Source organism: Dromaius novaehollandiae, chromosome 2 (assembly GCF_036370855.1).
Source record: "Dromaius novaehollandiae isolate bDroNov1 chromosome 2, bDroNov1.hap1, whole genome shotgun sequence".
NCBI classification, from domain to species: domain Eukaryota; kingdom Metazoa; phylum Chordata; class Aves; order Casuariiformes; family Dromaiidae; genus Dromaius; species Dromaius novaehollandiae.
In genome coordinates, this window is record NC_088099.1 from 92,518,807 (window position 1) to 92,622,526 (window position 103,720).

The 103,720-nt window shown below is 43.7% G+C and overlaps 1 protein-coding gene across 2 annotated transcripts; it reads right to left on the reverse strand.

Annotated features, from left to right (window-relative positions):
- Positions 1-449: 449 nt before the first annotated feature.
- On the reverse strand, positions 450-97,356 carry BCL2 (BCL2 apoptosis regulator). Of its 2 annotated transcripts, none has more exons than XM_026115637.2 (2): positions 95,358-97,354; positions 450-5,311 (listed from the first exon to the last, which is right to left on the reverse strand). In XM_026115637.2, the coding sequence occupies exons 1-2, from the start codon at positions 95,937-95,939 to the stop codon at positions 5,177-5,179; spliced, it is 717 nt and encodes a 238-aa protein (XP_025971422.1). In that variant the 5' UTR covers positions 95,940-97,354; the 3' UTR covers positions 450-5,176. The 2 variants fall into 2 exon arrangements, with proteins under 2 accessions (XP_025971422.1, XP_025971423.1); XM_026115638.2 differs by lacking the exon at positions 450-5,311 and adding an exon at positions 79,747-80,023 and having other exon boundaries at positions 95,358-97,356.
- Between the last annotated feature and the right edge of the window lie 6,364 nt (positions 97,357-103,720).

The following is a 103,720-nucleotide window of genomic DNA, read 5'->3' on the forward strand; positions in this document are numbered from 1 at the left end:
AAATTTTTGATATTAGCTTGAAAAATATCACAGCTTAAAAAAATCATACATTTAAAATTTTATGTGTTTCTGTTGCATAAATCCGGAAGGTGTAAGTTTTTTTTTTGTTTTTTTTGTTTTTTTTTTTTTTTAAAGCATCTCTGCTACCAAGGAGATTAGAAAGGTGGGGTTTTTTCTTTTTTAGGAAATCTCAGACTTAGTTGTATTCCCATGGTTCTAGGGTCTATGGCTTTACAAACACCATAATACATTTCAATTCAGAGAAAAGAATCAGGTGGTTCAGCAGTACTTCCACAGAGTCACTGCAGCTTGAAGATGTTAATACAGAGCAGAACGTGTCAACAGCATGACCAGGAAGGAATGATTATATTTTGTTTATGGGGTTACACTCATAGATGCTTGTGTAGATTTTTATCAAGGAATCCTAAACAATTCAAATGCAAAACAAGTAACTCACAGTGTGCTTTATTATTTCTCCACAATATTAACTAGACAGACACAGAAAGTTTAATGGCAGCATGTTCTTTTAACATTTTAAAGACAAAGAACAACATAATCATATTAAATGATGATAAACTGACAAACTACATTACCATACATACATCATCCGAAGGTACTGGATAAACGATATCTGCTTATGTACATTTATGCTGGTGATAATTAAAATTCAAATATTCAGAAGAAAAAGAAAAAATGTGCTATTTAAATTATAAAAATATACAGTTTTTTGTGTGGAATTCCTAATGCTGTATAAATTGGTGAAAAGGATTTCATTGTGGAACGAAGCTCTGTTAACTCTTAGCATAGGATTGCGTTTTAAAACAAATGCAGATTAAATTGGCTCTTTTGGCGTCCTTTTTTTAGCCTTGTTTGAAAGAGATAGAAGTGAGAAACAAAGCTGGGTTTTTGCAATGAGAAAGAATTTTTATACTCATAAATCAAAAGATGTTTAATTTTTCATATAGTACTGAGCCATTAACTTGTAATACAAATGAAACATTTTGCTAGCTTGTTTAAAGAGAGAGAGAGAGGGGGGGAAAAAAAGTAAAGACAGGCTTTAAGCATGCTACTTCACTATATTTTTAATCGATAGGATTTTTAGGTTTGTGAAACTGAGTGCAGATGCACAGCTAAGCACAGCGTTATGCTTCAGAGTCAAAGCACGCAGTCCTCACATATATCTGACTCCCACTGACTCAGCTGGGGAGACTGTGTGCATGCAAGGATTGGGCATACTGGGTCCGTATTCTCTGAACTGTAGTACCCCAAGCTTTCCTTTGCTCTTCTGTGTTCAAAGACGCATTTTTTTCCTAATGGTTCTCTATCAGTGCAACTCTAATGAGGCTGTGAAATCCCAAATCACAACAGGAAACCAATGAACTTTTATACTGATTGATTGGATAATCTTATAATTCTTATAAAAAACATTTATAATTGAAATTTTTGAATAATTGGAGTCATGTAGTAATGCACAGATTTGCAGCTGGTTATAGTTAGACACTGTTTTCAGACCATCTCGGGTGAACTCCTGCATCTTATGAAACTTGAGATTTTCTTACATACCAGTGACATTCTCCGTATCTTCCAGCCCCCTGCCTTATCTGTATGTCCTCTGTTACCCCAACGGCCCATTACTCCGCTGTTGGATCCAATACCCGTTCGATTAAGAAATGTCCTCTGTGTCAGCTCTGATTTCGGAATATTCATCTTGAACAATTTGCTTTTTGTTTTTCCCATTTACTCTTAAGCTATTATCTATAACAAATATAAGGTGCTCTTATAGGTTTTTCCTTCAGAAGCAAAATATGTTCCTTCATTGTTTTCTTAATAAATGCAATGAAAAAGAATTAATGATAAACACACTGAATACAGCAAAATGAAGTATTTTTTTTAAATTCGTAAGAATTTTCTGCTTTGCAAATGACTGCTTTCAGAATTAACAAAGTTTTATAGTAAAGAATAACTGTGTGTGTATGGGGGGGGGTCTTTGTAATCTTTTACTCCGTGCTCATATCATCCTTTTTCTGGGGAAAGGATGAGAGAGACCCCCATGTGTCAGTCACCTTTGACATGTGAGATGTTTCAGTGATCTCTTTGTTCCCTCCACCCTTGACCTCCTGCTTCGTGGTCCTCTGATCTTCCACACCTAATCACCTTCAGACGTGTCTCTCCCGTGTCAGTTTTTGATTTTACAGCTTTGATACGCTGGGAGCGGTCAGTTATGTGCGTACAGGTAGTGACAGAGAGTGGGTTTTCGCTGAAGCATAGTCTCAAGAACATGAAAGTCTACAGGGCATTTTGTGGGGAAAAAAGGACTCTATGTGGAAGTATAACGAAGAGTAGGAGAGAGAGGAATTATTGCAAAAGAAATGAAGGAGTAAAAGGAGAGGATTTTATTAAAGAAGTCCAAGTTTTTATATACATTCAATGTTTCTAATATGTTTCTTAAATGTATTATTAACTATCATTATAGCTAATGCCACCACAATACTGTAACTATTCTGCAGTCAGGATGGGAAAAGTCTGTTAGCTCTTTAATAAAATAAAATCAGCAACAGTCATCATCTTTTTGCCTGGTATTAACTAATACACTGGGAAGTCCAGTGAGTAGACACAACAGAACACAAATTTGTCAATATTTATTTAAATGTGTGTCACGTGTCATCTTCATATTATTTCTAAAGCAGCTTTAAAAATCTTTTTGCCATTGGAAGGTATTAAAAATAAATCCCATTCAAATTATCCTGGTAGTATAGCAGCACAGGAATCAATAATTACTCTTTTAATATTTTTGACAATGTAAACCTTTAATAAAATAAACAATATTGAAACAATTTGAGGTCTAATACTTCATGAACTTTAATGGGCGCACGGGCACAAATTGAAACAAAGACTAGATTGTGAAATGAAATATTAGCTCGATACCAGCCAATTCTGGTTTTGAAATTGGCTTCAGACAAATTCAGCTTCGTAGCTGAAAAAATAAAGCCCACACTCAATCCATAATATTCAGTTCCTCCCATGTCAAATGTTTTTCATAAGTATCCTGCATGAGCGTGCCCACTTTTCACCAAAGCTCTCTTAAAAACATTGCAGGTGCTTTTTGTTTCATGACAGTTTTTCTTTTCTTTTTTTATTTTTTTAGCAAGCAAAGTTTAGATCACATTTTTGTGTTCTTCGAAACATTTCCCTTACATGTTTCTTTAAAATTTAAAATAATTTCAAATTTGAAATGTAAAGCTTGCTCCATCTTTGCTCATACAAAGTGTAGGTGCCACAACTAAATAGCAGTAAAAATGCTGAGATGTACAACTCTTAAAACAAACAAACAAACAAAAAAGCAGCTTTGAAGACACAACATCAACTACAGCCTTAATATTGAACATATTACATTCCCAAGTTAATGGAGATATTTTGCATATAATGCCACAAAGTTATCCGACTGAAATCTTGAGGTTGCATCTACAGTTTATTCACTATATTTTTTTCACCCTTCTAGCATTTCTTTATTGTACTGTGTGTTTTATCCAGAGCTTTTATAACCTTTTCTTTTTTATCCTCTGGCTGTCCATTTAACCGCAAATCCCAGATTTCAAAGGTTTCATAGAAAAAATAGGAGCACTTGGCTTAAGCGTTTGAAGATGGTGATTTCCATTTGCTGGAGCAGCCCATCCCACCCACGTCGTTTGGAGGTCTGGCTCCCTCCGAGCGCATGGAAAGCCCCACTGCAAAATACACCGTGGCAGCGAGTTGCAGAACACAGGTCTGTTTATAAAGCTTATATTTTATAGTGAGTATGCTGCATTCACTTCATTTGAGTTGCATTTATAATATGAGCCGATGACTTCACCCCCCTTTTCCTCCGCCCTGTTTTCACTTGAAACGACAGCCGGCACCTGCGCAATCGAGGTGTCCGAGAGTCTCTGTCCAGGGAGAGGGTCCAGAGAGTTTCTTCATCGTCTTTTCTTCTGTAGACAGTCTGAGGAAATTATTAGCTGAAACAATTTCAAAGGCGAGGGGCAGGAGGATAAAGCTCACTTTCTTTTTTTTCTTCTTTTTTTTTTTTTTATTATGAAAATGAACTTGATTTTGGTGTCCAGTTTGATGAACAAGGATAGTCGGAGCTAATCCATAACTCAGCTGAGGTCTGCTTCTTACCAGATAAAACGAGCGTCTTCGTCAGCTTTTCTGGGGTTCGAGACCACATAGAATTGGGCTCAGCCCGCCAGAGGGGCTCGGCGAGTACGCAGGCTGCGCTGCAGTTGGGAGCCCGCCGGAGCAGGACACAGGTTAGGACGCTGGACTCCAGCTCTGCTCTGTGGAAGCAGGCACTTAAGGTCTCCTGATGTTTCTGTGTCGGTAGCTGCAAAAACATTTTACTGCTGAGAAAACCACTGGAAGGGCAATTTCCCGCAAGCCCAACAGATTTAACTTCACACTTCTATTAAAAAAAAAGAATTATTCATGTTGCCATGTATTAGGGTACTGGACGACGCTATTATGAGTATGACATGATGGCACAGCCGGTAACTTGAAAACACATGTTCACAAGGCATAGGCAATCATATTTCAAGTTGTTATCCTGTGGGGATAGCCAACTGGCCTTCACAAAGTTGCTGTTTTGACTCAACGTATGTACCATGTTGAATCACTTATTCTTGTCAGTTCTTGCCAGCAGGATAGGGTTTGAACTTTGTTCACGCTGACTTTTTTTTTTTTTCCCCCCAGATGCTTCCAAGCCATCCGAAAAATGCAAGGAAAACCAACACAAATTACACAGCCTTTAGCAGCTCAAATAACTGCCTTCATAAGTGTAAGCAGGTAGGTCTTTGTCAGTATATTTGCTCTTCAGAGATAAAATAATCCAGTCAGTGGCATTAATTAAAAAAAAAAGAACCTAAAAGACTTTGGGGCTCATTAAAGTTAATAACAACATGATGTGATGACAGATGCAAATTGCCGAGTTTCTGAAAATAGCAGGTTAAACTGTAAATATCTTTTAATAAATAATTTTCCTGTGATGTAAAAATAAATGATATTTCCTTTGGCAGTAATAGCTGATTTAATCTTTAGCCAGGAAGTTGTTCCGCTCATAAAATATCATTGTGCTACAGAAAAAAAAATATTATTTTGCTGTTTTGAAAGACTTTTGTAATCCATGATAAACTGAGTGACTCTACTTATGTCCGAGATAAGCGCCAAGAGTGATGCAAGCTCCCACCAGAACCAGGCTTAGGATAGTCTTCAGAGAGATCCAGGAGAAATCGAACAAAGGCCGCATACTGTTGCCATACAACTCCACGAAGGCATCCTAGAAATGAGGGAAATGAGGGAGTATCAGAATCGCAACAGTAATAAGATGCAGGAAGCCACAGAACTGGGTTTGCACTGCAGCACATGGATAGTAGCGGACAGACCTTGTTTACAGAACCTAAAAAACCATCAAGTGACTTTGGAGAGAGGGACTTTCTCCGTGCACAGCAGTCATCCACCAAGACTCCAGCAGAAAAAAACACCACCAACAAAACGAATCAAACAGTGACTCGGAAGCAATGCTTTTATGCAGTGCCTAGCACAAAGTGCTGCCTATTTCCTTGCAGATATTCCTGTAATTACTTAAGGGCTGACTTCTGCTTTAGGTATGCCCAGCCCAACAGAAAATACAGGCACAGCATTATTAGATATAAGTGCCTACATTTTGGTTCCTGAATGTACACATACAAGCATACGTAAACGGAAGGAGCTAAGGAGAACTTCATTCTCCAAACCTTCGGTTCCTGTTGGACTCAGGAGTCCATACTGTGGATCAGTGGTCCTGAAAATAAGGCAGTATTTATTTAGTTTCCTAGGGATGGATTCAGACGCCTAAATGTGCCACTGGGATGTTTCTTCTATGTCAATTAAGGCTGGCAGGGTGCAGCTCTGTGTTGCACCTCTGCAAGTATATGACCACTGTCACCAGAACGGGTGACACCTTGGTCCTGTGCACCTGAAAACCATTCTCTGTCTTGGGTGTAGCAGTGGTCTGGCTCCAGGGCAAGGTGGGCCAACCTGCTGATCGAACAGAAGAATAACCCATCCCCCAAAAGCACTATTTTTTCTTGTGATCATCTTGTTGATCTGACTGCCCCAGAGCCTACAGCCACGACATGCAGCTCGAGGCAGGGGAGGGCGAACACGTACCAGTGGAGGGACAAGCCACGTGGCATGAGGTGGAAGGGGGATCCTCACCCGCCTCCTCTCCCATGGATGGAGAGCTGCTCTGTGAGGCACTTCGGAGAGAGAAAGTCTGGAGATGCACGCAGGCGCCAAATTGCAAAGCCCGTTTAAGTAAAGGTACAGTTTCTGTGACTCAGAAACCCAACGGCAATTTATAAGGCCGGTAATCGGATGGGAAATGCTCTGCGCCTCAGGCATTCCCATGAAGCAGCTCGAAGTCCCTATGAGCAGGGGGCTGCGAGGCAGGGCTGAGGGACATGTGCCCCGCGCCGGGCAGCCCAACAGCGATGAATAGGGAAGCTCCCAAATGCGACAACGCTTTTCTGTTGCAACCAGTTGAGCTCTGCTCCCAAACCGCTGAGCTAAATCCACAAAATAGCTCTTGCTGAATAAGAGCACCCTCGGAGGAATAAGAGCATTTGGGTTTTTACCACGAGAGGGCGTGTAAGGTTTTTTTATATTTTGCTGTCCTGACGCCTGTTCGCTAGACACCAAGCAAGACTCAAATAAATAAAATGTGTTTACATCCAAAATATATCTTTAAATACTATTGGTGCATCTGGTAGGTAAGAGTAAGCGTGTCTGCCGGAGAATAGTTGTAGGATTTGGCCAAAAGACTGATCATACATCTCCCTTCTAATATCTATTACTTCTTAATGCTTGTTCCTCCAGGCAGTCTTTTTCAAGCTTGGGTTTCCAAAGGTATATTCTTAAGTGAAAGCAGCTTAGCTGCTTTATCTTAATGCAAGCTGTTCATTTCTGAGAAAATTTGGCAACTTTTGCTTAGCTGCCTGGTTTTTGAAATAGACGTTTGCAAACTCTGGCCTTAATATTCTGCTGTGCTGTTCAAGAGCTGAAAAACATACGCAGTTTGCTGTGCAGTTCTTTGGAAAGCTGGTTTTATTTCTCCTTAAGGCTATGAAGTAACACAATATCCTAAAATGTTACAGACTGGGCTAAATCCTGTTGTCGCCACTGCAGACTCACTGACTTCAATGGGAGTTTTGTCCGTACAGGGAGTTCAAGATCAGGCCTTATAAAAATACAGCAAGGATAAAGTTCAATGCTTATTGATATTATTAGGGGTGGAAAGGGGAGGAAATGAAAAAAAAAAACCCACCATGGAAATGCAAGTCATGTGAAAACATTTTAATGTTAGAGTTTATGGGTTTCTTTCTGTGGGCTGGGTCTCACTTCTGTATATTTGTGACGGCAGAGGCACACAGAAGACAGAGGGCAAAGGGAACATGCTTTCTGCCTCCCGTCCGCCCCAGCTCAGGAGGGCTCAGCCCGCTCTGCCAGGCAGACCACCTCTGACAGTCCAGCAGGGCTCCCAGCGTTTGGTACGAGGATGGGCTGAGGGCTCCAGTAACACTTCAACGCAAGACAAAAGTGCGGCATAACCAGCGGCTCAGAAGAGGAATGTTAGCAGAAAATGTGCAGCTCGCAGTACTTTTTCGGCTGAGATTATTACAACAATAACATGAACCCAACCTAATGGTGTCTGAGCTATATATTACAAGTAGCTCTTTATGGTCCTTTCCCCTCCCCTTCTCAAACATCCTGATTAGGCCTATTTCCGAAGCTTGTTTGAACAGCCTGTCACTATTTGTTTAAGTTTCAAACCTGTTTTAAATAAACACATGTCCATTTTATGTACTAAAACAAGGAGAGGGGGGAGGGAAGTATGACCCATTGCTGAAAACTATTTTAGCACAAAGAGGGCCCGGACTGCTCCATAAGGTTTGTCTCTTTCTCTGAACCCGTGTACTTGTCACTGGATTTCTATCACTGAAAGCGGTCTGTTTAAAATAAGAGAATCCGGCCTAAAACAAATAAGATCAGCAAAATTGCTTGAAACATTTGATGTCCTCTGAAAAGTATCTTTGGTAACAAAAGCAAGGGTCTCCACAGCCTGGCCCTGGCAAATAGGCTGAGACAAGTTCTGGTGTGGTCAGCCCTTCTGGGAGTGTTACACAGTTGGAAAGCAAACGGTTATAGGCTTCTAGTCTAAGACCCTGGCCTACTGAAAATTTAATGCAAAGTTATATCCTGGATGTAAAACTGTATCAGGGCAGTTAGAAATTTTGTGGGAAAGAACTCTTCATTCAGCTCTAGGTTTTTTTTCTTTTTTAGCAATTTTTAAATAATTTAGTTTTTCCTTTTTTTTAAACTAATTTCAGTAGATGCTTATATTAAGTCAAATCACTCCGTTGTTGGTTTACTATCTAAATTTCTATTGAATGTTTGTGTAAAGCAAGAAAGAGGGCAGCAGTGAAGGGAAAGATGCTCTGCCTAGCTCCTCTCAGCACCAAAGTACCAACGCTGCCTGCATTACCTGTGCGGCTTGCTTGGCAGGCCAGGAAAACTGCCTAGAGGGCATCCCGAGCTGCTCCTCTTGCCTGCTGAACTACATGCAGCGAAGGCATATAGTATTACTGACTGGCATTACTTGATTTTCCGAGGATCCCAGGGCAGAATTGGAGTTTGTCCCTGGCCAAGGACTAGGAGGTAAAACAATGCATTAAGCCGGGGCATTTTGAAAATGGAGGATCCAGATCGCCCTACCCTGCTCCTCTGCTGGCCCAGCTCTGGCAGCTCTGATCTGACAAAAAAAATGCCATCTTTAATTACGTGACCATGTGTTACTTACGGATTGAGCCAAGCTTATTTAGTCTCGGTACTTTTGCAGCTCAACCTCCATCTCTGCTTGAGAGGCAAGACATAACTTCCAGGCTGCGGCGAGCTAAATGCTTCCCATATGCTGAGCCCAGCGATGCGTTCATGATACGAATGCTCCTTATTGCAAACGCAAAGGGAAAAACCAGTCTCAGCTCGGTATTCTGCATTTATTACTGCGGGGGTGGTGGGCAGAGCAAACATGAGGAAGTAAAGACTTCCTTTTTCTACCTGAATCAAACAGCTGGTGAGGAAGTGACTTTATTTCCCTCGTTATCATTGGTTTGACAGGATATCCTCTTGAGCCACATTGTATTGAATGAAGAGCCTGCATGACTTCCATTTTGCTGAACGGGAATCGCCTCACGGCGATTTTATGCTGCCCTCTCCGTGACTCCAAAACAAACAAGCAAACACCAGCACGAGGCTTTTGAAGAAACTCACACCGGTCCATGTGACACAGCCTCCCCATCTGCTCCAGGGGGGATGACATCAGCGCCGATGCCAAGATTTTGCAGCTGAATGACTTCTCACTCACCCCTGCCTCAATATGAGTGGCATAAATTCTCATAAAAGCTTTCTTTCCTGAATAGTAACTCATTTCAGAGACAGTTCGGGGAGGCAGAGAGCTGGTTAAATCGTCCCATGTTTTCTATGCCATGAAACCTCATTAAAATGTCATCTTGCAGCTAAGGAGAAAAGTTCTTGGAACATAAAAAATAGACAAGTCTGTAGCTGTTCTTTCCCTGAAAAGTTATGGGTCCTTTATGCAAACCTAAGTGTATGCAAATAAGGGCAGCTCAGACCTTGACTGCATTGCGCCGAGGTGTGGTGTTTCATGAGGTTGGTATCTTTAGAGAGGCCGATATCTTTTTAGCCCAGGAGTGCTGACGTGCCGGCAATGGAGCCAGGTGCAATTTATCAAATTTTCATGTGAAGGAAGAGAACGTGTCAGCACCACGCAAGCTCTGCTGCCCACTGCCGGGGAGCCCGCCTGCCAAGCGGCTTCACCTTGGGTTGCTCCTGGGCAAAGCCCCATCCAACACGCCAGAGCATCAGGTCAGAGGGCTTTTTGTCCTCGTCTTTGCCTGTGGCAGCAATGGCTCTATTCTGAATTCTGCATTTTCACAATGTGCTAATCTCAGGTCTGTAGCTGATACATTAACTACTGGCTGCACACCCATTTGTTTCTCCAGTGAAATCTAAGGTTTCTGACTTTGGACAAAATTGCTTCTCATCACAGTGGTCTTACCTAACTTCTGTTTTCCTTGTCCGTGCTCTAAATTTCTTTAAATACTTGCACTCGTGAGCCTGTGATCTTGGGAGCATATCTTGCAGGTCCTATTCTGGCCAGGCTCTCATTAAAATCTGTGTGAACTGAAATCAATGGAAATATTGTCTGCCTAAGACTGACTAACCGTGGCACTCAGATGAAGACGTCTAAGGAGCAGGGACTAATCGTGGCTAGATTTATTCATGAAAACTGATGTACATGCTTAAAAATATATAAATCTCTGTGGTCGTAGTAACAAGCATGATTATTTCTGTTCCCTCTCCTGGAGACTGAATCTCTTGGCAGACCTCTGGAGTTTGGAGGGACATGAAGAATAAACCTAGATTGTGGAGAATGATCAAGGCGGTCTCTTTAAACACATGATTAGTAAGGTATCGATCATTCAACTTGCTTGGAAATCCATACAGTGTTCAGACTAGGCTGCATTTTTGTTAAACCAACTCAGCATGAGAAATGTTTCAGCAATTTAGTCTTGGCGTCTCTAGTTAATTCAGTTAGACGTGGCTCTGCAATATGCAAAAGCCCAGATCTAGTGGAGGCTGCCTTGTTTTCTTATTCCTGGAAAGGCCCACACTAAAATGAGGTTTTTCTGGCATCAGCGTAACAGCTGTAACATCACTGCAGCAACTCATTGATGGTATTTAATGGGTGCCGCTTCTGTGGGAGCAATATTATAATTCATAAGAGAAAGACGGCAGGAAGGCCTTCTAGACAAAATCCTCAATGTTCAAACAATACAGGCAAAGCTGCTCTATTCGATCCTTCAGTTTTCTTTTCATGGATTTTCAGAGCAGCTTGCTTTTGCAGGTTGATAATTCTATTCAACTAATTTACTATTTATTTACATCAATACTTAGGAATCTTAGTCTGAACTTCCCACATTATCCTCCCTGGATAGAATGCTAGAAGCTGTATATAATTCGTATGTGGAAACAAATGTAGCACAATTGTGTAAGTGTCTGTGTGTGTATTTTCAAAAATCTCAGTTCCACCAAGAACCATTTCATTTTTGGCCACCTTCTTCTTCTTCTGGGCAAGTTTATCAAATCGATTCTAAAGAATTTACATTGAAATACACGGGTAAACTTAGCAAGTACCCACAGAGATTTTTGGATCACTTTGGATCACTTTGCAATAAATGAAGTAAAATCTTATACTGCAATGTTGCTCTTATAACTGCATCATTTGGAAAGAAGCTAGATGTATTAGGACAACTGTCAAATCTTTAGAATGACTTTAAAATGAAAACAATTACAAAATGGATTTGAAGATGACAGAGGTCCGTCTTTTTTTTCAGAACCTTGTACCTGAATTCGCAGTCTTGCTAGTAATTTACCTTCAATTTGAATGCCCCTACACTGCAAATAGGCCACCTAATTTAAAAGTCCAAATTAAAAAATTTGGCTGCAGCTGGTATTTTGGTAATACAAGAAAATATGAACACATGCAGCGCTATGTTCCCTGCATGTTCCAGCTGACAGTCTGTCACTCACGGGCTGCTGCAAAAGAGTTAAATCATGTAACAGTCTGAGAAATGGGAACTGAAAGTAGCCGCTTGTAGAAATGTTCAGAGCACTTTGGCATCGCTTTTGTCATCAACACATGGCTTCTGCAGCGGGGGCTTTTATTTAATAAATATATTCACCTGTGCTATGAAAGGGCTTGAGACGCAGGTTATTACCTGAGGTAAGCAGGGACAAGGAAGGCAGAAAGCATATCAGTTTGCTAAAGAAGGATTGCTTAGAGTGGCCTCTGCCAGAAAAGGCAGAGCACTTGAATCAGCGGGGTGAAATCGAGCTAGCCTGAGCAGGTTGTACCATCAGCTGAACCACGAGGGACCGGTCACGCTATTTTGTTTTTTGGGTTTTTTTTTTTTTTGCTTCTTCTTGTTTTAACAGCTCTCAGGGAAATGCTTGATCCCTCTCTTGTTTGTTGTCTAGACATTGAGTCCCGATCCAAATGTCTTTGGCTTGACTGACCTGCACTCGGCCTTGAGCAATAGGAGCAACAGCAATAGCAAACTGGAATTGTCAGCTTCGCATTCCGGGCCGGCACAAGCCAACTCTGTGCTTTTGCAGCAAACTCTGTTAAAAGTTCATGCAATGCCACTGGCACCTTCTTCAGAAATGCCACACATTCCTCACATGACTCCTCAAAGCAGGCTTTCAGCTTTTTTAAATCTTGTGACAATCAACTGACTTACAAGGGGAATGAAACAACAACTCCAACCTTATGATAAAGTAGCTGCAATTTAATGAATAAGCACAAAAAAAGCTTGAGCCAAATAAAAAAAAATGTGGTAGATGTTAATGGACAGTTACACTTCTACCAGAGGCCACCTGGAAAATATGTGCATGTGTTTGCTCTGGTAGCTTCCACTTCATTAGCAACGCAAGCCATTTTGCTCACCTGTAAAAGCTTTATTTGAGGAAGAGAAGCGGTAGCATTTTTTGGCCATTTCTTTTGCTTGCCATTTCCTAAATCAGCCCTTGCGTGCTATACACCATGGGGCACTGTGTGTCACTGCTAGAGAGGAGGCAGGTGTGTGCTTGCCCGGAGGTAGCCTGATGGAGCAGCAAGTTGCCCCTCCACCACTCCACATGCAAAAGCAAGAGGGTTGCTGGCATCAGTGTACTCAAATACTCTTCTGAATTGCTTTCAGGGTCTATTCCACTTAGTAATGTTCTTGAAGGCCTCTAGGAGGCTTGTTCCATGTTTTTGTCTTTTCACAGTAAAGTGATAATGGGAAATTAAAATAAGGGGAAGTTCCTGGTCTGCATCTGCTCGGAAGAGTGGGGTTTTTTTGGGGAGTCTGGGTGCCTCTCCTCCACACCTCCTCCTTGGCCTTTCTGTTCTGTGCACAGCTTTCACAAAACCACAAGACATGGGAGACAAACAAAAGGTGAAAGAGCCGGGAGAGGAACAAGGAGAGTCTGTGTAGACTGAGACACAGGGAAATCTAGATAAAATCAACTGTCTAAATAGCACGGGTGAAAACTGCCTGTTGCCACAATGAATGGACTTCTGCTCTTAACTGAAGATAGCTTTACGAGTTGCCTTGCTCCATGGGGGCGCATAGGTTAGGTTTGGCTGGTAAATCTTCAATTTTTGTGTTCATCCAGGAAGTCCTTTGGCAAATGTTATCAGGTAAGAGCGAAAAGGGACCATATGAAAAAACAAGGAAAAGTCAGGGTGTAAAAATATGATTCAAAAACAGACTGAAGGACTTTGGTTTGTTATTCAAATCAGCTCTTAAATTCATTTGCATAGGCAATTGTAATCCATTAACTCTGACTGCTAGATTTATTCAAGTGTTGCCATGCAGAAACAAAATACAGAGACTTAATAAAACACAAATAATCTCTGCCCCTCCACCCCCAAAACCGACATGAGAACAAACAACAGGCGACCTGCACGAGAAAAGCAGGTACTGCTGGGATGTCTGAAAGACACACACCTCTACCCATACATATATTTTAATTCCTCTGCGTAAAGAAATGATGTATTGCTGATACAAGAAAGGGCACAAGTTCTGTATGCTTCCTATCAGAAGGAAGCTCTGAAATATGTCAGAGACTAGTAGCAGGGGGAAAAGGGTTATTCTATGCCACAGAGGCTTTGCTGGTATCGCTGTTCTGGCCAGATCCCCTAAGGGAGACATGCCTTATGCCCGTTGATGCACTTCTGCCAGCGTGGTTGAAGTACCTCCCAAACAATGTGCATTATACTGGCAAAAGGACTCTTCTATTTGGTGTACGTCTACGTAAGTACATATAGTGGGGAGGGGAATCATGCCAAAATAGTTATCTTTGTAGACTAGGGATGTGATTTTTTCCCCATGAGATAGTTATGCTGGCCAGACTTTGTCATGTAGACCCTAGGAACTTTTATTTGCAAAATAAGACTGTAATTTATTTTAACCAGATGTTCAGCACTGATCTGTCTCTGTGCATTTACAGTGCACTCTGAGTAATTTTTACGGTGAAAGAGATATACCTTGGCCACCAGTAAATTTTTAAAAACATAATGCTAAAACTTTAAGGTAGTGGTGAATTTTTCTTTCCTATTTTGGTGGTGATCTGTATTCCCGATGAGATGTGCTGGTGTTCTGGGTATGGAGTTTTACTCCTATCAATCAGATCCTGTAAGGCAAAAGTCTCTGCTCTCCTGTGTATCAGACAGCACTGCAGCAAGTCATGCAGTTCCTTACAACACAACAGTTGCTGGGAGCTTACAAGGAGAGCTGAGGTGACCTAGAATCTCTCTTTTTTGGCAAAAAGCAGGCATTACGAGTGCCAGTCCTCTGAAACGACGGCTCCCTCTTTGTTTTGTTTAGTGCCTGCTGTTCCTGAGAGGAGGCAGGGGCTGGTTCTGCTCCCGGACCATGACAATTTGAGTGCAGTCACATAGCTATCACTGGAGCCTCAGGTACCACCATCAACAAGTTATGCACACACATCCTTGGGAACAGCTGAAATACAGCATAGCCTGCATTCCTCTGGCCAGTCACTCACAACAGAAACTAAAGGATTTGGTTAACTGCCGCTTTTTTTTTTTTTTAATAAGCCTGCATGTCCTTGCAGACCAGTCACAAAGGGCTGAGCATTTATATTTCCTGTCGACGTCCTTTGAAAGGGAGAATGTCACTGGAAATTGGAGCTTTTAATGAACAGTTTCTGTGGGCAGAAAATGAGATGCAAATTCATGAAGTATTTAAATCCGTCATTGTGACCTTGAACTAAGGTTGCTAGGAAGGGGAAGACCATTAACTTCAGCAGGAAAGACTGTTAATTACTTGATGTGTTGGTGTTACAAGTGAGCAGAAACTCACTCATGCAAGATTTCATATTCTCAAAAGAAAGAATAAAAAAAAGAAATCAGTAATATCAGCCAAGAAAAATTAAATGGAGTACCTATGAAATCGGTGCTTGAAAGCTCTCCTGCAGTCTAAAATAAATAAGACTTTACAGCTCTGAAACTGCAGATCAAAACCCATATAAGTTAAATGTGTAGCCTAAACTTGGTTATTTACTTTTAAAAATTTTATGTGCAGGTGAATCTATATGGCAGAATGCAGTGATACAGGGAGAAAGAGAGATCTGAGCTTGCACCGAGCTCGCACTGCTGTGAAACTGGTGCAACCACTGTCTAGAGGAAGCTCAGGTGTCTCTGTGCAGTGCTGCCCTAGGCCATGCAGACATGCCTTGAGGTACTACCAGAGCAAAAATGATGGATCTTGTTGCACACACAGAGTCTTAGGGTGATGTCTTTGCTGCATAGCAACTTACACAGTGACTTCTGCACCAGCAGCTGTTATTGAAAGGCTAGTCTGCCTTGCCCCTTCACTTTAAAGTAGCATCAAGAATTTCATTAAAATATTAATCTGCCCTTACTTAACAGCCAGAGCAAGTGATTCTCAGAACGGGGGGGATTCATGCATGATAGAAAGAGAGGGATTCAATCTGGAAGTAAGTACAGCAGTCATCTGGAGGGATGACCACAAATAACTTCTGTGTGCAGCCACCTTCTGCAGCTGCCTCTTCACAGATGATGACCGGTGCCCACCCTGATTCTCCCTGCCCAGAGTCCTGCTATTGCTGTCATCCCACTGCTTCTTCTCCTCCAAATCTTCCATCTCTGGTGTCCGTCACTCCCACCCCTGAGAGGGAAGGCACAAGAACTGTTTCCATCCGCTTGGCGTCCATAGTGGCTTCCTGCCACAGCAGTAACGCTCAGCTGGCAGCTCATGGTGGGAATCTAACGTCTAAGTGACACAACCCATCCAGAAGCTGCCTTCAGAACCTTCTATAATTAACTGTTGCTGCTACAAGTTGAGACAAACCCAGGAAATAATATGCAAAATTCTGTCTGACTTGCTATCTAATCTTCTTCTATCTAGGTTCTTACACCACACACATGCTGTGGTGGCTCAGCATCCTGGTGCCTGGATGCAGTTCGGTTGAACCCTTTGCAAGCTAGCACTCTGAGCTGCAGTCCTGACACTTCTCCTCTGCACAGCCAACTATTTTGCTGTGAACAAACTGGTGAAGAAGTGTCTTCAAAACTCCCTGAACTTACCAGCTTCTCTCGTCTTCCTTTCCCAGATAATGTAAGATTGGGAAATTTGCCAAGCATCATGCTAAACCAAAAGAGACATTCAAATTGCTGCAAGTATGAGAGCCAAGGGAGCCCAGTCTGCCAGAATGTTATTGTAGTATTCACAAGAAGCTCACGGTATTAAGACTTCATTTTGAACTCGATTCCTTTTGTGTCTGTCTGTCTAGGAGGTTCACCACTGGAGGCCAGAAAGTCATTGCTTCCTCAATATTACATACAAGCGTCTTGGGCAGCTATAAACCATTTGTTAGCTTCAAACTTTTGAGTCAGTTTTCTTTATTTCCCTTTTAAGATCGGTGGCATTTGATCCTGTGCTTACTGTCAACCGAAATAAAACTTTCTTTCAAGAGGATTTTAAATATACCCTTTTCTGACGAGCGTACAATCAAACTAAGAATGCCAGAACGGACCAACAGTCAAAAAAGGTGATGACAAGAAGCTGTATTATTTCTAGATGAGCAGTATTAGATATAGGTTTGATTTACTGAAGACTAAGCATGGGAAGAGAAAAGCTCAGCACTTATCTACAGTCTATCAGTAAAGAAGCAATCCTCCCCCCAGGAGGAACCTTTTATACTGATATCAAAGTGTATTCTGACTCATTAACTGAAATACGTTATGCTGGTGGAAGACATTTATATTAGCAAGATTTTGTCTACTTAAGGGTTTGCACCAGTAAAATTTACATTGCTAAAAAGAGTCGGACGCCTAACGAGCACAAGCATGCAGCACAGTGCAAACCAGCCATGAGAGGTGGGCGAAGAGCTGCAGGCTGCCATTTTAGGTTGTGTGTTTGATTTTTGCAAATTTGTGCTTTAAAAATTCTTGCATGTCTATAACGAGAGCAGTTAAAATAAAAGACAGTCTAAAGCAACACGAGCACCAAGAAACTAAAAGAAAACCAAAACCCCTTCCTTTTTTTGGTTATTTATTCCCACAGCTTTACTCACAGCATTGTTGGTTGGGGGAAGGGGGAGAAACCAAACTGAGGCTGCGATCACAACACTAAGTTGATTTGCCTATTAGAAAACTTTAATTTAAATATTCCCCACAGGGTTTCTGGTATGTTTTCCTCATTTACTTCTTGAGCCTGTTTAATACTTTGACCTAAAGGAAGAAGACTTTGCACAAACAAGAGGATTAGAGGTTCAAATTAGTTAAAGATGAAATAGATCTATTGATTCATTAAAGCCCAGTGTCCTCAGCATCACCAGTGATACTATCATATATTAAACTGTTAAAAAGCTTGAAGTACAGAAGAAAGAAATTTTCAGCATAGGCTACAGATGGCACTTGGCTGGAAAAAAACATATTGCTGCTTCATATCCCTTTTGCCCAACATTTTCTGTCCCACCCAAATGGGCATCCTGTGTATGGAACAAAACCACGGGGTGTTTAATGGGCCTGCTGTCACACCTGCCTGACTCTCCATACATTTTTTTAAATCTAATTTTGTCATCTTTGTCCACTCCAAAATCGTACCTCTTAGCTTTCACCCCTTTCTTACATTTACTCTTTTTTTCTTTGCATTCTTTGTTCACATACCTGCTTTCCTTCTCCTGTGCCTTTTTTCAGCTATTCTTTGTATGATTCTTTCTTTCTATGGTTATAAACATTCACTCATTCATTATATCTGTTTTTACCTTTCACTTTCCTGCATCCAGCGCTACCTTGCGTAGTTTCTACAAACCACAAATGCATACCCAAGATATGCCTTTTTGTGCTGGTACACTGCCTGCTCCTGCCTATAGAGCTGAAGTTAGTGTACACAAATACATGATTGTCACTGTGCCAGCTGATCGTGCTTAAGCTGTGGTCCCAGCAGGTTTTAACTGCAGCTGGCTGCCACAACACTGACTGTAACTTAGGTGAACGTAATTGCAAAGTCACTGTGGGCGCTGTGCCAGCGGGACTCCTCAAGGCCGGGTTGTGATACAGTGGTAACTTGCAGTGAAGATGAGCCCTGCTTACTACTCTGTGAGACAGTGAGACGCATTTTGTGTCTAGAATAAAACTAGGTTGAGGTGGCGTTCCTACAGCAGCAAGCAGAGCTGGGTAGGAGCGTTTCAAACAAGGCTTGGTGCAAACACCACTTGTACCTGGCTTGCTGTGAAGCCAGCATAAACTGTGCTGCGAAGGCAGGATTGTCAGGACGCCCTATAGCTGCAGTTCAGCCCTGCTCAGCGAATCCTAAATATGTGGCTGGTGCAGAGCGTCAGTATGTTTTATCGAGAAGCTGATAGCAGCTGACCCGCGTGAGAAGTCCTCTGAAGGCTTTCAGGCTTCCAGGAGGAGCAGCAGCTCATAAAGCTGTGTTTAGTACCCTCCTCTGCTTGCCTGGCCAATTCTTAAGGGTAGGTTTAGGAGGAGAAAGATGAAATTGCTCTTTGCTGACTTTCTTGGATACTAAAGTACATATTCATGTCACAGTTTTTAAGGAAAATAAAATAGTATCACCTCAAAAAGATGAAATTTCTGATCCACAAACACAGAAGCTACTGTACTGAATTAAACTTGTGGTCCATCTAGAAGTTAAGACTAATGAGTCAGCAACTATCAGTTTGTGATTAATACCTGAGTTAAGCCTAGTTTCTTCCTTTTGTGTGTCACTTTCCCAAGATGCTGTCGCCTAAGGTGTCAGGAAACCTCTGTGTCCCTCCTGATCTGTTTGGCCAAGTATATGGAGTAGCCTAAGTCCCTAGTACTACCATTTTGTTAGCAGTTCTTTTGAGTTCAGCACTGCTTACTCAATTTCTTTTTCTTAGGCTGGATATTAGCAACCAAGTCCTGCTAATACCTTTACTTTCCAAAAGTTGTTAAAATTCTTTGGAATTTCTGGTTTAGCATTTATTTAATTGTCTTTGGAGACTCAATTGCATGGCCCCTCCTACTTAAAGTTTGTCTAAATAGCATTTATGCTGTCCTTCTATACAGCAGTATCTTCTCTGCCTCTACAGACCAGCCTTTCTTTCCTGAACAGATTGTAGGTAGATATAATGTTTTTCTACAATGTTTCCCTATTGCCTATTATTACTGAACTCATCCTCTATGGCAAAATACTCTGATTGCTTTTTCAAGCTTGTTACATTTGTCTGAATACTTACTGTTAAACTCCTTTATCTGATACCTTCTGGCTTTTACTGAATTCGCTTTTGTGCGTTTATCTTTTCTCTCTTACGGTTGCAGTTGGCATTGTGTTCTCTGGATTCGCGAGATGCTGCCATATATATGAATCTCTTTAATAGACGCTTCTGACTGATGTGTTCCCCAGGTCCTCACAATTTCTGGCTTGTTCGCTAGTATCTACTTTGGTTTTGATCCTCTCTGTTTTCTAGGCTCTCCTTTCCCCAGAAGGTTTCCTCTGTCTATCTCCTAAACTACACCACCTTCTTGCTGAGGCTCGTCTGGCAGCGCTCAGAGCTGCGTGGTTCTCACTGCTCCCTCAGCCTTGCCTAGGAAACTGGGAACAGCTGACAGAAAGCTATTAGCTTTGTCTTGGACACCAGAGTTTTCTATCTAGCCAAATCAAATTAGTTCCCAGAAAGTCTCTCTTACTTACTGATATGAAAAGCTCATCCAGTGTCTTATGATTTCCATGGTTTTGGCTGAAATTAAAAAGCCTGCTGAGTCTGTGCTCCTCATGACTACAGTCCCCGTGGCACCGGGGTGGGGGGGTTGTCTTGCCTCTCTCGTCCTGCCCTGTGGAACGATCATCTTCGGTGGGGAAGAATGGCAGTTTTGATCAGAGAAAGGTGGCTCACAGAGGGGATCTGACCCTCAGGTCCGTAGCTTGGCTCCTCTTCTATCAGGAGACTGGCTTCTTTGAACAAAAGATTGGCCAAGTTATATCTAAGAGCTGCCCTTCCCCTCCCATATGACCTTTCAGCTTCTGAGCTTCCTCAATTTCTCGTAGACATTCATGGGATTTCAGCACATTTGAAAGTGCGGAAGCAGAAGCATTATAAGATCAAGGGTTCTTAACAGCAGGTAAAACATTTTAACCTGTTCCCTAGTCAAAATAAGAGTTACTATCTTTTTATCTATTCTCTTTCAGTTTTAATAAAATGGTGAGCTTTCGGTTGGGCATGTAACTATTAGTGCTGTATTGCCCAAGAAATTTCTTTCTCATTCTCACTGTAATGTATCCCATTTCCCTAAATCTTCAAAAAATAAGCCTTTAAGGTAGACATGAGTAGGCACCTAAATAAACAGACTGATTTTCACAGGTGGGACCTCTTTTTCTGGGTGTCTGAAAAGAGATAGATGCCAAGCTTTGAGAGTCTTGGGCCAAGTAATGCATTACAAAACTACAGTCTGAATGAGGAGGGAGGGAGCTAAATTCATGATCTCATTTCTAAAATGCTGATGTTTTACTTTAATAGTCAGTGATAATCAGTTAGTTCAACTTTGTTGGGATGCTTTAAATCTTATCTGAAAATTGTGTTTGAATTTTCTGCGCTACTTATTTGGCAAGGTTCAGACAGGAGCAATGAGACTATGAAAGAAAAGAAAACCTTTTGAGAGGGTGAGAGAGGTCACAGGAACGATCCACATTAGTAAGGAACCAAATAACTGAACAAAAAGTTCTGAGTGATGGGGAGAGAGACTGTAGATACGGAGATTCTGCGCTCACGATCCTCGTGCAAGAAGGAGAAGGAGTTCAATTATGTGGGGAAAGACAGGAAATTCAAAGCTGATAAGAGGAAGTACTTTTGCACAGGATCCACAATTAGACCATCAGGTTCCTTGCTATGGGATGCTGAGACAATGCGTTTAGCAAGCTTCAAAGAAGAATTGAATATTTCAATGGAAAACAAAAGCTATAACAGTTAATCCAAAAAAAATAATAATAACAAAACAAAAATTGGAAGCCTTCTGCTTGAAAGATTAAATCAATCTCTGACTTCTTGGGATTAGGGTGAGGTCTTCATGGGGAGTATGCAGGACAGGAGGGAGGGCTGGGGGAGAAGAGATTATCCTGCAGCTGCCTCTTGTGGAATTTCTTCACCTTCATCTGAAGCAGCTGGTGCTGAGCATGGGCACAGGCACAGTCTGGACAGGATGGACTGTGATTTTAGTGAAGAGCAATTTTTAATAATTTTGTATTAGTTGAGCAGGGGAGTTTTGTGTCCTTCAGCCATTTAAGAAAATTGTTTAAACCTTTTAGTGTTCATTTAACTAAAAAGGCTATGATTGAGACAAAAAGTTTGGAATGCTAAACTAAGATTTGTATAGAAATTTAAAAAATAAGCAACATATAGTACCTTTAACTTAAAAAACAGTATGTTTTATTTTTATCTGAAAAAATAGTGTTACCCTTTGGGATTCAGAAAATTTGGAGAAGTTAAATGTTAGTCGTAATAAAAAGTTAAAAAAAAGAAGTACAACAATATTTTTAAAAAGATTTTCATGGATAAGTTCTTTAATTTTAAAAGAAAACATTTTCATAAAATAGCTACTGAAAACCAAAAAGTAAACAGAATAACCTTTTGTTTTTGTCCATGTGCTTTTTCCAAATGGAGGAAATAGTAATTAAACATGTAATGACAGCAACATAAAAGAATGAGGGTGTATCAAAAAAAGATAGCCATGTTCCTTACTTAATCAAAACTAAGGCAGCCCCCCCCGTTAACAATACCTAATCCAGATCTGTGCCAGAGTATGATATACTGCTGCTCACATACAGCTGCCTTTGCTCTTTTGTCCAAATATACATGACTGTGATTTTTTTTTTAATTGAATTCATTACAGTGGGGCAAGCAGGCTCCCAGATGCTAGCCCGATGGATGTCCTTTGCCACCTGGAGAGGCCTCTCCACGCCGTGTGGGGCTGGTGGAGGCCACCGGTGGTGGGAAGGCCACAAGGCTAAGGGCCCCCGGCAGCGTGAGCCCCTGGGGCGGCCCTGGTGGTGGCACCAGCTGGTGGCACCAGCTGGTGGCACCGGGACAGGTAGGGCTCTACCAAGCTGTGGGCCAGGCGCGGGTGTCCTCATGGAGAGCCACCCATGGGATCAGTGCCTCCGGCTGTCGCCCTGCACCCACTGGTGCTACAACAGGTATCGAAGCCGCATTGAAGTCTGCAAGGCTGCATTAGTCTCGTGCTCGCCTCTGCCAGGAGAGCTCCTCACTGACTCCGCAGCCTTCCTTAAATCTCTCTTTCATTTCCTCCCCTCTTTAATTATGCATTGCTATATTAGGTATTTTTAGATATATGCACATTTACATTTTTAATGATGTAAAGTGTTTAAAACTGCATTCGTGGAAGAGAAAACGGTGCACGGAACATACGCCTGTAAGGCATCCTGGGTAGTGTCTTTCTCACGACCGGTTGGGCCTCCCCAACTCCCCTTCCCACCCGTTCAAGCACTTTCACTCACCTCTCTTCAGACCACTAACCAACCACTGCCAGTCACCCTTCGCACCCCATCCCACCGCTTTCGCTCTCAGTCACTGTAGCCCACTGCTGCAGCTCGTTGGGGATGCGTCTCACCGAAGCCGCGCAGACGCCCACCCCTGCTTACTCACCTCGTGCGCTCGCTCATGCGGGCAGGGATATTAAACAGTCTTTCAGCTTGAGCTGCTGGCACTGTAGTAAACCCCAAAAATTCAAAGGGTCAGGGGGCACCATCTGGGAAAGTCCTTAGTCAGAAGATGTGGCAGCTATTTTTATCTCACAGGGCTTGGGGAGTGCATGAAATCCACCTACTTCTAAGCACTTACTCAGCACCTACAGCCAGAGGCTGGTCCTCTTAAGTTCACTGTATGTAATAATTACTATATATAATAACAATGGAGAGAAAAACTCTTCCAGACGGTGACTCAGAGAAGAAGAGGCTTAACACGGGCATCCCAAGTTGCCCTCTAGAGAAACCCCTCTCTCCCTCTATTGACTGTACAGGGAAGCTCCTTGCCGACATACCCAAGTGCGAATGTCTCACTTAATCTCTGTATCTCAGCTCATCATCTGTTGATGCTGGTGATAAAATGCGGCGCTGGGGACATGTGGAGGAGTGTTCCTGCCAGGTGAGTGTTACCGCAGCTGCAGAGGATTTCCCACACTAGGAATTACTAATTTCTCTGCCTGCACCCAAGAGCTGGGAAGTCCCATACAAAGAGGTTGTCCCTGCCTGCTCAGACCAGTGATATACGCTCCTCTCTCAACTACGCTAGTGAAAAGGGTCATGGAATTTTCCTTTGCAAATTATGTATCACAGCAAATAATTTTTAGCTCAGTTTGTCTCAGCTAGTTCTATATCCCTGCACTAGGCTTCTGTAGTAAAATAAAAGCTTTCATTTACACTTGTATATATCCTCATATTCAACTGTGAAATAATGAGAAGAAATTTCTCAACTATTCTTCAACCTGAACATTGCTCATCTTTTCTTTTAGCCTACTGCTGAGTGAAATACCTTTTCAAGCTAGGGGAGGCATTATTTGGCAGAACAATAGGTATCTATCAACACAAACAATAGATATCTATCAACATCTGTCAAGTTGCAGAGTAACTGGAAGGTACTATATTCTGAGCTATTATATTATATAAATATTATGCAGAATCCAAACATACTTTTTTCTGTAAATAAATCTAAAGACTAAACATTGTATTTTATATATATATATGTAGGTATGTATACTGCTAACAGAGAGAACTCCTAAGTGAAAAATCAAGACGTGTGTAACGGAATTAAATTTAGTTCCCAGTTGCTGATCTCCCAGCTAATGGCCAGCCTCTGAAATGGCCTGGTTCATTAGGAGAGTCCCCCATCCAGTGGCTACAGATGCAATATATCCATCTTGGACATCACGGAGGCTTGAGTCTGCACTTTTCGCAAGCACCCATTTCACTCACAGCTTTGAGGTCAGGAGAAGGAGTTCCCTGTTTTCCTTTGACTTTGGCCAGGTCCTCAGCATGCTAAATTGACTCTTTCCACAGTTCAGAGGAAAAAAAAAAATCTCTTTTTTCCGAAGTACTGCGTCACTAAACTTGTTTTGCTACTGGGAGCATGAGGGCAGCGCCGGCAGAGCGGGCAGAGCGGGCTCGCCAGCGTGGCTCTGGGAGGGCAGGGACTGCAAGGTGGGCTGAGGGCTCCGGCCATGACCGCCACATAACGGAAAAGCCTGTGCGGCCCACTGCAGAGGGCCACAGCTGCTTCCCCGCTCTTCCTCGAGCCGTCCTTTCTTTGCAAACACCACAGCGGCAGCACGCATAATACGGGCTTATTTGAGCTTTCCGCTTGGGACCGTGACCTGACCCCAGACCACTGAAGAGTCGATCTCATCGCAGCTAGAAGTTGCCTGTGTGAGATCTTACAATTCTCGCCTTTGACCAACAATTCTTAAAACCGTCTATTGTCAGTTAAATCTGCCTATTGTGGAGCAAAGAATGATAGTAGCATTTTATGTGTCCACACATTCTCTAGACTGACAAAATGCTCCGTATATATTAAGAATATAAGTACGCTCAGTCCATTCACAACACACAATAAGTGCACAATTCAATTAACTAATGCAATTCATATTTCATTAGGACAGAAGCTGTTTGTGACCTTAAACGGACAACAATTTGATGACAGCATTGCAGAATTTTAATTAGCTAGGAAAATAACAAAGAAAAATGAAACAGAGGGAAAAAGAGCTGCCTGGCAGAATTGTTCCAAAGAACTTAAAACAAAAGCTGCGTTTGTTCTGCTCAGGCCTTCTCCTCCTTCCCCCTTGCTAAGGCAGCGAACAAAACATTGTTGCCTTTCCGTGGCTCTGATTAACCATTTGCAGAGAAAGCTATCTCAGCATTTCTGGTATGCACCTGGTGGGACGGAAAGGCACGGGAAAGAAAAATCTGAGGCCTGGTTTACCTTTTGTTTGTGGGTATATAACTGAAGAGCAGCTCCTCTAAGGAGAATCATTTTCTATCAGTTTCTTAAATCTGTTCAAGCCCCAGAATACTGGGCTAAAATCCTTTGTGAAGGAAGGTGGGAAACCAGCAACAACAGCAAAATGCTTGATAATGTGATTAATAAAATGCAAAAGAACACACCAATACATGAACTGCTGTAGTAAAAATAGAAATGGATTCCCACTTGAAAAATGGAGACTATGCTGCTTCCATGGCAATATTAAGCTGCAATTGCTGTAATCTTTCTTTATCTGATACTTTTAAGAAAATGAGGAGAAATTAATAAGGTTAGCTATTACGGTCCTGTAGTAATTTCATATTTAATCCAAAATGTTACCATCTCTGGTGACCCCTGTGCAAGCAAAATGGCTCTCTGCAATTCAGTTTCATTATTTAATTATACATTGCTAAAACTGCGCCGTGTATTACAGAAACATAAAAGGAAGAGATTCTTGTTTTTGTAAAAAAGTACATTATAAAGAGACGGCAGAAGAATGAAAATATCAGATCACGGTTTGTGGTCTGTAAAACATGTTCCCTCCCCCCCATCCCTCTCCTGGACTATGACTTCTGTTTTCGAGATAAAATCAGTAAATACATTTTACACAAAGCTTGCTGGATTTTGCATTATAGCCAAGATGTTGTATAGAAAGCAACTGGATATGTAGTAAGATGTGTCTGTTTAATCAGGATATGTGTTGATCTGGGTCAGTAGCAAGATGGTTATTTGTCCCTGGCCAGTGGGTGGCAATGGCAGCAAATGGCTTACAGTAGACAAGGACTGATTTTGATAAACATGTCCAGATGGGTATGATTTAAATCAGTAAATATATTGCTTTGTATGAAGAGATATTTTAAAATTAATTTTAAATCATTGTTTACAGTAAGCTGTCTACATCTCCCTGTCACTGAATGCTACTTATAAGCTCTTAAAATCATTTTTAAACCAGGAATATCATCAGTAAAGAAATAGGAAAATAGCTTTGTCTTCTCCAGTCCTAGTACATCTGATGTATCTCTTCTTCATGATGTATTAGATGATCAAAGCTCTATTTTCTGTAACGGGTAAGTCACAAATACTGATATTATTTAGTAGCAACATTTTCAAGCTTACTGTGAGCCAAAGCTAAGCTTACTGGAATAGATTAAGTTACTTTATTGACAGTATTGTCAAATAACTTTTTACTGCTATGAAAGCATCAAAAAGTACAGCTGCTAAATGAAAGAGATCATAAAAAGGGAGTTTCCAGAACTCACTGGTATTAGCTGCTCACCCATACATTCCCTTCCTCTCAAGTTTCAAGATGAGATTATTGCAAAAAAGGCTGATTTGTCAAAAAAAAAAAGAAAGAAAGAAAGAAAGAAAGAAAGAAAGAAAGAAAGAAAGAAAGAAAGAAAAAAGAAACTGTCTGAACAAATCTGCAAATAAACCAACTCGGGGAATTCCCACGTCTGTGTCTGAACCCCATGATCAAAATAAGGCATCCTCCACCCGAGAAAGGATTATGCTCCTTTTTAGCCCTTTGCTCTCCCCCTTGCACTGGGGACCGCAGGCGTTAGCGCTCCGGGAGCCGGCAGCGGCGGCAGCTCCACTTGGCTCCAGGCGCCCGCTCCCGCGGGGCCGGGACCGCACCAGCCCCTTTCCTTGCTGCGATGCAGTTAACGAGAAGGTTTGTGCGGCCCGATTGCTCTGTACAGCTGCCTTTTTAAATCCACCCCTCCCATTTTGCTTTTTGGCTTAGCTCAGGGAGGAAACCCATCCCCAGGACGCCCGCCTCTGGCACTTGCAGGGGCCTTGCTCAGTCACTGGTCTGGCCTTGGGCTGACACACAGCAGTGCTGGGCTGAGCTGGAGAGGGATGACTGCTGCCATGCAGTCAGAGCCACAATAATACGAGGTTGCTCCAGTCTTTATTTTTCTTGCTTTTTTTATACAAATTTGATGCTGTACTTTTTTTTCTTCTCTCTTACAGTGCTGCTAAAATAGAGTAACTCCAGCGCACCGTTGGGAGTTGCTCCGAATCGACACTGATGCCACTGACAGCTCTTAGACAGAAGGAAACTGAGGTTAAAGAGCAGAGAATATTTCTCATATTGCATTGTTCTTGGAGACTATTTCTGGCACACAGGAAGGCCTCACAAAATCACGATCGCACCTATTTTAGTTAATTCCATCCATGACTTGGCCATTCCTGAGGTGTGCACCAAGCCTGGGAGAGCTGGCGGCAGATTTCACTCTCTGTTTATACTCGGCGGTATGACACTGGAGGGGCTGACTGGAAACGCTTCATTACAAACGGTGGGGAAAAGAGCCTTCAAACAATACACAACAATATTAACAGGATTGGGTCCAAATGCCGTATTCTAAAATGAACACTTTGATAATCATAACAATGTGGTTTGGAAAGCATCACTTTAAAAGGTCAGCTATACCACCTTCTGACTGCACATTGAAAGCATAGCGGATATATTGAGTCATACATATTGTTCATTGTCATTTGCATTTGGTGAAATCCCTGCATTTTACCCAATTTAGTAAGCCAGCACCGCCTTGGGCTCCCTTGGCAATACTTAACTTCTAAGTGCCGCTACCGTTTGTTGCTCTAAAACAACATCTTATCCCATCCTGTGCCAATAAATCACTCTTCATTCCTTTGATAAATTTTTGTTGTTTAAAGCATGTCAGTCCTGTTGCATTCATGGAAAGAGAGGGAGCGGCGGACTGAGGCTATGTGGGTATTTTGAGATTCACATCTTGGATACTTGGGGTGTGTATGTGCGTGTTCTGAACAAAATGATTGCCTATATCAACTTGCAGATAGCCACCAGTGCATGACAAGATGTTAATCTAACTTAATATTTGTGTGGATAAAGAACTACTGTATCCCTTGTGCTTATTTCTACAATAATTGTAATTCTACAAACACCACTTGGCATCACGCTACACATCATGAAAAGGCCTTACCAAATTCCGGTAAGCTTTGTGCACTCCAGCATTTTTTAACTGGATTTGACCTCATGGCCTTTTCCCTATTTTTTGCATATTTCCACTAATAGGGACTGCTCAACTTTCCAATTATCATGTGAGCGATATTTCCAACCAGAATATGGCGGAAGCTGCCCTCACCCTTCCGGGGGCTACACCTGAAGAGTAAGCAAATTTTGTGGGTATTTAAGCCTTCTTTTATTTTCTATGAGCAGTGTAAAAATGACTCATACGTGCTTCAGCTGGAATGCATAGTTGGTAAACATCGATGGGGCGCAATTGTATCTCTAGATTTGTAAATAAAAACAGCCCTTACGACTCTTCAGTGCTGCTTTGAAGTTTTCAGCGTGAGAAGCTGGGAACACAGGTCGGCGCACACCGCTGGTCGGGGCTGATGGCCACGCTAGCCCGTGGCAGGGGGACACCAAGAGCAAAGCAGCAGGGAAACGACGAGGACACAGAGCAAAGGAACAGATGCACCTTCACATCATAGTACTGGTACAGGCGTTGAAAACATTTTGAGTGAAAAAAAAAAATCTCTCACACGGATGCACATACATGCGAAGCAACACAGCGTCTGCTCCAAAGGCCACTGAAGTCCGAGGAAGCTTCCAGCTGACTGAGCCTGGCATGGCGATTAGTTAAAATAACACCCCCACGCAGACGCACGATCTTAAAACTAATTGGTTTGCTGCCCAATTAAGAATTCAGACTGAACTGTGTAAAAGCACATATACCTTGAGGAAACTGCACAAGAGAAAAGCCAAGATGGACTTGTTTCTGTAAAAAATAATAGTTTCACAGCACCCTGGAAATAATAATGTTGTTGCATGGATTAAATGCCCTCCATCCAAGAAGATATGCAAGTCATATTCCTTCTCCTTGACATGGACAGAAAGACTGATGCTCAGGGAATTGCATTTAGGTGCCTAACCCAAGCTGTGTGAGCAATTCAGGGGGCAAATTTGGAACTGAAACCTGCTGACTTGCTCCATCTCTCCATCAGCCACCCAAAGGAGTACACGGGAGTCCTACTGGGGCATAACGCTGACTGCTGTCTGTGGATCCTTCCCTTTTTGCCTAGTTTTGTTGGTTTGTGGCTACTCCAACGTCTCGGTGAGGTGAGCTCCACCACGCTGGGCTGCGCAAAGTCTGTCTGAGATCCAGCACGTCCCTCCAGTGACGCCTGCTTGGAGTTACCCACTGATGAGTGACAGCGTGCAAAACTCAATGACATTCATATTCGTAGTTGCCTGCTACTTAAATGTTCGCTATGGTGAAACTTTCCTTACAGGAATGGGGACAGGGCAAACTTTTATTAGCCCCACATGGACTTTATCTGTTTTAAATGTTACACTGTCACAGGGGAAGGAGTGCCATCGTTCACAGCATTAGAGGCAGTCAGCTGCACTTAATTTAAAATTAAAAGGGAAAGAAAAAAGAAAAGAAAAGAAAAGAAAAGAAAAGAAAAGAAAAAAGAAAAGAAAAGAAAAGAAAAAAGAAAAGAAAAGAAAAGGGAAAAAAGTATCTGCCTAATGTTTTGCACTACAGCAGGCTATGGTAACTTGCCCCAGAAACATTTTATTCAGCCCAGCCCTTCAGTACAAAAGAGCGCTGTAACCAGTTCATGATGTGAAGCCTGCAAAAGGCACTGCACGGCTTGGCCAATGCTAGGCTGCTGCCACGTGCCGTAAGCGCAACATTCACCTATCCGTGCTCAGTCCAGAGCTGCATTTACAAGTAAATATTACCAAATCCTACACAGAAATGATGCATCCCTGAGTAAGGCTGGCCTGGCTGTGACGTGAGCCCAAGCCGTACCCCTGCCTCAGGTCCCCCCACTGCTGTCACGAGTGGCAGTGCTCAGCTGGGGCGCACAGAGGCTCAGGCTGGGAGTGTTTTATGCAAAGGTGGTGTTTAAAATCGGCTGGTGCCCGAGTTTGCATGTGCTGAGCCCAAGCCGTACCCCTGCCTCAGGTCCCCCCACTGCTGTCACGAGTGGCAGTGCTCAGCTGGGGCGCACAGAGGCTCAGGCTGGGAGTGTTTTATGCAAAGGTGGTGTTTAAAATCGGCTGGTGCCCGAGTTTGCATGTGCTGAACTTGCCCCCCATCTGCACAGGGACTAACAGCTATGCAGGAGAGCCCTTCTCCTGCCTCCCACCACGTCCCAGGTGCCCCACATGCGGTGTGGGGACGGCACAGAAACCACGGTGCCAACTGCACGCACCAGGCTCAGTGTTGCACCCACTCCAATCCAGTGTAAAAGCTAGTGGGACTAGATGTGCTCTGCATGAAAAAAAAATACGATCCGAAATAATATCTCTGTTCACAGGGGGACTTCACCTTTGAAGGTCTTCATTGGGAGCAAAAAGGCTGGGGGCAAGAGAAGCCAGTCTGACTCTGAAAACTGATAGCATCTTCACATTGATTTAAGATTTCCATTCGCCATCATACATTTTCCAGTTTGCACTTCATTGACGCACATGGTGTTGAAAGAGTTGTAATAGCTGATGTTTATTATATTTGTAGACCAGGTGGCCCTACTGCCTGGATTACACTTTCTGCCTTCTATTCCTAACGCTGCCTTCACGAACAGAAAGGTTTGTGGATGTCAAACACCTAGCCTTTGACCCTCTTAGAAAAAATAAAAGAGAAGTCGGTCATGGTGTCACTCAGTTTTAAATAGCCCATTGGTACCTTTCATACTGCAGTATCCATTCAGCTCCTGACAATCACAGCGTGAATGAAAAAGAGTCATTGCTGAGCAAACAGATAAGAGTCTGGAGGAACTGATCAATATATTTAGATAAGGTGTAACAAGAATACGTAGCAACCTGTATCTTTGCTGGTGCCTGGCAGAGTCAAGATTAGAGGAGAGGAAAATAAAAATCCCTATATTAAATACTTCAGCCTGAATTCTTTTCTTTTACACTATGGTTAATCAACACTGCTGCAGCCATGGTGTTAGTCTAAGTTCAGGATAACTCAGTGGCATTTAAAGAACCTCAAACACAGAAATACAGCTGGAAAGTCCTAGGCCTCCTCAGCATATTAATCCTTTGAAGTCAGATCAGCCACCTGCACCTTCATGTACATTGGTTTTACAGAGAAGATTTTGGAAGTTTAAAAATAATTCAAAATGTGTTAGTCATGCTTGAAATGGCCAAATGAAGATTAGAAAAAAAAGCAGCAAAAAACCCCAACAGCTTAACTGAACATGAGGCGACATTGAAGGGTATGTAAATATTTATACAGAATTTTATAATAGTGCACTATACACCACACTTTTTTGCCCACACATTGACTCCAATGCTCATTAAATGGAATTTCTTTAACTCTGAAAAAGATCTTTATAGGACTGAGAAGAGAAAAAACTAGGACAGCATCAGATATGAACTAGCTTTTGAGAGCAGAGCCAGTTACATGACCAAAGCTGTATCCAATTGCCTTTGCTGTTTTCTTTCAGAGAAGCAGCTGAGCAATTTTAAATAATGGAAGAAAGGAGTCTGTTTATAGAACAAACTGGAAATGGGGCTCTACCTGCATATGCAGAACATGCAGCCAAAGTCATCTTTGGCTTCACTTAAGTTTTGGCTTATTCTGAAGCTAAAAAAGGCATTTCATCTTTTTCTTTTCTCAACTATATATATGAATACATATGCAGGCACACTCAGGAGAAAAAGAGCAAGCAGGCCTATATAAAATCCCCTCTATCTTTAGCTGAAAATTTTTTACTGTGTCAAATTCAGAATGCAGTGCAAAAACAAAATCTAGAGAAGAGTATTTTAAGACCTGTTTAATTTTCAGGGGATTTTTTCCTCATAAATAAACTTACCTGTGAGTGCTATAAGAATCTGTTACATTTCTTGCTTTATACATGTTTGTAAGACAGCATGTTTAGTATAGGAAATTCACAAAATGCCCATTATAGAAGGGTTGCTGCTGCCAGTACAGAAGGGTTGTTGCTAATCAAGTTTTACAGAAAATCTTACCGAATTGCTTATGGGGGAAAAAACCCCATCAACATCATGTAGCTTCCATGTTTGTCCAAAGATATTTGTTGTGAGCACACACTGTACTACTCAGCAGAAAACCCCCCCTACAATCTGCGTCTAAACCCTGAAGTCCGAGGTGTGTTTATAGAGGTGTCCCTGTCTACTCGGTTTCCTTCAAAAGTAATTTCGCCTCAGTTTACTTAGGTATTTTATTAGCTAATTTCCTAATAGTCTGGCCCAAACTTTCAGCCATGGTTTTATCTTCAGTTTTCATCTACTGAGTCTAATAGATTTCAAGTGTTGTTTTGACCTGAGACTTGTCAATCATCCATCTCTGGATGGAAGGCTTACCAACTGGCAGCTGGGGGCCTTAAGCAGGCAAGGCTGGACCGTTGAAATACTGCTGAAGAGCATAAGCAGGCATGCAAACCCACAAACAGAGTTACGCATTTAGCTGTCATTTTAGGCACGTCAGTCCTGAATTTTTGGACCCCCTCTCAGTCACTGCCTAGCACTGAAATCTTAATTTTGTACCCATAATATTTACCTAGGACTCTAGGTGCTGGCTGCTTATCTTGATTTGCTCTGGCTTGATTCGGTATACGCTCACACAGATCACCGTCAGGATCAGGCCTTGCAAAATAACAACTTTTATTATCCTAGTGCTGCTACTCTCCCTTTGCACAGTTAACCAGAACAACTCAAGGGAACACGGGGCAAACCAAGGTCCCTTCCCCCTTGCCCACTGTCCTACAAGACTGCTCTCACTAGCTCTATAGGTGGGTATCTCTTCATAAGTGGGTCTCTCTCCTATCAAAGCTTTTCCATTTTGTATTATATATTTAAATTAGTCACTGGAAGAGGATGAATCCCACATCTTATGCCTAAGCCGATACTGGGCTACAGATCAGTCTCCAATCATGTCTAACACAGTTCTTGCAGGCCAAATGAAACAAGAGGAGACAGCGGAGATAGAGGCTAGTTGCCTAACTCAGGGCAGTGGGAAGACTCCTCAAAGACAACTGCTGCGGTACTCAGCGTGTTCTTTCTGAAGACCAACCCAACGTATGTTGAGACCAGGCTTCCAGATTGCAGGACGCAATATTCACAGTAATTACAACCCTAACATTTGGACTTCATCAAAAAGCAGCAGCTCATGGCCAAGTGCAATTGTAAATACCACTTACATTTTAGCAAAGCCTAAGCCAGCAGATAGATCCCTACAATCCAGAAAATGCTGAACAACAATGTTGCTGATTTGCTTGCCAGAGCCAAGGATACTATAATAACCATGAGCTTAAATTGTAACCAGGCACTTTTAAATTTTTTTCGCTGTGAATTGCTTTAAAGAATCCTAAATCGATTCTAGACACAATAAGGATATGAATTGTCTTGTGATCAGCTAGGATAGCCACATTATCAACTGCCAGAGCAGACTAGTACGCATTTTTTTTTTCTTTTCCCAGGTCAAAAAGAGAAACTACTCTCTAGCACAAAGTCCTGTAGATGACCAACAGCTGTGATGGAGTGCTAGCTACACCATACACACTATTAGCAAAGACAGCGCTCTCAGTTTTAGAAGCACGGTTTTCAGTGAGGTTGACATTTCTGGGGCCATCCCCATGCTGTTTGAAGCACTGGCTCATTAGAAAGCAAAAGCAGCATCGCGTGAGCATGACATCAGAGCCACGAAAGGGCAGAGTCCTTGCAGAGATGGCCAAGTCCTCTGCTAGTCCCTCTGCTTCTGAGTCACCCAAAATCCTGAGAATACCCCAAACACCTGTTTCTCAGGACAAATGCTTGAGAAAAGAAGAACAAGAACCCGGGAGCATCCTCAACTGCATCTGCAGAGTCAAAGGAGCATTTTCCTATTCAGAAAACCTGAAAGCAGTTTGCCTTGCCTGGGTGCAGATCTGCCTCGGCGGCCCCTCACTCCTGCCCATGTTGTGGAGTAACCTTCAGTGAGGCGGCCCAAGTAGTCATGTGTTAATACTTACAGATGAAAAAACACCATACTAAAGTGTATTTAACCACGTATCCAAAACCCTCTACATTTGTTCAGCATGGATGGGTTCAGTGGTTCAGTTAACATGAGCTCAGGCTAGTCTGAACCTGTTAAGTATTCAATTGTCTGATCCATTGCATCTCTTTGCTTTATTTTCTGTGTTCCTGGATTTTGTTTTTTCCATGACACAAGCATTTCACTAGCCTTTTGGAAAAGGCATTTAGCTGAAAAGCACCAAGTAGTAGGAAATAGTTTGTTCTCAGTACGCTTTGAAGGAAATAAAGTCAACATGATAGATTAGTACTGAGTAAGTGGAAGTTATTTTTCCCAGGATGTCACACTCGTGCCTCAGAAATGAGTGATCTAGAGCTTCGAATAAAGTACTAGCAAAAACACCAAAATATACATCATTTATAGCAAAATAAATGCCAGAAAGAAAAGTTTTACAAGCTCATGCTGAGCCATACAAAGCCCAATAAACATTTGCTTGTCACAGTGCAAAGCAATGGTTACGGCATGCGGAGGAAATTATGTCTACACCGCAAAGAGGGTGTGTCTGGATTTAAAACTAGGTGAATGGATCAGATCTTCATCTGGTGTAAGTCAGAAAAGCTACAGAGATTTCAGTCAGGTTTTACATGATTATTCCTAATGAGCTCTTGCTCCATAAATTCTGCAGAGATGCCTGGTTTACAAGGCCACTGCTTTGAAAATTCATAATCTTCCTTTTAGGCTTCTCCATACGGGATTCCTTAAACAGATTTGTTGTTTGATCCTCCATAGGAGGAAAAAAAGCCTGAATAACTCCTGTCTCATTTGGCTACAGCTGACAAATTAACATAGGCACCAAAATTAAAATTGTGCTCAATTCGATTTGGAACTGAAGGAAGAACTTGATCTGGGGGGGAGGAAAGCCCACACGGCAGATTGCCTCTAGCAACTCGCGTAGGTCCCGTGAGCTGCTCTGACACAGACCAACCCTGACTCCCAAAGCAGGGATGAAGGGGCAGTCTCCCTCGAGGGCTGTAGCTGTAGTTTATGAACGTGCACCTTATTAGCAGTCTGTGACCCCATTAGGCAGGGCTCCTCATTTCTTGGCTTGGGCAAAACTCTCCGGAGATTGTCACAGCTGTATGCCATGCACAGGGATTTCATGCTGGGGCACGGAAGATGGCTTTCAAAGTCACCTTGCAGAAAGGCTAAGTGATTCAGAGATCATCCTTTGGACTTACGGAAAAGGAAGTGTTTGGATTTTTTGCTTAATCTGATGGCTCTAACCTATAGAGATACCTACTCTCCAGCAGGCAAACTCATCCTCCCAGATGAAGAGCTGTCATTAGAGAATACACGTAATCTAATATGGCTCCTTTCTAGATAACTAAGTTAGAAGTATAAGAGTACTTATTTCTTACATGAATTCACATCACTTTCTGTTTTTAGAGAAAAAAAAGAAAAACAAAAAAGAACAACTCATGAGCAGCTGATGACCTGATCCATGTAGATCAGTTATAGAGGGGTAACTGTGCTGTTCACAAAGGACTTTTGATCTAGGCAGCCGACAAGCAGTGATTTAAGATGGACTGGGGCTGAGCGGTGGTGACGGTAGGGGACTTTTGTGGCAGGCCTGAACCGTTTGCTGATTAGGCCAAACCACCACAGATCTCAGAGTCATGCGCCCTCGGGAACGGCGCGTTTTGTGAACGCGTTCGGCTAACTGGGGGCTGCTGCAGACACTCAGCGCCGTCTTTCAGTCTGGTTACAAAACAGAGGGGAGAGACTAAATGACTCTAAAACTAGCCTGGTGGGATGGCTGCAGCAAACGCAAGGCAATAGGCACTGAGGCTTGGAAGACACCAGAGAGTCAAACATCCAGTCACAAAAAAAGAGCTATGTGAGCAATGTGGAAAGAAAGGTCATGCTGAACGTCACCTTTTTCACTATTCAAATCCGTCAGATCACAGATGCTTTTGAGCCGTCTGTAAGTGCTTTAAGTTGATTTGTCCTATGAAGCACTGCTGAAGCTTCGACCTGAGTTTAGATTTAGGCTGGAGACATAAGCAACAGTGGCAGCATTCAGCAAAAGCTTGTAGTGATAAAAAAATGCAGCAAACGCTGTGCTAAGAGTTTCAACAGTACACTCAGGCTGTTTCCGTACGGTTCTCATACGTATTTTGGAGTGGAAAGGGATATGTATGTTGTCATTTGTATATGCCGTATCAACTGCTGTTCCTCATACATTAATCTGGCATGATTTTCTGTTCCTTTCCTTAAAATTTCCTTTTATGGCTGCCATGCAGTAGATCTGTTATTTTTAAACTACTGCATTGTTTTTCTCTTAATACACATCTGATTGTTCAAAGCCCAACCATGGATTCTCAAAATATACATCTGCATTCTTCCACAGTTACACGCTGAGTTCATTTTTGATTTTTATCAGCAGAAGAATTTCAGTTTGGGAGGTTTTGTATTTTTAAGTTCTGGTGGCTACAGGTGGGAAGTGTTGATTCATTAGCGAGCAAGTTAAAAGGCTGCAAAACAACCTTCTGCCCTGGCACCAAGGCTGAGTAATAAGCTACTTGATGTACTGAAGTTTCCAATGAAAGCTGTTTTTCAAGAAATGGCAGCAGTTTTGAACTGCTGATATGAGTGAGGGGTAGTTTTCAAACTGTCCCGAACTCTGCTTTGCCAGCTTTCGCATTGCCGTTCTACTCGGGAAACTTCTTTTGTTGTCGAACTCTTAATGACAACATTTTCGTTTGAGAGAGCTGCTCTTAAAGTTAGAGCCTTAGCTCATGTAAAGTGGTTCAGCTCCACTGATTTTTCACTGGAGTTGTGCCAGTTTGCACCACCTGAGATAGAGCCCGCTGAGCATTTTCAGAATCAGATCTGCTGTATTTAGAAGCAAAAATCAATTTCAACAGTTTCTTAATCTTGTTAGCTCTATAAAATCACGCAGCAGGGCAGGGAATGGCAGCTGGCAGGCATCTGTTACAGAACAAATTTTACCAGTGAATGGAACATCTCCTTAACCATCTGTTTGTAATGTGTAGCAAGAGGAATTGACATTGCTGGTGACTTCAGCCTCAGAGATATTTGCTGGATATCTCATGTGGTCATTCGAAAAAATATCTTAGGAGGTTGTGCACCCAGCATGCCTTAGATCAGTATTGCCCTCACTTAGATGGTCCAAAAAGAAAAAAAAAAAAGAGTTCACAGGTTTAAGAATTAGCAAGTGGCTGTTCACAAAGATGGCCCTATTAGGATCAAACAGAATAAAATATAACCCAGGGAAATGTAGGACAGAAACTTAAATGTGTCGGTTTCCCAAAACTTACGGCATTAGCGTATCGGGCTGGCAGCATAAATTAGCAATAGAAAGGGTTAATAGAAATAGAGTATTATAAAGGATATCCACAATTCCACTGGTAAGTTGAAAAAAACAAACAAAAAACCCTTGAAGCTATCAGTCTAGATAAAGGGACATTTCTACTTAAAAAAAGAGATACAGAAACAGTGAACAGTGATAAAATCTACAAGTGTAAATGATGGTTAAAAAAAAAAAGAGACAAATTCAGTTAGTAAAGAATTTCAAAAATCAACATAGGCGCCTGGTATGAAAAGCCAAAGACTTGCTTCTGTGGTCCCAGTCCAGTGAAGGGAATTTGAGGTTATCCAAACCAGAAGTAACACATCTGGGCACCACACATGAGACTGTTCAGGGCAACGCGGCACACTGCAGCACAGTGCCACTGAGGGTGCCTTGCTCTGGGACGAGGCGCAGTGAAATTCTTGCTGAACTAGTTTGTTTCTGCCCTGTCTTGCTCTCCTTTTTTCTGGATCCACAGCTAGCCCAGAGCCTGTGCGTCACTGCCCCAGGCAGTACCAGCACATCACATCCTCTGCTCAGAAAGGCCCCACCGCTCAGAGAGACGTGAGAAAACACCACTAGAGTTCAAGAAAGAATCACAGAAACAATCTGGGGATGGAAAACAAGCCTACCACTGGGATCTACCTACTGCGATCATCTGATCTATATTTCTGGGCGCACTGGTATTGGTGACACTTGCATTTTCCCTTTTCTTCGTGGCCTGAAACACAGCAATATAAAATCTTTTGGGCTTAGCAAAGGAACATGTGGGTGAAACTTGAGCATGACACACAGGCAAGCAAGCTAGATGAGTTAGTAGTTGCTGTGACCCTAACCTCTATGAACCTAAAGAGACTCTTTCTCACAGATCAGAAACACTGTTAACTACAGTCCAGCTAACTCTCTTCTGGCCAGTTGGTAGGTGGCAATGCAAGACCTGTTCTTCTTCTTGAGGCAGAAGGCATGGAAAGCTGCACTGTGGTCACTCTGGTGGCAAAGGAACTGCACCAGCCTCAGCAAAGCCCTAACTAATGAGGGTTGGAAGGTATTTAGGGACATCTAAGGGTATCACATCACAAACAGGTAAGTTTTACTTGGCTGTTTTGCAAAAAACAAAGTACGGCATTTACAAAGCCCTGCATGAAGGTATGTGAGCACTGCAACAGACTCATAAAACACTCAACTGACTCATAAAGCCCTCTGCGGGGAAAGGAGACCATGTGCTCTTAAGGAGCAGTGTATGCGTGGCAAGCCAGCTCTTAGGAGAGGACATGAGGATAACCATTACTATCAGAGTTTCTATCAATCAGTAGAGCTGAGGCCCTTTTCACAAATGGGAAAAAAATAAAAGCCCAACAAGGCCACCAGTTTGGCAACTGACAGGCAAAGGTGGAATTTCTGTGAGTAGGAAGAGCCTGGCAGACATTGTAGGAGGAAGGGTACAGCTTCTGGGCTGAGCTGATATTTTGGGGTTTAGAGGCAAATATCACACATTTTAGCATCTGAAGGCTGACAGGTTTTGTAATGAACCTGAAGTTTCATCAGCTGTAGAAATTGCATGGGCTGCTATGGGCCTGCCACTAGAAAAATGAAATACTGTGGCCTGAAGATCCTGAGAAAGATTCCTTATAACTAAGTTAATCTTCTTTCACATATCCAAATCGAGAGTGCCAAAGCTGCAGACTCTTTCTAATCAGCTTCGGATACTGCAGTATTCATGCCTACCCACCTAGCCCGCAAGAGGGTTTAGCCATGACAACCCCTAGCCCTTACGGCAGAGTCTGGCCAAGCCACATTTGGTGCTTGGGTTTCTCTGTTCAGAACAGAGGGAGATTTAAACATCTAAGAAAGGACTAGTGAAAATCAACTGGATGAACAAAGAGCCATTTGAGCTAGCCCTGGGAAAATGTGGAAGACGAACAGCGCCCTCGCTCCAGGGCCAAAGCGCGTTAACTCAGCATTGCAGAGCAGTATCTCCGTCCTCGTGGAATTTAGACTTCTACATTTGGAAGCACTTGCTTTCCTTCAAATAATAATAATAATAAAAAAAATAGAGAGGCATGCACATTCATTTTCCTTCCAAAATTACTCTCCTGATTTCAACCAGGGGACCTGGACTTTCCCCATTCTGCAGTGATATGGGAAGAGCTGGGATCATTCCTCTCTTGGCCTGAAGGGATTGCAGCCTACTACCTCCCTTTGCTTCAAACACAACATTATGGGTTATTCCGAGGTGAAAATGTGGCAAGCCCCTCCTGCTGCAGGGTTTCCACAGCTCACAGCTAATTTATTGAGACAGAGAGAGAAACAAGCCCCATGATCTAGCAACAGATGCACTCACCCAGGACGAATCCCGAGATCCCGCGTGCACAGCGCGAAGAAGGGCCGCATGCCCAAAAGCGCATCTGTTCCCCGCCACCACCCACCAGAACAGGACCGTTAACAACAGATACTACCTCTCCTTGCAAACCCAGCCTCCCTTTAGCGTTAACATTCACTGGAGTAGGTAGCAAACTCCAGGTCCCTGCACTGCCTGCGTAGTCCCTTAGGCTATAGAAATGCTGTATTATCACTGGAGCAGTTCCTTGAGAGGGGTGCACACTGGGCCTTCCTTCCTTTCTTTGAAAGAGGCCATGAACATTTAAAGGAAAGTCTTTTTTTTTTAATCCTTTGCTTTTACAAATAGGAATTAACTTGTGTATCTGAAACTTCCTGCAGAACAAATACAAGCCCTGATTCCTGCAGCTGCGAGGTAAGAGAGGAATGTAAAGGATCTGAAGGGTATGAAAACCTGATGTAAAAAGTAATGATTTCAATGTGTCTTTGAGACAAACCATTTTACTTGTTTGTTTTTTATGTCCAATCACAAACGCATTATGAGCCAATAGATATGAGAAAAAGGTTGTTTGGGGGGAAAAAAAAAGGGTTCTGGATTTGTTAGGTCTCATGAACTATACTTCCTGTTGCTTCACTTGGCTTGAAATTGGAACTACTTGCACTTTGACTTAAGACTGATTAGTTTTTCTTGACTCTTTCCCTAGATGTTCGTAATACAACAAGCCAGGTTATCCAATATCTATTTAAACACAGGTGGAGCTTAGATTTCTTACAGGAAAAGAGCAGAAACCATTTTGAGTAGCCTGAAAGAGAAAAGGGTGCATTAGCAGGGAAGTGTAGAGAACATGGGGGAGGAAAGCAGATCACAGATCATTTTTCCATTAAAGTCAGAAACAGTGATACTAGTCTCTTCCAGAGTGATACCTGGTGGATTAACTTTGTCTTCTTCAATCATACATATGCCTAAATATTAAACTTTGTGCTTTTCAGATGTAAAGAGATCTCAGTCTTTATGTAAAATTTTGATTTTGCTAGTGTATATTGGATTGAGAATTTCCTTCTGGGTGAATGGCTTTATCTGTAACCTGGAAGCATCCCTACAGCCCCTTCTTAGAAGAAACCGTTAGCTAATCCTTAAGAGCATCTGTTTCTTCTGGACCGTGAATGTATTTTGTATTAGGTTACTGCTCCTTGTAGAAATCATTACATCTCCCACCTTCTGCTGCCTGCAACTTTGCCATCAACGAAGTAAATTTTTAGGCCTGTAATACAGAAAATACAAAACTAGTGAGTTCTTTGAGTTTCACTTAACTGTGCAGCTACTTGTAAATAAGCAGAGTTGTGTTGACCTCAGATAAATCAGTCCCAAGTGAATAGTTTTACACTCTGGTTCCAGAAGTATCACAAACTATGTTATTATGCACCAGATTAATATCTCGGGCCCCAGTTTCGTCCTCCAGCTCATGCATTTTTTAAATGTATATAATAATCTTAATGCCAATTACTGCACACATGCAAGGCACAGGTGATGCTCTCCTGCCACTGGAGCGTGGAGCTGGAGTCCACCATAAAATGTTGCGAGCCGGCCTCCCTGTTTCCCCAGCAAAAACATATTCAGGTATTAGATTTATACAGAGAGCCAACATCACAGGTAAGCAAGGCAGGTGAACATCTGCATCTGTTGACTGACCATGGGCCGTGGGTACCGAATGCCCTTCATTGACCTCGACAGCATCATCCCAGTTGCACACAGGTGCTTGCCTGTGCTACAAAACCATCGTTCCTGCCATCGCTGCCTGTGCTGCCACGTCAGCGCGCTCCCTCTGAGGGTGCGGAGACAGCGAGAGCTTGGCGCCTCGGACACAGCTCCATGCCAGCAGCACTGGCTATGTGTTTTGAACCAGCAGCCCACTGCAGCGGCGACGCGTGAGATGAGCTTGGTGCAGGTGGCTCGCCACCTCTTTGCCAGACATCTCCACCACAACCAGCACCCTGCCCCACCGATTTTAGGAGCCCAGCCTATACTTTAAGAGAGGGGAGGCCAGAGGTGGCATCGGCCTTCCTGCAGCAGCAGGGCAGTTGCGTCCCAGGCTCCATATCGCCCTTGTAATTTGTTGCTGTGACGAGGACGTGGACGGCGCAGGCGACGAGAGGTTAGCCTGGCACGCGCAGCCCTCCTCTAATGCGCGTGTGGCAGCGTGGTGCAGGGCCAGGGCCACGGCCACCAAGAAAAGAGAAGGGGGAGAAATGACCCTCGGCAAATGAGTCAGGGCTAGGTGGGAGCAGCTGCTCATGTTGCCCCTCACATTGTGGCCGCACGGGGGTGGCGAGCTGCTGCAGGCTGGGAAGGTCATTTCTGCAATCAATCAACCCGGCACACTTTCTTTAGCGTGCCAATAATCCTGTGTATGGGTGTGAAATACCATTGCACATCTCTGTCTCCCCCCGCACATCGCTTCTGCTTCTGCTGGGCATCTGTGCGAGAGTGCCGACCCCACGTGCGGTGACGACAGGGTCCCAGCTCCGCGTCACGGCGACCCACTTGTGCTATCAGGCACGCTTGGGCAGCGGCAGTGCTGGTGAGAAGGGTGAGATCATTGCTGCTTCAGACGCTTTTCTTTTACGCTTTCCTTTCTCTGCAGGAAGCCTCTCAGATGTGACAGAATGATTTAATTCTGTACAAACCTCACCTCCCTGAATTCTGAGAATATAGATACACACCACTACCGGTATTCTTAGAGTCAGGGCTCTGCAGCCCCAGCAAGCAAATATAGCACAATAGAACCCACTTTTTCTTTTTATTGGAATCCCTAACTTTCTGCTATTTACATCCTTTTCTTAGAGAGATACAGGAAACCAAACGAATCAGATAGACCTATAGGTATCTCCACACTGGTCATTATCACAGTTGCAGTGGCCCTGCGCATCTCACTGGCGATAGTCAGTTATGCTCAAACTCTGCCTTCTGCTCAGATGGAGCAAAAGAAGACCAGAAGTGCTTCGATGGGCTACCTATTAAAGTAAGCACCATCCTGCCTGGGGCTAGGAGGTAAGAGGGAACAACTAGAAATTGCCAGTATCTTGAGAGCTGAGGAGTACAGAGGCCTCCCTGGCTCCTGACCTCACCACAGCTGCTTGTGGGAGAGAGTGGAGCCAACGACACTGTTCCAGCAGGCATTTCCCACAGGACACAAAAGCAGAGATGCCCTCCCAGAGGTCAGCGCGTGCCTCGTATGCTCACAGAAAGCAGAGAGAGGACAAGCCCCAGGGTAAACCTGTGACAGCCTCTCAATCATAGTGAGAGTCCCAATCCCGGAGCGTGCATGTGTGTACACATGAGACAGAACGGAAGCAAGTAAGCACTTCACGGTAAGAGGGTTCCACTGAAAACAAAAAAGTAAGCTGTTCCTCAGACCGAAGGCACAATGTAGAAAAACACTGCACACCTCATCAGAGGAAGTGTATCCTTTGCTCTTCTTTCATAATACCTCAATTCACATACAAGGTTAAATGCTACTCAGCTCCCCTGCAAGTCTTCTGCGGAAAGGTTTTCTTCCCTTTGAAACCATGAAGAATACGTGAAGAACAAGGCAGCAGCTCAAACCTACTCTTCCCCAGTGAAGAAGCAATCTCTAAGTGAGCATTGGGCTCTTCCTTTGTGCAAGCGAATCAGACTCAGAAATCTCTCTTGCCTATCAGATATAAGAGGCTCCATCTGAACTGAAATAATGTATTTGTGTACTCACTACTGTCCTGTTTTAAAGGATACCTCTTGTTTCACTGAGTCATGTTGGCCGCACATGTTTTAATTTGGGTCACCTTGGTCCAATCCTCCTATCTTAGGTCTTAGAGAACATTTTAGAAAGAAGGACTGTTTTGATATCTCCATTTTACAGATGGGAAAACAGATACAGAAGGGTGAGATGACTTGCCCGAGGAACTAGAGTGTGAGTCACAGAGACGGGTCTGCTGGAAGCTGAGGGTCAGTGTCACCAAGGAGCTCAGACCTCCCTACCCAGAGCATGACCACGCTTATCTGTTGGATATCCTAGCCCTGAGCGAGCACCAAGGCCATGGTCCCTAAGGAAATGCTCCCACAGGCTTTCTGCTGGCTCGCCGAGGCAGCTTCATGCGGCCGATTTCCAGCCTGAGGCTCCAAACTGTCTTGTGAAATGCGTATGGATCCCAGCATTAAATCAGGGCTTTGTACCTTCCTGACAGCCTGCGGGCTAGAAGGTTGTGTGGTTAAGGACTTTGGCAGCGCTCTATCTAATGCTGTAAGTACACAGGGTACCACAGGGAAAGTCAGGTGCCTAGGAATAGCATTCACAGAGCCTCAAATATTTACTATGGAGGAGCTCTACCAAATGCCTAATCGACAACAGCATTGAGAGTGGAGGCCTGATCCTGGGACGTGTCCCCTGCCATGCTGGGAAACGTCTGAACCTGCAGGCTAGTGGCCCCTGCTCATCCTGCCTTATGTGGCTGCAAGTGGTGCCCAGACTTTGCGCTGGCCTGATTTCTTGCAGGGAAACCAGAAGGACTCAGGACTTCTGGGATCCGGGGCCTTCTTGCCAACAAAGTTTGCCAGGGTGCAGGGAAGACTAGAACAAAGCACCCTTTATGCCTCATTTGCCTCTGCAAAACAAGGCGTATGACTTCTTTTCCTCTTCTTTTCGTAACGGGAAAAAAAGTATCAGCGAGTTAGAGCAATAGGACATCCAGAAACCTCTCCAATCAAAAGAACACTAAATTTGCGAAGGCAAGTATGCAAAAGATAGGCGATGCCAGAACTGAGATTGCCTGTTCGACTTTCGGAGAAGTGGGCAATTTAAATGAAGGACAGATGTTCTGCCTGTTTCAAGGAGGATGAGATTCTCCGGTCTATTGTGGCCACTTTGCACTACCATAAAGTACCTGGAGAGAACAAATGGAAATATTTTCTCCAGCGGCAGGGGAGTGATGGGGAGAGGCTAAGCCAAACAGCTCTGAGCCAGTGAGCTATAGCCCGGCTGCAGCCCCTCCCGCACCCAAGCTCTGCTTGGTCCCAGCGGAAAAAAATCAAGCTCAGAGTCTGATTCAATATCATCTTGTTCCAGTTTTACACCAGTTCAGCTCCATTATTTGAAAACAAGCAAGCACTGAGATATAAAAGTCGGATTTTTTTTCTTTTTAAGGAAGGGAAAGAGGAAACAGAAGGGAATAAAGGACTCGCTACTGATATTCCATTATATGGAGGCATTTCACTGGAATCGGACTGCATAAAACACAGCAGCAAAGCAATGTTTGTGGTCCTTACTGAACAGATACAGCAGAAGATGCTTTTTATTAACTTTACATATATCAAAGTATATTATTTAGGACTTGCACTCATATATATATATATATATATATATATATATCTGCATTGTGAATGCAGTCGTAATAGCTTGGGTTGTCAACTACTCAGCTCCTATACTAATTCTGAAACTAAATACCCATGCTTACAAACAAACCAAAATATTCTGGCAACCCAAACTCATACAGCAATATAGAGTGTGCACCCTTTATTTTCTAAAACTAGCCCGGCTCCTATTAACCAACTACTTCCTTAAAAAGTTACTTTGTTTGGAAATTCAACATGCCTATGTGTCTTTCAGGAAAGTGGTTTGTTCCATACATGGGTCAAAGGAAGGGTTTTGTTCTGAGGTTTCATTTGCTCTGTGGTTTCAGTCATTCAGTTTATCAGAGGGTGTGATTTATTAGAAAAATACAAACAGCGAACGAAATTAAAAATCCTGTGGCCTTTCACTGTAAGGAACAGCAGTTTCACAATGCATTCCTGATTAGAAAAGAACATAAAATGACCCACATACGGGTAGCTGAGCAAGTGAAAAGCTGATTCTCTGCAATCTACAAAATCATGGGACTTTTTCCTTAAAAAACAGAAAAACATAAACAGGCTGTGTTCATGTTCCCAAGTGGAAAACGTATCTGAGGACCTTATTTACAGACTTAGAAGCACAGGCTAATCCCTTATCCCTGTATCCAGTTTTAGGAACTTTCAGGTTTTTCTTGGCAAATGCTCAAATGCAATGCTGATGTCTTGCTCAGGGTAGCTTTAGTCAACATGATTTCTGTTAAGCTCACCTGCAGCGTGAATTGGGCAATTGTTTGGCCTTATTACCACCAAACAGTTATTTTAAATAGTAATCCTTACAGTTAACCAAATGACAGCAGAGGCCTTGGCTTAGATATGCACCAGGAAGACAGCATTTTCTTAGAAAAGCATAGTTCTCAGTAAATGATAAACCACAGAGCTACTGCTGTGCACATTAAACCACAAAGCTACATTCATATAGAATTAAGGGTCTTAAATCCCACCTCCATCACCACCCCCAGCCGCTGCCATCCAAAAGGAAGGATTTTCAGATGCAAGTCTAGCATTTTGACTCCCAACACAATCTCCTGACCCACCCTGTTAGGGCTCTACGGTACAGCCATATGGGATATAAAATCTTTTTCCATATGCCTGTTTAATTTAAGGCATCTGAAATGTCTCCACCACTTATTATTATTGATCTTTTGGGTTATAGTTGTGCCAAGAAGCCCTACTGTACCAACTTCATGGCAAAGTAAGAGTCCCTGCCTCAAAGAGCTACCAGCTGAAGAGACCAGGGAGACACCAGGAGTCAAGAGAAGCAAGTGTTATGATCCTAAGCACATACAGGAGGAAATAGATTGGTCACCAAAACACGAAAGCATCCCAATTTTAAAATACACATAAGAAAACCCCACCCATAACCCTCAGTAAGGGACCTGTGAGTCCACTGACCTCCACAAGCACTTGCCTGGGCCAGGCGCTACTGTGCTGCTTCAGCCCATGCTGCTGGCAAGGCCACCCCAGGCTTGCTCATTTTTTTCATCAGAGGAACATGAAGAGCCTTTACAGCGTGTTGGCATCTGGAGTTGAGTCCCTTTAGTGGTTAGATGAAGTATTTGATCAAGTGGCTTTGCCCTAGGAGGAGTGGAGGGCAAGGTGAGTGGAACAGGATGACAAAACACCCTGTAGGGATGTCATCCTGTGCCTAATGCAACAAATTCACTGTAATATCACCTTCGTGGGCTCAGTCGCCTCTATTTCGGACAGGCAAGATGACATAGGCATTGGTAGTCCTGCTGTGACCCACATTAGCCACAGCGCAAACTAGATCTGAGCAGAGATGCAGATGGTCCTCAGGGCAGCAAAACCTGCTGGCATGTCCGGCACGCCACCTGCCTGCTCTTATATCCCCTGCTCACCAAAATGAGGGGGAGGACGGACAACTCTGTCCTCTCACAGGCAAAGGAAAGCCTAGCAAGCCCTGTCTGGCAGAAGAGGCTCCAGGAGAGGACAGCCAGAGATTCTTCTGGCCTTCACCATTAGATGACTACCAGGATTCAGCAAAAATTCCAGCAGAATGGAAAGTTGTCCCAACACCTTAACAGCAAAACCCAAGATGCTCGTCGCAGGGTACCATTGCCGCTGGCTGTACTAATTCCTCAAAATGACTGCTGGTCTTTTCCCTTCATGTATTTGTAATTTGGGGCAAAATTTGCTGTAAAATGAGAGCTGGTCCAGAGTAATGCAGGGTGTATAAAAATCAGTGGAGCAGGGCCATGAAACAGTGAATAATAGGAAAATCATTTTCCCGACTCCCTGTGCCTGCAGAGCCATGGTCACGGGGGACAAGAACAAAAAGGCAGTTCCAGCCAGGACAGAGGCTGCAGGAGAGCAGGACGCGGCAGCACAGCCTCCCGGCGCCTGCTAAGGTGGGCTGCCCCCGTGCGCGGCTCGCGGGTCCAGCAGCTCAGCGCACAGCGCTGAGGAGCCCTGCTGCCTTCTGTGTCACAACCTAAAGAAGACTCGGGGCCCCACTGAACCAGCTAGTTACTAATTACTACTTTCTTCGGCTTCAGCTGGGCAAAGCTTTCCCCCCAGCCCCATAGGGCTGACAGCAGCTCCGACGCAGAAGTAGGACAACACTTCCAACAGCCGCCAGCACCACCGAGGAAAAAATGAAACCATGGAGTGACTAACTTTTCTTTATCAAATGCGATTATTTTGTATCTGAAAAGATACTTAATCTCACAGTGACTCCTATATCAAGTTCACTCAGTTCAGAAAGCAATGATTTTCCTCCAGCTGATTCAGTGAGGCACCTGATATCAGGCAAAGTCAAAACACATGGGTCTGGGCTGAAGCTGGAATTGGCTGCTGGACCGAAGCTGAACAAGACGAAATGCTACATACTGCAATTCCAGACTGCTGGGAAAAGAGGAGAACATGGGTTAAAAGTACTCAGATGACCTGGTGTGGAAATCAAAATATAATTCTGGTAGCAATGAATTCTGTATTAGCAATATATTAACTGGCGGGAGGAGAGGAACATTTCTGTCACAGCGTACGGAAAATGGGAAAGCAACATTGTGCTGGAAATACAAATACTGCATAAATAACCTCTACTGCATTTAAAGGGGTTTCTGTTTGGGGATAATTAACTTTCTTTCCCCCCAAACACTGATTTATGTAAGCGCTTTGGATAACAAGGAAAACAATGACTGAAATAGCCATTGTGCTCTGTAAGCGCACGTGCCCTATAACCTCGGAACACGGGGCATTTGGGACAAGTTTTATTCCCCAAATCGTACATGCAGCTCCCACTGAAGGGAATGAGAGCCCCATTAATGCTTCCCAAAGAAGACTTTCACCCATGATATTTAATTGTAATCAGCATGAGACAAATCCATACTTTTAGTAATTCGGTGCCTGGAAAATGTGCTACATATTTTTAAAAGGCAATTTGGAGGACACACTAATCTCTGGGTTTACAGCAGCTCAAGTCTAATTTATGAAGCAAGAGTCTGGGGAGAAGGAGAACAAAAGCAAGTGGATTTACCTATTGCACATTTCATGATTAGTTTTTAAATAGAAAAACAGATGAGAGATACCTGAGCCTGGAATTAAACTATTCCAGTCAAGAGCTTACGCAGATTGGGTCCTGAAATGCATCAAGGCATTACCATGACATGAAGGTACTACTCTAACACTACGTCCATATATATTACAAAGTTATTACTCTAAGATGGAAAATACCGGTCTTTTCTGGGAGTTTACAGAACAAGGGAATCCACACGTCCTATTCATTCAAAGCAATTTAGAAGAAAAAAACCACCGAGCAGACTGACAGTTAGTTAAGAAGCAAGGATAGGCAAAACAAAATCTCCCACTCCTGGACCCAAAATTGCCTGTTGACTAGAGCATAACCCGGGAGCGGGTCTGCTTGCTGCCTAACCAGATAGTGCTTGCCCCTCCGATTATCTGGCAAGGAGGATGAAAAGTCTGATCGCTGCATAAAATTGGGGGGGGAGGGGGTGTCTAGCTAAAGTCTCTGGAGTAGCTGATGATATACTCTTGGCATTAGTATAACCTCAAAAGCTTCCAGATATAAATTTAAATGGTACCAACTAAGCTAAATGTGTCTACCTTATATAAATAAAAAAGGAGGGTGGTTTAAATCTGCAAAAACTTTAAAATGTAAGTGCCTAGGAAAGCAAGGAATTGCTCAGCTTTAGAAAGAAGAAGAATTCTGAAGAAGTTTAATAGGGAAAATATATCCATGGAACTATAACAAAAATCTTCGTGATGAGAGCTGTTTAACTATAGAGGGAGTAAAAACATTATCACCAGATGCATATACAGACTGTGATAGATGATTTGGCACCCTTGTGTCCCCACCTTTTCTAGTCAGAGGGTTTTTTCTAATAGATTGGTAGCCATTAGGGAGCAGAGAATTGGTTCCAAATACTTCTGCTACCAAAGAAGCCAGGGCATAAGGCAGCAGAAAAACTTTTTTTTTTTTTTCTTGAAAGAGGCGAGTTTTACAAAATCTGCAACACCATACAACTTTTCAATAAACTGTACTGTTTTTTTTCACAGAGCAGAGATGGTAATTTTACCTCTTTGTTCAGGTACCAACAGATGGGAAAACTATGAGGAGAAAAGCTAGCCAGGCATCTCCAGGAATTTTAGTGGCATTGACACAAGCTTGCTTTGCTTCCACCTCACACCCCCGTCCCCGAATAAGCTGCCTTTAACTGCGTTGCTGGATGTTCAAAGAAAACTGCATCTCCTTGAAACTGCTGCAATTGCAAGTACCTTCTTTGGATTCCTCCCCCCAACTCCACATTGCACTGAGAATACATGGCTTCAAGAGTGTTCACGAAGGGATTTTTTTTTTCTCCTCTGGCTTAAACAGTGAATGGCAGAGCTCCGAGTCTGAATAAACAGTGTGGGTGGTGACTGCTCTGTGAGGCCCATGTAAAGGATGCAATCATTTTCTTACTCTGTTCAGCATTAAATCATGTGAAACTAGCTTGATTACCACACATAACATTGACTCTGTTACAGACTATAACATACCGTGTATCCTTTTCTAACTTTGCAGGGGAAAAAATAATAATTAATTCTCCTAGCTTCAAGTGTTTAATTGTGTATAAAGTTCATTGACCTCACTAGTTGCTGTCAGATGATCTTGCTAAGGCCTGTGAAAAACATCCCAGGAATGCAGTGATGTGGGCAGAAACAAAGTGAGTTCATGCCACAAAATGCTTTAAATGGAACAAAATCAGCAACCATCCAGCGAGACTGCACTGAAAACAGAACTTCAGAATAATCACTGGTTTAACCTCACCTAAGCACTGCTAGTCCTTGAAAAATTACTATTATAAATCTTACCCTTTAAAAAATAAACCCTTTTGAGATCCTGTAAGTGACTACATGAAGTAACTGTGTTTACCGCTAAATCTCCGCAGCTGACTGGGAGTCAACGTTTTGTAATGACTGGAGAAACTGGGACATCTAGCAGATAAGCCGAGAATAGGGGAACCTGTTTTTACGCTCCGTCCAGTTCCCATTAAATGTGACCTTAGATAAGTCACTTTGCCACTGTGCGACTCAATTCCTTCCTCTATAAAAATGGAAATAAGACCGCTTATCTACATGCAGACACGTGATGCTTTTTTTCTACGCAGGGAAACCACTGTTAGCAGGACGAATCACTACGTATTTGACACATACATGAGTTTTTATATCGCATTGTTTTTAGTGGCTCTCTGAAATGTAGTTTCTGAGCCTTATTAAATGAGATCTTTTCCTGAATGATTCCAAAGATGTTCTGTTTCCCATTTCATATGCCAATACCGAATGAATAAAATCAGTATGAACTCTGTTGGTGGCGCCCCATTAAAATATTAGCTGCTCCGTTATGTGCATTTTACTGTCGACGTATGCCATTTCCGAGGGATGTCACAGCCTAATTTTCTAGGGGGGAAAAAGTGCACGAGCCACTGATTAAATGGCAGCTTCATTAAGCCTTAAATCTTAGCAAAAGTTGAAAGCATGGCTGCCAAATCTGTAGTAGAGTGCTATGTCTTTGGGGTCTTCTTCCCGTGGGTTTGGAGAGCATTTTGATTAGCCCTGCCCTGGCCTCAGGGTGATACCACCAGATGAATACTGTACACAGCCAGGGTTAGCGGCCGGAGCTTGCGCTGCTCCTGGTGTGTCCGGCGGTGCCCGGTGCAGCGTGCCCCACTGCAGCCAGGCAAGCTTCACCCCCTGCCCTTTTTCACAGCTTATTTCCCATCCTCTTCTGAGCTGCTCTTCCTCCTCTCCTTCCCTCCTTCGTCCTCTCCAAAGGCTGGTGCACATGAGAGGGGGAACGCTCGGCTCACCGAGAATAACAAGGTGACTCAAAAGCCGGTTTAAAATTACGACCTAGGAGAAGGGCTTTGGTTACAGCACAGCGTATTGCCTGCCAGCAACTCTCCCTGGTTTGCTGGGGAGCCTTCCCAGGGGCACCGTTGTCCAAACACTTTCAGATGTACTCTGTCATTTAGCATTTCTCATGACAGCTATGTTAGATAAGCTTCTGAACAAATGATTCTGGTTAGACTATTTTCCATTCAGTTATTTGGTTCATTTTGGTGACTGTAACAGGCCTGGATTATAACTTCTACCATCTGGAATTTAATCTTCTTCACAGACAGATAAAACCAGATAATAGCCATATTAAATTGTGGATTATTATTTCGCTTGGTATTAAGTTCCAAAGTCTTACCTCAGAAGAGTACAGGATTAAGACAAACCTATACTATTAAGTGCATCAGAAAAGATGTACATCATAATTTCTCATATCTATTTTATCCACTCATTATCAATGACCATAGTGGCCTTAATCTTTTAAGAAAATACTCCAATCAAACTCTGTAACCAAAACAAAGTGTATGGGGGGTTAATTAATTTTTGCTTTCTATGCCCTGGTTACAAGTGTTGGGGTGAGAGGGGAGGGGGATGCAGAGGAGAAAAACACAGAAAGTGTGATGCAACTTAATCTTTATGAGAAAAATATTCAGAGGACGAGATCGCTATGAAATCAATGGGTTCGGGGCCAGAGCCAGGCATTTCATGCTTTTCACAGAGGATGGCATATTGGAATGTTTTTGCAAACAACAAAAAGTCAAAGTGCTGCTTTTGCAGCTGGAAATACACAGGAAAACTCTAACTCAGCTCCTCAAAAAGCTAAAAAATATCAAGAAAAATTAAAATACATCTTAGAGCACGTTTGAAAGAAAACTGTAATATTCAATGGCATACAGTCCTTTGAGATTATATTTTTAGAAATAATAGGAGCAAAATTATCCAAGAAATATTAGTAAGAAATAGGTTTCTCAGCAACACCTACACATTTTAAGGGACCAAGTAGACTTGGGTTTAGTTTAATCATTTCCAAAGTTAATGATAAATATTCTGTAACAGGGGACTTTAAATAAGTGCAACCCTATTTTATTACCCAGAAAGCTATGATCCATCAGAATAAACTGAGAGAGAATTCATGAATTTTGCAGTGTGTCAGAAAATGAGAAGACATAAAGCTTGTCTCAGGGGAAAAAAATATATATATACCATGCAGTACCTGGCATAAAGATTTCCTCCTACCTGAAACTGCCATTCCCTTTTCTTAGCACCGGAAAAATGCTAAACTAGGAATCTAAGAACAGCTGTTGAAAACCAAAAAGACTTAGAAAAAGGTCTGTATATTGATTCAGAAATTCCCTTTCTTTATTTCAGGAAATGTAAGTGGTTTTGGAAGCGTGAGTTTCATCTGAAAAAACAGTGCATTTTAGTCATGTATGCTATTAAATAACACCTTGAATCATATCCTTCCATCTCCCATCCGCCATTTAAATCCAAAATGATTTTAGCAGTCCATTGGTGAAATGTTCACTGGACTAAGCAATCATTGCTTTGTGCTATGTGAATGCTAGGTTTTTGGATTGTATGAAGAATGGGTTATTACATCTAATAGTTCTTGACACAATGGACAGAAAAAAAAAGTTGAAATTTGAATTAAGATGACAAATATTATCTATATAAACATAAATAAAGACTTTTATTTATATAAGTTTAATATCCTAAGATATTACAGAGCTAGAAGATTGTTTGGATCCTGTTGCAACAGTATAATCTGAGCATTCCCATGGGATATGGCATGTGTTTCTATCCCTGGTGATTTATGAGCTATTGGACCTTAAAATTCTCGCTGCTTCTTTCCTCTAGCAATGTTTTTCTGGCACAGGTCCAGCTCTGAATATAGCAAGTCCAAAGTCTTTGACTATTGAAAATATTCAGGGCCTGCTCATTCGGAGTTAAGCCGCTAGGAAAGTCAGCACACGCAGACTCTGCAAGGCCAGATTCTGGACTTGTGCACGCTCATATAACTCCACCAGACTCAACAGCACTGTATTGATCTACACCCGTTGAGTAGCTAGGCCACAGTCCCATATTGATGTATTAAAAAAACACCAAAATTTAAAAGCAAACAAACAAACTCGAATTTGCATTAAGACAAAAAAACGTGAAAGCACCACAAAATGAAGGGAGATATTGCTGTATGTGTCACTACAAGAAGTGAGGATTAAAGGACTCCTGTCTCATCAGATAAGACTCTGGATTTTCTTGTCTAGCACTCTTGTTTTAATCCGTTTTCCAGTTCTATATGAAATGAATTATAGCTAAATCTGCATAGTATTTAAGGACATAAATCTATCCTATAGTGTATTTGAATTTAAAATATACACAGCCTAATATCTTTCATGCCTGAAAAAAAATGGAAGGAAAATCTCAAGGGGAACAGAGCAATTACCTATTTCAGTCAACGTGTGAAGATTAGTCAAATAAAAGGGCTAACAGGCCCACCAGCTGGAAAAATTAAACTGCAAGCCTACTTCTGAATATATGCATTATATCACCCTTAGCAGAATGGCTTTAATTATTCTTAAATATAGCAGTGGAATGAGAAATAGGAAAATCTTACTGCCTTTTTCTCCCACAATGGAGAAAGAGATGAAAAATGCCATCATTATAATTTTTATTGCCTTTAGATAAATGGGTAGTCTTCTGGGTCATGGTAATCTTTCTTGGCTTTTTATATCATCTATTTTGCCCGAGGATCTATAGACATTTTTTCAAATGCTTGTGAATTCTGTCACGCATCATCTGTCGGGTCTGTAAATAGCATGAGGCTCATTTTGCAGGTGGGAATAAGTACCTCAGTGTCAGTCACACAGCATAATCACTGGATGAGTTGCCAGCGCAGCTCCTTGCTCTGACTATTAGGCCACGCAGAAAAGTCATGAAATTTAGGGTGAGATTTTTTTCACCCAACTTCAGTAGTCTTAAAACTATGAGTCTAGACTAACCTAATCATCTAGGTTTCTTCCCTGGATGAATCATCTGGCTTCACACCACCTGTTTTAGGATGAGATGAATCACTTTCTGAAAGTGTCTGTCTGCTAGATGCCTAATTTTTAGATAGCACAAATCCACTCTGCACTGAGAAGCACAATTATGTCTAGCTCCTAAATAGTTAAAAAATGCCATCATACATATAGCTAAAGCTAATGTTGTAGCATCTGATCTAGTACTCTTTGACTGTGATTACACAAATACGGAGGTTTTAATTTTAATAATCTCAACTATATCTCATGATAGAAAACAAACCAAAAAGTTGCTATATTTCAACAGAAAATGCTTTGAGAAAAACTTACTATGTCAGGCACACTACACAATTGAAATGAAATCTCTCAATCACGGTGCTGAGGAAGAGAGAACAAACACAAAATCAAACTTTACAAAAACTTGCTGCCTTCTGTAGCTCTAGTTTTTTACATATATTTCTTCTTTCATTTTTTATGAGGGGCTGAAATTACATCTATATTTTCTCTGCAGTAACCTGCTAGATGGGTTCTTTCTTAAACAGGTGCTGTCATGAGAACTTATTCTGCCTGAAACTATACAGGAGAGTTCCTGGGTCAACTACACCTTGATGCTGCAGCTGGATATATATATATATCTATTGTTCATATAAACCTGTACATGTTCCTCACTTATCTTTGGTGTCCAGTCCCAAAGAAGAGAGTAGAGCCCAGTACAGATCTACTGCAGTAGTAGGAATTAATTGCTCTAGGATGACAGAGATGACAGAGAGTTTCCCCCACTCTGGACAACTCCCTAGTGAATTCCCACGTGAGAGCCAAACCAATTCCAAGCCATCAGCTTAAAAATAACAAGTTGGCCTTTGGAAAAAACGTAATTCTGGGGGGTTCATGTAGTATCTGTTTTTGACCCTTTACAGTTGCATTTGGGTTGAGTTTTCAGAGACTTTCTTGGCAACAGAGTTATGTTTTTTGGTTTTTTTTAAGGTTAGGTTCTCACATTGCCCCATTGCTCCAGAAGAAAAAAGAAAGAGCAAAAAGAAACTCAGAGGGAGAATCAGCGCGGTAAGACTTGGCAATACCGCTGACGTCAACAGCAGCCTGTAAAGGCTCTGAAACCCAAGAGGCCATCTGAGCACGATTAGGGACAGACCAGACGTGTCTCAGATCCCACAGTGACAGGTGCCTTAGCTGTACCAAAGACACTTTCAACAGCAAGTGAACAGATAGACTGTATCAAATTCAAACTGACAAGTCTCTATTTCATGACTGATTTTACTCTTTTGGGTAATCCCCAGGGTAAAATGTTCTCCTGTTTAATGCCAAACTGCTACCAACAGGTTTTAGGGAGGTTCTGCATAGCTTGGGGGTTTTTCTTCAAGTATTTTAAAGCCTACGTGATGAAAATCACACTGACTAAAAGTGAAAGCATGGGCATTCTAGGCCATGTGTTATTGCGTTGCTGTAGAAAACTGCAGGGTTTTAGGGTTAACAGCTGGTAAATGATGAGCCCTTTGCCAGAAGTTGCAGGCATTTAACACTGTCCCACTGCTGCACCATTAGTTCTTTGATTTCATAAGCAGAAGCAACCAAAGGCTTTTCTTTTTCTTAAATCTGTTTCTCTAAAAAGAAGTATTTTATAACCTCTCAGCAGAAATTAACTTAGTGCTTGTGCAGAGACCACAGAAGGACTTCTCTCCTCATCCTAAAGTGTAGTTTCCCTCCTTTAATCAGTCAGCTCTTAAATTGTTTAATTACAAAGAAAAGCTTCTGAATGTGACCTGATGTGACACTAATATTCCCAAGTCTACCAGTATACAGGCTGAGAAAGATCAAAGCGTTGAGAACCGCTCCTGCTCATCTCTATAGATGTTATAAATTCTTACTATTAGAGCACAACTTAAATGATTACAGCATCAAATTATTTCATTGCTGATAATATTAATGGAACAACCAGTTCCCCAGGTGCAAGGGCAGAGTCAGTGATTATGGGTGAGCTAGAATATAGCTGTATGTTTTTCAGCCAACCTCTAACCTTACTCTGTATCTTCTCCATATAAATAACTGACCAAAACCTGAGGCCCTTGAATCTTTCGCTATTTAAATACTGAAATCTAGGAAACAGATTATATTACATAAAAAGAAATTGTTTTACTTTCTGGTGAACTAATTATTTTCTAGCTTGTCCGTTTCAATGCCAGGTTTGCAGACTATACTGCAACAGTTAGAGAAAAGAATAGGGATATAAAACATAAATTACTGCTAAAGAAGAGACTTTACATAAAAACCATCAAGGATTGGGTTCTAGACTCCAGAATACTATAATGCAAATTCTATTAAAATACGTGTGGAAGTACAAAGTGAATAAAGACTGGTAAAACTGAAGGCACTTTCTCAGTTCTGGGCGACAAGATTATTTGGGATTAACTTCTGTACTGGATGGATGATTCTCAGTACACTGTGGGTAAGAAGGAAATAATACACATTTTTGTGGCTACAAACACTAAACCAAAAAGCTAAACTGTTTGGCTTTATACTGCTGAAACACAGAGTTGCTGAAACACTGCTCAACTTTGGTTGGTACAGACCATGGTACTAATCTTGTCTCCTTCTCAGTTGCTTTATCTCACTTTTAGTCTTCCATTTATTTTCAACTTCTTTCCTCTTTTTCCTTTTCTCTTTTCCTCTGTCTCTCCTCCTCACCATTTCATTGCTTTCCATCTCAGGTAGAGAAAGGTCAGCAGCAAGGAAATCCTGTTGCAAAGGTGACGCTTTCCTGTCATCCTCCATTACTTATTACGGCTATGAAAACATAATGAATGACACCATTATTGCTAAATAATTTGTGCATGGATTAGATTTCAGTAGTGTAACCTTCCCCTTTCGTCCCAATTTAAAACACACTTCCTTTTTCTGTACGGCATACGGAGAGCACGAGGACATTGGCAGCAGGTCTCTGGGCACCCTCGTTTCTCTTGCATCTCCAGATGCAAGGACCCAGGCTCCCACGGTGGCACTGTGCTCCCCACCCCGATCAACACTGAGACGCCCCTTGGCCTCCGAAGCGGCCGGGTCTGAGAGCAGCGCTGGCCGGCATGATGGGCCATGTGGCCCCCCCTCGGCGGTTCCCGCAGGCAGAGCCCAATGGGCCGCATCTTGGATAACCCTGGATAACCTCACCGGGACCTGGGGGTGGAGAGGCTCCTGCAACTCAGCCCTGTGCTTTTAAAGCAGGTTTTAACATCCCCAGTCCCTTTCCCCGCTGTGTAAAGCTGTAGCTCTGCTAACATCTGTAAGATAAAATTAGAAGAAGAAAGACATATATACTTCATGCATTGATTCCTCCTTGGCACTCTCTTACCACTTCCATACTCATTTCCATCTGTGCAAAGTGCATGTAAAACAACTTAACCCCTTGTCAGCCAGACATTCGACTGAGGGACGTGAATTGTTTCAAGTTGCCGGGCCTACCCACATGCATAAAAGATGGACATGTGCTTAAGACGCCTGCTGAATTGGCGCTTTTGTATGCTGTTCACAGGGGGAGTGGAGTCCCTCTGTGGATATGTGCCAGCCCCAGCTGGATAAGACCCGGCATTGTCTGCCTAACGAAGCAGCTACATTTTAAGAAAACACACTGAGTAACTTTGCAATAGCATACTCTGGCTGTGCCTTTGAAAATAAACAGGTACACCTTTCCTAAAAGCAGGGAAGCCTCTAATCAAAACACATGACAAGAAGACTTGAATTTCCCCGCTTGGGTGAAGGGCACCGAGGGTGAACCTTTTCCAGAGCATCCTTGAACACCGAGTGCCCAGGCTGGGACACCCTGGGCCGAAATAAAGGGGTGGCTGAGCACTGTGATGCACAAGTACCCAGGGTGCTGGGCACCGCAGGACCTTGCCATGGAGGTGCTCGAGGGAGACGTGCCAGGCAAATGGACACCTATGAGAGTACCAGCTCTACTGAAAACAGTCTGTGCTGTGTCTTATTCCACCAGGAATGCATCTTTCCCAGTTTTTGTCCCGCTCCAGCGAGACATTTATAGCTCTATATTTACAATTTTGAGGCCAGGAAGATAACCTATACACATATACTTCCAAAATATACTTGGACAAGAACTGGAATTTTCCTCTGCAAGGAGCATAACAATTAAACACTGAAATGAGGAGGAGACCAAACAGTTACAAACAAGTTATGAACAACCATAGTTCTCTCAGTTCCTTATATCCCCCACTGAGATACATCCCCATTGGCAGCTGTAAAACAGGGCCCGCGTAAACCCAAAATTAGTACTTAAAAACTCAATGTAATAATTAATAAACAGAGAGGAAATACACAGGCCAGCTTTGAAAAATTTGTGAAAAGGCAGGGCCAGTGTTTTAAAGGGCTTACCACTCTCTCTAGTTGTCTACACAAATCATCAAACACTTCTCTGGTAAACTGCTATGCAAAATGATGCTTGATGGAGTCTGGAGTAATTAAATAGTCTTATGTCAGAGACAGGCTCGCAGAGGAGCCTTATATGGGCACTGGGTGTCTCAGCAAATACCCACCATCGCACATCCACAACTGATGCTGCGGCTTACAGGCAATTTGTGATCGCTGTTGCCATAACAAGCCCAGCACCCCCGAACACTTAGCAAATAACAACCGCGCTGATCAGAAACAGACAGCAATGCTCTGTGGCAAAATGTTGTTGTCCTCCTACTGTGCGCAAGTGATAAGGGGTGCAGAGGCGAACGGGGATGAACGTAACGTGGAGGGACAGGCACAGCACTACAGATGGCCCGTTGGGACTATGCCGCAGTGTTCCCGATATGTCCCAGCAAGGAGAAACGCAGCGCGAATGCAAACGCAGTTTGTATGCATTCAGTGAAATTGCTTTTGTATACAAAGAGGAGCTCAGCTGCGGCACAGTAGATGGGAGGCACTTTTGGCTGCTCTGAAATGTCCAGCGCTGCCTGCACTCTGAAGCGTACATGGGGCAAGAACAAAATATACTACTGTAGTATAACTTAAATTGCCCGCTAGAAAATGAATTCAGCACAGAGATATCTGAACTGCAGTAAAATAATGAGAAGTGGATTGTCCTGACTTCGGCTCTATTCTGCGCCTTCTCCCAGAAACGAACTACCAAAATTGTTGGTCATGAACCCAGACAGCTGAAGGGAAGATGAGGGGACAGCAAGTGTCAGAGGGCAGCAAGAAAACTCTCTTTTTTCCCAGAGCTGCAGCGAGAGAACAGACAGTAGCTACAAACCGGGAGCGTTTACCTTTGACAGGGCACTGGGCACCACCTCAGCTGCGGGCAGCAGCTCCAGGGAGTGCAGGGAGCCCCTCCAGCCGGTGAGCGTGGCTTGTCCTCGCTCGCCTCTCCCCGGGAACCGAGCCGCTGTGGACTTTTGGGGCGGCACGGAACAGGTGAGCCGAAAGGGAGTCACTACTTTCAGAAAGTCTGAGAAACACTTGACTAGACCTACTTGTTTATACTACCAGGGTGATTGCATCACTCAAATATGCGGTTTGCAAAAGTCTTAATTGGGCAAGTGTTCTTCTGTTTAAATTTGCAGGTCTCCGTAGATCATTCACCTTCCCGTACCCCACGCCTGTTAAAAATCTTTCTTTCAATCCATTTTTGTATGGTGCTAATGTCAATCCACATCAAAGTCCACAGGAATTCCACACATGTGAATCCAAGTTTAACCAAGAGAAAAAAAAAGGGCTCAGATTTTTATTACGTGAATTTTATTGGAACATTCCCTTCATGTCCCTACGTACAGAAGAGCGTCTGGATTCAGTTACAGCTGCATTTACTCCCACACATCTGCTCTCTTATTGTTATAGTTACCTTTTCTTGGGGGATTTAAGAAACTACAAAAAAAAAAAAGAAAAGCCCTTCACCTTTAGGACACGACGATGAAGATCAAAAGCCTTCGGCATTCCAGCACCGTGACATTCGGCGGGAATCATGCTTTGAAGCTGCTGAAAACTCGCCCCCCCAGCCATTCCCCCCAGCGTGGACGCTGCCGCTGGCTCGCCGGCTCACTGGCTTGCCAGCTCCCCAAGCCGCAGTGTGCGTGCGGCTCCCGGGGCCGGTGCTGCGGCAGGCCCTCCTTGCTCGCCCCCCGCGGTGTACTGCCACGGCGTCCAGTGCACGGCCGGCCAGCGAGCCACGCCGTACAGGAGCAGGTGTAACACAAGGTATAGCGTAGCTCCCTAGCAACAACCGCAGAAACAGAAAAGCAGACTTTGGATGTAGCGGGTGCAGTATATTACATAAGCTGTTTAGCAGGCGGCATGATTGAAAGCAGTCGGGGGACAGTGCCGAGCGGGGCTGAGCCCACTGACGGATGTTAGCGGGATTAAAGGTACCCGGCACATGGAAACATAAGGTCCCAATTGTGTCACAAGCTTGTTTTAATAGAATAAGCTTTACCAGTTCCTACAGCACGACGTGAGACACTCCCTTCCTTCCAAATTGTTCGTATATGCAGACGGTCTGTGATGCCTTCGAGAACAGATCTTATCACGGCTGCGCCGCAGAGGTTGAGCCTGCTCCAGCTGAAGGCAACGCTGAAGGTCTGCTTTATTTCAGCGCTAACAACCGCGGGCACTAAACATGCATGTTGACGAACCTCAACGCAGGAAGGCCGACAACGATGCAAGGGGCGGTCACAGATGAAGCACTGCAGCTACATATCTAAACGTATATCCTGGAAGATGAGACCGGGGGAAAAGGGGAGATTTCTTAAAGCAGCCCAGCAGAAAAGGCTGGAAATAGAAGGAGCAACTGTGGAGATACGGCAGCGGCTACAACTGGCATGGCTCTCACTGAGATGAACATAAAAACAGGGTCTATTCTTGATTTCTCAGACTGGCTGATGAGGTCAGATAGGGCGTGCTTGGGGTTGGTGTGTGAACTGATTCAGAGACAGCCATAGGCCACACTTCCGGCACAGGAAAACATGGCAAGGTCTCATTAGCAGTAGGTTTCAAAGGAGACAGTTTTAAATGATTTTTTTCTTTTTTGAGTATGGATCGACATAAGCTAGAAGGACCAAAACATCAAGAAACATGTACATGGCAGAGATAAAGATTAAGTCAAGAGCAGGCATAACTTGTCTCAATTATCTCCTAATACTATTGACTACCAAACTACTGGCATCTGAAATGACGTGGGGCAGCCGGGTGGAAGCGGACGGGGGAAGATGAGGACACAGGCTGCAATGCTGCCTTTGCCCTGGCCAGCGTGCTGACTGCCCTGCAAAGATGCTCATTATTGTTGACGAAAGGATGCACTTTTTCACTCTGCTGGCCTGACTATACAGTAGCAGTCCTATCTGAGACCTCTAAGTAAGAAGAAACGGTGTATTCCTCAGCTTGTAAATTAATTTAATTCCTGGAGCACACTTATAGAGTAATGCCTGAGGCTTACGAATGCAAAATGGAGCTGGAGCCAGCACATGATTCTCTGGAGAGACGCACCAGCTGTTTCACGTCCTGGCTCCTCTGCTGGGGGTAGGGTGCAAAAGAGAGCTGTACATGGTCTGCACCATCCATTTGAAATGAGAGTATTTTCCCCTTTTTTTCCCATACTATTTAATAGTCATATACTAAGAATATATAAAGGAAATAAGCAACTTTAAAAGATGCATAAAGTTCAAATCTTGCAGTAAAACAATGAGGTGAAACACTGAAATACAAACTGCAGTCTAGAGCATTACCAAGAAATAATGACTTTCTGTGATGGAGAAACAGATTAAAAGAGCAATTAAACTGCATATTTACTTACAATAGTAGTGCACCCTAGTTAGCCTGTAAATAAGCCAATTTGACCACCTAAATTAGGCATCAGTAGAGAATTAAAGTTGATCTCTATGGAAATTTAATTCCTTGAAAAAAGAAAGGGCTAGATGAGTGTTCCTCTTTCAAACATGAACCTATAATCAGCCCTCTCAAAAATGAGAAAGGTTAGCAGCTGAGGGCAGGCAAATTTAATTTAATAAATATGTAAATGGCTCTCAAGACAAGAAAGGGACAAAGGTAGGCCCAAACCTGAGATCCAAATGCTCCAAAACTTTGCGGAGGTCTACATTTAGATCCAGACATTGTGACAATCCCACATCTTTATAATAAGCCACATCAAGAGCCTATGTCTGGATACCCTATCGCTTTGAGGCACTTCAGATGCAAAGCTCGTCTCTAGATCCCAGGTGTCCACAAGAAATCCCCTTCCAAAAGCTTACAGTGACTGCTAGGGGTTTCTCTTTTGGTCTCCCCATTTCTGCCTCCCAAAGAGCGGTGGTTGCACAACACTGAACCAGAACATCCCGACTCCCGCTCAGCTCAAAGCCCTCAGGTAAGCCAGGCGGTAGCCAGTAGGTTAGAGCATGCAATTACAGCATCCCTGAGCTGCTCAGAGGATGCTGGCATTGATGAAGTGGGAAAGGATAAAAGCACCATATTAAAATGTCATAAAACATTCATTTTGCACAATTAGAGAAACCAGTAATTAGCATTTTTCTTTTAGTGCCTGACTTTTTATTCCAGCTGCTCTAATCCAGCTTCTTTACACTGCAATTATTGCCAGGAAAGCTAAATTTGGCATTCTTTTCATGTCCACTTTAAAATCTGCTCTGTAATCTGTCAGCTAGGCAGGCCTCATACACAACATTTAAAGATAAGTGAGGTTTTTTTTCCCCCCTTAGTCAAATTATGTTCAGAGTAAGCTTCAATTGCTAAACACTAAATGGTAGGAACATGTGCATACTATATTAAACAAATCATATAAATATGTTTCTTCGCTGTTCGACTAGATTCATCTTCCAAGGCTCAAGTTTTGTGCAAAAGGACTGACCCCAGGAGTGCATATGTCAAGCTGAATTAAGGAAAAGAAAAAAAAAAAAAAGAGAGAGCCCTATATAAACTTTTTAAGAATAATAGGATGTTGATTAAATTGTTAGAAAGTTAAATAAACAAGCAATTTTTTTAACTGTCCTTGTGATACCTCAGACTTTCACTCACCCTAAATGTCACTGAACATAAAGAAGAAAAATAGCCCACTGCTAGAGGGCATGCAGAAGATTTCAGGAGCGAGTACTCTGCCAAAGCTTTTTGAGTGACGTTGGGTAAGTCACTGGAGCCTGGGGCATTTTGACATCTAATTTCTATCAAACTAATTGAGCTGTTGTAAGAGTAAATACAGAACAGAGCAGCAGGCTCTTACAGCAGAAGGGCAACGTAGCTTCTGCCTGGATAGGCGAGCCCAGCAGCCACAACCGTGCCTGGGGAGGGCTCCCCTGACCGCGAGTGCTGGCGGCAGCGGCGCTGCCCACTTGAAAAGCAAACGCCACAACCATCCTACAGGACCATGGCTGGAAAAGGGGGACTAGAAACCACTGATAAACAAGCCATTGCAGCGCTCCGGCAGTGTATCATTGCTGTTAGGGGTATCAAGAGAAAAAGGCAATAAACAGCAGGTATCTACATTTCTGGTGGCTGCTTCTGACTATGTGTGGGCCAGATGCTATTTTGAACAGCCCCTACGTATGTGCCACACGCTGGAAACCACTGATGGAAGGTGTGGAGAGGGGGGGATGTTTCAGAGGTCAGAGCAACCATCCATCCCTCTCCTGCCTCTGAAAGCTTGCGACTTCTGTATTATCTTTACCTGCCTTCAGAAGTGCAACCTGGCTTTAGAAGTGCAATGCAGTTCATGTTCTGCAAACATTGTGGCATCTTCCACTTCCCTCAGGAGACAACTGCGCACCCCAGAAGCCCTTAACCTATAGAATAAAGAGTTCCTTGGACTGTAGGCTAATCTCGGCTTTTTCAATGGCATCATATGCCTGCGTCAGCAGCCCTCATTACGCAGGTCATGCCTGCCAAGACTCAGCCGCGGGGCTCATGCCACCCATGAACTGAGCTGCCTGGATGCTGCTGGGAAGTTGTGTAGCCGTTTTCGCACCATACTGAGTATCTCCAGGCTCTTAGCAAGTGTATTATCTTGGGAACAGCCTCACACTGATGCATTTACAAAACTTTTCGACTGGAATTTGCTTAGCCTCCAGGCTGCCCTGGCGGTTAAGTGGGATGAACGCAGGACTGTTTGCATCCATCCACTGTGACCGGCAGCCACATGGAAAAAAAACATACTTTTTTTTTTTTCTCCTAAATGTCTTTTTAGCAACCCCCCTACTTACCTCCACTGACATTTTTTTTCATTCTTTCCTGAACCCCTTCAGGTTTATCAATCTCTTCCTGGCAAAGATGTCCCAATTTTTCCAGTTATAGCAAAGACATACAGAAAGGCAATATGGTTTATTGGCTCATTAATAATTTCAAAGAGGTAGCCCCATTTCTCCCCATGATATGATTTAGAAACTGTTTTGTCATTTCATACTAAATTGGTTCGTCACTTCATACTAAATATTGTAGGCAGACATTAACTAGCTAAGCAGTCCCTAAAATGACACATTAGATGTTTCAAGTCCCAATCACCTCTCTGGTGCTGCACAAATTCATAATAATAACAATAAGTAAGTAATAAATGCTCTTCTTAAATATGTTAATAAGACACCTCATGTGTTCACGTGTTGCCACACAGCTCTTTAATACTAGAGAAACTTAAAAAGGTGCTTTTACTAGTTTTATTTACTTACAAAAGGATCTCATCAGCATTTGAGGAAGGAAAATATGAAAATCAATAACAAGAAATATAAACACAAACAAGGAAGATATTAAATTGAGACACATTTGAAAAGTTCCTACTCCAATGGGTACATGATGTGCAGCCAAAAACCTATTTTTATACCACAAAAAGCATTTAAGTGAGTGCATCAGCAATAAGCTTCTGTGGGAATATATACTGGGGATCTTGTTTACCAGATGTGTATAGGTAAATTCATGTTTGGACAGCAGGCTCTGAGGCATCAGGAGACACCCATGCATTCTGTCCTGCTTCCCTATTATACACAGCTTTGAAAACTTGGTTCAATCCGACTTGCCCGCATTTTCAAAATCCCCATTTGCACGGCTGTGGAGCTCTCTGTTTCCTCTCTGTTGAGTGGAACTGTGATTTCCAACACGTCGGTTTTTCCCCACTATTTCCCTGCAGCATGCAGGCAAGAGTATTTCTTCTCAGCTAACTGGATCTTGTTTCTGGCAAATGTATTGGAGGAAACTGTCGTCCTTGCTCTCCTTTGCCATCCCCCTTCCTTTTAGGAGCCCCTTTCCCTCCCACAGGTGATGTGGCATGCTGGATCGATGTGAAGGGCCCTCGGGTTGCAAACGGCTTCCCAACAACTGAAACAGTTCCAGTGCGGGCGACTGCAAAGCAACACCCAGAGGGGAAAAGCAATTCTTGACAGATACTATCTCCTGCCTTCAGATACAACGGCAGTGGTGCACTTAGTTTATCTAGTAAGTGATAAGATGAAGTGGAAAGGTAATACTAGACCTCACAGAAGAAACTGTGAGAGTAAAACTTCCACTAGGCTCATGTTTGAGCAAAACCAGCCCTTGCCTTGGTCATACTTCTCCTTAGCTCACAGGAATGGTGAGCGCTGTAAATGTTTTCAATAGGCTGCAATTCCTTTTGTGCAATTATAAATATTTTAGCATATGACATCAGTACAATATGTTTTCATTGTGTTTAGATCTCTTTAATTAGGAAGGGGCCTGAGTTCTCCTTGCTGCCTTTGGTAGACTTGGCAACCAAATTTGCTTTGTCTCAACTTACTGTTCTTTCTTCCAGTGCAGAAGAAGCAATGCGCACTTCTTTTTTATTTATTGTTCTTGATAATTGGCTTGATTTTCAGTCAGAACTGATCTGATCATCATGGAAAAAGAAATAAAACACATAAAAAAACCATTAAGGAATATTTATCTTCAAGTTAGAAGGGTAGTGAAAATAACCAGAAGGATGAGATAAGTGGTATTTCTAATCTAAAGGATAAAATCCCCACTTAAGCAACTACAGACGATGATACTGCTTTCAAATGAAAGTATTTATGTCCTTTTATTTCTGGACTTTGCACTTAATATGGTGGTTAATTTATAGCGTGCAAAGGCAGAATTCCCAGCACTGCAGTAAGCCAGGAGCACAGTCCTGACAGGAGAGGAGAAGTCAACGACACGCCATGCGTTCACCCTCGATCCCAGCAGGCAACAGCTCTGTGCGCAGTCACACCTGGACAACATCACGAGCCGCAGGCGACACCGGCTCACGAGGCCGTGCGGGCGCCCGGCCCGCCCCTTCCTGCGCGGTACCAGCAAAGGGCAACCCCCTTTCCCTTCTCCAGGGGCAGCGGGCAACGCTGCCCACAGCGTGTCAGCATGTCCCCTGAGCCCCACCACTCGCCCGCTGCTGGCAGCCGGCGGTGGCCACCGGCTGGGGCGGTCCCATCCCACCCTGCTGCGGCAAAAAGCCCCAGATGTGCTCCAGCGCCAAGGCCTCCTGCCTCAGCACAGCGCTGGGAAACTTCTGGATTATTCACCAGGAGCTGGAACAGTTGCGTGCTTCTTAGTAATGTGAGAAGTACCAGCAACGGGTACTTTCCATAACTTACTTAATGTTTACTGGTAATTGCTTCTGATACGCGTGTTACAGATGGGTCTGGAGATTCTGCAGAGTTTGCTGATTATTTGCAGGTTAGGTGAAAACGATGTCTCGCAGACTGGAAATTTCTGTTTGGGTCCGTTCAACTACCCAACTTAGTCTGCAACTTTTGCTTGCTCATTTGTGGTCATCAAAATTGCATTGCTATGCCGCATTATTAGTCAAAGCAGATACTGAAATGACCGAATCACAAGAACATGGAAACATGCTAGTTAGAGTGAAAGATTACAAATTAGTAAAGTACACAGAGTAAGAATGCAACTCCCTTTGTAAGCCAGTATGTCAAGGACAACCGTTTTTTTCCCCCTAAGCAAGCTAATAAGGAATGTTAAGCAGGACTCCATTCGCTCTCAAGAGAGAGAGTCTTTTTAAGTAGATTTAAATGTATTAACTAACACACCAAGATGCTATATGAGAAATCCTGGCAATAGAATTACCGAGGTTGACAGTAAATTCAGAGTGAAAAATTAAATCATAATTGGTATGCCCTGTTTAATCCTATTCACTTTAATCAGTATGAGAGCAAATTTTGTCACAGAAAGAACAAGAACTAAATGAACACGATGCTTTGAGACTTTCTGTGCTTTTTTCTTGATGTCTGCTGGGGGAACATGAAGGTAGATTTCATCCCACAGTTCAGCCAACTGGCCAAGACTGCGTGCATCTGGGTTTGATTCTCAGCTCTGCTACCTACTCCCGTATGACTCTAAGCAAATCATCCGACGGCCAGATCCAAACAAGCTATTGCAGGCATTTAAGCAGGACGCTGGCATGACAGGTCTCCATAAGGCCTGCAGTGTGACCCAGAGAACCCAGCTCAGCCCCGTGTCACCCTGGAGGCACGGGGACTTGCTAGGTTACCCCATTTTTACTTTTCAAAGCTGCCCCAACATGAGCAGGGAGGCACCTACTACCCATGGAGACAAACCAGCCTGGCATGCCCAGCCCATCCACAGGCAGCACCAGCTTCTCCCACATAATACAGATATTTCCTTTTTCTGAACATATAGCAGTGGCAGTCTCCAGGCTAGCAGTTAACACTTACCAGGGAGCAGCTTTTTGAGTCTTCGGTCTGAAGGGTTTTGAGGTTTCCACCGCCAAGGAAAGTGGCCTAGCCACCTGCTCTTAGTGGGGACAGCCCACCGCCCTTCATGCCCATGCTGCCCCAGGAAGCACAAAGTACCACACTGGTAGATTAGTGGTTAGGTAGGACACTGAGCTCAGGCCTCCCTTCCAGCATTATATCGTTTTGGTTTTTAATCCAAGATCAGCTGGAGGTACAAAAGCATGCCCAGTCCTGGTGGCAGGGATCAGGTCCCAGGTAAACGAGTTAGCTGCTAAGTTCAAGGGAGGGCACCCTAATCAATGGGAAATTTTATAAAAATTCCTCTTCCTAAGCCTGGTGTCACCTTCTAAATGCTACCTACTTCCATGTGCGGGCTCAACACTGGGTGCGAGGCACCCGAACGGCAGACCCCAGGGGCATAGGCACCTCAGTCCTTTGCTGTACGTAGTCCTGAGAGCCAGCATTCTCCGAGGGCTGAGGACGCGAGTGAGCCCCAGTGTGCGGAAGCGGCAGTCCTCTGCAGGCATCGCGTGGGCTCTGCTGCTGGTGCAGCACAGAGTAGCCAGACGGGAGAATGCGCATATGGAAAAAGGCGCTAACACCTTACATGACCACACACGAACACTGAGAGCTATATTCATTACTATGCACAAAGAGCCTGGGGACTCAGAAGTTAATAATGCGTCCTCCTCTAGAAAGAATGACAGCTCTTCAGCTCAACAAAAATATATGGTGTGAGTCTCCTTGAATTTAAAAAATATTTTGTCCATTTTATTCTGCAGCATGAAATGCACTAATATAGTACACAAAAGTCCTGAAGCAGTGACATAAAAAGATCCCCAAATTTTATGCAACTTGCACTTTTTTCCTTTAAGGATAAAAATTTGTATACAATACTCCACTTACTTCTTCATTACAGGTTTAAAAGAAACCAGGATGGACAGTAAAAGCAAAGCTTCCAATGATATTGCAAGTTACACCGCAAAGATCTTGAGGAGTGCATGTCTTTGAAGTACCACAGGGAATGATCAATCTCATTACAGCACTCCTGAGGAGGTGTTAATCTTCTACACAAAGAGATTAAGGCTCCCTTTTTATGAACTGGCATGTATTTTCAGTTGCTTCTAGCTTAGTTTGTTTGTTTCTTTAAGCCACATCGAACCTGATTTTTTTGCCAAAGAACAAAATCTACAGTTAAATCAAAGGCAAATGGAAGTTGCTGTGAAACGTCAGGCCACCTTCTTATGCAGGTGAATTTACGGGCCTAAGTGTAAGCATTATGGATGAAATGCTGGCATTGGGAAAATCAACCAAATATCCCATTGAATGCAACAGCACTAGGATTTTACTCTTAATTTAGAAATAGCTGGCAGTAGTAAAAACAGAAAGAAAAAAGAAAAAGGATGTTTTCAAGGTTCAAAAAATGATGCAAGAAAAAAGGCAGAGTGCTAGGAGATAAGCTATACTGATAAAATGTAATCCTTTTATGTTGGAATTAAAAAGGATTCAAGGGTTATGTAGCTGATGCTTTAGACTACATTTGTCATAAATAAGCCTAAGTTTGTATAGCGTCGTGGCACAGTCTGTTGGGAAAAATTTATAAATCAGTCCCTTTATTAGGATCACTGTTATTACTTTAAGGGAGGGCACTCAAATCCAAACTCAGGGCTTTTTTTTATCTTCCAGAGACAGAGGAGCAGCTTTTGGTTGGGGATTTTTTTTTTTAAGTACAAAAACCAATTACCGGTCTTGACTGAAGCTGAATTCAATTCCTTTTTTGATGTTCTGCAATGCATTTCTGAGTAGCTTTTGCATGCTATGACTAGTGTCAAAACAGAAAATATATTTGTAAGCTTATTACTACTGGAATAACAAGGTGGATACCCCTCACGCCGTTCATTCTTGCAGTGATGATCAAGAAAATTCCCGGTATGAGCAAAGGGAAAATCACAGTGATCAATTTCTGATTTACTTCATCAGAAATTTGCTGGAGTTTAGGCTTGGATTCATCACATTGGGTGTTTTGCATCACCTCCATCTCCTTGCAAACAGGCTGGCACTTCACAGAGGTGGAAAGCACCAGCCGTCACCGAGGGCCACACTCGGTGTGGATGCAGGACTGCTTCTTAGGCAAACCCGTATCGTGCCCGAGCCTCCTCCTGGTCTGGGCCACCTCCTGTCCCCAAATCACCCAAAGCCCCAAATCACCATTGGTCAGGCTGCTGCAAAGGGCCGGGAGAGCCTGCAGAGGCCTTCGGTCTCGATTTAAAGGATTTAAGGTCATTTCGTGTTTTCCTCCGTACAAAGCAGTGACACATCACTCACCACACTTGCCCTTGCTTCTGCTGACAGGGGAAGGGCTGCCTGTGGCTACCCGGCTATTTCCTTGGCCGTGCTCCCCGGATACCACGCCGTCCTGCCTGCCCGCAGACGAGAAACACTGCGCGTGGTCAGCGTGAGGAGCAGGAGCAAGATCTGCAAACGCCACACAGGCTCTACCTACTACCCAAGGCCAGGATCCAGACTTAAAATGAAGCAAATGAGTTTGTTGCAGCCACATATGCTGCCCTGCTAATGCTCTGCACACTGCTCGAGTTGGATATTAAGTGGGGAAAAAATGCACCATGGAATTTAGTTATTACGTTAATTTTTTATTTTGTTAAGCAGAAAAGGGGAGTAAAAAAGATAGTTGAGCAGCTTCAGACATAAACAAGGAGCGTATCCCACTCTGGACAGCCTCACACACTGTGTATGGCACAACATGTAGTTTTCTTCTTTTTGTTTGTTGTTTTCAGTTTAGGTTTTATCCAATTATATATCTATTGTGTGACAGGCCTGGCATGAGAGATTCCATTTACAGGAAATATTTCTGAGATCACAGGCCCTGCAGGCTAAATGCAAACACTGGAGCAGATGGTAACTGATCCAGTAGAGCTGTACCTAGGGGTGCTGGAAGGGGAAGAGACTTGGAAAGTAAAGCTGCTAGCAAAATAACCTATTATTAAAAACTACAACCAAATCAGTCCGGCAAGCAGCTAGGGACCTAATTAGAGGTGACTTACCACTTCTGCTGAGCTGCTTAGGCTGAGGGGCTGGGGGTGGGCGAGAGGACGGGCAGAAGAGGGTGGCTGCGCTATAAAACCACTCCCTACCTGCCCGAGCTGGGGGAGTGAAGGGGGCGTTTTTGCACGTTGATTAATTCCTGTTGGGTGGTAAGGACTGCTCGACGAGAAAGCTGAGTGCTAAATGTCAGCTCATGCTTTAACACAGTCGTTCCCAGGCTCTGCTCCCGGCAGCGCCAGCGGATGCGGAGACGAGCGCTGTGCGTCGCCTTCCCCTGCCACGCAATGAGCGCTCGTGCCGGCCCGGCCACACTCATGCTGCTATTCACCCAGGTGCCCTCTGATCCATCACACAGCCTGTGTTTGCAGCAGCCGAGGCCAAAGCCAGGTCTGCCCTGCGAGGAGTCACCCGGCGTAGCTGCACCGGCTTAGCTGCATGGGCAAGCTCACTTAGCACAAGCCCCGCTTATCCTGGGGGAGGGCAGCGATCAAGGAAGGAAGCTTGCATCAATATGCTCGCTAGCTCTTTCTTGCAGGAGAAACACCCTTCTGATGATAAAACTGTGTTTATGCTAGGGCGTTTGCAGCTATAAATGTGCCCCAACAAGGAATCACAGCCTTAATGAACCTTACTGTGTTGGGAAAACAATTTTCCCACAGACCTACAAAAGCAGGTACTCTGTCTCCCCAGATATTTACATAGCATCTGTTATAGCAGTTTTCCAACCTTGCTATTATGACAGTATCTCAGTATAATGATGGTAAAGTAGGTTTTAAACAAATGAGGAGTTCAAGGAGACTGGCTGGTGAAAGTGAGATTCCAGACCAGTAAACTGGAACAGCTGACCAAAGCCCCTGAGAAACACTGACTCGTTCACGATCAGTATTTTAAAGGTTGGTAAAAGTTACATCACTTCATAAGGCAGAGTACAAAATATTAGCTTAAGTTACTCTTCCTACTTTATTTGCTAGAAAGAAGGGACAAGTTCTGTCCACTCACTTACATTAATTCTGCTGTCTCATCTTTGCTGAGTATCTGCCTAAGTTTCCTTAAGCAGGTATCTCTGAAAAAAAAAAGAGGTAGAAGGGACCTCAGGAAATTATGTAGGGCTTCTCTCCTGCTCCTACAAGCAGCTGGAGGTGGTCCATCTGCTGTGCCTACACCACTGCCCTTGGCCCCTCCCTTTTCTGCTCTGCGGCTGCTTCTTGCCTATTTGAAGACTCACCCTGTTGTCCTTCAGCCTTCTGCATTCTCTTATAGACAAAACAAGCAGAGTTTGCTCTGATTTTCCTCGTGGGTTATGTTCTCCAGGCCTCAGGCCATTCTCACTGCTGTCCCTTGGACTCCTTCTCAGACTGGTCAACCTCTTTTTTTGTTCAGAACTGGACATGGTCTTCCAGCTGAGACTTTACCGGTGTGGAGTCTCAGTATAACGGTTACTTCTCCCATCTTACATCTCATTTCTGTTTATACATCCCCTCATATAACCTTTTTTGCCCTTTGGAATGGAAAACTAAGTCTTGATTTACACTAGCAGCCCAGTTTTACCAGGATCTGCTAATATAAACGCCTGTGCTCCTGCAGGGTCCTGTTTAAATCAAGAGGCCTTCACATGGGTGAAGATGTCTTAAAGAAAGATTGGGATGTAACTCTGTCACAGTTATCATGATTTGGTAACATTTAGCAGCTGTGTTTTTTTGCTGTAGACACCAGTTTTATAGCTGAAACTGTTCCTTTAATTTTTGCAAGAATGTTTAGCTTTTTTTTTTTGTCATTGTTGTTTCCTGGCCTCCTAAATATAGCCAAGTGGAATAACTAGCACCTCTGTAAACTGTTGGTTAAATGCCACGCTGAGTTTCATTTTGCACTCTGGAAAGCAATTTAAAATACATCAGGCTTTTAGAGCTCAAAATTTAGGAAATTATTTACATTTGGGGAATAACTTCTAACTCTTTCCTCAGGCTTTTCTGCCTTTAATACATGTTAATGCTATTCCCACCAAATAAAAAGGTGGCTTGAAAAATACCAGGTGTCAATATACATAAAAAATAAATGGCACTTCAAAGTTTAAAAAACACAACTGAAAAATGAAAAACTCAAAAGGTTGCTCTGCTGTCACCAGGTGTTTTGTCACTGCGATGTTAAACAGCAGGTTGACCACTTCAGACCCCACTGGAAGTTTTGGGCAAAGCGTAAGAGGCAAATTCACCAGCAGCAAAGGAAGCAACTGCTGCACTTAACCCTAAGGAGCTGAGTTCATTAATATCATTATTTACTGTAAAGATGTAATATTTCTAAACTTAAAACACCACTGGAATTAAGTACCGCATTTCTCTGTGAAGGGGGAATGAGATTTCCATCAGTCTAGTGGCTACATGCCACAAGGCCTAACACAGCAAATGGCCCAGCCATCGGAGGCAAGTGATGAACCCCTGACCCCATTCCAAAAAACCCTCACATGTAACAGAGAGCAGAGAGATAGGGCTCGGTATTCAAAAGCACATAAACTCCTCGGCGATCCAGAAGCCTGCACTACATCCCATGACTCCCAAGTCACTTGACAGAATGGAAGCTCCAAAGTTCCTTTTAAAATTAAAACGCCTGATCCACAGGGAGTAAAACTTGCTTATTTATTCACTTTACTGTCAACATTTCAAAGAAATTATTATCCCCATTCTGCAGAAACTAAGCAGCTTGCCTAAGGTCAAAGAGTGAATTAACGTTAAACTAGATTACAGAATATCATGGTTCCCATTCCTGTGGTCAACCAGCTAGCATCTGATTAGGTCACCCCAGTACATTTAATTTAAAAAGAATGTTGAATCTAACACTCTGCTCAAGAAGTGCCCAGGCCTTCAATAAAAAGTCATATGAAAATGAGAGAGGGAACGATAAACAAGAAGGCTTCCTAAGCCTCCGTAACTTGCAAACCCAAAGAGCCAAAAAGCAATGAGGCCGCTGCAAAGTAACCGTACTAAAACACCTGCATTTGCTGCAAAAAGGCATATAAATACTATAGGTCTTTCAGGCATAGATGCAGCCTGCGGGATCTGACAGTTGTTGCAGTGCAGGGCTGGAGTCCAGCAGCTTCGCTTCTGCTCAGCAGCTCCTCTCCAATAGCCCATGCAGTCCCATGAAACTATCGGCTCCTCTGCATGTGCAAAGGTATCGCAGTCTGGCTGGGAGGAAGGTACAATGAATACTAGTTTTAATGAACATTACTCAAGTTGACTTCTTGTATTTTTCAATGTTAAAACAGAAGATAGCTAAAGGAACTGTCCAGAAACATGCAGAAAGAGTATCTTTCAGAAACACCAATTGACCTGTGCTGGAAGAGGGACTGGAGAGCTTTTAAAATAACTGCTTTTCTCTTCTAGCTGCTGATGAAATCCATCACACTACAACAAAACAGATCTTTGCTAGTTTCTTGTACTCATTAAAAGGGTTGGAGCTATCAGCAGCTCAGAAGAGAAACGTTTCTGTGAGGCCAAAGTACTGGTCCTGCTGCCATTGGCAAGCCACTCCGTGCCTGCCAGCACGGAGCAAACTGCAGCACTCTCATATGAGCACTTGTACTCCAGCACATTTAATACTTTCAAGCCAACTCTGATCTCCGAATTTGACTTTGAAGCAATAGGAAACCTGCAAAGATTTTGCTAAAAATATATAGGTAACATCATTTGTTGACAATTTAAGACATCGAATAGCCTTCTGTACCTGTTTGGTTATTTAAACAAAGCTTGTTCAGTTTGCCTGCCAAACTAAATGTTTCTGAAGTCGCCATTCAGACAACCACTAAGTAACATAAACTGTGAAGAAAGGTCTTCAGAAAAAATAATCAAAGCACCAGCTGACTATCAAGCTAAATAAAACACCATTTAGCCCCAGACCAAGCCCTGTAGCACATCCACTGTGTTGACTGGAAGAACAGGGCTTGTCCTTACGGTGGGTTACTGAAGAGCAGCTACTTCTGAACACCTGTTTTTTCCACGTTTAGCTGAAGCCAACTCTGCAATACACTAAAGCTTAGGAGCAACACGGCCTCATCCCCAAAGACGAGCACTGGGTCATGGATTATTCAGGACACTGAACAAGCTGAATAGCTGCTCCTCCATACCTGGTTCTGAATACCGCGTGAGCAGACAAAGCCTGGGAAATCTTTGTCACCAAAAATGTGAAACTGTGGACTAGTGAGATATGTTAGCCACCTCAGTGCAGGTTGTTGAGTACCAAATATGGACAGCAGATGGTAGCTGTCTGGCTTGGATCAGCTGTATGAAAAGCTGCTAGTAAATCCGAAGAATGCTCCCTACACAACCTTAAGGATCAAAGAGCAGAGTCTCTGCTGGCAGAACCACTGTGGATTTCCCTAAAGATTCCCATGGAGTTCTGCCAGCAGTTTGGCCCTAGATTTTCAAGGTTACCACATTCCAGCTTGGATACAACCAAATCACTTGCCATTTTCATGTCCTATCACTCCACATACACACGTGATCAGTCATGAACATGCCTATTCACACATAAAACAGTATTCTCACTCAGAAAATAAGCCAGTTCTTTTTGCATATAAATTCTGTCTTCATGTACAGAAGTTATCATGCAAACGAGTATATGAAAATTACTGTCATGTTTTCTAAATTTAATTGTAAAAGTACATGACATAAGCAATAGCAAGAAGACATACTGAACAGTTAAGTACAGTTCATACATTTTAACATAATACTTTCTTTTCCTACTCTCTTCTCTTCAAAGATCTTTCCTAATTCAGTGGTGTTAACCATGTTTTTGTCTTCAAAGTATCCCACAAAGGTTTATCACTGCGTAGTAAACGTACACCTCTAGTATTACCAACACAGTTCTAGAGCTGCTCATCGCCTTCAAACTCCCACACAGTAGAAGTATCCAACATGCACCCAAATGTTGTATGCTAGCATGGAAGAAAGTTTGATAGCTACTTCTACGCCCACAACAGTTTTCCACGAATCTGAAGAACAAAATCAGCCTAATTGTTTCTTTGAAGATAGACCATCTTTTTCCTGTGGCCCAATTTAGACTGAACATTAAAAGCATATAAAGCTAAAAATGGAAAATCACTCATAGTTGAACTTACAAAACATAGAATCTATTTTAAAAAAATTTTCAAATTACACTGTTTTTTTTCTAGTATAGATGCTTTCCTACCTAAACTGGAAAACACTATAGTAATGACCTACTCAGTTATGAACTCTAGAACTTCTGAATCTGTAGCAATCAGGACACAATACAAGGTTGAAAAGCGTGACTTAGGACAAAATGCAAGTTGTACCAAAGTCAAGTGAGAGTCCTCTGGAACTGAGATCATGCCCACAAGATCTGCAAACCTTCTGAGACAAAGGCAGTACATGACAGAAGAGCACAATGGCAATTTTACAAGGCAATAAATACTGGCCTTTCTCAGAAAATGAGCAGCTGTCAGGTGTTATGATAAGCCATTAAAATAATACTGTTTATTGCCAGTGAGTAAGCAGTTTTAGAGCATGCTTAGTACAGGAATGTTACACTAGCAACACTAACAATTTTGAGACATGAAACATCTTCAATTTAACAGGAGATGTTGAAGTTGAGATTCACTCAATAATGTTTGGCCCAGAGCTTAGAGCTGAGACTGCTCTCAGCTGCTGCTATGACCTCCATACAAAGACCAGCATGCAAGGAGCTGTTAAAATGCCCCCAAACAGGAAGTCTTAATGGGTCCTTGTGAAACCCAGGAACTATGCTATCCATTCTCCAGCACCATCTACTGGCACCGCACCTAGCATCAAACTCTGTCTCTTGCAGACCACGGCCAGCTGCCACTTAGTCACTGAGAAAACCAGAGACCCCACCAGGTCTGTGTTCCTTCTGTCACTATCAACTGCCTTTCCGTCATGGTGGATAAACTCCAAGACACTTTCAGGACTTGCCAAACTCCTTCCCATCCTGATGTGCCTAGAGCTTATACTTGAACCAGCTCACACGACATCAGGGGCTTGCATTAAGGCCGTTCCAGCCCAAGAAATGAAATTACATCTTCCCATAACCAAGGTGTTTTTGACCATATCTGCAAGTATTGACCTTTCAGTATCCTTGGATCTGCTGCCCAAAGTCCTGTTTCATGAGTGCTATCTTTCTTCCTCTCCATGTCTCCATCACCTTTTGGGCTTCAATCCCCTATTAGCGGCATCCTCATGCTCTAGCGAGTTTGACAATGACACTCCACTCTTTCAAGAGTGGCTTTGGGAGAACAAGTGACAAACCACAAGGCACAGCAATGTCCCTAGGATAGTCAGCATGCTAAGCATATGCAAATATACTCGTTTTGCACAGGGGAAGTGCAGACCGTCCCAGCCAAGCCTCACTGAAATGTGAAAGGTGTTTCCTCACCACACAAGCTCTGAGCAGCACTTGCAAAGCCAGAAACCAGAAAACACTGGAAATTCAGTTTGTAGCTTGTTACATTGCTTCTGGAAAGCAAAGGAAGTGAAGGAAATGTTCTCATTAACAGTAAGGCTTTCTGGGGCCAGGTGGACAGGTCTGGAGACTAGATTCAGTACAGTACACAGGCTCCAATCTCTGCTTCAGACTTCTCAAGTGCTATTGATTACACTGTGTCAGCTGAATTTGTGAGGAAAGGGTTGACAGGGATTTCAAAGGGAAGTTTCAAGTCTAAACACATTGTTGAATCCAGGCCCTTGGTAGTTGTTTTGTTGCACAAGAGAAAGGAGGGAAAACATGAAACAAGAAAGCCCCTGCAAGCACTTTCCCAGGGCACAGGCGCAACCCTACCAATGGCTCAAAGCCCCCCTCACTCTGTCCACTGGGAGCTGCCGCTTGTACCGCACCATGCCCACCCATCAGCTCCCTCACACGATTCCTCACCCAGCCTTGAAATGCCATGCTGCCAAGGCGGTCAGCACCATTTCATTTGTTTTAGTTACAATTGCATGGGCCCTGCTTAGCATCTCTGCTGCCTTGGACCGCAGACCAAACACCCTGCAGTGCTGGGTACCACCCTTGTCAGCGCAGCACAGCCCAGCCCAGCCTGACACGGAGCTGAAAATAAATACCATTTCTCAGGGATGCTGCTGGGATAGTAAGTAGAGAAGAGCCTAGACAGAAAGTTAAAATCACCACTGGCAAGAAAAACATTAATGAGTCCCAAATGTAATTTTTCGACCCTGTTTTGGGAAGACACAATATGTGTAAGGGCAAAAATCATAGTTCTTATCAAAGTACTTGTATTTTTTGTAAATTCATGTACAATGTTAAGAATGGGGAGGGGAATCTGTCTTTGTGAACTTCCCTGAAAACAGACAAAATAACATTATTGCATAAGAAAGGATTTTTTGAGATTCAGAACAAACAAAATTTACCAATGGGACAAGCAGCCAAATAGAGACAGTAACTATTGACATTCCATTTTAAGCCTAATTTTTAGGCCCTAATAGGGAATTTAAATATACAATACATAAGGTAGGTATTCTGCTTGCTCTCTGCAGAAGTGGCTTTTATTCTCTGATACATGTGTACTTTTCCCACTTGGCTCAGACATTTAAAGGAACGACTTTCCCCTTGAACTCTAATCATTTTTGAATGAATTATTAAAAAGCTTGACTTTACAAGCAGTTTTCCTTTTATATAAAACAGTGCACAAATGAAAGAGAAAACTGATGAAACAGGTGACCTGACAGTATACTTTGTAAAAATCAAATTATGCATGTGTGCTGCATGTGCGCATATCTGTCTGTGAGAGGCAGGGTGTTTTTTTTTCTTCAGTCTTTTCTCTCATTTAGAATAATCATGTGCTGTTCTGGCACTTGTAATTCAAACATACCAAGCTAATTGTGTGTGTGTGTTTTTTTTTTAAGCTGACAGTGCCTCTTTAAAGAGCTAAAATACATTTATTTTAGCTTATATTTGTATTTATTTTTGTAAATTTATATAAAAGTAATGGAGCTTCGGTTACATTCTTGAAAGGTTTGCATTTCATCTCTAAAAAATCCTAACAATTCTGGAGTAATATCTAACTGCCATTTCTTCTCGTTGTAAACAGAATCTAGATTATATTCATAATTAAAACAAGGGATGCTGCCAGCTCTCTTTTGAAAAGTCATGGAAATGAGATATTTAATTTTGCTATTTCATGTACTTACTCAAGACAAATAAAAGACTTCTTCTGAAGCAAATTATAAAAATTCAGGCCCTTGAAGTGATTAAAAAGGCGTAAAATATTCAAATATGCCTATTTTTTGTGGAAAACAATCATGTTTATAACAGCAAGGATATAATGTGAATGGGAATAGTTTTCATGTAACTTGACATATTAAAACAAAATCTTTCTTGAGGCAGATGGGAACATGTAGTCTTTAGGCAGGTTCAAGCTCCCATGCTGGTCTTCTCCACGACGGTGCCTGCCAAGTGATGACCCAGACCCCAGAGAACGGCTGTTTGTTCTCACCAGGAGGAGACTTTTCTCTCTTTTCTAGGTCAGCCATCGGCAGAAACGCATGGGAAATCCAGGCACACAATCCCAGACGTTACTACTGTGATTTGCAGAGTCATTAAAATATCTGAAGTGAGAAGAGAGGCGGGAAGGATGTAAGTTGGGCTGGCATCGTGTGCCTGTGTGATCACACCGGAGGAGAAGACAGGAGTCTTCTTTCCCACACTGTTGAGCAAAATCTGGGACCAAACCACGGTCTTTATGTTCAGCCACGATATACATGGAACATGTATACATATATCATGTTCCATGAGACACATCAAGCCACAATACACAGCAAGGCTCCTGTCAGCAACAGGAGAACCAGCTCTATCCACCTTGCCCCACCGCTCACTCAGGTGTTTCTCATAGGTGTTACCTTTGTGCCAAAGGCTTCACCTTCAAAGCACAATTTAATCCAAAACATAGCTCTTGAGCCAGGCAGAGTTAAGGGGGCTCTGTGTTTCCTCTGCAACGTGTTTTTTTCATATCCTTCTTGTCCATTTCTGCAGAGGGCATATACATTCGGTAACTTACACGTTGATCTGTAGAAGATAATATTAACTTCCCATATGAATCTCATTAAAAAAAAAAAAAAAGATTAATGAGGAACATGGACATACCAGCTGGCTTACTTTCAGAAAATTACAAATCCAGGCAAGAACATGATGACAGGATGATTTTGAATGAAAATAAAACCAGCATAATCGGAACATAAGAATTGACCCCTCTGACATTAATGTCACAGAAATGCTAAAGTCTACATTTTGGGTGTGAATCAGTCCATGAATCTCATTTTAAGTGGCTACCCAGAATGTTACCAGTTCTCTCTGTAAAACAGTCCTCAGTAGAGGACCAGCACAAGCCTATGCATCACTTAAAGGCTATCTGAGATTTATTCTGAGAACCACAACGATGCTGACGCCTTGCACTTAATTTCAGCACGGGAATGAGTTCTGCTCACGATGAGTTACTGGAAGGGACATGTTTCCAAGTGCTATACCAGATATGAACCAACCAGATCACGTACCCAATTACTTGCTAATGGCATAGAGTATACGGCATATATCTTCTCCACTGTGTGATCCTGCAACCTCTAGTGACTCTGACGTCCAAAGACTGCCAAAAAACTGACTGCTGTGCTGAGCCCTAGGGTCATACATCAAATGTTCACATGCACTGACAGATGTTTATGTTGGTCATCCTGATTTAACTCCCATTACATCATTTACCAAGCTACTGATGTTATCATAAACGCTTAAACAGGCTGGCAAAGGAGACTTGAATACAAATTTGATTCCCTTGTGGTATGAGAGCATTACACCCCAGACTGCATCCTGCTCTTAAATTAAGCTGAACAACTGTACAGATTCTTTCATTTATTTAAATTCCAAATTAAAAAGACCCTTTTTTCCAGACGATTGATTTCACTCATCATTTGACCACCACAGGCTGAATGACAGGTACAAAAAAGTAAAGGAGAGTCAGACTTTGGATCACAAACTACGGGTATACAACTAAAAACTGTTTTGTACTGTAATTAAGGTGCCATTCAGGCTGCAATTCAATTTGGCCACATTAACTCCTGAAGGTCTGCTGCATGATTTAGTGCTTCCAGTCACTTCTGTTTTGTGTACAACTGGACTGCTCTAACACACTGCAAATCAACTGAAAGTTTTGAGGGAGCAAAATTAATAAGCGCAGGAAGTCCTCTCGCTACTCTGCATGTGTACTTTACATGTTTGTCACCTGCCACTGAAGTACGATCGCAGTAACGAATGCAGGGGTTTACATTTAAACTCCATGACAGCCTCTCTGTTTGCTTGGTTGTCTTAAGTATGGGGAGGGAATAGGAAACACTTCACACATCTTGTTTTCCGCTTCCAATATATTTTTGAGTTTTCTAGAACAGCTTTTGCTTGGATGTGTAATCACTGTGGAATGGCTACTATACCCTTGCTACACTGCATAATACTTTCCCTTCCTCCTTCTGTAGGATTCCTCATGAAAATAGGCAGTTTGTGTTTTTCGCCCTAAGGATAGAACATAATGTACTGTCTCTAGGAAAAAAAAATCATTAAAACATTTTCCACTACTTAAAAAAACCACCACATTAAGTACTACTGTATTTCTTTTATACACATGACCTCATAGATACATGTGTGCATCACATCCACATTCACACAAATGCATTCAATTTAGCTATTTATAGAGCTCTATAATTTTTCCTGGCTCAAGCTGTAGTGAGCTTCCCCTGATGGGGTTCAGTTCACACGGTTTCATAATCCTTCATTTTGCCTTGAGTTCATATTCCTGGAACATCCCCTCCCTACCCCCGCCCCCTCCTAGAGTCCCATTTAATGTTTTACCGATTAAATTGGCTGGGTGCTTTACTGAACTCATCACAAAAACCAGTGGGGTTTTTCTTTCCCAAGGAGCTGGGTGAGTTCTGTCAGTTTTTCTTACGATATCCTAGCGATGAAACTCATGGATGCAGTTTCAATCTTGTACAGCTAACTACCCTTTTCTGACTGACATAACATTTCGACACGCTTCAGAAGGGTCTTGGCCAAGGGTCTGTCTTCCAGTTATGCTGTTGGTGCCTTAATTACGGGCAATGCAGGTTTCAAAAAAGTTTGCATTCAGTACAAGTCATCCAGCCTTCCTGCTAAACAAGCAGTAATCCTGAAAGATGCACGTCCACAAGCTGCTGAATGTCTTCTCGCTCTGCTTCCAGTGACATGAGCAACATGAGGAAGGAGAAAGTATTTCCCACCTCGGAGTTAGCTGGTCCCTCTGTGCTTCAGCAGACTTTGCATGTCCTTTGCATGTCCCAGGGCAAAGGACACCGGTAGCTGACCTGAGACAGTCACGTCCAGTGGTACCTCATCTCTTCCCATCCTCTTTCTGGATCTCCAGGCTGGGGAGGCAAGGCTGGACCACTCTAAAATCCAGCAACCTCTTGTTGTGCAAACACCCACCCAGAGCTAAACACCAGTTAGTGCAACTTCAAACTCGCCTCTACTTTATTCTGGGAAGAAACCACTCCCCAAGTGTTTCAAGGTGCAGTGCTGGAGCACTAAAGGGTAGCAACAACAATAGAAAAGTAACCACTAATTGTCCCTTCCCTCCACCTTACGGAGTGGAGCGCAGCTCAGCTGGACCACAGAGGTCCAGCCCATACAAAGGACAGAAAGGTAAAAAGCTCAGAAAGCAAAAAGCTATTAAAGCCAAAACCCATGAGGCAGATAACAGCTTGCTGCCAGACTTTTCAAAATTTAAGTGTTGATTGTTCAAAATTTATGTCTAGATTTTTCTTAAGAATGCAATTTCCTGGCACATGGTACAACTCACTCTAGACCTGCATGTCAGCACAGCAGGCATCCTGTTGCAAAGGTTATTATGGAACTATTGAATGTTTTCATGCCAAATTTGTCCAAATTAAACCGAGGGGAATGGAAATACTTTCCCTAGATAGGTGGTGGTTGTATTAGGTGGGTTTGTTTATAAGGAGAATAAAACTTACGGCTAAATATAAAAGCAGATACATCATAATATTGTCTGAGAACTTGAATAACATGTCATTCAGCCTGCATACTGTGGAAAGAACACTAAGGTCATGTCTAAAATAAGATCAGTGACTGTTTGACAATAGAAACATGTAGGAGGTAGAACAGGAGAATTTTCCACATTTTTTTAAATGACATTTTTCTTAAAAAAATACTCATGCCTATCTCGCTACAGGTCTGATGCAAATCCCATCAAACTCTGTGCAAAAAAACACTGTTGAATTCAGCATGTTTTGGATCAACACCCTGGCAAACCTGCATTAGTCATTTGTGCCAACTGTTTACTTTTTGTATCATGCTCAGCTTGTAAAATGAAAGGAGGCTTCTGTGTTGCATTTTTGCTTTCAGACAGTTTCACTTTCTGGTTCAGTCCTCTGATCCTGCTCCCCTGGAAGTCAATGACTTCGGTGGGGCTACTTGTGTGTTTTAAAGGTAATCATATCTGTGTTTGCAACGCTGGGGATCTAAGAGAGTTACTGCAAGGTCAAAAAAGAAAAAAAAAAAAAAAAGACCCCAAACATCACTCCAAGTACTTTGTAAAATACAAAGTGTTCCTTTTTCATTTTATTCATCCACCAAAACCTGGGGTGAAGATACGACTTCAGGGACCTGACATTGCTAAAACTGAAACCAGCACACAGATTTCAGCTGCTGCCCTGCTGCAGGGTAACTGCCTACTAGCCCGGATTTAGGGGGAAACAGGGAACTCGGAACTCAAGGCTTGACAGAGGCATTTACTTTACTTGAGTTTTGCTTTAGTCAGTGAAGTTTGAGGTACGTTTCTTTTTCTGCCATTATGTGGTAGTCACTTCTAAATATAATCACAGGCATCCACCTGCAAAAAGAGCACCCCAAGGGCTCTAATCCCACCCCGCCACCACCACCGACCACCTCGCTCACAAAACCCCCTGGTTTTAAAACAAGAGATGACGCACAGATGGCCTGGCCAACGCCAAGGCTGGGAGGTGGTCACCCTCTCCTTCTCCCCAGCTGCAGCAGGCAGTGCAGATAGCTAATACAGCTAACGGGAAAACGCTTCAGGCTGACAGCTCCCACCGTGGTGGATGCAGCCGATGTCGGTGTCGCCCCGAGGGCCGGCAGGCGCTGCTGACTTACACCCCGACTGCCCCTCAGCAGCGCTGCATTGCTCTTGGGCCCTATTGAGAGTAATTTGCCTCTTGGCTAACGACGCTGGGAGAGAGAAAAAATAATAAAAAGGGTGGCAGGCCTTGAGGGAGGAGAAAAGGAAATGGGAGCACTGCCATTTTTTTTCCCCTGAAATCTGGCAAAATAAGCAGGCTGATTTTCTTATGGGATCAGAGGTAAAGTTAGTCACCGTGAAATTATTTAATATTTGACTAATCATTCACCCTTTGCTGCTCTAACCTAGGGCTTGGCGAACCCAGGCCATTCGGTCACACGGAGGAGCTCTCGCCAGACCCATCTGGTGGTGAATGTCACCGCAGGAAGCTCATCTGAGCGGGAGCCCAGGTCCCTCCAAGGCCCTGGTGCCACCGGCATTGCACGGCATGAGAGGAGCTCCTCTCAGCTGAGGGATCCGGACCAAAGGGACAGAGGAAAGGGAGCTCTGCATACAACACTTCTCCATCATCTCCTTTTTAAAGCAGCAGTCAGGAGCAACAAGTGGCCGCAGTTTCAGACATTTTACGTTGCGAGGTGTTGCTGTAGGGATCAAAATGTCCTTAAAAACAAACAGGCTGTCCATCCCATCCAAGAGCACAGGTAGTTTATTCCAGCTGTCAGGCACGGGAAACCAAACAGCTCCTCTCCCACTGTCAGCTTTAGCTCTAGGCCGGTTATTAAAATTAAACAGTTTCATTTGTGAGAACCATGTATTTCTGTCTGCAGGCGGGAGAGGAAGGAGCAGGGAGGAAAAAAGAGAGCAAGTTTCCTAAAGCAAACAGCGAGCCCCTACGCACAGCGCAACAACATGCCAACGCCGCGTCTTCACTCGGTCAGCTGCCCCGTTAGCAAAGCCCCAACCTGCAGCATGCTTTAATGTACCCCAATGTCCTCCTCTCCTGGCTGGAAAAACAAGCAAAAAATTCCCATTACTTGCAAAATAAACACACCATTCTCCAGCGGAAGAGCTGCCTTTACCAGATAAGAGGGAAGGCAGAAGGAGATGTCTTGACACAGGTCTCCTCACCACCGGTGCAGCCCAGGCGGGAGAGCAGAGCGGGAGCTCCCTCACGCCTGGCCATGAAGCCCCAGGGAGGCTGGTCAGCTCAGCCCTGCGCCCAAAAACTGGCGTTACCAGCCTAAACTAAAAAGGCCCAATCTCTAGCAAACTGCTGTGGAGGACCTTGACCATCTTTGGTTGACTCCAAGTGGGCAAGGACTTCATACTTGTGTCTAGAGCCAAACACGTGAATTTCCTACCAAAGGATTTTTTGAAGGCAGCCGTAAGCTACTGCAGAAGCCCGACCGAATGCCAGAGTGGCTCGTTTATTCACAGCCTGATTGCCACCTGGCATTTCTAATGACTGATTTTATTTCCTCCCTTCATTGGGTACCCTGCTATTGCCTTCCAGCCCAGTAACAGGGAAACTATTTCCCTCTTTCAGACTTCAGGACAGAAGAGTTACTATTTACTGCTGCACATTAGCAGATCCAGGCAATGAAGAAAAGGTACACGTCAAGCTAAAACTTGAAAATAATACACGCATTAGGCCTCATTCTGACTTATAATCAGGACCTTCTGCATCAATCAGCGGATGGGGGATTAGCTATTTAGACAGTATAATTTATTGTGGTTTGCCAGATGATTTCAGTAAAGGATCTCTGGATACCTCTAACTGAACTAAAATTTGCAGACACTTGGAGCACAATATAAGATTTAGTTTTATTATGAATGAGGGAGTTTTTTCTTCAGTTTTTTCAGTGTTACTTTCTGACCAGAGCTATGCATACATTCTTCAGAAGTTTAACAAATTTTACAAACCTGTAACACTCATCATCTGATTCTGCTATCTGAAATGCTAACTCATTTGCATATGAACTCTTTGAATTATTTTTCCTCCTTTTTATTTAGAAAAAAAAGATTAGAAATAAAGCCCTCTCCTACATTTTATACTCCAAGCTCTAACTATTTGATGAGTTCTCCTAAGAAAAGGAGTTCTTTTCTTTTTCAAGACAAAGTTGATGAAAGTTATTCCATCACAATGACACAATACAGGACTTCTACATACAGCAAAAGGAGACCCTTCATTGGACAACAGTGCTAGGACCTACCTTGACTTTCCAATGACCCAAGCAAGTCTCCCCAAAGCACTGAACAGGAGTTTTGTCTTTTCTTTTTTAAATGAGGTGTTTTTAGATTACTTTTGTCTGCCTATATCTGAGCACTCAATAAAGCTTGTGAATGGAGGCAAAAGCATACGTGTGCATGAAGACACTCCACATAGGTGCATGGATGAGGCTTAGTGTTCATTTCACTAAAATGCCGCAGTCAGCTTTTATATGCACATACAGTGGGAATGCAAAAGGAAGGAAAATTGCCTTTATTAAATGCCTAACTGTGCTGATACATAAAGGAAAAAAATGAAGCTGTAAGCTGCAGCTCCTCACACTCTTCACCATTTTCCTAAACGAAACCAACAAACCAACACCTAAAATTGATCTTTGTAATCTTTTGCCTTTACTAGTGTTGCTAAACACATCAAAACAGCAGATCTGAAAAAGTTTAAGGCTAACTTACATTTAAACAGTTTTCTTTCTTCTGCCTCATTTCTCCAGTCAAATCTCACCACCAGCTCATTTCACATTCTGACTCACTTTATGGTCTTTCCCAGGCCGACCCGCTCCAGCAATACCAAAACTTAATGCTACAGATTTGAATGTTATTCTAAGCCTAAAATTACTGTGACAGACATTTTGTTTAATGCTGTACCTTGTATAACTTTTTTTCTGATTAAAAAACATCAGCCTAACTTACATGATAGCATGTTGAGAAACATAATATACATTTCCCAGTGCTGGGATTAATGTGCAGCTAGCAATCGTATGCATTTCATAGCAGGGTTAACTGAAAAAGAGAGATATTAATGAGTTGCCCAAAATCATATAGCATATGCAGTAGCAGAGTCAAGAAGAGGAAGTTAAGTTTTGACTCTCAGTTGCCTTCTCTAATAACTAGGCAACAGCCTCTTAGCATCACCTATGTGGGGAAAAATGGGGCCTTTTCTTCGTGATTATATCTGGTTCCTGTACATAAATTACTCACTGAAGTACCCCGAAACCCACCAAGTTGCCTTTTCAGTTGGCCAGTTAGGGATCATTCTTTTTCTCGTTCCAATAAAATAGCAATAAAATGATGGATGCACTGGAAGATGCTCACTAGTTCTTTCAATTAAGCTTAAATATGAGAATTGCATAACAGGTCTCCAATCAGTCACTGCAGGAGTAAATTCAGTGATGTGAGTACTCTTAGAGACATAGCAAGTGCATTTACAATTATCTTTTATTAAAATCATCTTCCAATAGTAAGTAAAAAATAAATCTCCTTGCTGCCCAGAAACACAGCCCTCCTCAGAAGAGCCGGATGAGCCATCCGTACCTCTCCATATAGGTGCAACAGTCCCACCCTGCAGCGAGGACTTAAAAGCATTATTACTTCTACAAAACACATTCCGAAAGAGTACGTTTTCCCAGGCTGCAGGAGCCCAGCAATACATCTATCCAAGCATCCCCCAACACTGGCCAGCACCAGGTGCTCTGGGGGAGAAACAGTGAGAGAGAGAGTTATGAAATAACGTGCTCCAGAGAAAGGCCTTGCCTCAGCACTTAGTGATCTAATTTCAGAAGCTCATGTTAAATGTATCCCCTGCTTCATCAAGATCTATGATTGCCCTGGCAATTTTATTCTAACATTAGTATGGATGTTCTCATTTCCCTTATAAATACCTACCCCTTTCCTGACTTACTGTCTGAACTCAAAGCTCTCCCATGGCAACAGCTGCCAAAGGTTAGCTAGACGTTGCAGAAAAGGCTGTTTTCTTCTGTTAGTTTCAAACCTGTGGATTTTTCATATGAGGTTATTTTTCTTGCAGCATATACAGAGTAAACATGAGTACAATTGTCCAATTAAATGCCTCTTCCTGCTCCTATTGAAGTCTATAGCAACACTTTCTAAAATCAAATTTGTTTCCTTGCTCATTAACTGCAAAATCCAGAAACCTGCAAGGAACTTTCCAGTAAGGATAATTTACCAAAGCCTATTGATATATAATAATTGTAATAGCAAACGAAGATTAGTATAAAATAACAGAAAATAAATTCCAGACTTTTAGATGCCTTTGGAGAAGTTATCAAATTTCATGCTCTTTCAGGAGCCAGGAAAAAAAAATCGTATTGTTAATGAAACTGAAAGCCAGAGTAAAATAAAAATCCCTCAAATCTGTCATCGGTATTTGCGTTTGCCAAGAAGGCCTGGATGTTATCCTGCCGTGCAACAGAAGATTTATGGCTCTGCACACCTTCATCCATCCTATTATTATATATGAAATGGAAAAAAAACCCAGCCCAGTACGGCCCTCAAAAATAATCTGTGTTTTGCTGCCACTGAGTAACAAGTGCTATTATTATTACCAAATCACGGGGCACCAGCAGCTACGAGGTGCTCCTACGCAACCCTAAAAACCCCCAGGACGTGCTCCACCGGCCCAACGGGAAATGGGGGGGGGATCAGGTCGGAGGGGCCCGATCCAGAGCATGCGGGGGTCCCCACCGCCGCTGCACCCCAAAGCTGAGCCGAGCCGGCTCTGCTCCCCATCGCCGGGATGGGACGACCGCGGTGCTCCAGAGCGGGGCCGTTCCCTCAAACCTGAGTTATTAAAGGGGAGGAAAATACAGTAGTTGAAAGGCTGGAAAAAACTCACCTTGCAATAGGAGATCTGTTATTTAATCAGATTTATCACACTTTTTTTTTCTTTCTTTTTTTTTTTTTTAACTTAGGACTGGTTTCCCGCCAGGACCGCTGACCCAGCTTACAGCCACCCAGACCCCAGGCTGGAGCTTGCAACACCCTCCGTGCTTAGCAGCGGTGGCAAAAGCGGCAGGGGACAGCGTGGCTGGCACGGCCGTGCAGCACCCGTGCCACGTGGTTCTGCAGCACCCCAGAGCCTCGCACTTGCCGGCCGAGGCAGCCCGGAAGGCAAAGCAGGGACTCGGACAGGTACGTCCCTTTTGGCAAGGGCGCTGCGGCCTGGCGCGGGACCCGGTCTCACCGGCGATGCAGCAACTGGGCAGAAACGTGCAGCTGGATTTTGTTTGTGGATTTACCAACTCCACTCCCAATTTCAAGTGACATACTGGAAAAATCACGCTACTTCTTTTTCAGCAGAGCTAACGCACTGGCTCAGGAGAGGCCCGCGTTCACATAGGCACAGATCTAACTCCTTTCTCAATACTGAAAGTAAAGTAGAAGTTTTTAATAGGATCACTGTTTGAACTTTACAGTTCTTTGCAAGACCAAGGCAAATGACATCATCTCCATAAGCGAGACCAGTGGCTCTGAAATTTTAAAGGTCACGGTCAATACCTATTTTAAAAAAAAAAAGACAAGACTTCTGAGAAAATACACTTCATAACATAACTGCAAGCTACACATAAAGCCGTAATAAATGAGAGAGAGCAGAAAACAACAATTATTTTCTCTTCTTATCTTACCTCTTTCACTCTTTGCTACCACACAGATTCTCCACAGGACGCGTTTCTCTCTCTCTTCAGCAATAGTAAGAAGAAAAATATTTTGATAATATTTTGAGAATTTGATTATAAACCCACAAAGCCGCAAAAACTGGCGAAGGACCTAGAAGGTGTAACACTTGAAACTGCCAATTCATTTACTTAACTGAGTGGATTTCAGACGGTTTCCTTTTAACAGTCAAACAGCGACTTGGGGTTAGCCCCACAGGGGATTCAGCCGGCACGAGGCAGCACATCGCCGGCAGCGCAGCTCCGAAACGCCGCTGCTCCCGCGCGCACTGCCCGGCCCCAAGCCAGGCGCCCTCGCGCACGGCACCGCCGGGACACACGGGAAAACCGCGGCGCTGTGCGGGCAGGCGCCCATGCGAGCTGCTGGGGACCTGACGGGGATGCCTCAAGACCCTGGTGGGGCTGTGATCTGCGTACTCCCCTCACCAGCAAGCGACTGGCACGCCAGTACTCACGAGCTGTAGCTCTGCCCCGAAGCTGGATGCGCTGGCCGTGCCTCGTCTTGGCGATTAGGCTAGGGACTGTCCTAGCTACTCTCCACGCTTCCCTTTAGTGGCGCGCCACCTTGCAAAGCAGAATTAATGATTTACCAGGCAAAAAAATAGAGGAAGCTCAGCGATTCGGGAAGCCAGCCTAGGAGACAGGAAAGCTGGGCTCCTGCTGCTGGTCCAAGCAGCATTTATGCAGAGAGTCACCTGGGAACACGCATGGGACAGCGGGAGCCACAGACCAGACTTGCCCTGCTCCACCAAGCGAAATCTCCACGCCGCAGAGATTGCAGCCCTGTGTCGAAAAGGAAGGACACCGCCGCAAAACCAGCAGCTGCCTGGCAGGTGAAAAATGGGTGTAAAACCCCTCGGGCTCAGGAAGGAAAACCTCCCCTTGTCTCAGGAGAGGGCTTTAACCAAGGACGTGCGAGGCAAGAAAGGGGGCTTCCCCGGTGGCACTGGTGGATGCACACAGCGCGTGGGCTAGCCCGGCCCGAGGGTGCCTGCAGGGCTCGGGGCATGAGGGGACGCGGGGCGGCGCTCTGTGCCACTGTGCCTGGCTGCCACTGGCGCCGTTCCCACCGTGCTTAGGCAGAGAACTGCAGGGACACAGGGGCTGCAGCTACCCTACCGGTGCGGCAGGCACCGAGGTGATGTAGGGCTTATGGTCCGCCTAAGCACCGCTTTGGACATTGAAATCCTGCTGTTTATCTGGCCTTAACTGTTGAACAGAATAAAGAACCACAACAAATGAACGGAATCAGGTAAAAACATACACCTACCACATTCATGGCCCAAAGTGAAATATCGTCGCTTAAAATGATGGGTTTCAGCTAAATTTTCAACACAACACCTTCTCTCTCACCTGAACTTCTTTACATTAACATCAAAAATATATTTGTCTGCATGTATATGATGGTGCCTGTGCCTCCTGCTATAGTCCTTGTGTTTTTAAGTCCAATTTTTCTTGAAAAGCTCAAGGCTGAAGCTACATGCTGCACTGCAAGACCCCAGAGCGGAGCATGGCTAACTTGCACCTTAGCTTGCATGCCCAAGGAGGGAACCCACTGTTACCAAACAGGGTTATTTCTCCCCCAGGTACATCACATCCAATGCTCCCAAACGTCAAATTCAAAAGTCCCCAAGCATGCTAGTCCACTGCCAAGCCACTCAGTCGTTCTGCAGCTAAAACAGCAGGCACTAAAAAACAAAATGAAGCCATTAAGTTGTCAATCAGAAAGCATATATTACACTAAGTACCACGAAAGTGCAGAGATGAGCTGGTTCTCCTCTTATTTCTTTTGCAGTGTGATTAAGATGTTATCAGGCCAAAGTACAATATTGCGGTATCCTGACCTATGCGAAAATCTTTGAAAGCTGCATTTATTTGCCACCAGAACCACAAGCTAATAATACAGCCTTCATACAGGCAGTTTCATTCTACTGCTTTTTCTAAGTTTTGAACATGAACGAAACCATTAGGCTGTGCATTGTTAGGGTATTAACGATCTCCAGACACCATTAACAGTGGACGTCTAGTGATTGCTCAGATTTGAACTCCACCAGTTACATCCCCTTCCAACTTGCACTTTGCTATGCTTCTTCCTTGTCTTCCTTATAAAATAAAGAATTTATGTTCTTCTGAAAAAACATTGCCAGTAGACAGAGCTGATTCAAAATACATAAATAACAAAGACATTTCAACCAAATTTCAGACCTAATGATAAGGCCTAGGCCCATACAATAGTCTAAAAGTGCACGCTGTCCAACTTGCTTGCTATGTAACATATGTATGGGACTAGCTGCGATGCTGCGATGCTTCCTTCACAAACCATATACTTTTACTGCACATCCTCTAATAACCTATCATTCTACAACCTACTGGGGAATTACAGTGTGAAGGAAGAGGAGGCTACAAAGACCGATGATGCTGGTTGTTCGGGGAACCCGTGCGATGCAGGGATCCTGCAACAATTATGCTCAGGCCATACAAAGTGTGAATAAATGGCAGCTGACCGGCTACTTAGGAAGAGCCATTTATGACACTGTAATAAGCTTCGTATGCTGGGGGTGGTGAGAGTGCCAAGCTGCAGACTGAGTGCTTCACTACATTATATTAAAGCATGTTTTTCCACTGACATATCCTGAAAATTAGGAAAGAAAAAAAATCCAGCGCCCTGTGCCATCCTGGATTTCTTCCACCTGAATAGAGGATCCCCAAAGCTCCGTTTGAAACTTTGATTTAGTCTTTAAGTTTTTGTAACAGCCTAGAAGGTCTGGCCCGTGCGCTTAATAATCATATGACTCGAAAGGTACAAGCCGTTCACCAGACAGACACATAAAAGCTGCGCCGCGGGGTAATATTTTGCACATCTTCTTCCATATGTACATTATAAATAACACACGGCAGTAAATGACATCACACGCATCCAAAATCAGGAGCCTTTGTTTATAGGAAACCTCAATAAACAACCAAATGACTGTCGATAAGAAGCATCTTTCCCTTTTAAAGGCAGTCTGTGTTTATAGTCTCAGTCACTTTTACTTCTAACTGTGGAGAAACCGCTCCAACATTTGCCTCATCTGGCCAATCATTTCTGGTAACACCTGTCTTTTCACATTCTCGTTTTTATTCATTATTTATGTTTTTCTTTATACAATACACCCACAGGACAATACATCTCCAGCATGCTTACAGATTGGATCCAAAGTGCACTGGAGGCAACAGAATGACTTCACTGGCTCTGGATCAAACTGTGGGCCCCCGCTCCGCAAGCAGGCTTCGAGCCTGAAGTGGGACTTACGCACAAGTCAGGCATCCCAGTCCAGAAGTGCAATCTTAAAATCCCTAACCCTTTAGCTGCTCACGTTTTAACCAGTGAAGCTCTCCAGAAGCCTCAATTGTTTACAGATTTTTCTTCCAGTATCTGCTTCATGAAAAAAACCAACAAACCCTCAGCAGCAGTCTGGGCAGTAAGGATCCGAATGGAGGTCTCCCTCTTCCAAGTGTGGTCCCAACCACTAGCGCCACAGCCATGAAATATATGTATATATATACACACACATATATGTATAAAAATATATATACATGTATTTATACATATATATGGGTGTGTGCATATATATATAAATACACATACACACACATTTTTCGCTCCCCCTTCTGGCCCCAGGAATCTCAAATTTTTTTCTTCTTTGTGGAAGCAGAGAAGAAAAGGAGAATGATCCTGCCTCTAAAGCAACTTGTAGCCAGAGAGCTGCGGCATTCTTCTGGGAGATGTGCAACGTGGATTTCTGCGGAGAACAGGGCCCCAAAGTCCTACTTTCTCCATGATGGCAGCACATAGATGGTCTCTAGATCCCTGGATGCTGGTACCCTTTAATCCACTGGGTTCAGCGGAGGGAAGGCAATGCCTTTATTTTTTAACAGAGATGGCCAGTGAAGGTGGTACGTTCCTGAATACAACACTAACTTAGGAAGAGGCCAAATGCTGAAAATTTGATGTGATGACCCTTCACAGACACAGGCTTACCAGTCAGGTTAATTGGGAAACATGTATTTTACATTCCTTTACATGCACCTCTGAAAGGTGTGCTATCTAACTGATCTAACTCATTGATTGTACTTCACAGGAGACAGAACTTGAAGTTACCAATCTCCGACCTACCATATCTCCAGTTTTAAGTGACTTACAGTAGGTATCAGCCCATACATGCAGTTTCTTCTTCAGGATAACTTTTGCTGTCTCTTCCTTCTAGCATAGTGATATCATGAGCCTCATGCACGCGACACCTTTGGTTTGAGGGACCACATTTTGTTAGGATGCATCAATCAATACAGGAAAAAAGAAGGAGAACCCCTTCCAGTGAAACGTGGTTATTTTGGGGAGAGAGAGAGAGACAGACAGAAGGCGGCTGTGATTGAACAAAAGTATAAAAGCTGTCTATTTCCCACAAGTGGAAATCCTCCCTTTCTGTATAATGCTAAAACTAACCCCAGCCAGAAGCGGTTTTTACTCTGGAAACACAGAGCCAGATCACAACCAGCAGCAGTTTCTGCAGAACGACAGCCCCGGCTGCCCCCCTGCCCATCTCCCAGCACCTTTGTCTGGTGGCGAGACAAAGACGGCACCTTCACACCAGGCACACGCTGCAAAATCCCGCTCCGACTGCCGCCGCGGCTATGAACACCGGCGCCAAGGATCATCCAGCCGCTGTTTCCTTCGACTACCTTCAATGCCGCGTCCCTCACTTGCTAAGTGCGTCCCCCCAACCCCAACCAGGCAGGTGGCTGTCACCCCCGTGGTCCTGCCGCCTCCGAGGCCGCAGCCCCGGAGGGTGAGCAGCCGGTGAGAGCCAAAGCACCTTCCTGGAGGGGGAAGGAGAGCAAAGGACTTGGCCGGAGGGAGCGGCTCACTCGTCCTCGCAGCAACACTGCCATAGCCGCTCGCACCCCAAAGCCGCTCTGCCGCAGTCCCGCTCAGCGGCGGAGGAGCCGGCGACAGGCCTAGGCTGCTCCCGCAGGCACCGTCTCTTTGCGCCCCCGTCCTCCTCCGCGTGGGCACCCCAACGCATGCCACCCCAGGGACCGGCCCCCCGCGAGGGAAGGGGATCGCGGGGCACGTACCCAGCCACCGTTGTCCTGGATCCAGTTATGCAGGTGCCGGTTCAGGTACTCCGTCATCCAGGCGGCGATGCTGTCCACCAGGGGAGACATCTCCCGGTTGACGCTCTCCACGCACATGACGCCGCCGAACTCGAAGAAGGCCACGATCCTCCCCCAGTTGACCCCGTCTCGGAAGAGCTCCTCCACCACCGCCACAAAGCGGCCTCTGGCCGTGAAGGGCGTCAGATGCAGCTGGCCGGACATCTGGGCGAAGTCCCTCTGGTAGCGGCGGGAGAACTCGTCCCCGGCTCGGCGCAGGGCGAGGTGGACCACCGGCGGTGCCGGGCGCAGCCCGTCGCCCAGGGCCATGTTACTAGCAGCAGCCGGGCCAGGGGGCTCGGGGTGCAGAGACGCCAGCCCAGTGTGATCAGAGGAAGTCCCAGCAGCAGCAAGAGCAGCAGCAGCAGGAGGAGAGATCCCTGGAGACGCCGGCGCCCGGTCGCCGCTGGCAGCCCAGTCGTATCCCCGCTGCGAGAGTTTATAATGGATGTACTTCAGCACTATCTCCCGGTTATCGTAGCCTCTTCTCCCCGGATGGGCCATGATTTCCAGGAGGAAGCAGCAAGAGGAAGGGAGAGAGGAAGAAGAGGAGCAGGATGAACCCAAAAAAGTAAAGCAGCCAACAATAATAAAATTAATAACACCAAAAATTATAATCCAGTTATTGTATCGGGCACGGTTTCATTCATGGCGATGTGGGGGAGTTCTCAGGGTCTTGGAGGTACTTTCGTCTTCTCAGTGTTTCCTCCTCGGTTTGAGATGCACGGTATAAATAGGGATTAAAACGTTGTAAATATTTTACTTCCAGATGCACATTTATTACTTACTATATATTTACTTTAGAAACATTTCCTCCTCGGTGTTGAAACACATGTTAAAAAATACCACACTTAGGCAAAATCAGGTGCATTCTCCCCTAGGTGCTGAACTACCACGTACATGAAGGAGCGGACGAACATACACGGTAAAAACTGCAATTCAGTATGATTTGCTAAACAGCCTTGGATGAACGTTAATCCAATGCACTTTAAGCTAGAAATCTCAACACTGCTTTTTTTAAGTTACACAAAGTAAATTTCCTCTGTAAAGTACTTACTTGGACTATAAATATGTTCCTCTGTCAAGTTTCCTCTAAAAAAAAACCCAGCAACGACAAAACCCAAACATCACCAGTCTTCAGAAACGTTAAGTTCTGGCCACTCCGATGCTTTCAAGTCACCAAGGGGACGGGAAAGGGACCAAAAAATATCACTATGATTTCAAATGTTTTTTCCCAGACTCCTGTTTAACAGGCATCTCCAAAGATGTGTCAAAGCTCAGAAAATCCCGCCTCAGAGCCCAGGAAGGCGAACAACCCCAAAGAGACCAAAAATCCTGACGAGCAGATGAAACACACATTTAAATCCAAGCTCTCGCAGAACTGCTCCACGTTTCCCTCCAGTGCAGCGTACGGACATATGCATTTACGTAGTTTCATTCAGACACTGATCGCAAGAGCCCAGTGCTTCCACACACACGCGTGCGCACGAAAAAAAAAAAAAAAGGAAGGGGGAAAAAGGGGGAAAAAAAGCGATTCAATTTTTTTGACCCAAAAGAGTGCAAGAAGGAGAAAAACAGAGGGGAAAAGGAAAACCGCGTCTGCGTGCGGCTCCGGGGAGAAATGCCATTTCCCGAACAGCTTTTGTATCGGAGGAGAAGGAAGAGCCCCTGGCGGGGCCGCGGCGGGGCGCGGACGGGCGCGTGTGCGCTGCGCCCGGTGCCGATGGGCTTCCCGCGGCCGCGGCGCCGCTGCCCGCCCGCCCGCGCCGCGCAGCCCCGCCGGCTCCGGGCGGCTCCTCCGAGCGCTCCGCGCTGCTGCCGGCGGCTCCGGGCGGCGGCGGCTCCGGGCGGCGGCTCCGAGCGGCGGCGGGCGCGGGCGGGGAGCTCTGCCGGCGGCGGCGGCGGCGCGGGGGGGGGAGCGGGCCGCGGCCGGGGCCGGGCCGGGCCGGGGCGGGGCGGGGCGGGGGCGGCGGGGCGGAGCCCGGGGGAGGCCCTGCCCGGGAGGCCCGAGCGGCGCGGCGGCAGTGGCTGGAGCTCCGCCTCGCGCTTCATTCACGGAAAGAGGGAAACGGCGGCCGGGGGCAGAGGATGAGCGCGGAGGGGGGCGGCGGGCAGGGAGGGCGGCAGCGCCGCTGGCGGCTCCCGCGGCCGGGGAGGCTGCTGCAGCTGCACGGATTTATTAAAAAAAAAAAAATAATAATAAAAAGGGGGAGGGAATGGGGGAAAAAATAAAAGACCTTTAAAAAAAATTACAGGCGGCCGGGGGCTTCGCCGCGGCTCGCGGAGCGAGGCCCGGCCGCCTGCGCGCAGCCCCCCGCGGCGCAGCGCGGCCCCGTGGAGCCTGGTCGTGCGGCGCCGTGCACCTGCCTGCCGGCGCGGAGCGGCGCGGGGCTGGCGGCAGCGGACGGGCTGCGGCGTGTGCCTGCGCCAGGTGTTTAGCCCGAGGAGGAGGGAAGCGAGCTGTCGGGAGCGTAGATTAACCTGGAGTTTGACCGCAGAAGCGGAGTCCGGCCTCGGGGTGGGTTAACCCGCAGCGCGGGGCAGCCGCGGCGGTGACCGCCAGAGCCCCGGCGGGCTGCAGCGGGTCGGGGGGCAGCGGTGCCGCGGCCGCATGGGCTGAAATCGGGAGAAATCGCGGACTAAGCGGCGGTGGGAGGTACTCGATGCTCTGCTGCGCTGAAAAAAGTCGGAGAAGCTTGGTAAATTCTGCCAATTCATGTCTTAACACCTGCGTGAGGGTGGCTGGAGAAGGAAACCTGGCAGGTGGACGACGCCGTGCCTGGGAGGCGAAGAGCGCAGCCCCACGCGCTCCCGCGCCCAGCGGTGCCCGCGGAAGCGGCGGCGTCCTCGGCCCGGCGGCGTCCTCGGCCCGGCGGCGCGGGGCCGCCTCCCAGCGGCCGCTGCGCGCTCCCGGCGCCGCCTGCCTCCCTCCTTCCCTGCCTGGTTCCCTGCCTGTTTGCTTCCTTCCCTTCCTCCCTCCTGCCTGCCTCTCTGCCTTCCTCCTTCCCTCCCTCCCTTCTTTCCTCTTTCCCTTCCTCCCTCCCCGCATTCCTCCTTCCCTGCCTTCCTCTCTTCCCCTCTTCCTTCCTTCACCCGTGAAGGAGTGGAGGACTCGCCATCTCGCACACATAGGAAACCTGCTGGGAAAATTAGGAACATAAGTCAGTGTCCTGCTCCCGTCTGCTTCTCGCTCATGTCTGCTGATGTATAGACAAGGCAGACTGCGGGTGGTTTTGTTTTAAGGGATTAAGGGGACAGAGGTTGCAGGACAGCAAGGGAAATGAAGGCAAAAGAAGATGGATGGTCTTCTACACAGCCATCAACTTACAGTCGTACCTGACCTGTGTACGTCCACATGTTCTGCATGTAACTTGCAGCCCAGTTAAACGCTGGAGTGCAAACACACCTGGTCTCTGCCTGTGTGAAACCCTCTGGAAAGTCGGGCTTTTGTGATGAACTGAGGTATTGCATCTGATGGCAGACGTGCAGCTTCGTTAGCACGGCCCGAGGAGACCAGCCAACCAAGCAAAGTTACCAGCTTTACCTCCTTGCACCAAAAGAAAAAATCTGCTCTGCAGAGCCCTGCCTGACGTTCCCATGTAATACACTGAGGTTTCAAAGGAACCAGTGATACAGAAAATCAGAATAGCCATAACTGACTGGGCTGCTGATTAATCTCTCGCTGTACTCGTGACTGAATCTAACGCCGTTGCTCCTGCAACTGAAAATACAGCAGATGAATACCATGCTCACAGATGTTAGGTGATGGAGAAAGCTGTCTGGGTAAGCTGCACAGCAGTGTCATAGCAGGCTCAGTTTTATAGCCCAGAGGACAAATCACTGCAGGACTGATGGAGAAAACAAAGATGCATGTAAAATTGATGCACTTTTGTAAAGGGAAATTCAAAACACAGTGAATTTGCTTACGGTATTTCAGTCTCTCTTGTGTGAGTAAATGGCAGTAAGCCCATCTAAGAGAACAGAGTGTACTGAGGGCATATAAACAGTACAATAAAATAATATTAGAGTTATATAATTAGAATTATTTCTGATAGAAATAGATACAGCAAAACTTTATGAGATATTCTGTTTGGAAGGGATTTATTAATGATGCTTTTTTCCCCCCACTGGCTCTATATTCAGAACTTTGCTATATAATACAGCATTGACAGATCCCAGCCAATACATTTTCTGAAAGTTTAATAGGAAAATAGTGTTCATGCTTCACAAGAAAGCATGTTAATCCCAAACACAGCTGAGACTATACCAAAAGAAATATGAAAAATACAAAAGAAAATCCTAGCAACTGTTTGCTTTGAGCAAGGATATTAAGGAAGAGTCATAGGAAACAAAAACTATGCCTTGAAGAATGACAAATTGGACTATCTTAAAAAAAACAAAACAAAACAAAATTATGTGCATTTATACAATCTTTTTTGTTCTTAACTCAATGTCAGATGCATTGCATCTGACCTGCATTTATGACTGTAATTTTAGGGAGCGGCATCTTAAAACTAATTATAATGCTACCCGAGCGGGTGATGAGCATGTATTAAAGTTTCACAGGTTTGCATAACTGTACTGTTTTCTACCTTGTTTGTTTGTTTAAGCTCAATGGGATAAAGTGGAAGTTAAAAAGATATCCAAAACAAAGGCAATATGCTTTTGGGGGGAATATAAAAGAAACCAGCAAGAGAGGCTCAGGATTTATCAAGGAACATGGGCTGAATGCAAAAACTCAGTTAAGGAATTGCTGCAGTGCTTTTAGGTAGCAGTATAATACATCTACCACTAAAGATCTGATCCTGCAAATCTTTCTGCGCACATAAAGAAAACTTTATGCGAGTTGTCCCACTAAAGTTATTTAGACTGGTAGAATAAGAACTAGCTGTATAAAGGATTGGAATGAAATTAGGAATACACACAAAGCTCATGTGACAAAAGCTTATATGACAGTAACAGAGGAAGGAGCTTTGAGAACAGATGCTAGCCAGTCCTGGCAGCGTAAAGGACATAGAGCATTTGAGTGAGATGGCTTTTTAATCTGTGCGAGGGCAACTGGCAGAACATGCAGGGATTCTCAATGCCTGCTATTTCTTTGGTAGCCTCTCAGATGCATGATGCATTATTAACAAACACTCTAGAAAAGTCCTTAATGCCTGGCAACACTGAACTTACTGATGATCTGAAAGTTGACACCTTTTCCTTGTATCTTTATACTAACCCCAACAGGATTTCAGCAACAATCCTGGTTTCTGGTGACCTGCCCACCCTTTATTTCCATGGCTCATGGATAGGCAAGCTGGATAGCAGCAAGCAATTGTTTAAAGTGCTGCCTGAGCAGGCATTAAACAAGTGGGGAACACGTTTGGATTGTGTGACAGGCTCAAGGTGAGCAAGGACTTTGTAGCATTTTTTTTTTTACTATAAAACTGCAGAGCCAAGAGTGAGACTTTCTAGTCTGTGACAAATCCCCACCCCAAAAGGAGAAGAAAAAAAAAAGCAAACCCCCCAAAAGCTAAATCTGAGTAAGCCAAAAGTAGTAGAGTGGTATAGGTAAATATGATTGTGCCAAGCAAAGTAGTCCTTTGCATTACAGTGTTCTAACACAGCTTAAATACTATTTTTCTTGAAAGAACCCCCTAAGATGGTGCCCACAGACAGGGAATTTGTACATATGAAGATGGCCAGGCTGCTCCTCATACAGCCATTGGCACTGTAAATGTCTGTTGGTGATAAGCCCAGTGATGCAAATTTCTGTTCCACCCACAGCCGTGCTTCATCTACTTTTTTTCTGCTAAACGCATTCAGGTCCTCTCCTTTCTATGCCAGCTGTATTCATGTATTTGCTGTGCATGCCTCTGTGACCACAAGAGCTTTCTGTTCTATCGCTCTAACATCACCCTGACTTAAAAGCAGCCATTGATTGCATGATCTTGCACATTTGTTCCTCATGATGACACCACGATACACATGGACCTATGGTATCTGTGCTATGCTGCAGGAAACACAGTGAAAGCAACACTATTCTACAAACTTGCATGTAAGTATACAACACACTGCTGTCAACTGCACAAACCCACTTATTGTTGGCTCATCTATTTTGCTGAAGTGTTGCCCAACATTGCTCTCTAAGCAGCAGGTGGGGTCTACAGTATGAAATGCTTTTAAAAGGAGGTTTTCTGCATGTAGAATGTATGAAGAAACCAAACATCCATGACATTTGGATGCTTATTTTCCTCATTTCTGACCACAACAGTGGCAGGTTAACCCGAACGCTTCGTCAGAGGGCATTCCTGAACCAGGAGATTGCCTTTCGTCCTGACAGTGTTGCAGATGCTACAGGTGTAGAGAGGATACTTTGTCTGGGAGTGCTTGATGACACAGAATGCTACTGTAAAAAGCTTAAGGCGCACTTAACCTGCAATTATGGTTTATTCCATGGGGCCTTAATTGTGCTTGTCAGGAAAGGCAGCAGCATGAGACACTTAGATCATATCCTTAGGGTCCAACATAGCAAACAATTCCTGACTTTCAAGCCCTTTTTTATTGCACTCATCCCTTAAATATGCTCTTAACTCTCATTAAGATACAAAGGCCCTACAGTTTTTACTGGAGGGAGGTGAAATGACTGCATCCAGCCAGAGCTAACAGACACTACAGGCACCCTCTGTAAGTGTTTCTCCTTGCTAGCCCTACTTCACTACATGGCAATAGGGTCTTTTCTTTATGATACCTCAGCTGTTTCACCACCTTTCTCAAGCTATTGTATTGCATGTACTCCTGTGGTTTGGGCAAGGCTGCATATGCTCTTCTTTCTGCTATAGAAAAAGAAGGAATCACGGACCCAATTCCCAGTTTAAGCAGCAGAGTAAGAACAAAGGAGAGAGTAAAAAATGTAGTATGGAAAAACAGGAAGTGGAAATAGTATGGACAAATATGAACTTTCATCTCTGATCCACAAACTTTTAATTCCCCTTTTAAATTTTCTCAAAGTAAAAGGGAGGAAAGCATTTCCAAGTAAATACCTTGAACTGAAGACCAACATACCTGATTTAATTACTTTTTGAATGACCTGTTAGCTTTGAGGAGGGTATTTCTCTAAGACACAAGTTATCTGGAGCATTCAAATTCTCACTGGACTTGTTTGTGTAGGTATGTGTGTGTGTGTGTGTGTATATATATATATATATATAATATATATATATTATTTACAGCTGTTATTTTTACAGAGTTAACATCTTATTTTGACCAGTGGAATTTATCCTCAGCGCTCTGTAGCATGATTTAGTGTTAGTCTTAAGTTTTGTTTTACCCCCTTGTGTTTATTTACATTGCTCTAGCAGCACTTCTACAGAATGAACTTCATAGTTAGAACTCGAAAGTTTTAAAATTAACATGGGGATTTCCCTCCAAGTTGAAAACAAACTTGTTTTCAACCTAGAAACACGTAACTTCAGACTGCCTTGGTGGCACTCTACCATAGCGGAGGCTTGGTATTAGAGTCTTTCATTCAAGGTTTCACCAAATGACAAACCTTCCCGATCATTAGCTTTCTGGAATGCATTATTCTCAAATGTGATATGCATTTCTGGAAAAAGCACTTGCACTTTCCATTTCCTTCAGGGTAAGTTTCTGTTTACAAGCTTAACAGCAGTCCCCACACCTCCCCAATTAAAAAGCAGCAACAGAAGAATAATATGGTCTTTGTTTTCACCAGTTCAGTGCATCTGAAGTGAAAGCAAGGAAAAAAACCTCAGCATCTCAGTCTGTTCCTTTCTCTTCCCTTCAAAAAAGAGAAAGAGGATGGAAGGTGTGGCAAAGAGACACACCATTTAAAGTCCTCTGGCTCTCATGAGTGTCTCCACCCAGCAAGAGGAAGGCAAGTTGCTTCATAAGGTTTTACTACCACCTTCAAAAGGCAGTCAAACATGCACTTACTCTTGTGCATGCTTGGTACCTACTACACAAATATAAAGGAATAACCAGACAACTTAGCCTTGCAGTTTAAATCTGATTACAAAAAATGAGGAGTAATCTATTTTGGCTTGCTGTTTTTACTGAAGAGCAATGGTTTTGCTTATCCCAAGGACTGCCATCCCAAGAATTGCCAACATCGTAAGATTAACATCAGCCCCTGTTAACTTCAAGACACATTTCAGATAGCATATGTTTTCCTCAATCCGTCTTTGATTTTGGGTCTCAGATGATTTAATAAGAAAGGCTTTCTAAAGAATGAACTTTCTGATTCTAGATTTACCTTCCAAATAACCATTTTAGGGTTA

Bases quoted from the DNA above. Each gene is read 5' to 3' on its own strand.
- BCL2 (XM_026115637.2), bottom strand. From the start codon at position 95,939: ATGGCCCATCCGGGGAGAAGAGGCTACGATAACCGGGAGATAGTGCTG. The intron at 5,312-95,357 runs GTACGTGCCCCG...CCTCATTTCTAG, and splicing joins TCCAGGACAACGGTGGCTGG to GATGCCTTCGTGGAGTTGTA.